At 39.7% G+C, this 144,179-nt stretch overlaps 2 protein-coding genes across 3 annotated transcripts; both read right to left on the reverse strand.

Annotated features, from left to right (window-relative positions):
• Positions 1-5,840: 5,840 nt before the first annotated feature.
• Positions 5,841-31,681, reverse strand: EDEM1 (ER degradation enhancing alpha-mannosidase like protein 1). Its single transcript, XM_081934145.1, has 12 exons — positions 30,987-31,681; positions 26,842-26,914; positions 24,455-24,558; positions 22,245-22,416; positions 21,641-21,824; positions 18,683-18,857; positions 16,290-16,410; positions 15,299-15,469; positions 14,257-14,330; positions 12,376-12,472; positions 10,725-10,910; positions 5,841-9,141 (listed from the first exon to the last, which is right to left on the reverse strand). Exons 1-12 carry the CDS (start codon positions 31,472-31,474, stop codon positions 9,052-9,054), a joined length of 1,935 nt encoding a protein of 644 aa, XP_081790271.1. The 5' UTR covers positions 31,475-31,681; the 3' UTR covers positions 5,841-9,051.
• Positions 31,682-47,702: 16,021 nt separating this feature from the next.
• Positions 47,703-82,546, reverse strand: ARL8B (ARF like GTPase 8B). Of its 2 annotated transcripts, none has more exons than XM_081969615.1 (7): positions 82,400-82,546; positions 58,118-58,198; positions 56,568-56,641; positions 54,430-54,523; positions 52,865-52,932; positions 52,098-52,168; positions 47,703-49,983 (listed from the first exon to the last, which is right to left on the reverse strand). In XM_081969615.1, exons 1-7 carry the CDS (start codon positions 82,436-82,438, stop codon positions 49,934-49,936), a joined length of 477 nt encoding a protein of 158 aa, XP_081825741.1. In that variant the 5' UTR covers positions 82,439-82,546; the 3' UTR covers positions 47,703-49,933. The 2 variants fall into 2 exon arrangements, with proteins under 2 accessions (XP_081825741.1, XP_081825740.1); XM_081969614.1 differs by lacking the exon at positions 82,400-82,546 and adding an exon at positions 80,766-81,123.
• Between the last annotated feature and the right edge of the window lie 61,633 nt (positions 82,547-144,179).

Here is a 144,179-nt window from a genome sequence, read left to right on the forward strand (position 1 = left end):
CTATTCCACTCCAATCCTAGTTTAACATCTTAATCATTATACCTTAATCACACTAGTCAAATTTCTCAAAGAAGAGTTGGTTTCAAATCAATCTATGATTCAAGAGTTCTTGATGATCTGAGCCCACTTGGGTCTCACCATAAGGCACTGACAGGGAAATTGCTGCTGGGATAGGTGATCATTTACTTTGATCCCCTTCAACTATTTCAAGCTCTTTTAGCTTTGAATACAAACAGTTACCATTGTTGTTGTTAGTTGCAAAGTCATGTCCAACCCATCGTGACCCCATGGACAACGTTCCTCCAGGCCTTCCTGTCCTCTACCGCTCAGCCTTTCTTATGGTCCAACATTCACAGCCATACATTGCAACATACATTGCAACAGTTACCATAGGACACAGCATTAAAGTGCAATTGCCAACTTCCTGGTTGTATTTCCTTGTTCCTGTTTGATCTCTAAGTTTGTAACACCTGGAATGCCACAGGTTGTTTATCCCTGGTTTCAGATCAAATTTTGCCTTGCTATTGTTAATTTCTAGAGAAAATAAATTCCAACATGACATTTTTCATGAATTATAAATATGAAGTGTTACACGTGTAAATTACCGTGTTTATGAAATATTAACTGCATTCAATTTTATATTACAGCAACCCTCTACATCTCAGCATGGCAATAACAGAATCAGAGGTCATTGAAGAAGGTATGGTAACAAAGAGCAAGTTCATACCTGAATGAGGTCGTTGATTTTTTTATCACTTGTTTGTTTGTTTATGTTTATATGTTTGACAAATTTATATAGCTGCCCATCTGTAAAATCTGACTCTGGGCAATGTACAATAAAAATGGATCAATTAAAATAAAACTTCAACATCCATTAAACAATTAAAATATCAATATAACTAAAACCATGGGACAGTGCCTTCAAGCTCTTACGTGAAATATAATCATTTCACAGGCATCCTATTTCCAGGCAATCCTCAAGCCTGCTGACATAACTAAGCTGAATAGGTGGCTGTATAAATGGAATAAATAAATAATAACTCAACTTGTTTTTTTTCCTGATATGGGATAGTCCTCAGCCCAGACTCTGTCATCTTTTACAATGGAAGTTTTCCAATTCATGTTTTGTTTTTGTTTTTTAGCCTGTGGGTATTTGTCCCTGCAGGTTTTTTTGGCAGGACTTTGGGCATAAGACAGGACTAGAATTCACAGCCTTCTGGTTTCTAGCCTGGTGCCTTAATCACTACACCAAACTGACTCTATATTCTAAAGAGGGTTCCCAACCCTCGGTCTGTGGACCGGCACTGGGCCACGACATGCCAGCAACCGGGCCGCATGAACAAAGCCCCATCCACAGGATGCAGGCAGCATGCAAAACCACGTTCCCTCTGGTCCGTGGAAAAAATCTTTCTCCATGAAATTGGCCCCTGGTGGCTCGAAAGGTTGGGGGCCACTGTTCTGGAAGTTTTGAGGATGATCTTGTTGCTACATTTCTGGCTGAAATACATGATCTAGATTGCTTGTATAATATAAGCCAGTTATCCTCCAACTCTTTGCAAGTTACAAATAACTAGCTTGCATCTTGCTCATGAAAACAAATGCCACAATAAATGAGCTTGCCTTTGAGGTGTCTGAAGGCCCTTGGTTTTATCTATGTTACATAACAACCGTGTTACATAAATTGATGCAAAATGTTCCATTTTAATAAATGTTTGCGGTATGCCATTTGCATTTCTGTTGAGGAGACTCTCTTCATTCAGTTGTCTCATCTTGCTCTACCACTTTCTGTGCAAATCAGCCTGTGCTGACTTCATTTCCATCCCCCCCCCCACAGACATTTTTTTTTTTTTGAAACCCCCTGTGAGTTTTCAAGAGTTGTGTGCCATTATTCAAGAAAAATCTTGGCATGAAAGCATCCGGTCGGTTTTAGAAAGGCACCTCCATTCATAACTTTAAGCACTTACTATAGATTATTGTCAAAACAGTAAGAAATATTATTTCCTCTCTTTTTTGGATTAAAAATAAGCCTCTGAGTCAGTGTTTCTCAACCTTGGCAACTTTTAAGATGTGTGGATTTCAACTCTCAGAATTGCTCAGCCAGTCATGGAGCTGGGAGCTGAAATTCACATCTTAAAGTGCCAAGGTTGAGAAACATTCCTTGTCTCTTACCTGATTTAGGGTAATTTAGTCATTATTAGAGAGAGAGAGGGAATGAAAGGAAGAGAGAGAAGGAGGGAGAAGGAGGGAGAAAGAGGGGGGAAGAAAGAGAGACTGGCATCTGTTATAGGCAGCAATAAAACTGTTCTGATGATCCATCTTGTTTTGGGCAAGGCTAAAAATCCTTGAACTGAAACATAACAATAAATCAGACTGACAGGAATATTATAGACGTTATCTCCTGAAGTAGTGCTTCCTAGCCAATATTCCTCATTTGTCTTCTCTATGCTTCCTGTCAAGGAAGTGGATCTGTCATTTCTGTAGCTCCGGCCATGAGGAAAGTGAAACTATGCACATCTTTATCTATAAAGTGGGCTGACTTTTTTGGAGTCTAGATTCTGTTTTGACAAAATTGTATTTCTTTCTCATAGATACATAGGTATGGAGCCTCGGCAGATTGACTGCATTTTTTGGGGGGAGGGGCGGGGAGAGATCAAGATAGAAACCACTGAAATACTTTTTTGTTTTTTCCAGGTAGGCCAAATATTACATTTTCAAAATCAGGAACAATTTTAGGCAGAAAATGAAACAAAATAACAAACTGAAAAACATTGAAAATAATCAGAGGAATCATTTTTAAAGTGTAAAATTCCTTTTTATTGTTCTTGCATTAAAATGCAAACTACAAATGTGTGTGTAAAAGATTAAAAGGATGAATTTTTAAATTCAGCAGAATTTAAAGAATTCAACAGGAAAAAAAATTGGAAGTGTCTGCCTTTGCCTTCTTGCACAGGAAAGGAATGGTGGCTCTTAGTAGAAATTCAAGAGATGGTTTGCAGGGTGGGGTGGTATTGGGAATGGAGCTCAGTTGCCACATACAGCTATCTCTGCCTGCTTTAATAGGAAACATATAGGAATTTCCCTAAATAATGATTGTGATATGGAGAACAGTGAATCATCTATGACAGAGATGGGCAATTCCAAAATGTGATTAGCTATATTAGACAGGAGATGATAGATAGATAGATGATAGATAGATAGATAGATAGATAGATAGATAGATAGATAGATAGATAGATAGATAGATAGATAGATAGATAGATGATGATAGATAGATGATAGATAGATAGATGATAGATAGATAGATAGATAGATAGATAGATAGATAGATAGATAGATAGATAGATAGATAGATAGATAGATAGATAGATAGATAGATAGATACGGAGGGAGGGAGGCAGGCAGGCAGGCAGACTATCAAATTTAAGGTCATCTCAGGACTACATTAGTATATACATTAGTTACATGATTTTTAAGATCTTTACTTCAACTTGGAGGGATGGATGAACAGATTATTTAGCAGCACAGAATGCCTCAGATACGTGATTTTAATGTGTGTGTGCTGTTTTGAAATAAATGGATCCTGAAGTTATGAAATAAAGGGCACAAAAAGAAAAAAATCTGCTACAGGAGCCCAAGAGTTACCATAGCCTACAATTCTGTTTCTCAAAGTGGGTAGCCAGATGTTTCTTGGCTTCTCAAAAGCAAGAGTTGGGGACATACCGTCGTCCACCACTGTGCCTCTGCCAGAGATATTTGGAATTTGCTGCCTCTAGCTCCAAGATATATTAAATTGAAATTTGCATTGTCAAGTCCTCAAATCTGAAAATGTACAAAGATGCTTCAGATCCAGCATGGACTTATTTGCTATACCTGTTGCCAGCTCCTATAACTTATTCTGATCTTCCATGGTCAGCCCTTCAAGGTAGATAAGGGCAAGATAGAGCCATGACAAGAGATTTCTGAAACATTCTTTATTGTTATACAGCTGAATAACAGAATCTTGAAAGCTTATCAGAGCTTTTCTCTAGTCCCTCTCATGCCAAACACTAACAGGTTTTTTTGGACACTTACTGTTTGTAAGAACTAAGTAATCTTAGCAACCTGTTCATTCTTTCCCCACTCCTAGTCCAACACCTTCACTTCACCACTCTATTGTTTACAAGCATTGCAAGCTCAACTCAAAGGCACACCAAGGGAAACTATTCTGCAGGGAAAGATGATTCCTTAAGGATCTAACCCTTAAGTAGGTAGAGCAATGATGTTTGAAGGGTTTTTTTTCCCCAGTTCAACCTCAAATATTGCATGCTTTCTCTTAAGACTAGTGGCTTTTCTGACGTGTCCTTGAAGAAACTATTCTTTTGTGCCATCCACATTAGTGGGCACTATTCTTGAATGCAAGAAGTGCATATTATAGTCTATCTCTATCTCTCTGCCCTTTTATCATGTATTTTTGAGACCTTTCATACAGCTTCATTAGTTGTCTCCCAGTTCTAATGTTTGAATGAGAGGGATAAAATCTGTCAGCATTAAGAATGCAGTGTACCTGTCAGCCCACCAGCCCCACTGCTCCAAATATCATTTGATCAAACAGGGGGAAAACCAAGTTTGTGATAGCATCATTGGTAATAGCAGGCTTCAATCTGAGGAAATGTTGAATTTGTCTCTTTTCTGAGGGAATTTGCTGATTGGCTCCAATTGCTACCCTCCCATAAAATTTGGTAAGTTTGTCACCTAATTTTCTGACTATATATCAAACTACACTATGGATAATTTGCACACAAATGTAAACTATTTTCTCTATCATCCTTGTTCCATCGAAGACTGGTCAATTGGTTCTCTTGTGTGTTGATTAAAGTATGTTTCAGTATTTGACTTTCCAAAAATTCAGTGCAGCCAGGATGACCTCTAGTGGTTAAGAATTACACATATCAGAAACAAAAGTAGTAAACACAATATTTGACTACTTCACATCTAGAAGTAGATAAACAATAAACCAAATCCAATGCCACATATTAGATTTGAAAAGACTGGATTTCTCCTCCCTTTGGCCTTCTTCTCAGCTATTCCACAAGATTGGATATTAGTAAACTGACAAATGGGATCCACTGAATGCACATTACCCAGTTTTCTGTAGAATGTATGAATTCTCCATAACAGCAGCTTTTCTTTGTTTCTCTGTATCATATAATATATTTGGGTATGTGCATAATGTTGGATTTATTTAGTCATGTTTATGTAGTGTATATTGGAGGTGGTGACCTTTTGACAGCTGTATGCAATGAAATTTCATTTTAACGTATGCCGATTAGTGTACGTTTGAAGTGACAATAAAGTTATTCTAAGTCTTTCATACTGTCAGTTAATATTTAAGTCACAATCTAGCATGTTACACATTAGCTGAAAAGTTTTGTTCTTATTCTTATCCTTAAAATATGCTTTCTTTTTAATTTTAATGTAAGAAAATCACAATCCTTGAACATACTAGCTCTTGGCTCTCAGGTTCTAGGGTTAATACATTTCCTTATCAATCTTGCAGTACCTGAGTATTAGCAAGCTTAAAACTCCATGCAGACAAATGAGAACACAGCTAGCATTATCTTCCCTTTACAAGAACTTTGTTTATATTTTATAATGCTCTTAAACTACGATGTGAAATCAAAGCCTGTGGTGGATTCTTGCTTAAAGGAAAAAGCCTGCCCAGGACAAAACTGTACGGACTCAAGTAGTTTTTTTATGTGGTTTTCATGTTTATCCAATGATATGAAAAACAAGTTCCTATTCCATGCAATATAATTTAGAACCTTTTAGTATCTATAACAGAAACGAAAGACTCCAGCAAGTTAAGAAATAATCCTTTAATACAAATTATATGTAAAATTTATTCATTTTCAAATCTTCACAATTTCCAGAACATTTCTTCTTAAAAAATCAACTTTAACTCCCACACTATTACATACATGTTATAACAATGCCATTTTAGGCTAGAAAAATTCATATTGCACATTATAGTGAAAAATTCAGCCTGAAATTATGACTTGGCAAATTACCCGAACAATATTTTTGATTTGGCCTTAACACTAATTTTGTAATAGAAGGGTCAACTTATTTTTCAGGAACTAAACATGGGTTTTACCAGATAGAACTGAGCGTTTCAAATTTTTCATTTGAAAATTTGAGTTTGCTCTCTATAATCTTTTCAGACAGTTTTAAGGACTTTGTATCAATTTGTCCGGTATCCATCTGAAATCACAACACAGGGGTAGAGTAAGAAATCAACTTAAAAAATAGTGTAGTACGTAGCTCTCAAGAAATAGCTGGACTGCAATTCCCATCACTCTTCACTATTGAATATGCTGCCTAGCACTGATGAGATTTAAAGTCAACAAATCCAACAAATTCCCATGCTACAGGTACAATTTAATCAATTTCTACAGAATTATGTTGATTCAATCACTTGTAGCACTTTTCTTGAGGTTCACTTGGTTGTGTTAGTGCCATAAACTTCAGAACTTTAGTAACCTGACTAAAACAAACTTAAGTGTTTTTTCTTCTAAAAAATCCCTACATCTCAAATTATTACTTTACTTTTTAAAAACTAAATAATTCAAATTTGGATATTTAACATTTTAGCAGGCACAAACTTTGAAAAGCGGTGTAGCAAAACAATCTGAACTGGAGAGGTTTAGTCCTCATACACATTAATGTGGTTTTGTTGCAAGAAGTTACATGCCTTGACAACATGATTACAGCAGTAAACCAAATTGCTTTGGCTTGGGTTTTTTCCCCTTCATACCAAGTGCTTATTATGGTCCATGAAATCCATTCCTCAAACCAAGGAAGCATTAAGACCTTATTTCCTACACACCCAATTGCTCGAGTAAAAAGCAGACAGATAACAGGGATGGAGTTGACTTTGATAATGCTGAAAAATCTACTAAGCTAATATAAAGAATGAGATGCCTCTAAACTGGCTTGAATTTTCCTACTTTAAAAGGCCATGATTCTAAAGGAATCTAACCTTCTGAAGACTGGATACTCCTTCTACCAATGCAGCTAATGTTACAATGTTCAGTTCTTTAGGATTAGCAGACCTGTTGATATTGAATAACTAATTGGTCTCTTCACTTTTTATCAACTACATTGTCCTAATATGTTTTGGACATACTAATAAAAATGTTTGGCTTCTAAATGAGCACTTAAGTCAAACATTATAGGGATAGTTTTGGAAGGAGGGGAACAATTTAGATCTAGACTCAGTCACAGAGACTGCTTCATTTTTCACAGAATTTTGTTCTCTGTGGATTCTGATTTGCCTACTTAAAAAAACAATTGTGAAACAGGAAAATAACTTTTAGGGAGAAACAAAATCTATTAGGCAAACAGAACCCTACTATGAGATCCCTGAGATTTATTGTTTGCCAAAGAGATTTAGTAAACCCTAATTATTTGCAATGTTATCTGATTAACTTAAAATGTGATTTATAACACAAAACATACTTTATAAGAATAAGATTACATTACGTAATAAAAAGAAAATTTAAATGGTGTAAAGTATTTAAGATGTGATATAAGTTATCTTGCTTCTGATTAGGAATCTAAGCCAAGTTTATCCTTTGATGAGAAATAATAATCATGCTTCAGTCTACTGAGAGATAATCCTCAAGAATGATAAAGCTAAAATGTAGGAAAGTGGATATTTTTAACTCTCCTAGCCATTGAGAATAATTTGGGGTTAGGGTTAGGATTGGTGATGGAGAACATGAGATATTTTACTCCTCAGAAATACATAAAGCCTGTGGTTACAGACATTTTGGTTCTTTCAGCCCAACCTTCTTAAAAATGACTCACCAATACAATCACCTTCAGACAAATGAAAACTCTTGTCACAATTATTAAAGTTGAAATTAAACGTTAGAACCTCTTACAGAATTGGTTCCTCTCCATGTCCTCCAAATTATAAATACTTGTCCAGAATAAAGGTTACAATCTTATGTAAAATACTCAGTTCAAAATGAGTCTGAAAAGTATACAACTCCCAAATATTCGTTCTGAAGCTAATTAAGTTTTGGAATACAATTAATCTAAAATTACTTTAGGAAAGACTGAGCTAAACTCTTCGGTTCTGTTCTGAGTCACAAAGTAACAAGGCACTAGTTCCAATAGCTTGCATATTAGGACTGCATGGAATGTGAATACTTGAATTTTGTATTATTTCAGGTTGATTTCTAGGAAAGGCATGAAAGAATAAATACAAAACATAAAAACATAGCAAGATTCTTCAAATCAGCAATGCAAGGCCACTCAGTGAGAAAAACTGAATGGCTTTTGCTTTTTTTTTTTTTTTTGCATTTTTTTATCTACCAGAAGGCACATTAAAAAAAGAAAAGAAAAATACCGGTTTCAGAAACTAGTAAACTCCATACACCCTTAGATGTGCAATTCAAATTAAGAACACTGTTTGCAACATCAACCAATATGATGTTAGTCCTGAACATAGTCCTGCAATAGCTTGTCTGTTATGCAAGCTGCGCTTCAATTATGATATATTCAGCAAGATATTTTAGGTAAACCAGAACTTATAGCCATTTTCCTACCTGAGCAATAATTAGTACTATTTATTGCTTGTGAAACCTTTCAACTTGGTGGAAATAATTGCACATTCCCTTTTCTTCCTCTGACCACCATTTTCTTTCTTAAGAAATATATTTTAAATTGCAAGTTCTTTCCAAATGTTCTCTTTTGGAAGACAAATAAGTGATAGCAAGGCAGCATTTTAGGTGCAAGCCACTAAAGAAACCTTAACTATCAGCAATATGAGCTGTGAAGTTTGATGCATGAGATCTTAGTTTGTATTATGCCACGTTTTACTCCATTTCAATTACAATAACTGCAATCTAACATGGGATGCTCTTTTCAACAAGAGATCAAACTCTCAGTACAATGGGTGACTACTTAAGAACCTGCATTTGCTGTTAGCCTTGTAATTCAAGAGGATCATAATTTTCAAATGAGATGTTGTCTTGCATCTTCTTAGCATTATTTCACAACTATTCAGATCAAACCCACCATCTGATCTATTTGTCTCATGTAAATGCTCTTCAAAGGCAGCAGGTATCTTCTCTCATCTGGTACTCTGTTACACTGTAAATAGATATTTGTTTAAGTTGACATTGGAGATATTTACATTTTTTAAAGTTCACTTTGGCAAAAACCATCTTGTCAAAAAAGAATCTCCCTAAAAACACTCAAGTACTGTTTGTTATTAAGTTTTTAAAAATTATCCAAAAATTACAAATACGCAGATATTTTACGTTTTGAGGTTTAAAAAAATGAATTACACTGACTTTCACAAGGAAAAAGTTATTTAACTGAAATGATCTAGAGCAAATATTCAATTCAATGTACCTGTATTGCTTATTAGCTCCATAGCAATATAGAAAGAAAATAGTTAAACATGGCTGTTGAATACAGTATCATCCTGACTGACTAATCTGCTTTACACCTACCCACCTCTAGCTTGTTCAGATATTAATTCTCCCTGAAAAAGTGTATGTCTTTCCCACTTTGTAAAATAAAATTATAGTCAAAATCCAACTTGAAAATAGCTGGATTCATTTTTTGTACCATTAAGGCAAACAACTTTAGTCAGGGGAAAAGTTGCTTTAGCATTTTGAGCACCGTATTGGAAGTTGAACTCCCCAAAAATATGAAAGGAAAGAAAATTAATTAATGAAAACAAAGAGGGACAGAGAGAAAATACAGTGCTTCCCTTTCAGTCTTGCAATGAAAAACTGGGGATTTGCAATTTACAGTCCTCAGCATACAATTGTGAAGCTCAGACTGCCTCATCAATTGCACCACGAACATGAATATTGCAGGTATTTCAAGCGGAAATAAAAATTTATTGGAACCATGCACGCTTTAAGACTGATTCCAAAATACTACTTCACCCTTCATGCAAACACTCTTCTTTGCTGTTCATTAAAGCAGCCTCTTTTTGCAAATTTCCACAAGTGTGAAAAAGCTTGGGTCACTTTACAAACAGTGATACACCCTGCTATGTATCCAGAATCTTAAATAATCTCAAAGCATGCACAATATTGAATTTGTATGCTAAAATAATGGAAAATCTGTTTAGACCAGTATGCAATTTTAATTCATTTAGCTTATTTAACATACCTTGGAGAAGTTGTTACTATTGCACCTATTTATTCAGGCAGAATATATAGTGTTTTCTAAAATAACCACCTGATGAAATGGGTTAGAATGACTAGCTCCAAGTCACCCAATCAGCTTCTGGCTGACGTCTAACCACTATACCACTCTGGCATGAATACCATATATCAGGGGTGTCAAACTCACGGCCTGCATGCATCACACAGTGGCCACACCCATGCCCATTTTAGCAGAGAGGGGAAAAGTTGTGATATGTCACGTGACGACACCATGACGACACAAGTTTGACACCCCTGCCATATATAATATGCATAAAGGTGGAATACTTAGTGATCAAGATAGTGTCTTGATTCTACAAAGAACCGAGCTTCAAGTATATCCTTACAATTCCATCAATTTGTGATTTTGTTATTCTAACTCTTTCATACTGTATCTGGCATTATCAATGGAAGAGAGATAATATATTTAGGCCTATTAAATAGTTTATCAGACAATTGCTGTACCAAACTTCTAGATTCAAACTATGTAAGACACTGGCCTATACTTACATTAGAAATGGAGTTGTTTGCTTTTAGTTCATTTGGCTTTATCTTTCCAGGTTTCTTCTGCTCCTGAGGGGAGGTATTTTGCCCTACTGAAACACGAAGGCGCTTATCCAGTGATACAATGTGTCCTTCTGTGGTAAACATGTACTTATTGCCTGATTTGTGCACAGGATTTTCTTCATCAAATAGCTGAAATTTAAGAATATATAAATGTAATAGTTCAAGTGTGAGGATATTATTATTTACTTTTTAATATTTCTATCTCATTTCACTCCAGAGACTGCGGAAGATCAAAACCTCATAAATACCTGATGATGCCTTATGATACAATAATAATATTGTAATAAGCAAAATATTAAAAAATCACACAGGAAGTAAAAGCAATACACAAAATGGCTCTTTACCTCCAAATCTTCTTTCAAAGATTTTTTGATTGCTCTGTGAAAAGATAGGGCTGCAGATGCAATACATAATATAGGCGCCATCTTCCCCAGGGAGAGAGAAACTACTGAAACTACCTATTTTCAAAGTCACTTCCTGCTCTCCATTTGTCCCAACTTGCTGTTTTCTAGGCAAACAAGCAGTATGTGTTATTATTGGGATTCAATTGCAGCCTGCTTTGTCCCATCCAGAACTTTGCAGCTTCTAAACACTGGAGCAGAATAACCTTAGCAACTCCTGCTCAGCTTAAAAGTAGATGCAGATATCTTCATATTCATGGGATCTTACCTCTAAATAAACAGTTTACTTTTCCCAGAGGTTTTATAAAAACATTAAGTAACACTAGACGGTGCCAAGCACCGTGGTACCCAACATCCAAGGAGCCATTAATTGGATCAATTAATTCTCTCACCGCAATATCAACTAGAACCACCAATTTTCAGAACTATAGAACACAGCCCAATTCTCAATCTTTTTAGATATCCAGATGGATACCATGGGTAATGGTGTCAAGGATTATGGAGTAATCTAAAAAACAGATATACGCTATTACTTGATGTATATTATTTACGAGGTACGTTGTAGCATTATCATCATATTATTATCATTAGTGTCATTCTAAGTTAAGTAAGTAATTCGAGTAGAATCTTGTGAGGTGACCAGAATTCAAGGAACTTGATGAAGAGGACAGAATTCTCCACTGTGAGCTCAGTCATTTGGATCCTTACCCTGTGTATTTCTTTTAGGCAGCAAGGAGTAGTGTGATTGCCTGGATTTTTGAGAATGTAGGCCTGTAATTGAAGAGTAATCTCTCTATTCAGCCATGTCAACCTTCCCTTTTTAGGAAAGGTTTTAGAGAAAATGGGTACAGGATAGGTGCAAAGATCTTTTAGAAAACAAATTGTCTGGATCCTCAGCAATTGGGATATAGTTTCAGATATGGGATGCACAGGGCATTGGTCAGTGGTGTAGTTCACTGGTTCTTGAATGGAGGGAACATACATCAAGTAATAGCGTACATCAGACAGCAAAGTTCCATTAAAGTACCGGTATTTATGATGCACATTCTTGGTTTAACATCTTAATAACAACATACTTAAAATACATAGAAACATTAAAATTTATTTTACTGTAACAAAAATGTGTTCCTAATTACAGTTTTAGTAAATAAAGTCTGTTTCAAAGAAAATGTGCTCCTATGAAGCATACTTACCAAAAACAAATATTTACATGTTTCACTGAGAAAAAAACTTTCCATCCGATCTTCTTTGGATTTCTCTATTACATGGTGAAGAGTAGCATAACCACATCTGAAAAACAGAATGGAACACCTTTCATCCCCTTTTTAGCTTCAACCTCCATAGCAAAGTTCTAAGGAATTAAGGTAGTCGCTTTATAAAGAGCTCGCAATTTGGGTAGCATATTTTTTTTTCTCCAGTTAGCTCTGAAGCTCTCAATTTTACAAAGTCAGACCAGAGATTCAATTGCAATGAAGAAAAGAAACAGAACTATTGCCTCTTTTGAGAACAGAGATACTGCAACAACTGAAACATCTTTTGTTTCTCTCAGAAATCCAGCTGTATAATATGGTATGGCAGCAACTTTCTAATCAAGTTGGAAAAAATGAACAAAAATCTCACAAAACTTCATATTCTCTGGTGAAACACAGGCATCTGAAGTACCGGCAAACAACCATAATAATTCAGGTGTAGGGTCATACCACTAGTTTTATGTTATATTCAAACAGCATTTTTAAAAAGGAAGAATTACTATGAAGTAAAGATCAGAACTGAAAAAAACTGGTTTATTTACTGTATGTCTAAAATATTTCTTTTTCAAACACTTTGTTTATTCCATAAAATAAAACTTTTCATGTAACTGTCCTCAACTTCAAAAATAATTAACAGCAATAGCCTACTCAGCCATGTGAGCTACTGCAACGCCCTCTACATGGGGCTTCCCTTGGGACGCGCCTGAAGACTGCAGCTAGTCCAGAACGCAGCCGCGCGGGCCATTATGAGGAGTACTAGGTACTCCCACGTAACACCGCTCCTGCGCGAGCTGCACTGGCTGCCTGTGGTCTTTCGGGTGCGTTTCAAGGTGTTAATTACCATCTTTAAAGCGCTCCATGGCACAGGACCTAGCTACTTGCGGGATCGCATCCTACCGCATACTTCCCTGCGACCAATTCGCTCTCACAGGGAGGGACTCCTCCTGGTGCCGTCCACTAAGCAATGCCAATGGGCGGCGCCTAGGAGTAGAGCCTTCTCTGTGATGGGCCCAACCCTCTGGAATGACCTCCCCCCCCGATATCAGAACCACCACCGACTTCCGCTCCTTCCGACAAAAACTGAAGACTCACCTGTTCCGTTTAGCCGGCTTGGCCCATTCATAGTCTTTTTTACCTCCTGGCAGATATTTTTAATTGGGTATTTTTAGGGGTTACTTTTAAACATTGTTTTAATTGCTTTACTTTAGGTACAGTTTTTTACAGCCTCCTCTTTTAAGTATTTAGTATTTAACTATATTTGTATTTATTCCCATGTATTTATGTGTTTCAATCTGACTGTACACCGCCCCGAGTCCCTCTTGGGAGAGGGGGCGGTATAAAAGTTTGAAATAAAGTAAAGTAAAGTGAACCATTTCTAGCCAGAGTTACTCCCAATGGCCCAAAGTTAGCCACAAAGTTACAGCTAGAAAATATAATCAATGCAACTGATTTATTCTACACATTCAAGTTGCCTCGAGAACATTGATTATTAGACAAAATTAAATACAAAAAATAAATTTATAATGGAATTGTTATATGATTAGAGCTATTTGAAAACACAGCTCCAAGCACTCCTATTAGTGTTTCTAATAAAACTTATGCAATTCTACATATTCACTCAACATTAAATTAGTAGGACTTATTTCATGTAAGCACACCTAGGATTTCAACTTCAATTGTTAGGTCAACATTAAGAAGGTATATGGTATATATATTTCAACTTCAATTGTTAGGTCAACATTAAGAAGGTATATATGTTTGAATTACGTCACAGCAACACAGTTCAGTTCTGCAAGGATTTAGTAATTTATAATGAAAACTTACTTTGCTTTAGTATACTTCTCCAGACTCTGAAGAATATCCATTCCTACATGAAGATAAAAAGGATTCTTTGTGGCCTAATGAACGAAAGGAAATAAATGTAAGAAACGGTGCTATATGATAATATAACATTGAAAAAAGAAAAGGAAGCTTGATTTTGGCTGTGCAAGAGCAAGCTATCTGAACTAATGCAATCGATTCCAAAACTTGAAATCAACCAAATGATTTGAAGTGCAGACTGTGCAAAGAAGCTGAAGAAACAGTAGAACATATATTCAGTTCATGCAAAAATTGCACAAACTTATTATAAACAATACCATAGCCTCCAAAATAATTCACTGGAACATCTTTGGCAATAGAGTGCCACCCACTTCCAATCCTTTCAGTTCAAGGGCATTCTAAAGAATATTGTGGTTAGTGGTATCAAAAAACCATTGAAAAGTCTAAAAGCATCAGGAGAGTTGAATTCATACTGTCCTGGTCCAATTAAAATTAATCAAAAGAACATGGTTTCAACTTCACACCCATGCCCGAATCTCAACTAAAAATAATCCATCTAATCCTGGATGTTTTGCAACCTGCTCAGCAATCTTCCCTAAAAGAGAGTGGACACTAGTTGATAAATATCCAAAATAGTTGGGCCACACAATTTTTATTTTAGAGCAGGGTACAACTCTCTTAACTAAAGGATATATTTTCCATCAGTCACTTCTAGCCTCCCATCACTGTCCTAGCATCTTTCACTAACCAGCAGAGATAGAGGTCCAATCCACAGATCATAGAGCTAATAGTACAGAAAGGCTTCATGCTGAAATTTCTACAATTAGCTTTCTAATTCTTTATGCACTATTTTCAAGTGTTGGTCTATTCTGGTCTAACAAAGATTTGAATCCTTATTTTATATATATATATATAGCAGCTGAGGATCAATTCTAAAATGTGCAAAAGGTCACATCCCAGCAGTAAACATAATACAGACTTTTAAATCTAATGAAGAACTTACTGTATTTCAAAATCATGCTTTGAAAAAAAAAAGGTTAAATACCTGATATAGGAGATACGTAGATTCTACTAATTCAGGCCTTAGAGGATAAAAGAGAACATCAGGTGCTTGTAATTGCCAATTATATCTCTCTGGAAGAGCACCATATCGTTTCCATATTGCATAATAAAATGCATGAAGGCAAATGGCATCTTCTACATCACCTATTAAAACCTGAAGCAAAATAACAAAAATAAAACTTTCTACATTACATTGAACAGTTGATTTTATTAAGATGGAATGCACAATGTGTCAGACCTGGAAGCCACCACCTGTGGACTTTAGGCATCCACATTTTCTAGTGTGGAAAAATGGGAGGGGGGTTATACAGAGTGTGGGTAATATATAGCCAAAATAATGTTCTTTCTCAGGAAGTTAAGGCCACCTTGCCCTACAGCTGCGATGAGGTGACTGGGAGGCATCTCATGTTTTGGACAGTGCTTGATTGGATCATGCGATGGACATGTGGGTGCTGGGCAAGGACTTGAACTTTCACTTGGGTGGGGGAAACCTGGAAACTTTCAGATTCAGGTTTTCTCAGATGTGCCAATATGACATCTCTAATAAAATGGAACTTTGAGGAAACTCAAGCCTTGGAATCTTCTTTCGTTGGGGGTGTTACTTGGAACCCTGAGAACAATAGTCTTTATTGTGACTTAAGAGTTAAGGTTATTATTTCATCCTAAAGCAAGAAAGCACCACTGATGTCCACTCTGAGACATCCATATGCTATTTTCTTTTATGTAAATAAGTAAAGCAATATCATGATTTATTTGCATTAATGCGAAGTAAAGCATCCCCGAAATTAAATAATTTGGTGGGAAGCACCATGACATTCCCTAGGGACAACTAGGGCTTCGAAGTACTAGGTAAGGAAATGGGCTTCTGACTCTTCTCCACACAAGCTTGTAGTCTGCTTTAATCAATTCCCAGCCACTTCCACACCAATTGGAAATTATACACACACACACACACACACACACACAAGAAATACCTGAAGTCCAGGAAAAAAAGCTTGAAGAGAATCAATCCAGGTGTTCATCAGCTGACCACTAAACATATTAACGTTAACGTAAAGAGGTGGGTCTCCTTCACCTTCATTGCAGGCTTCCCTCCTATGAAAAATGATGTACAATGTTTCATACCAATATTTGAAGGCAAGCGACGAACAATTATTTGAATTATCCATGATTCTAGTTCCTATAATCAAACGGCATGCAATCTATACAGGGCAATTACCCAGATATCACCCAATAGGACAGACTCATTTCATTGTGAGTGCCATCTTTTAATCTTCATCTTTTATATTTTATTATTTTGACTGTAATTTCTTTGCTTATGAGCCACCCAGAATCACTAAGGTTGCAGGCAAGTTAAATTAGTATTATTGCTATTAGTGCAATTAATAAATAGGCCTAACAGGTATTAAAATTTCCGTTCTGAAAACTGGGTAACTGGAAATCAAGTCCTAACTCAAGGCACTATATCAACAAGCATGCATATTCATTGGTTCAAAGAAGATATCAAATGGTATTTCTTTTAATTCTCTACCACTCAATGCAAGTATTATACCAAAACTTATAATAAGTATTGAGCATTATTAAAATCAAAGTACATGTTATATTACAGATACAGTATTAATAGTATCCAATGCAGCTCCAACCCCAGAGATGTACCTTAACTGTAACTTGATATGGGACAAGAAATGATGAGAACAATTAAACGCCCAACAAATATTAATACACTTACTAAGTATTGTAGGTACCCTTATTAGTACACTTACTAAAAATTAGACAATATGGACTTTTTTTTCTGACTCTGGGCTGCATTTTATTACATGTATAATGTAATATGTCTATGAAAACTGTAGGGAAGTAATGTCAATAAGAGGCAAGGCCAAAAAAAATATGGTTTGGAAGGAAAAGTTAACTCACAATGTTTAACAAAATATTCTAAAATATATAAGTTTTCTTCAGAAACCAAGAGTGAAATAATATACAAATAATCCTTGACTTAGCACAACAATTGGGATGAGAATTTTCATTGCTAAGCAATATGGTAATAAACCTCCATTTCTTGGAACTGCGTCATTTTGAGATAGCAACCCTGGCATAACTAGCCCAATTCTACTGGTCATGAGCCGAGGACCCACCCCAATCGAAGTCGTTCCTGGCTTGATCCCTCCCAACCTGAACTTTGATTCTTCCAAGTTGAGGGTCTACCTCCCTTGCAACTTCAACTGCCTATTTCACCACCACCACCACCACCTCTGCCATTTTGCTGTCCTGCAACATACAATGCTATTAGGCAAATAGGTCCAGAATCACATGGTTCTGAGGTTGTTTGCCATGCTGAAGCTCAGTGGTTTCATGGCTCATACCAGAAGCCTCTGAGACATCTGAGGCCACAGCTGCCCCAACTTAGCCAAGCAGGATGACATGGGACTAGACAGCCCAATCTGGTTCACTGTAACATGGTTTGAAACTACAGCCACCTCAAGAAGCACCAACCTGGCCCAGGTGCAGCCACCCAGACCACCATAAGTTCCCTGCTGCTTTGTACTCCGCCATTCCATCTGACTTTTACCAGCTTCTTACTCCTCCTGCTTGCTGCTGGGCCATGCCCTTAATGAGGCAGTGGTGGGTCACATGAGATCTTTTTCCTGAGACCTCTTGAGGAAACCACCATGTGCAACCTCAAGCAGAAAGCCTTGGGTGGCCAGCAGCTGCCTAGCAAAGGGCCAGGATGGCCATCTTGTCAAAAGCTGGAGCAAGATGATGACAAAGATCAGTGGGGTCAGAAGAGTACAGGGTGGCAGGGGGCACATATTGTTGGGACCAAAAGGGCACAAATGGGGGAGTGATGGACAGGTGAGACAGAGTTGAAGCATTTTCCTGGTTGTAAAGTGTGGGCAGTTGCCAAGCACCTAAATTTTGATCATGTGATCACTAGAGTGCTGCAACATCTATAACTTTGGAGACCATATATAAATATCATTCAGTCAATATCACTGTAACTTTATTCACTGAACAAATGGTTAACTTAAGGACTACTTATAACATAGAAGGAATCAACCCATTTCGTATTTTCTGTCACTAAATGGTCATTTATTTATTGCCTTCAAGAGCCACATTACTGTTGGCTCTTGGTAACTTGAGTACCAAGTTGGCGGTTCTCTTGGCAAGATATATGCAAGTTGTTATGCAAGTTATTATCTTCTTCTGAAAGTGAGTAACAGGCTCGAGTCCACCCAGTTGAATTTGTACCTAAGGCTGGACTAGAATGCATGGTCTCCCAGTTTCTAGACTGATGCTTTAGCCACTACATCAAACTGGCTCTCCAAACAGTGTTATAGTAACTTAAAAATAGCACTCATAATTCACGTACCCTCGCCTTAAGTAGTTCTGAATACTCCGATAAACATCATTGAACATCTCTAAATCTTCTTTTTCTCCAAAGAGGATATATGATTTCAAAAGATACTCATAAAATGAATCTAAGCCTGCTCCTAAGCCACTTTGTTTTCCTACCCAACGGCCAGTTTGAATATTCACAACATTACCTATGAAGCAAGAAAAAAGAAAGGGAGAAAGACAAAGGAAAATATTACTTAAATGTAAATGCACATACCTGAATCATAATCCAATTAAACAACTCTCGGGGGAGAATAAAATCCCCATATTTGTACAATACTAAATTAAAGAACATATACTTATGGAAATTCACACAGGACATAAATATTAAAAACAAGCGTAATTTTGAGTACAATAACATTCAAAATATTCAAATATGAATACTTTTGGATAAGTAAACACCTTATTCGCTTGACTTAAATATATGAAGTGCATTATATATGGCCAACTATCAAACCATATTCTTTATTAATATATTTATCTGTGACTCAAAGGAAATTATGAGTTTACTATTTTAGATTAAAATTGGCAGATAATTCACTACATAAAGAATGTAATCCAATCTACTTAATGTATTTTTCAGCATCAATAGTAATAATAATAAACACAAATATTATTTTAAGAGACAGAGAATAAATGAGCTATGGCTGTTTTATGTTTTGTTGTAAAGTAAAGGAGAACAACTTTAGAGAAGGTATTATTGGATATAAGCAGAAAATCTAGCAGGCATCACATCTATAACATCACACAAGAGATTTTTGATCTGTACAATTGCCAATATTACCAAAAAAACAAAGATAAAACCAAATTCAAAGCTGCATTAACATTGGATTAAATCTAATTTGTCCACTTCATTGATAAATTATCTAAGTCAGCTGAAGCTTCCATGTACAGACAATTCATCTTTCTACAATTGTTTATAGTCAATCACGCACAACTCAACCTCCTGGGAAGGGAAGGCAATTAATTATTTAAAAAGACCTCCATTCTATGTCAACTTAGAAAAGAATCTATACAATCACAGAACCTTCTGTTAGTGGATATAGATGGGTAGAAAGCCTATTATTTAGATAATATGTTTTGCTGAGAACTAGAAACGATATAGTTCTAGCTTTAGATGTATATTTCATTCTACATATCTATGGTTTACTTTCTATTGCATGATTCTCCATGACTCATTTATAGCAACCTGACCTAAGGAATGGATTGTAGACACACCCCAGAGCATAAAAACCCATTGGCTTTTTTGTTACTTGCAACAATGAGTCACAAAAGATTTCAGAACTAGATGAGCTATTTATCAGCTATCTATTATCAGGATGGACAGTTAAGAATTGCTGATGATTGCCTCATCTCTTTGCACCTATGAGCTGTTCTGACAGGAAAAGACAGTTCTCATCTGGCATATTGCTAGTTAAATAAGTGTTTAGACAAAAAACAACTCTCTCCATGTCTCACATTTCCTTCTTTTCTAGATGTAGTTTAAGTAGAAAGAGGATTTTCTACCCCGTGTATTTCTTTAAATAATTATAATTTTTATTGCCATCAAAGATCAGTACATAATAAAACTCAATAGTATAAATCAGATTACACATATATGAAAAAGTACAAATCATACTCTGAAATAAATCTTTTACTTTGAAGGTCTGTTAGCATACTGAAGGTTTGTTAGCATTAACTGACAGATGGACTAAGTCCATACTCTAAATCCAAGGCAAAGATTCAATATATTGAACATATTTTTCTTAGAATTTTCTGCTACTTAATTATTCAGTATTCAACAGGCACTCAAAAGCATGAATTCTAATAAGGGTTCTTTCTAAATTCAAACTCCCAACAAGAACAGAAATCTTGAAATGTGCTTTAACATAAAGTATAAAAAATAATTTTGATGTCTTTTGATCCAAGAGTGGTGTGTGTGTGTGTGTGTGTGTGTGTGTGTGTGTGTGTAAATTTACATATGCCTTTTACTTATGCTTCTCAACAACAAAGGAAAAATCAAGTAAGATGACTCATTTGGGTTATGTTTCAGCTATGCTATATTTTAAAGTATCCAATACTGCAATATGAATATATTTTCCAATGTCCACAGTTCAACATATGGATTATATCTAAATATAATCATTTTATCTTATTTTTCTAAATAATCGATATTCATCTAATTTGTCCAGAAAAAATCAGACTCCTAAAAAACATCAGAATCAGTCTTATTAACCATATTGACTCAAAATTCAAATATGTGCTATATGAATCCACAAATATACTTTTGCAATGTTTCAGAAATGGTTGCCACAGTATCAATGTTTATTACTATTCTGGATCTTTTAAAAACAAAAATGCATGCTGGATTTCAGGTATTTCTAAACTACTCTCAAATACAGCACCAAAACTGCTTTCTGAACTCAAAAACCTCAAATAAATGGAAAATACAAATAACAATGAACTTACTCTATTTGATTATAGGTTCCATTTGATTAGAACTATTTTCAAACTAATATAGGGGGCCGCGGTGGCTCACATGGTAAGACGCTGGACCTGTGCACCACTGAGGCTCGGGCTCAATTCCCGTGAGCAAATAAACCGCGTAGGGACAAGAAAAGAGCCTCCCCCGATTGCCTACCAGCATTCAGGCATCCCGCAGGTAAAAAATAACACCACCCGAAAAAAAATTCTTTCACAGAGCAGCCAGGCACCTCGGTGATCCATGGCTAACATGTGCCATACACTAAAAAAAAAAACCTAATATAAATGATAAGTTTAAAGTAATGATTAATTTAATATTCCCAAGCAATTGGAAATGTCTAGAGATCTAGTTAATTCAGTGGCAAAAGATTCTGCTCTCATATCGATATGAATACGAAGGTTCAGCTATCAGAACAAGAATACAAACCAAAAAGCGATATGAATGATATCCAGGAAAAAAGGTAAGTACCTAGTAACCCAGTGTCATTGCTCCTTAAGTTCCAGAGGGCTTTTACAGCTCGACGGGCAACCCACTCAAAAGTTGAATCCCCAAGAAGCCGACTAAGAATTCCAAATTCCACCAGTAATGATCCAGCCCCCGCAGTGCAAGTCTCATTATTGCTTCCAGAAGGAACTCCTGTCCTTAAGTTCACCTGCAAAGATATGAAGGCTTAAATACAAGCTTACTAAGGAATAAGCAGCTGTATTACTATCTTTTGAAGTTTCAAAGTTAGTTACAGACGTTTCATCAGTGCTCTGTCATGAACTTGCATCATATTCCACAGAGAAATGATCTTAAAGGGATATCTAGACCATGTCAATATTTAGCCATCAAGAAATCAGAACACTGAAATCCTTGAGGAAACCCAAGTTCATTCAATATATTTACTACAGAATCTGCTTTCCAAAATATATTAAAACAATAATAGTGACATATTCAGCTTGAACTTGTAGATAGTGCTAAGAGAAGAAAGTATACATAGAACATTTTTAAAGACAAAGTTAAATGTTACACTTTGGGTTAAAAGACTGAATTTCCTTTGCCTGAAAATTGGCAATTGTTCTACACATACCCTTGGATAAGGAATTCCAGTTTTGGTATTCTCAAAGGCAGGCAATAACCTTACTGCCAGGTCATGAGCCATATGCAACAGTTCATCATCATATCCTTTAATAGTCATATCACCAAAAGGCTGTCTGGTATCTGTAATTATTATGTGGGCTGAAAGCAGACTTCCCAAAACCCTAAAAGAAATTATATTGGTTATTATTTTAAATGAGATTATATCTGTGAATATTACGGCAACAGAAATAACAGAATTACGATCACACAATGATCACACATATTAGCAGTAAGACAATGCATATATACCCTTTATCATGGGTCGTCAACCTGGTCCCTACCGCCCACTAGTGGGCGTTTTGGGATTCCAGGTGGGCAGTGGGGATTTCGGAGGTTGAAACCTCCTTTTGAACTAACGTGCGCGAGAATGCGTGCATTAGGGATTTCGGAGGTTAAAACCTCCTTTTGTGCGAGTGGGCAGGCAAGCGCAAGCGCGAGAACAAGCAAACACGTGGGAAGAGGAAGGGGAGGAGTAGAAACTGATAGCAGGGACAGGCAGAAGCGGAGCAGAGCAGTTGCAAAATAGGAGAAAGAAAAGGCAGGAGAGAATTGTTGTTGGCTAATAATAATAAGTGGGCTAACTAGCTCAGCCTTACTTTTGTACATAGCCCTAAGGAAGATTTTAAAAAGGAGATAAAAAGGAAAAGCTCTGCGTGGAGTGAGGATCAAAACGTGAGAGTAAAAATAGTTGTTAAATTGTGAAACAAATTTAGAACCCATGTCTGAAAAAAAGAAATATGCTCGTGGCTATTTACCAGAGTATCTGAAGATGGGTTTCATTGAATCTGTTACAAATAAACAGCTTCCAATGTGTTTACTGTGCCACAAGTCATTATCTAATGAAGCAATGAAGCCAAGTCGATTGCGAGAACATCTTGCTACAAAGCATTCGCACTTGCGCAAAAACTGGTGGGCGGTAAGGAAATTTTTCCATCAAGAAAGATCCATTAGTGGGCGGTAGGTAGAAAAAGGTTGACTGCCACTGGTCTATATCAATAGATCTCAATACAGCAATAAGATTTTTTAAAGGCAGAAAAGCATAATAAAGCAATAGAAACACTCTAAAGTTCTTGAGCCTTTCTCCAACCTCTGATGAAGCATGCCGCCATCAACAAAAAGGGATCTTCTGGAAAGATAATGTGATAGAACTGGCTCTAACTTATGTCAGAACAATTGACATCTCCCATTGCTACAAATGATAATTTTTTGAAAGAACTGCAAGTTGGTTTTGGAAGAACTCACATCTTCTTGAATGGGAAAGTGATATGAGACGTTACAGTATTGTTTTCATTTGTTCCTCATCTTATTTGTAACATAAATGCTCTTGACAGCATTTCATGTTCATTAATACATATTTCTGTGAATCAATATTTTTAATCACACAGTGCAATTTCCTTCCTCTTTTATTATTTTGTCTTACAAATTGTACCATTCACAGTTCATGCCTTATGAATCCATGTTCTTTTTTACTTTAATTTTTTGAGGTGAGTGGTTTAAAAATGACATTTCAGCTTTCACTTTCTGCAATATAAAAGTGTTTATCAGTGGTGCTTACCTCAGGGTTTCTACCTCTATTCTTATAGTATTCAGTTTAAAGCCTAATAAATCTGACCCAAATATTATTTCATCTACAAGAATCCTTCTTCGGTTTCCTTATCTCCTTTTTGAAGGTAAAGAATTACATTGGCCTTGCTCATTCTTTAAGATTTCTCCAAGATTAAATAAAGGTTCAGGCAGAATATCAACAAGGTCCTTCAGTACTTATGAATGTAATTCATGCATTCTTGGATATTTAAATCCATTCAAAACAAGTATTTCTTAATCATAAACTTCTGACTTTGTCCCTTAATCCTGCATTTCATAGTTGCCAGGTAGAATATATATCATCTTATTGGATAAGACTGAGCCAAATAGGAGAGCAAAACTTGATTATGATTTTGATGAGCAGCTGCATTAAAAGAACTAGTCAAGTTATAATTTATAAATTATTAATTATATGCCCAAGTTATTAAACCATAATATGAATTGCTTTAAATTTATTGTTTTATGATACTGATAATATGAATCTCATCAGTTAGAGCAAGCAGAATAAATTTTGTTTCAGAGTTTCTTGAATGTATTATTCATATTCAGTGTTGTCAAATTTCAGCAACATCTTACCTAATTGTTGCCTCAAAGACTTGGACAGTTGAATCTGTGTCAAATGTTACTGTGTCTATCACAAGCTTCACTGCTTTCCGAAATTCTGAAGAATTTCCCATTACCTTTAAGAAAAAGAAAAAAGATCTGAAAAAACTCTTCGCACATTTTTATACCAAAATTGTTACATTTGAAAAACAAATTTAAATATCTGCAATTAATGTCTTATAAATATAAAAGCAATCCACTCTTATGACCACAATTAAGCCCAGAACTTACTTTGTTAAGTCATTACATAATAGGATTCTATTTTATGGTAGCAACAAAAGGAATCACATGACCATTAAGCAAATTCCATGATTAAGCAAACCATGTGGTAGTAACTCCTAATCCATCTTTATCCAATGAAATTTTTTTTTATGGAAAGTGGCAAAAAAAGTCACAAAACCAGATCACATAACCATGGGACAATGCAACCAATCATAAATATGAGCTGGTTGTCAAGCGCCTGGAATGCAATCACATCACTGAGGGGCTGATGCAGCAGTTAGAACTTCGAGAATGGATCATAAGTAACGTTTTCTTTTCCGCCATAATTTTGAAGGTATCATTAAACAATTGGTCATAAGTCAAAGTCAATCTATATTTCTATTATCAATATTTTCTAAAAAGTGTTTTATAATACTGTTACAAACAATAGTGAACCCACTAGGTTAAAACAAAACAAAGAGGAATCAAGTGTTAATTTATAGAAACTGTTTTAACTTTTAACTAGCGACAGAAGAGAAGGGGAGGGGGGAGAGGCAGGGAGAGAGGGGGGAGAAAGCAGGATTAAATGCGTAACATGTATTTTTAAAGTATTTAATAACATGATAAAATATTTAGTGATAGGCACACAGCTAGAACAGACTTACTAACACTGAGGTTAAAAAAGTCAAATTATCAGCTTGCAATAAAATCAATTATTTCAATATGATTTAATTGAACAGCTGGACAAATCTGTCAATTTCAATTCACTTTTCCAGTTTTAAGTGCTTCCCCTAATCAATCTCTGCCTCATTATGGTTTTTTAAAAGTTCACATCTACAAAAATTATGCAGTTATGAAAATTTGCTCTAAAACATTAACTTTGTGTGATATTTTTCTTAATGTTTCTATAAACAACATTCCCTTTAATAATTAAATGGTTCTCTTATGCGTGCTTTTATTCCAGCCAAAGAACCATATAATGAAACCCTGAAAAAAATGTATTTTATATACAGTACATGCAAAGCCTTTCTGTCATTTTTCAGAATTACATAACAGAGTTGAAAAGGACCTTGGATGTCTTTTAGTCCAACTCCCTGCTTAAGCAGGAAACTGTACAATTCTGGACAAATGGCTGTCCAATCTCTTCTTTAAAACCTCCAGTGTTGGAGCATCCACAACTTCTGGAGGCAAGCTGTTCCACTGATTAATTGTTCTTACTGTTAGGAAATTTCTCCTTAATTCTAGGTTGGATCTCTCTTTGATAAAGCTCCCATCCGTTACTTTCTGTCCTGCCCTCAGGTGCTTTGGAGAATAGGTTGACCCCCTCTTCTCTGTTAACAGTGCCTCAAATATTGGAAGACTGTTACAAAAAAACACAAAGCAAAGCTGCAGATAAATGAAAACTTTTACCACAAGTTGGTGCCTTTTTAGCAATGATAAACAAAGTCATGGGCCATGGAACCACAAATACCAAGGGCCACCTGCATAGTTTTGCTGTTACAACTACATATTTCTTTTTGACAAATATTTTTGTGTATTATTTTTGTTCATATAGCTCCATCACAAAGCCTGGAAATCTATTAATGTAAAATACTAAATGTGGCTTAGTTGAGAAATATAAAATAGTTAGCTTTACCTGAAAATATGAACTGAAATAATTTCTCCCCTACCTCTGCTAGCAAGGAACTTAACATAACATGGGATAGAAAAGCAATATCTTAAAGTATATTTAATATTTTTAAAATACTAAATTACCTAATTAATTAAAGTATAAAACTACCTAACAACAACAACAACACCTCTGTGTCAAAACTTTTTAATTGTAAAATTCGTGGTTGCTACAAACTCCTCTATTTCTTAAATCTGTGGCATGTAGAAAAGAATCTCTTCTTGCTTAAGCCCATTTGCCAAGCCAAGCGTGAAGGGGGGGGGGGGAACCCTCCCTATTACAGGCTAAAGAAAGGGATTGTCTCATAACTTTGCAAGATCAGGACTGTTGTCAATATTGGCCTAGAAAAATCTTCTTTAGCAATTCTCTAATTACAAAACTGAGGGATTGGGCACTGTGTTAATGAAGATATTTTTGTGAAATTTGATATATATATTTCTGCTAGTACTTGTTTTTCCTTTCAGAAATAAAAAAAATAGATTTAACTCACTGCTAGGGTATCCAATGCATCAATCAGAGTAAGCGAGTAGTTTCCCAGGACATCATTGATATTCAGATTTGAACTGAAATAAATTTCATTAGAGTTAGTTCAACCAAATTTAAAAAGACTTAGGTAAATTTTCACTTAGTTAAATTTTAAGTGTTATAGCCTAATTCTACATACCATTAACTGGAAGAACATCCCAAAGAATTTTAAGGGAAATATTCTTAAATAAGGGCATAAGATTGCAGCTGCAGCTATATAGCTTAAACATAACATTAACACTTTCATAGTGTTAATATTTTTGTTTATTTATTAACACTTTCATTTATTTGATTTTTATCCCACCTTTATTTACTTCCTAGACAAACTATGTTTGGAATTGTATATTAATATCATGGTACGAAACTTATGAGAGCAAAGTAGCTGAGACTTATTTCCACTGAAGTTTTAATTATGGTTAAAAGGAGTACTCAAGTGTACTCAGTAGATTAAGCAAATCTGATTTTAGAAACTGGATACATATGGTATTTTAAACAATAATATATTATTTATATCACAACTAATGTAGCCCAATGTATTAAGTATTGGACTCTACACAAGGTGATTTTAGCCAAAATGCGAAAAAAGTGGACTCAAATTGGACTCATCTTATAGCACAGTTATTTATCCCTAGACCATCTTTTTCCTGTAGAAAATAGTTGAAGCAAAAAGCCATTGCTCAGCCAAAATAGCATTTTATCATTGTAAAAATAGAGTTCCTTTAAAAATGCATGCGAAGCTTTCTAAAGATGGGAGATTTTTTTCTCTACAAACTGGCCTAAAACTTTTTGCACTGTTCTTGAGTAGGCTGCATATTATACAGCACATTACATGATTTTAGAAAATATGAAATATTTATGTAATTGCTCAAGCTTGGAGCTGCAGGAAGTGCTATAAATGACAAAGAAAAGCTGTTGTCCCTTGTAAGTAAATTTTGTAAAGTAAAAATTGATGTAAATACCATGCAGCCCTGATATCAATTATTTTTTGCAAAAAGCCTCATTTTTACTCTAATACAGCAAACTCTTTCTATTTAGAATATTAATGATTAAGAATAACTGTTTTGCAGAAAAATATCTATAGACAACATATTTAATCATATTTAAATACTCCTTTTTTCAAGAAATGGAACTTACTTCCCTGGACTTAACCAAATGGTCTATAATTAATTATAGTAGTCTATGATTTTAAAAAAATGAGCTATAGTTAATCTATGATAATTCTATGAAAAATATAGAAAGAACGTCTGGCCTGAAGAAAAAAAAGACAATCATCCAAGAACACTGGGGATTTTATACATACCTAGAAAAAATAACCAAAATGATAGTATGCTATTTAGAAAATGTTAATATTTACTTCAATGTTTCATTATTCTAACAGGATAACACCAGAAATACTGTTAAAAGACACAAGATTATATAAACTTAATCTGCAAAAATTTGAGATTGCACAAATATTTCACTGTACAACATATATCATTATATTCACACATACACACATGCACACAGTTACTTGCCTAATGTGTTATGCTAATTACAATAATCTGTCTAATCCTATAATCAGATTAATCTAGGCTATTTGGAAAGAATGACTGCAGAAATCAGAGAACTGTACTTCTTAATGGCACATACGTTTGAAAATAGGCACAGTTTTAATATCTAAACAATAGCATGGATAACATCGACAGCACATTATATTATTTTATTTCTAATAAAAGTTCAAATTTATACTGACAAAATGAACTTCTAATAAACAGCCAAGTTTTTGAAGAATTTTTAATCAAATTAAGTCCACTACGAAATCTGAATGAACAGCTTTCCACGTGTTCCAAGAAACTTTGTTCAGATCAAATATGGAAGTCAATCTCACATTATTTCTATATGTAACCATTTGTGTCAGATGAAAACTGATTACAGATATATATTATCATTTCCATAAAAATAGTTTTATTTTTGCAAATATTTTCTATTTAGAAACCATTCAAAATCTGTAGCAATCTAAGAATTCATAGCTTATATAATCAGGAAGGGAGGGAAAGAGCAACAGCTGTGCATTTTTTGAGAAACTAATATTTCTAAATGACCTGTATTGGGTTCAGGACTTTTTAAGGTGTTCATGAATCATCTCTAAAGTTAAGGATGAAAAGTGAGAAGGCTACATTTGGTGATGGCTTTAATGTTTTAAGATTACTAAAAGCAAAAAATAACACAAGTGGTTTCAGAAGAATATTTCAAAACTGCAAATAAAATGGTAAATGAATATCATCGTTACAAAATAAAATGGAATGCAAATGGAAGGATAAATTAACATTATAAATATTTTTCCAAGGACCAAGTTGATTAAAGTTCTTTTGGAATGTGTTACATAACACAATGAAAACTATTGTGGCAATTGTGTATGTAAATTCTATAATAGGAAAAATTAAAAGACACACTTAAAAAAAGGCTGCCAGTATTATATGCATTATACTAGTTCACATGTAAAGTGAAATGTGCAATATTAATCACCAAGATTAGCAAAAAGATTTTACAGCTGCTATAAATAAAAGAAAAAGCTAGTATGTGTAAAAATATGCTTTTTAAAAAAAGAATGCCCTATTCTCAAATATCATCTAGCAAAGTTTAGAAGCATCCAATGAAGTACAAAGGCATTCAGGATTGTCAAAAACAATCATACTATGTCCGTTAAACTACAAAATCTAATAGTGCAATGTGTCATCACTTTAACAAAGGATTACATAGCCATGGAAACCTATATTGAACTAGCAACTATCAATAGCTATTTTTCAGTAGAGCAATATACATTTTCTGGATGTTTGCTTTAATTTAACAGTTCCAACAAGATCACTTCTATGAATGCATTCACAGGAACAGCTGTTAAAGTGGACCTACCAACCTCTGGCAAAGACAACTACTTAAATAATGAATGCTTTATTCATGATTTTGCTGTACAGATAGAATTATTCCAAGTAATTTAAACAGCCTTACTGGTTACCATGGATTTTATAAACATACACATACTCTGTCCTCAATATCAATGCCAATTGTTGGACTACACTAAGAATGGCCTATTGCTCCCCACAATATTATTATTACTATGGTTAGCAATTATAAGAGAAGATTAGAACTATCCATCAGGATTTGTATTATATTCTTAGGTTGGCATTATTTAGAAAAGAGTACACTATTTTTAAGATGTCATAAAACTCGCTTTTAAATCGACTTGCCCAAAATATGAGACAAATCCCCTTAAATTTGTTAATCTAGAAAGTGCAACACACCATACGCGCAACTATTCAGAAGCAATCTGAGGTTGATATATGTGGCTGTAAGAGATAGGCATACAAATAAATTATTAGTGCTTTCAAAGCATGTAAGCTTAGTATTTACACCTGAGAAAGATTCCTCTTGGGAGCAATGAAGCAACACTTATGCAATTTTCAAGAAGGTCAAGGATCTTTAGAAGTATAAACAACATGCAAAATACCATCACCAAATTCAACATAATTCTGTCAGACGCTAGACTATAAAATCTAAGAAAGAAAAGGCATTTGAAAAAGACCATTGAATTATGGTTGTCGCCTTATACTAAATCCTTCCGTGTCAAAGAAGTGGAAGGCTTCAGTAAAAAATAATTATGTTTATATCACTATCTTAACCTTTCATCTGTTGATATCCTGCGAATCTTCTACACATACTAATGGGGACTTTTATTGTTATTGTCCGATACCTAAATCAGGGCATTTTATAATTGTTCTTATTATATGCAATGGATAGTAATGAACTGGAAACACATTAACCACCGAGAGATGACTGAATCCAAAGGATAAAAGCTATTCTTATCTTTTGAAAATGTGCTTTCAACGTACCTCACACAGTAATTAACTCAGCAGTTAATTAACTTTCTTTCTAAAGCCAAATCACTCACTGTCCATTTAACTTACAGGCAAGGAGGCAGCGACCTCCTCCTAGGATGCCACTAACATAATGCCCCCCCCTCTTCTCGGCCACCACATCCCACGTCCCGCATACAAACAAGGGGGGGGGAAGCGAGAGCCAAGGCGGGCAACCATCTACCCTCTCGGCCCCTTCAACGCCTCCGTGGCAACTTACGGGTTGGCTCGGTCGGGCCCGCGGCCCCGGCAATGGATGGGGTTCAGCTCGTCCTGGGGGAAAGCGTGGGCCATGTAGTTGTCGTAGCCGAAAGAGAACATGCTGCGGGCGGCGTCGCGCAACTGAGTCCGCAGTTGAAGTGGGAAAGCCCGGTTGTAGCGCTGCTCATACTCGTCGCCGCCGCCGCCGCCACTGCGGCGGGACCAAGACGAAGAAGCAGCAGCGGCGGGGCCGGAGCTCTCCCCGCCGCCGCCGTTATCACCGCCGCCGCCGCTATCGCCTCCCCATGCTCGTCCCAAGAAAGAGGCCCAGTGAGGGGCTTTGAGGCACCGCGAGCTGGAGGAGTCTCCTTCCTTGGCCGGACTGCCGCAGGAAAAGGCACGGAGGCGCTGCTGGTAGAAGCCGAAGCTGGGCCCCGCCAGCCACAGGAGGGCCTGTCCGGCCAGTCTCAGGGCCAGCAGCGCCAACACCAACGACCGCCATTGCATGGTCGGAGGAGTCGCAGCCGCCGGAGCCGCCGCGCTCTCCTCTCACGCGCATACTTCTCGCGGAAGTTGTGCTCAGAACGCTCCTCCGCGCCTGGGGAAGCGCGGGCGGGGGCCCGAAAGCGAAGACGCGCCGCGCCTCCTCCTCCTCCTCCTCCCAACTCCGCCTCGGCCCCCAAAGGACGACGCGTCTACTCTAAGAGCCAAGGGTGTGACTTACGGCCGCGGGCGGAGAGGGAAGGCAGGGTTTAGAAAGGGAGCGTTGCGACACTTGGCGAAGAACGCCTTCGGATTCGCCTTCGAAAACTTCCCGATAGGCTTTCCGACCGAAGAGTCGACGGATGAAAATGACGTCAGCCAAGGGTGATTGTCGCCGCCGAACGCGTGTGGGAAGGGCTTCAGCTTAGAAAAGAGTTGATGTGGCGCGCTGCGATTTTTTGTCTCCCCGGCACGGCTTAGCCAATCAGAAAGAATGGGTTAGTTTTTTGGGCGGAGCGATATCGCTGCGCCTTTGCAAGCTTGGGGATTGGCTGGCCTTTCGGCCGCTGAGCCGCCGGCAGGGGGCGAGATTTGCAGTTTAGCTAACTAGCTAGTGGGAAAGGGAGCTTACCTGTCTTTCCCCCAAAACTCGTTGCCAATTAAAGGCTTTGCTGTCTATTTCCGTGATTTCTGTGTTTTCACTACACTAATCGCATTTTGATTGGTTGCCATCAAGCCGTTGCCAACCACGTGGGTATTTTTTTCCTGGATGATGTCCATGTTGTAGAGTAACCGTGTCTTCTGTCTTGCATGTTTATGAGGACAGTGAGATGTTTCAGGATTCCCATTTTTCAAAGGACATTCTGATGTGGTGACGCAATCAAAAGACATATATATATATATATATATATATATATATATATATATATATATATATATATATATATATATATATATATATATATATATATATATATATATATATATATATATATATATATATATTTAATTAATGAAATAATGTGGAGTATTCTTCGACTTTATTATTTAGTGTACATCTGCACTAATGTGTCTGCTCTTCCTAAAACTGGCTTGACCATCTGGGATTTCTATTTGGAAGACGACAGAGAATGAGGTGGCTGGATGGATGGAGTCAAGGAGGCAGTAGGCGTGATCTTAAATGGACTTCAGAGGGTGGTAGGGGACAAGAAGGCTTGGAGGAACATTGTCAATGGGGTTACGATGGGTCACACACGACCGCAACTAACAACAACAAAATAATATGCCTTGGTTAATCATAATCGTTGTGTCAGATCTGCCATCAAATGGCTTCAGCCTGCCATAAAATGTGGGGATGGGCAGTGGGAAGATAGGGAGTGGGGTGGCAGGAATCAAAGGTGCCATCCAGAAGCAATGGTTGAAAGATCCAAGAACACAAGCCTGCGAAACACCCATCCAAATAGGTGCCAAATGTGAAACTGTTACCAAAACACCTAGTTTGAACTTATTGGACTCCACCAAGATGACCAAGGTGGGTAGGGCCTGGGAGAAGGGAAAGTTACCCAGGTTGTGCCCAAAATCCTCAGATCTGGCTTTGCTACTTGCCTCCAGTGAAAGTATACCTCTCACTACAGATGGAGTCAAAAGTATTTCCTGAATATCCAAGCTGGGACAGGCCTGACACATTATTTTGCTACCATGTGAAATTAAAAATTCATGATAGTTTGCATCCTCTGCTAAATCTCCTTGTAATGATATTAGACTGACCTCTCCCAATCTGATGGGCATTGTGTCATCCTTCAACTATGCTGGCAAAGCTTGCTTAGAACCCTTATTGAAATCTTCAGTTGCTCGGCATATTTCTGTGGGTATTCCATTAGTGTATGTAGCCTGACTTGGTAATGAGTGATGTAAATTAATTTTCTAATACTAGAGGTTCTTGCAAGGAGATAATATCTTCTAAGGTATCTTAGATATTGGCATCTCTACTGTACAGAATTTCAGTATACTCCTATCCCTATTTGATCTTCTTGTAATCAGTTCTACCTTCCCATTGCTATCTTTTAGAAAACCTATTTGAGTTTGAAACCTTTTGAGGTCATAGATCTTTTGGAAGACTTTCCATATTTTTCCATATCTGTTTCCCTCTTCTATGTCTTTACAAAGGTCATTTTAATGTTGCATATTATCTTTTAATGGCTGTCTATATAATCACCTTTTCTTGATAAACATACACTTTCCTATACTGTCTGATACCTGAAATAAGGTGGATGCCTGCTTTAACAGAGATGGCCTTCATATCTTGGGAACCAATATTCTCTGCTTATCCCTCACAGGAATACCTATTAACCACACCACCCCCACAATAATGAGGCAGCCTAGCAGGATTTGATGGGGGGAATAAATAGTTAGCCGAGGTGGTGCAGTGGTTAGAGTGCAGTACTGCAGGCTACTTCAGCTGACTGCTAGCTGCAGTTCAGCAGTTCAAATCTCACCCGCTCAAGGTTGAATCAGCCTTCCATCCTTCTGAGGTGGGTAAATGAGGACCCAGATTGTTGGGGGGCAATATGCTGACTCTCTAAACCACTTAGAGAGGGCTGTAAAAACACTATGAAGCGGTATATAAATCTAAGTGCTATTGCTAATTAAATGAAGCATTAGTTCTCAGTTTTCTTGAATATTCCCAACATGCACAAGTACAAAGTTGTGAGAAATATCCATTATCATTATATATGGATAGGTCATCCATATCATAACTATCATTAGTTAATCAGATCTTGGTTGTATACCAAATAATACAGGTATGAAGTAGTATATGAAATTACTCTGAAGCTCTGCTTTTTATTTACTGTTGAAGAACATATATGTATTCAGCCTCAGAAAATAACCAGAATCTGCTTTAATTTTACAAGAATAATATGACTTACCTAACCTAAGGTTCTTTTTTGGGCAGGGGTGTCCAATGTTGAAAGTACATAGACAGTTTACATTTAGCTTTTGTTCTATGAAATTCAGCAGCAAAACCATTGTTCTTTTTGTAAGAAAAATCATTTTTGAATTAAGACAGCCCTATAATTTCAGATAATTTTTTTACATTTAATAGCACATGAGAATTCTTGTGGATTATGAGTTATAGGTATATTCTTTTCAAGTTTGCTTTGAGTTTGCCTATTTTTTTTAACAGAAGGTAATGATAAAGCGGGATGTGGTGGCCCAGTGGTTAGTATGCTAAGCTTGTCGCTCAGAAAGGTTGGCAGTTTGGCGGTTCGAATCCGTAGCGCCCCATAACAGAGTGAGCTCCTGTTACTTGTCCCACTTTCTGCCAACTTAGCAGTTGGTGGGAAGGTAACAGCGTTCTGTGAGCCTTTGTCATTTAGTCATGTCAGCTACATGACCACGGAGATGTCTTTGGACAGTGCAGGCTCTTTGGCTTTGAAACAGAGATGAGCACTGCCCCCTAGAGTCGGGAACAACTAGCACATATGTGTGAGGGAAACCTTTACCTTTAATGATAAAGCAAAGAAAAATCATGCACACTAAACAAAATAACATAACCAGTAATGGCTAAAATGAATCCATTATTTGGGGGTGAGGGGGAATAAACCCTCAATATTAGAACAACTGACAATTGTTGCAAGTTTTGAATTTCAAATAGTTCGTTGGAAAAGGATGATGACACAATGATGAACTGGTATGATGGCCTTAGGTCCAATGGTATTACAATAATACAATACAATATACAATACAATAGCAGAGTTGGAAGAGACCTTGGAGGTCTTCTAGTCCAACCCCCTGCCTAGGTAGGAAACCCTATACAGTTTCAGACAAAGGGCTATCCAGCATCTTCTTAAAGACATCCAGTGTTGGGGCATTTACAACTTCTGGAGGCAAGCTGCTCCACTGATTAATTGTTCTGTCAGGAAGTTTCTCCTCAGTTCTAAGTTGCTTCTCTCCTTGATTAGTTTCCACTCATTGCTTCTTGTCCTGCCCTCAGGTGCCTTGGCAAATAATTTGACTCCCTCTTCTTTGTGGCAACCCCTGAGATATTGGAACACTGCTGTCATGTCTCCCCTAGTCCTTCTTTTCATTAAATTAGACATACCCAGTTCCTGCAACCGTTCTTCTTATGCTTTAGTCTCCTAATCATCTTTGTTGCTCTTCTCTGCACTCTTTCTTGAGTCTCCACATCTTTTCTACATCATGGCAACCAAAACTGAATGCTTAGATTATGTTTATTAGGTTGTCCTAACCTAGTTAAGAAGCATGATAAATCTGTATAAATATTCAATTTCTGAAAATATAAATCCTAGTTAAAAACAATGCTTTGTATAAAAGTGGCTGTAAATTGGGAATAAAGATTGTTCAATTTTTATTTTACTTGTCTCACCCAGAAGTGACTTTGGGTGGATTCTAAATAGAGATTCTGCTCAAGCATGGTATTGGATAGAAAACCTCCAAGGTCCCTTCCAGCCTTGTTATTCTATGTTCTAACTATATACAATTTATTCCCTGAATGCTTATTTTATTTCTCTTTTTAATGTGATATACAAGGACTGCCTTAATTACATTGCTCATCTTATATTACATAAATGCATGAGAGAGATACCTACTTCTGCTGTCTACAGAATATTATATACAAAGCACAAATCATTGTTCCACAAGGTCAACAGCACATATAAATAAATCATAAATTAATATTCCATAGTTTTCTTTGAAGAAAACTTCTCCCTTCCTGCATAGGATTTTGATTTTGTTCAGGGTGGAAATGACTTCATTGCCCTAATGGATTCTCTACACTGAAAAGTGGAGGATAGCCTGCTTCTACTGGATTTCTCAGCAACATTTGTCATGTCAATCATGATATTGTTCCATTGCTTAAGATGCAATAATATTACAGCAGTTCCCGATTTTCAGCCAGGACCCAAAATAGTGCTGGTTAATTTGTTTCACTTCCCAACATTTGATTTGTGGAGTAGGATGCAGCTTATTTTATCTGCCTTGTTCTGCAACATGGTTACAAAACTTCAGAGAAAATTACCCAGAAGGTTTAGAGTTAGAGCATAACTACAGAGGTAAATCTCCCCTTCTCAAGGAAGAACTTTATATAATCAAGGGGTCTTTAAAAGGTTTCGCTTCCTAGGAAGCAAAGGCTATCTAAGAAATGTGGGTACGCACTGCTATATGTTGAGCAGTACTGTAGGTCAGGATTCCCAACCCCTTGTCCAGGGACTGGCACTGGTCCGTGGCATGCCAGAAACCAGGCCGTGGAAACAAGTGAAGCCCCATCTGCGGGATGCAGGGGGCACATGAAACCACGCCCCCTTCGGTCTGTGGAAAACCCTTTTCCACAGAACCGATTCCGTGTGCTCGAAAGTTTGGGGGCTTCTGCTGTTGATAGTCCTTAGCAGAGGTGGGTTTTGCATGCGCAGAACAATTTTCAGTCAACTGAGCATGAGCAAGCAACTTGTGGTATGTGTGCACGCGTGCGAAGCGAACCGGTACCAACCAGTACAGGAACCCACCGCTGGTCCGTAGCAACTATTTGAAATTATAAGAGAACACCCTCCCCCCCAGAAAAGCTACTTAGGACCTACTTTCAGAATTCTAATGTCCATTCTCACCCACCGTAGGGTCATATGACATTTTGGGCACTTGGCAAACAGCCCACATTTATGGTCATTTGCAAGTTATTTGACCATGATTTTACAATGGCTTTTTCAGAAACCAGTATTTACTTCCTGTTTCTGGCAAAAACTGCATTTGCTTAACTATCACCGCAAAAATATCATAAAATCATGTCTGCTCACTATTGACCCACTTTACAACCTGCTTTACAACTGCAATTGCATGGCTCATTTATGGTCAAAACTCAAGGATTACGTGTAAGCAAGCAACAGAATATATACAATAGAAATCCAATTGCATAAGGTTTTGTATGATTTTAATGCATCCCAGCAGTCACGTTTATGATAATAATCAGATTTATTTATTAGATTTAGAAGTTGCCTGACTTCTTCAGCAGCCAGAAATAAATAGAGAAATTATGGGGAAAATTGTTGATCTAAAATCCTTCTGTCGGAATTTTATGTTTACAATAAATTTAAATTAAGGAATGTCATTTGATAAAGTTAATAAATAAAGACTCTTGTACATAAAGTATATGTACAAGAGACATCAAATAGCAAAACCCACATAAATTCTATGCATAGAAAACGTATCTGTTTTAGCTCTAGATAAAAAGATATGTGCTTAACTATAAATAAGGAAGTGTTTGCTTTCACTCTAAGATAACATTTGTAATAAGGTAACTCATTCCATTGTTAATGATTAGCTAAACCTTTAAATTAAAACTCTAAAAAAGGAAGACAAATGGACACTCTATTGTGGCTGTCTAACCAAAGCTATTTGATAATTTTGGGTGGATAGATGTATTTTTTTAATCTTTACTGATGAGTAAAGATTATCTGGTGAGTTTTATTAAATTCCTGACTTGGGAAAGAACTCAGGGCAAAGCTATCTGCTTTTCCCTAGACTTCTATGGCAATAATATATAGAATTTAAAATCCTCACATTAATCTGGTATCATACAAATGTAGAGGAAATGATAAGAATCCTTTTTCCTTAGAAGTTTATTATAAGGCTTTTCAAAAATTTTCAGAAAGTGGAACCTTTGAAAGAAGGTTCAAGAGGGAAAGCTCTAGTGATTAGAGTTTGGCTATGTTTTAAATTAACTCCCCCCCCCCCCGCCGTTTTTAAATCTCTCAGAAAACCTCATCAAATTCTGAGGGATTTGCAGAACAGAGGTTAAAAGGTCCTAGTTTAATGGAGGCACATTTGTAAAAAGGAACAGAGCAGGAAATTGACAGCTACTAAGTTGAAATATGTTCCAAGTAAATTGGTAGAAACGGCAATTAATTTTTTTTTAAATAAATGACCAAGAAAGGAATGAAAATAACATATTTTGCAGAAGTAAGTTTTGTCTCAACAGCATTCTAGAATTTTCTGAGTGTTAGTAGGTTTTCAGATAGAAGTGACTGTTGATTCTATATATCTGGATTTTCAGGAAGCCTTTAATTGATATTCCTCATCAAAAGTTCTTCACTAAACATAGTAAACTTAAAATAAGAGGGCCTGTCATTTTACAGATTAAAAAACAGAAAGCATAGAATTGGAGCAGATGGTAAGTTTCTTAGGAAGAAAAAAAGATGGAATCTCTCAAGTATCTGTATTCAGACTATAGTTATGCTTTTAACTTTGCTTATACACAATTCAAGGTGGGCTTATTAAAGTTTGTGGATGATATTAAACTAATCAGATGGTAAAAATAATTGTTAGGGCTTTGTTTAAATCACCTTATGATAAATGCAGTGCTGTTTAAGTCAAGGAAACTGAAATAATTTGAGAAAAGGACATTCATTGCCAAGTTCACACTCCTGTGATGGGGACAGCAACCAGTTTCACGGCACATGAATCAATGTAAATGGGACTCTGTCTGCAGCAGATATGAAAATGGCAAGTTCAAGAACATTTATACACATCTATGATACATGTGATAAGAACAGCTTTGTCATACATATTATAAACCTTTGTAAATATGTTGTCTATATCTGCAAACAAACAACCTCAAGTTGCACCAAACAATATGCTCTTTGGGCAAATTTTTATCATTGTTATTAAAAGGCTTTTTTTCTGTAGAGAAACATGCTGATAGTGTCTGATCTTGGATCAGAATAAATTGGATTGGAAGGGCAGCTACTGCAGTATGTACAGTTCTATCCTCTACATCTGAAAAGGAAAAAGAGCAAAACAGGTGTGCAGGAGTGGGGAAAGAGACACAATGAGGTGTGTAAGTCATTTATAGCAGGAAAAAAGCAGGCAGAGAGTGTTTCCCATTATCTCCAACCATGGCAACCAGCAACTATTCAGTGAAGCTGATTGGAAGGAATACACAGTGGCTACTAACTTGGATGGCTGGAGGGAGGGGTTAGATAAATTCATGAAGGACATCTTTCAAGGGCTATTGGTCTTAAATATTCAATGTTACAGCAAGAGTACTGGAACAGCAATCATCAACAGTAAGGGAACAATGACAGCACAAAGGTATGTCCCTGTCCCAAAAATATTGGGTTGGCCCCTGCAGGAAAAAGTTGCTGTAGGAGGAATTTTGGTGTTATCCAGTAGGCCTTATGCCTAAGTGAATGTCAGTTAATGCTACTACCGTATTTATCGGCGTATAACACGCACTTTTCCCCCCGAAAAATAGGGGGCAAATGATGTATGCGTGTTATACGCCGATATACGCCAGGCGATATATGCCAGGTGCACAGAAAAGGATCACGGAGCGCTTCGCCCCAAAAGCAGCTGCTTTTCTGTGCGCCTGGCGTTTAAAACATCCGGCTATCTATCTAAACGCCAGGCGCACAGAAAAGGATCGCGGAGCGCTTCGCCCCAACAGCAGCCGTTTAGATAGATAGCCGGATGTTTTAAACGCCAGGCGCACAGAAAAGCAGCTGCTGTTGGGGCGAAGTGCTCCGCGATCCTTTTCTGTGCGCCTGGCGTTTAGATAGATAGCCGGATGTTTTAAACGCCAGGCGCACAGAAAAGCAGCTGCTGTTGGGGCGAAGTGCTCCGCGATCCTTTTCTGTGCGCCTGGCGTTTAGATAGATAGCCGGATGTTTTAAACGCCAGGCGCACAGAAAAGCAGCTGCTGTTGGGGCGAAGCGCTCCGCGATCCTTTTCTGTGCGCCTGGCGTTTAGATAGATAGCCAGATGTTTTAAACGCCAGGCGCACAGAAAAGGATCGCGGAGCGCTTCGCCCCAAAAGCAGCTGCTTTTCTGTGCGCCTGGCGTTTTAAACATCCGGCTATCTATCTAAACACCAGGCGCACAGAAAAGGATCACGGAGCGCTACTCAGCGGGGTGTGGGCGAGAGGAGGAGAGAATGGATGAGCCGTCTCTCCTCTCCCAGACACCCGACTAAAACACTTTCTTTCGCCCGCGGAAGAGCTCGGGCGGGCGAAAGGAAGCGCTTTAGACAGCGGGGTGTGGGTGAGAGGAGGAGAGAATGGATGAGCCGTCTCTCCTCTCCCCGGACTTCCGACTAAAAGTTAATAAAAAAAAGGAAGGAGGGAAGGATGGAACTGGAAGGGAGGCAGGGAAGGAGGGAGGGAGAAAGGAAGGATAGGAGGATAGGGAAAGAGGAAAGAAGGCAGGCAGGCAGAAGGGAGGGAGGTGCAAGGAAGGAAGGAAGCATAGATAAGCAGGAGGGAAAGAAGGCAGGCAGGCAGGAGGAAAGAGGAAGGAGGGAACTGGAAGGGAGGCAGGAAGGAAGGGAAGGAGGAAGGGAGGGTGGAAGATAGTAGCAGTGAAAGCAGCAGTGTTCATAGTTGCTTTTACTGTCCTTTTACATTATTTACCTTATAAGTGGTAATAATATTAATAAAAAAAAAGTTCTGAGCTACCCTTATTTTGCTTCAAAGTTCTTTATTTGAAATTTAAATTTTTTCCTGAAATTTCCCTCTTAAAATGAAGGTGCGTGTTATACGCCTGTGCGTGTTATACGCCGATAAATACGGTACTTATCTATAGCACTTCTATTAGACTAGGGGTGTCCAAACTTTTTACAAGGAGGGCCAGATTTGGTGAGGTGAAAATGTGTGGGACCGACCATTCTTTGAACCATTAACATTAAATGCAAATGATCTATTTTATGAAAGACTGAACAAATAACTCTGGTGGGAAGAAGAGGCTGTGGGCTGCTCAAAATTTGAAAAAAGGCCGCAATTGGCAGCCAGGGCGGACTTTGGACATGCCTGAATTAGGCTATAATGAAAGTAAATAGAATAAATCAGATGTGAAAATTTTCCAGTTATTGTAGAGACAGCAGCCAGACGGGTATGCTCCATCCATTAACCAATCGGTCTGAGTCTACACTTATGATGTCATCGGGCCCTTGTGGCTCCTCCCCAGTTTCAGACTCAGTCCAACCTGGACTGGCTGTGAGAATTGATCTCTCCTCCAAATTATTTAATTATATCTTTAATTGGTGAATTTTTCCAAAAAAAAATTTTATTCCTTTAAATTGGTTCCTTAAATAATCCTTTATTCTACAAATTAGAGGGAAATTCGAAACTGATCTCTGGCTGCCTCTCCTCAGCCGTCTGATTGCCTACGGCCACGAGTTCGCTCAAGAAGTCTGCCTTGCAATCAGATTGGCCAGCTCATGAGCTACAGGTCCACAGCTGTTTCCCCGTGGCACTCCTTGATTCTGGGCAGTCGGAGGGACGCGTGACTGGCCGTTTCGCACGCAGCAGTTCCAGGCAAGCCCGGTGGCCATTCTGCAGATCGCCTGGCCACACTTAGCATCGACAGCCATTTTTCAGGTCAGAAAAGCCCTCGAAGATAGCGGTGGCCATTTTGAGGCTCGGAAAAACCTCAAGAGAAAAAACATTGGCCATTTTGGATGCTTTTGAAAAGGCGCAAACCCTACAGCAGCCATTTGGAGTGCCCAGCAATGCGGGATCACCCCAGGTGGACCGGATCAGGAGCGCCTGGCCAGCAAACGGGTGAGACCGTTGCCTATCTTATTGGGGTATTGATTTATGTTTGGGGAAATGGCTGATCCAGCTATGGATACGAATGCGGGATTAGAGGAGGCAGGGCCATCAGAGGCAAAGAGCAGCAGGAAGAGGCTTACCAAAGAGGCCCCTTCCTCAGGAGTAAACCCCCAAGTCTCTAAAGCGACTACCAGGGCAGAAGAGTGCAGGCAGAAGGCCCTTGAGAAAGAATTTCAGAGGGCCCAAAAACAACAACATGGTCTAACTGCCCAGCTCCACCTGTCTTGCCTCCCATGGGCCCTGACCCCACCCTGGCCTATTCAGAAGGGAAATTGTCTTCTTCGGAGTCCTCATCTTCGATGGAACCTGACAAGAGGCAATTTCTTTGATGCCCCTCTCAATAGGGAGCGCACCTTTGAACAGGCTTCCCTCCCGGTTACCCATGGTTCTGCCCCCCTCCCCACACCATGTACACCTCTCCTGCTGATATGGCAACCATCATTGCTGAAACCATTAAACAGGTCATGGCTGCTGGCCTACAACAGCAACCTCAACCTGCTCCATCACATGGCCATAAGCATAAATCTTCTGCTACGGCTCAGCAATCTGATCCCTCTGCCTCTACTTCTCAGGCCTCAATTGGCAGGGAGCAAGATAATCTGTGGGACTCAGACCTGTCTGATGACAAGGTGGTCACCCCAGATACCCCTGCCTTTACTGGATTATTCAAAACTGACCGATTCAAGTCCCTTCTACTTAAGGCCATTAAAGCTGCTAACATACCATCTTCTGCTTCAGCTTCTACTTCACAGGATAAACTGACAGAACCGGCTTCAACTGAGGATCCCAGTACCCCATTCACCAAACCAAGGGTGGAAAAAGAGGTGATCCCTGTTCCCAAGATATTCCTGAACGTCATCCAGAAGCAGTGGGAGTCTCCAGGCATGGGCCCACAGCCGACCAACCTTGACAAACGTCTCTACAACATTGCACCAGACCTCACCAAGTTCTTCGAGACTCCCCCAGTGGACGCGCCAGTTGCAGCCCTGTCTTCACCTACTGTGGTCTCTGGAGCCCCTGACAAGGTTCTCAAACCTGAGGAGAAAAGGTCAGATCAAGCCTTAGTCAAAAACTATCAGGCTGGGGCCTGGGCTGCTAGGGCCTCTACAGCCACTTCCTTTTTCTCCAGGGTGGCCCTGATTTGGATTGAACAGCTTCAGGAGTGCATTGCTCCTACTGACACTAGATCACATAGGGATCTCAACAAGATCAGGGCATCGGTTGAATTTGCGGCTGATTCTTCCCTTAATGCTGCTAGATTCGCTTCTAAAGCCATGGCCTCTTCGGTCACGGCCAGGCATCTGCTTTGGCTCAAGCCATGGCAGGCGGATGTCCATACCAAGTGGCGCCTAGCAGCCTCCCCATTCAGTGGCACCCAATTATTTGGTAATCCCTTAGACCCCTACCTCATGGAATCTAAAGACAAGTGTATGGTCCTTTCATCCATCTACAAGAAACAGGAGAGTTGGCCTGCTCCCTTCTATAGGAGGTCACCCTTTTGGCCGGCAGATGGGGGACCTTCCTTCCCCCGTCCACAACGCCAATCCTACACTCCTAGACAGGGATCTCACTAGGACAGGTCCAATAGAAACACACAGCATTTCCCCTCCAAGAAATCTTACCGTGGAGGAGGCAACTGTCATTTTTCACATAGGAAATGACTATCTGGACTCTCTTCCAATCGGAGGCCGCCTGGCGTTCTTTGCCCACCACTGGGAGGAGACCACAACAGACAATTGGGTACTCAAAACTGTCAAATTTGGTGTCATGCTAGAATTCCTCTCCATCCCCCAGGAACACTTCGTGCCATGCCCGGTCTCTTGGTGCCTTCGCAAGAGGGCACTGATGGAACAGGCCATTCAGCACCTGTTTGAGATCCGGGCCATCCAACCGGTTCCTCCCCATCAGGAAGGCAGGGTTTTTATTCCCGCCTGTTTGTGGTACCGAAGAATTCCAGAGGATGGAAAGCTATATTAGATCTAAAAACATTGAACCGCCACATTGTCTATCAGCGGTTCAAAATGCATTCTCTGCACACCATCCTCCAGGTGGTCAGGAAAGGCGACTTCCTCACATTGGTAGTCTTGACCGAAGCTTACCTTCATATCCCCATCTTCATAGACCACCGAAAATATATCCGCTTCTCCCAGGGGGGGGAGGCACTTCCAGTACCGAGCTCTTCCATTCGGTCTATCCTCTGCCCCCAGGTATTCACAAAAGTACTGGTAGCACTGGCCGCCCACATCAGGTCATCCCCAGTTCGGATTCTCTGTTACCTGGACGACATCCTCTTGTTGTCCAGGTCTCTGGTTCAGGCAGAAAGAGATCTCGCCCTCACCATTCACACCTTGTGGAATCACGGGTTCGGGGTGAATCTCAAAGTGTCACCTCAATCCCAGCATTTGCCTTCTCCACCTCCGGGTCTTGATAGACACCATGGCGGAGAGTGTGTTCCTATCCAACGACCGCATTCTCAGTCTGAGGGAACTTGTCAGGAAGGTGCTACGTATACGCAAGGCTTCCCTTCTTCTTCTCTTTCAAGTCTTGGGCAAGATGGTACCCTGTTTTGGGATTGTCCCGTGGGCCAGGTTTCACAGCAGGAGCCTTCAATGGTTCATGCTTCCACATCAAAAGGCCGACAGGAGCAGCTCTCCTCTCAGGGTCCCCCTTCTCAGACAGGTATTACACTCTCTTAAATGGTGGAAGTCCCCAGCGATTTTGCAAGGGACCTTTTTCAGAGATCCGTGCCATCTCATACGACGGACGCAAGTCTGACAGGATGGGGGCACACATGCAGGACCTAGTGGCTCAGGGTCAGTGGTCCCTTGAAGAGAGCCAAAACAGCATAAATTGCCTAGAATTGCGGGCGGTTCACCTCGTCCTCAGACACTTCCACCACAGAGTTCAGGCCCGACACATATTTGTCCTCACAGACAATACCACGACCAAGGCACACATAAACAGCCAGGGGGGAACTCGTTCCTGGTCCCTGATGCAGGAGTCCAACTTGTTGTGCCAGTGGGCGGAGTCTTACCTGTCATCTCTCAGGGCAGAACACATCTCAGGGGTCTCCAATGTCCAAGCAGACTGGCTGAGCCGGACAACAATAGATCAGGCAGAGTGGAGCATCCATCCGAATCTCTTCCATCGACTGACACTATGGTTTGGCCTCCCAGTCCTAGACCTGTTCGCAACGGCAGACAACAACCAGGTACCCAGGTATTACTCAAGGTTCATGGACCCCATGGCAGGAGTAGACACTCTCAGATGCCAGTGACCCAGGGGTCTCCTGTACACATTTCCTCCCCTTCCCCTCATTCAGAGGGTAATTCAAAAAATGCTGGAGCAGGAGACAGAACTGTTGCTGCTAGTGCTGAATTGGCCACGCCGGCCTTGGTATGCCGACCTAGTGACTCTGTCAATCTCCACCCCATGGCACATCCCACGGTCTCTCCTGTCTCTACACCAAGGGTCAGTTTGTCATCCCGACCCCCAGTGGCTCAATCACATGGCAATTGAGTGGCAAGCCTTAACAGCTGATAACAGCTCCCTCAACATCATTGCTACCATTCAGGCATCACGCAGAAGCTCTACTAACCGCATTTATGATGCCACATGGCAACTGTTGCTCTGTGGTGTTCCAACCAGACTATTGACCCACTTAGGGCATCCATTCCGCAGATATTGGACTTCCTGCAGAAGAGGCTTGATCAGGGACTTACCTCAAACACGCGTACACCAATAGGTGGCTGCTCTGGCCTGTTCTGGATGGCCTGGCATCCGAACATCTACCTTTTCACCCCTTGATCCGGAGATTTCTCTGTGCAGGGTCCAACCTGCGTCCTGCTGCCATACATAGATATCCGACTTGGGACTTACCTCAGGTCCTAGAGGCTTTGACTTCCGCGCCCTTTGAATCTATGACATCCACTTCTTTGTCCTTTAAAACACTTTTTGGTGGCTGTAACTTCAGCCAGACGTATTTCTGATATGGCTGGTCTTTCAGTCAGGCATGACTTGTGCATGTTCCATCCAGACCGAATTGTCTTAAGACTGGACCCAAAATTCATGCCGAAGGTCAATAGCTGTTTCCACCGAGGTCAGGAGTTGACCTTACCTGATTTCTCTCTGTCTCCCCGTCACGAGAGGCAAGTGGCACACTCTTGATGTATGTTGTGCCCTCAAGATCTACATCGACCGCGCCGCCTCGTTCCGCCACTCGGAAGCTCTCTTCATCTCCTTTCGCCTGACCTCCTTAGGTATCAAGGCTTCGTTGTCTAGTCTGGGGCGCTGGATAAGAGCCTGTATTAAACTGTTTTACGAACTTCAATCCATACAGGTCCCTGCAAACATTACAGCTCACTCTACATGCAGCACTGCAACATCTGTGGCTTGGTCCACTCAAGCCACCTTGGAAGAAGTCTGCCGGGCAGCCACCTGGGCATCTCCCACAGTCTTCATACGTCATTACAAGTTGGACAAGTACACGTCAGCTGATGCAGCCTTTGGGCACAGGGTGCTGCAACAAGTGCTTGTGCCCTAATGGACCTTTTTTACAATTTCCCACCCTAGTGGACAGCCCAGTCTTTGGTACGTCCCAGTCTGGCTGCTGTCTCTACGGTAACAGGAAAATGGGCATTGGACCTTACCTGAAACGCTTATTTTCTGGTAGAGACAGCAGCCAGCACCGCCCTGGTATGGGTCACGCAAGGGGATTCCTTGTGCGAAGGAGAGAGATACAGTGACTATGGACTTTTACTTTTTGCTCACAATTCTCACTTGAGTCTACAGTTTTCCTTCATCTGAAACTGGGGAGGAGCCACAAGGGCCCAATGACATCATAAGTGTAGACTCAGTCCGATTGGTTAATGGACGGAGCATACCCAGTCTGGCTGCTGTCTCTACTCTACCAGAAAATGAGCGTATCAGGTAAGGACCAACTCCCATTCTGTTACATGCACACATATATAATTGTTTCGTGATTTTTCATCACATTATGCTACCTTAAACTGGCAGACGTTCTACTCATCTCAGGACCAATGCATTAATTTGAAGAAAACATGCCAAAGGTCTCTGCTGGAGGCAATTTGTTTTTACTTCCTTCTCTGGTGATTCTGCTCTTTTGAGAGAGTTGAACTAATATACAGTGGATTTGAAACTATTCTAATTTTTCTACCCTAGTTTTAAGCACTTAGTGGGTAAGCAATGTTTTTTGTGAAAATAAAATGTACAGGAAACGTGTTTCTATTAAATAAGATAGATTCACTGGCTTTATTTTTTTCTATTGGCCTTCAAGCCAGTCTTGACTCCTGCAATTTTCTTGGTAAGATTTTAAGAGTCACTTGCCCTTGCCTTCTTCCTAAGGCTGAGAGACTGACTGGCCCAAAGCTGGTTTCATATCTAAGGCAGAAGTAGAACTCAGGGCTTTTAACCATTACATTAAAACTGGTTCATGTGCTCTAATTTTAGAATACACAATGGAGAGAAAATATTATCTCTAACTCAGGGACTTCAGCTACTTGTAGTATATAAAGCATACACTCAAGGTTGAGTGAAATAACTGGAGTAGATATGTACTTTTACATATTTCAACTAGACGATGTTTTTTGAGGAGTCAAGTTATATAAATATCAACATGACCCTGAAAACTTAAAGTTTATTTGATAAAGCCAAATAGCAGTAAACAAATAAAATGCATTCCACCTAAATAAAAAAATTCACATATTTACAGAATTTCATAAATGTGTAAGTTGTTCACATGCCAAGATTAATGCAAGATTAAAAAGTTGATAGTGGTTTGGGGATGTCAAAACACTGAAAGCTGTGTGGTATACACTAAAACCCCAAATATACTGAATTCAGCAAAAGGCCATTTACCTAAACAATAATTTAGTTCCTGCAGGAAAGGTTGACATGTTCTCATTCAATTTCCTTATATTTTTAGGCACAAGCAGAATTGCTCGTCAAATACAGCAGTCCATAGTGAGCTACATATACAATCGGGAGTCAGTGAACCTTTTCTACAGCACCAATAATATAAGGTTTTATTAAGCATAGAGAAGTTAAAATTGCAAGCTCAATTTGTAAACGGAGGCAGTACTTGTGTGTGTTGCAATAGTGCAGGAATTTGTACGGGAACAAGAAGGCCATGGCAGTTATAACTCAAAATTTACTGTGCAGGGGCACATTTTTAGGTTGTAACCTCAGTCCAATCATTATGGGGGGAAAGGTGCAATTTAGTACAGAATTTGTACATTACACTTGTAACGCTTTAAGCACATTTTTAAAAGTAATCTAGACTTGCTGCCACTGTAGCTTCTCATTTTACTTTCTCCAGATGATCTATGACAGAACTACAACAGGCTTATACAAACATTTCATGTATTACTGTAGAGGTACCATCTATGCCTTTTGGCAAAGAATCCTTTGTCAAAATAACAGAATATCTATATAAGGCCAGAGAAGTTTCATTATACATGCAGGTAACAAAAAAAAAAAAACATACTATAGCTAATAGCAGTACTTGATCCAATGTAAAATGTTCATTTTTGAGAAACAGTTTGTACTTGAACAAGCACATTAAGAAGGTACCTATGGATGCATCAAACATATATTAAACAAGGGCTCTGAAACAGCATTTAAATACCTACAAGTGTTCCTTAAAATAATAATACAATGAGGAGCAACTGAAACACTTGTACTATGTATTCGCATACCGTAGCCTACCTCAGCATTACTGCATCAACAACTTTAGCGTTGACAAATCTGTTTAAATATTGACACTACCAAGAATGTAAAGATATGAAAGTAGTGTTAATTTTTCCATTTCAAATAACCTCTATGCTGCAGAAGCTGAGAAGGACAATAACTTCATAAATGTCCTTGTGCTTCAAGACACAGCGTGATGTTTCATAGCGTTTGAACTTTATACATGATTACACAGTGAGAAGCAGGCAAACCTAGTGTTGTCACAATAGCCTAGGTATTTAGCACCAAGTGCAACTGTGCACAACTACTCCATTAATAGAAGAATAAGCTAGACAGTGACACATATTTTTGTGCTGGAAATCAATATGACATCCAGAATGTCATACAGCTATAGCCTGTGTAAAGCATTTCTAGAAGAAAGATGTGACCGTTCCATCTAATTCAACGTTACATAATACCTGCTTATATGTTCAATTTTTGAGAGGCTGATTTTGAAGTATTTTATTCCTTGTTCCACTTAAAAGAGCTTTAGCGAATATAAAGAAATTAGGAAATTCCCTGCACAATACCCCCCTCCCCCCCAAAAAAGCTGACAGCCTGAAATTTTTATTCATTGGGAGGAATACAATTTGAGAATTTATGATAATTTAGTGATTTAATTCTAGTGCCTCGTACTTTCCATTGAAACCTTTTTACAATAAACATCACATGCATCTGAGAGGAAACATTAGTACAGTATCCCATTTAAACGGTGTCGGAAAAGCTTTATAATAAGAGTTGACATAATCCCTGTGCTGCCACGTGCCAGCATTTCCAATGAGCGGCTACATACAAGAATGAAATAATTGTGCGGAAAATCTAATATAAAAATCTGGGTCAGGAAGACCAGAGACCAAAAAAAAAAAAATTTCTGGAGAAATAGTACCCACTGCCACTGTCTAGATGAAATGAATAAAAAACATTTGCACGACTTATGACAACTCTAGCCAACTCTTTGACAGAAGTAGGATTATAAGTCATTCAGCAGTGCATATATGGAGGCATGAACTGTGAAAAAAGGCAATTCCTTGGACACAGGAGGACTATCCTGGATAATAATTCATCACGGAGGGAGTAGACAATTGAGAATATGGCCAAATGAGTAGCTATATGAACGTTTTCAGCTTCTTCGAGACTTTGAGTGCTGAATAAGCCACTGAAGTGTGATATCTAAAAAAAAAAGAAAACACGACAATTGGTTTTCAAGATAATTGCTGTACCTAATCATCCTTAAAAATCAGGATTCATTTTTTCCAGATTCCAAAAACATCCACTGTACGATAGCAAGCAGAAGCATGTTCTGTGTGGCTGAATCAATCATGAAAATATTTCAGAGGCTTCTTAAAATCTGTGACAGTTATTTGGACAGGTTTTGGTAATTTTAATTCATTCAACATTTTTTCCTACTGCATTACTTTTTTAAAAATTAAAAATGAATTTCAATGCAGGCAAAAAAGCTGCTCTAGTGCTAATTCAAATTCTTTAGTCAGTAGATGTTATTCTATGAAAACCATATCTAAAAATTTGATTGACTCTTTGATTTAACAAGATTCTTTGTCACAGTCAATAGGTTTTTCACAAAGACTTGCTATCAAATGTTAGATAGTTCATTAAAAGATATGCATGCAATAAAATCAGATCCTTCTAAAAAAATCATTGCATATAAATTTAAATAGCCCTTTAGCGCACATGGATCTTGCATTTAACTGGACTGAACCATCACTTGAAAGCATATTGTCCATTCCATTTGTAAGTATGAATTTCTAGAATCATAACCTTAGAAACTTTGTAAGTATAAGGGAGTTCTTTTCATAAATTCTTAAATAATCTTTAAAGATATATGTTTATTTTTAAGACATCTTTAAAGACATCTTTTCAAATATGTTTTCTGTTTAAGTCATAAATAACAAACCTTGGTATAAAATGAAGCTTATGTGAAAACCATCATTTTGCAAAATGGTGGTTTTCACATCAGCCTCATTTTATACAAAAAGTATTTACCTTCTAGATGACACTGATTTAAAATTCAAGAAATTTTCAATTTTGTGAATTTTTTTTCAATAGTTTTTTATTTTGATTTGTTTGAATAGAATAAAATGGAATGGAACAGAACAGAACTGAACAGAACAACAGAGTTGGAAGGGACCTTGGAGGTGTTCTGGTCCAACCACCGGCTCAGACAGGAAACCCTATACCATTTCAGACAAATGGTTATCTAACATCTTCTTAAAAACTTCCAGTGTTGGAGCATTCACAACTTCTGGAGGCAAGTTGTTCCACTGGTTGATTGTTCTCACTGTCAGGAAATTTCTCCTTAATTCTAAGTTGCTTCTCTCCATGATTAGTTTCTATCCATTGCTTCTTGTCTTGCCTTCATGTGCTATGGAGAATAGCTATAATAACTCTCTCTTCTTTGTGGCAACCCCTGAGATATTGGAACACTGCTATCATGTCACCCGTAGTCCTTCTTTAAATTAAACTAGACATACCCAATTCCAGCAACCGTTCTTCATACATTGTAACTTCCAGTCCCCTAATGATATTTGTTGCTCTTCTCTGCACTCTTTCTACAATCTCAACATCTTTTTTACATCATGGCAACCAAAACTGGATGCACTATTCCAAGTGTGACCTTACTAAGAAGGCATTATAAACTGGTATTAACTTAATAGGGATTTGGTTTTTTAAAAAAAAAATGTTTGGGAGATACCCAGAATTTATTATAAGAGGGATGGCTGTACAGCATCTTTCACAATGCAACCTTATTTGAAGATAACTTATAAAGAAAAAACTCACAACTTCATGTATCAGCCTGTTCCAATGGCTATCAGCTTGATATCTAGCCTGTGCCTTTCTTTAATTCTATTGTTTGCTGGGCAACACAGAATAAATTCATTTCCTCATCTGGTGAAAACCCTTTAAATATTTGAAGAGAGCTATCATATTTCCTCTAAATCAGGGGTCTCCAACCTTGGCAACTTTAAGACTTGTGGACTTCAACTCCCAGAGTTCCTCGGTCAGCTTTGCTGGCCGAGGAACTCTGGGAGTTGAAGTCCACAAGTCTTAAAGTTGCCATGGTTGGAGACCCCTGCTCTAAATCATCTTTCTGTAAACTAAACACATCCGATTAACTGTTCCTCAGAGGCTTTATTCCAGAATGGTACACCATTTTAGTAGCCTTCCTTTAAACTTGTTTCAATTTGACACTGTTTTTTTTTTAACTGTGGTAGCCACGGGTAACATACTGTGTACTCTAAAGTTAGCATTACTGGTATTGTTATTACCTATATTGTCCTTTTCTTTGCAGGAAATGGAGTAGCAGCATATTTCTCTGTCTTGAATAGCAGCCAGGTTCCTGGAACAGAAGCAAATCATAATTTGTTGAAAATTGACAGTAACATCCTATTAAACGTGACATACATGTGATTCACATTAAAATATTGTTTTTAATTACAAAGGCAGTTTATTGGAAACTTTCTCCTATGACTGCAAACATATATACAAAATCAAAATAACCGTAACTAACGTAATCTACTGTTAGAAAGTAGATTTCTACAGAAAGTAGATCCAACAAGTAGACTTGTTTTTTTGTAAAAAAGATTTATGTGATCTATGCTGGACATGCCCATATTTACCACTGATGGACAATATTCCATAGGCCCTTATGTGACTGATGAAATAGCAAAGCATCATGGGCTGTCTAGGGAATTCTGGGAGTTAAAGTTCACAGGTCTTAAAGGTTTTTCTTTGAAGATGTTTCGCTTCTCATCCAAGAAGCTTCTTCAGTTCTGACTGGATGGTGGGGAATGGAAGGATTTATACCCCACCATCCAGTCACAGCCGAAGAAGCTTCTTGGATGAGAAGCAAAACATTTTCAAAGAAAAACCAGAAAATCCAGTTGCCTCTTGAAAAAGCAATTTGGGACAACCATTACGTGGATGACTGACAATCTCCATTGATACAGACTTAAAGTTGCCAAGGTTGGACACACCAATCTAAAACATGTTTGTTTTACCTTACTTCTTAAGATATGCTTGCTTACTCACTTACATTTTTTCAATAAGCTGCTTCTCATCCAGTGCATTAGCAAGGTCTCTTTTGTTTCCAAGTACTAGAACCTGTGAACAGAAAATATGTACTGATTTTAGCACTTAGCTTTTTAAGGCAGGAAGCAGTTAAATTTCATTTCAATGACAATCCATTTTTGTGACACATAGAGGAAATAAAACACTCATATTAAGGAACTAGAGTTGCAACATTTATTCCCTGATACGAATAGCCAGTCTTTTCTTTAATAAAAAAAACCGTATTACTGATGAATGATGAATATCAGATGTTCCTAAGGGATAGACATGAATTCCAGAGCTAGAAGAACACTTTTTTTTTCCAGTTGGGCTACTAGTGGCATATCCAAAATATCAGAGCTAGCAGAATTTTCAATCCTTCCTTCATTAAAAAAAAAATAGATACAGTACGCTATGCTTATCAAAAGATCATGAGCATATCTTTGTCAACTCCTAAAACATTTGTGTATGTCATGGTGAGGAAAGGGGGGATAGCGCATTCCACGCATACCTTCGGATCTCAGATTACTACAGCAGGCTTGTGATGCGTGCAGCTCATTGGAGAATGTGATTTATGACACAGACTGAGGGGAGGGAAGAAACAGGGGCAAGGTTCAGCCATAATTTAAATGAGGTTAGATCTGACTGCAATGGGGTATTCCCGAAATGGTGTTCCTAATAAATAACTGGATTTCTTTTGAAACTTGGCTCGAGGCTCATGAATTAATTAGGCCATCTTTCGGAAATCTGACAATCTTTGTGTTTAAAAATCGCAGGAAATCATTGCTGATCTTGTCTGGTAGCATGATTCTGGAAACAGTGGTTGTCCGCTTTTGCTATCAGTGCATTGTACTCATATGTACCTCACAAATAATGTCTCTTATAACTCTGTATGTTACTGTTCTTTTGGTCGTAAGAGTATACAAAGCAGGTTGTAATACAGAACAGGATGGGCTAGTCTGACAGTGGCACAACCAGATAAGCCATTCTGCTTATTAGAAGCACTCAGAAGCCGCAGGGAAAGTCATTTCAAAAGGAAACTTTGGTATAGTAGATGAGAAATCGAATAGTACAAATCAGAAATAATTGGCCAATGGTCAGTCATTTCAGGTCAGTTTTTTTCTGCACAGATAGTCCAAAGCTCTTTACTTTCTCTTTTTCTTGTGAAACAAGATACTCCTGTCCTGCTTAATAATTTACTCAATACCTCAAGATGTTTTAAATCACTCGTCCTTTTATCAACTTGTACATTGGCCTATGGTCTGTCGCTGAGGAAGCTTTTAGAAGACCTATTTCAACTTGCATTATATATAAAAAACCTGAAGATAATAATAATAATAATAATAATAATAATAATAATAATAATAATAATAATAATATAAGAATCAAAGAATTACATGACAGAAATGTGCTTAACAAGCAATATATCAAACGTCAAAAAAGCTGTCCACAGACAACAATGCAATTATTTTCTAAACAAATTAAAATTTCAAGCACATTTCATCAATTTCTTCAAAATTTTCAGGCAGGATTAACACATCCACTACTCACAGGAATTCCTTGTAGCTGTGGTTTGTCTAGAAGATTGTGCAACTCATTTCTAGAAGCTTCTATTTTTTCACGATCTGCAGCATCTACCATATAGCTATTAAAAAGAATTTGTTTGAATCAGTTTGTGTAATGCAAGGTACACCAGTGCAGTCCAGCAATATTACCAACATTCGCCTCCCAAAGAATCTCAAATGACTAGGAATTTCATTGAACCATTATAAAAGGTATCAGAACATTGCAAGCCAAAATCTCATTTACTGACTAAAAACTGAGTAATTTGACCCCGTAACCCTCATCAAAGCCTTAAATTATAGCACAGCATGGCTAAAATTACATTAAAACATGTTGAAGCTTTTCAGAATTCTTCCTCATAATAACCCAGGAGAAATAAGAAAACACATCAAATTTGAAAATTGCAAAATTGAACGTCTTTTGGATCAATATTCCCTAACCATTTCCTTACACTTTACAATATGTTGATACCGTGTTTTTGTAAAACAGTTTCAACATTAGAATTCTATAGGCACCCCTCCACTTATAACTGGACACTTAATAATCAATTATGACAGATCTCCCCAAAAGCTACTTACAACCCAGTTTTGAAGTTACAACAGATGCACCCCTCTGTGATCATGTGATTGGTTTTGACAATCAGTTGACCGTTATGGTCAGCAGTCATATAACTGTGATGTTTGATATTTTTTGCTGGTTTCAGGCAAAAAAACACCCATTGGGTAAAACTGGTCACTTAACGACCACAACAAAAACTGCCATAAAATTAGATTCAGTCATGTGTTGACCCACTTAACAAGCAAAACAACTTACAACCATATTTTTGGGCTGAAATACAGTCATAAATCGAGGACTATCTATATTCTGTGTCACCAGAGTTCCAATATAGCTTATAAGCCACATTAAGTATTGAACAATAATGAATTCCAAGTTTTCATTTATAATTGCAACAATTAAAAGCATTTTCATCTAAGATTTTAAAATTCATCTAAGTATAACCTAAGGTTATGTAAATTACATAGTCATCGTTAACTCAAATATTTACATTCAGAATATCATTGCCAGAGTAATACAAGGAAAAGCTGCAACAAATCTTAGGTTAACATTCTCCACTCCCCAACTCCAAGGTGCATTTGGAAGCTTTCATTACTTAATAATAAAGTTTTGTAATACTCTATTTTAACTTTTTTGGGAATCCTTTTTCATGTCATTATGCTATAAAGCTTGAATCCTTAGGGAACGTAGTAGTTTAAAATATAGAACATAAATAAACTGTATTGCAATTTGTTATTTGGTCAGACCAAGGGAAACAAGTTCTAATGTTTTCCTGTTTGTAAGAGAACATGATATTAGAAAGCTGCATTCATAATGTTTCAATTTACCATCATGTCCTTAAGCTCATTCTTTTAGAAAACTTTGACAGTCTCATATTTGCTAAGGGCTCCAAGTTAGTGCTACCAGGTCTGAGTTGCAAAAATCTGATGACCGCTAGATGGCAGCAAAAGATTAGAGTTTTCTGAATCTCTCTCTCTCTCCATTTAGTGGTCATCTGGGTTTTTGCAGCCTCAATCTTAAATTTAATCTCAAACCTTGTTTCATTTAATAAGATCCCAATCGTGTGATGATGAGAACACCGTGATGACTGTAACTTCATGAACTGGTCATAGTCCCCTTCATTCAGCTCCATCATAATTTTAAATAGTAGCAGGTTATAACTTAAGTACTACCTAAATAAAATCAGCTTCTGTGAAGGGAGAGGTACATTACAATTACCTCATCCAAAAAGGTCAACAAGTTTTATGTCGTGCTTTTGGAAGGGAAAATTGTAAGTAAATTAGGTGCGATAAGCTTAGTAGGGCCTTAATGTACCTATTTTGCTTCTTCCTTTGCTAAATAAATAAATTTATACCATCATCTTGTGAATTTTTGTTACTAAATTTCTTAATAGGCCATGGAGGCCACAATAAAGGGGGATGAGGTCAGATCTATAGGCTTCCAAACCTTAGTTTAAAGAACTTCATGGTTTTGTAATCCAGACTTCCTACTAAACAGTTGAGAATAACATGCAACAAAACGCAACAGAAAAAAAAAACATTTAAAATAACAACAACAAAAAAACACCTTACACAATAGCATTAACTCCTCTGCAGTAGCGTTCCCACATACTTCGGAATCGTGGCTGTCCTCCTATATCCCAAATCTTTTTAAGAGGGAGAAAGAAAAAAAAAAGAATTATATCTGGATATTTTGCAACTAAAAAGAGCAGTATAGCTCACAATGTTCATTTCCAGGAAGAGCAACCAAACACCTCTTTTAATACTCATTGCAGTATAAGATGCTGCTTAAAGACTTACAAAGTTCTGAACAATCTAAAACAATGCAAAGTAACTTGTCCCTAAATACCGTATGCAGAACAACACAGCTCCTATTCACCCTGGAATGGATACTACAGACTGTACAGATTTCATCAGCATTGCCCTCTATCCCCAAAGAGTCCCATACAAAACAGCCCAGGGCCTCTGGTCGCCTTGTCACTCCTGAATTTCCCAAAAGGAACAGGGTCATCTCGAATAGGTCTAGTAGGCAGAAATTTATGGCTGCAATAACAACAAAAAAGTACAAATGTTTTGCCACTGTTATTAGGGTATTACAGTGTAGGCCACTGCTTAATCAAATTCATTTGTGGTCTTTTGCAACCATTGCTCTGGATGCCTTTAATTAGGTTCATCTCCCGCCAGATAAGAAGCTCGCAGAAGCTCGCAGAGACAATCTCATTTGGTGGTCTGGTTGTACTGTTTATACCAGAGTGTTCTGACCCAGCTCTCCAAACACGACAAACCCTCTGACGTTAACTCAAAGATTCCTTTATTTACAGCGTCAGCAGCAAAAAGTTTCTCTCTCGACGCAGGCTAACAAGACCGTCCAGCCAGAAGATGAATAGTTGTCTGCCACACCTATTCATCTCCGCCTCCTGCCTTTTATCCCCAGATAAAGGGTGGAGCTTCGCTAGCAGCGGTAGCTCTTCCTTCCCCAGGATTGGTCCAGGGTTCTCCACTCCTCTCCTCTTCTCTGCCTTCCGTGCATCCACTCATCAGGCACTGGACCCAGTTGTTTCTCCTCTTCTTCATCAGCCACCTCCAGACCTGGGGGCTGTTGACTTTCTGTCTGAGGGCTGACAGATGGCCCAGGTATCACCTCTGTCTCTCTCTCTCTGCCAGCTCCATTCCCTCTTCCCTCTCGGAGCTCTCAGGTTGCCTTGATGCTGACCTGACTCCCACCCTCCTCCTCCTCCTCTGATTCGGCTGTTGGAGGGGCTGGCGGCCAACAGGCCACAACAGAGACTGCCCAGGTCTCCTAGAATACAACTTGTGAACTTGAAACCCATCAATACAAGATGGTGGGTGCAATAGTTCTGAGGTCTGAAAGACTTCCCTCTAAATATTTCTTTTGAGCGGAGTCATATTTATAGGCTATTACCTGAGTGTGTTCCTCAACGATAGGACTACATACTACACATTCTCCCATGAGATTTTAGTAAAATGTTCTGTGTAATGTTTTCCCTCTATATTTGAACACAGCAGTTCAGGGAGCTATGTTAATCTTATTCAAAGATTAAGACTAATCACTCTTCCCATGATTTTCTCATTAGCAAAATATAATTAACTTGGATACATACCTTTATTGTGACGTTACCCTTGGTAACTTTCCGCATGTTGAAGCCCACTGTAGGAATCATGTCTTCACTGAACTGGCCTGACTGAAGACAAAAAAGGGATAGCTTTTAGTCAGATCTGTCAAGTAACTGAGTCATCGTTTCAGTCAGTTGCTTTCAGATACAAGGCTTATTGATGGATAGAGCACAGAACATTTGTAATACTAAGTCTTAGCATTATTTTTCTTCCCCTTCCATCTGAGGTTAATTTTTGCAATTAAGACAGTCAATGAGCACATATCGCATGTGAGTAAGGCCAGGAAAATTATAAAGTGGAAGGAAAAAGGATGGAAGGGAACAAGTGGCCAACATATTCAGAGTCATATGTAATGACTCAAAAATGCCTTCTTAGTTTAGAAAGATTGGATAGAAATTATTCAAGCTTCCCAGCATGCCCTATTAAATCTAGACGGCTACTCCATGAAATAGTTTTCTCCCAAAAAGTGTTAGGAAATAGCCCTGGCCAATTAGAATGTCTCATGTTGTTCTTTTTTTTTAAATGAGACACCAGCATAAAAAGTAACCTTCCCAACACCCTAAGGCGACACAATAGCACCTGGAAGAACCTGAAAAACTATGCACTTCGTGGGAAAGGATAAAGTCAGCGTCATGCAACATTATTCCAGTGCATAAAACCTGAAAGTTTACTTAAAGGATAAGTCCAAGCTTGAAACACTTGTGAAATATGATGAATGAATTTACGAAAATTGTGCATCTAATATTATACTGTAATGTAACATTTAAGTTATTTATAATTTTATTAAAGCATTTATTGATACTTATTTCAATAGGGTATATTCCAATATGGAACAAATATAAGAAAACACTTCAAAGTATATTTACGCATTCAATTTGTTTGTTATCCATCTTGCTCCAAGATGATTCTGGGCGGCTTATCATTTCAATAAATGCAAATGCATGTCTACATATCTCCCTTGAATTCATGAAGTACTTGCTCTAGGCCAGCACAATGGGAGTCTAGAACAACAATGTAAAGCTAGCCTCATGCTGCTCTCTCAGGATCTGCTGAGAAAAGAAGCAGGCAACACCACCATGCATCTTCTACGCAGTTTTTCCTCTACCTTGAAGGCACCGCTTGACATCATTGCTACTTCTTTTGCCAAGGTCTTCTGCCTAGCTTAGAACTCCAGAGGGGCTTGGAATGGATGTGGCTGGGCTTGAAAACAGTGAACTGTCACTCTACTGTGCAAAAAAGCAAAAGGGTAGGAACCTGCTATGCTGAAGGAGGCAACGTGTGTTTGTGTGTGTGTATCTTTGCGATACACTGTGAATGTTTGTATTGCTATTCCATAAGATGCCATGAGTCTTTGTTGGAATAAAAAATATGTGTGTGAGAGAGGGAGGGGGGGAGAGAGAAAGAGAGAGGGAGGGAGAGAAAGGGAGGGAGGGGGAGAGAGAGAGAGATTTTTATCCCAACAAAGAGTCATGGCATGTTATGGAATTCAGGGGTGGGTTCCGGCTTCTTCTATTGCCGGTTCGCTCAGGGATGCGCTTCGTAGATGCACCCACTTGATGCGAGCTACGTGCTCATGCGCAGTAGTAAAACAAAATTGGTTCTGTGCATGCTCAGAAGCAAAAAACAAGATAGAACCTGTTTGGGGGCGTGGCCAGCCGAGTTACTACCTACTCGGCCGAACCGGGCTGAACCGGTAGAAACCCGCCTCTGATGGAATGGCAATGCAAACATTCACATTTAAATAAATCAGAATCCAAGAATGAAAATAATCCATTCTTCAAAAAAGAAATACAAATCAAAACAACGAAGCCTGGTTATTCTAGTTACTCTGCTAAATCACATCTTCTGAAATATATTTTTAGAATTCCCAAAGATAAAAACAAGTTCTTATGCAGTGAACTTCTGGAAACCATTTACAAATATAGGATAGGCAAAAACACAAGTTGCCTGACTATATACAACAAATCTCATTATTCCACTATGGAAAATAATAATGAATCCTTTCCGTTCTTCACTCTACATTTTTGCTACCTCTTACTCTGAATCCTAGTTAAGTTTACAACACTTCCAAATAACAAACCAATTTAGCAGAACCTTCAGTCTGCAACAGGGTCCCCAAGTATCTGTTAAATGGACAATTATGACATTACATTGATTTATATCAGTTGCTTAATAACATCATTACCCAAATGATAAAACGTGCATCTTTTTCACTATAGCATCACCACATAAATGACTCAACCACATTCCCTTGTCAGCTGATCTTCAGAAATCTGGGCTTTTGGCTGCTGCTGCTAAACACAGTGTTAACCTGTATAAAGCCTTCCTTAATCACAGATGAGAGAGCCAACCTGGTGTCTATTACCGAGACCTCTCAGAAATGTGCCCAGCTGCGTTTTGGGTTTGATATCAGTTGAGACTCCATGCCAGGGTCAGGTTATCTTCCAAAGCTCTCTTAAGCTCTCTCTCTCTCTCTCTCTCTGCTGCTCCACAAATTACTGGATATGAGACTCTGTTTCTGAAGTTGGACTATAGGAATCTTTTGGGACTGTTGCTATTGTACCACAGCCTCTTGGCTGCATAGCAAAGTCCTTGCCTGAGCCTCTTGATTCTGTCTCAGGGTTGGTAGTGCAGTGCCCCAGGTTTATGGCCCTGGGGACTTCAGTCTGCTTTCCCTGGGGTTCTAAGGTAGCTTAGACGTTTGTGGTTACTGTGATGGGATCTAACCCTAGTATGGGAATATCCCAGATCATCCAGAGCCCAACCCGGGGCAGTGGCCGCTCCCCCCCCCCCCCGGTTTTCTCATCAGAATAGTAGCTATATGTTCTGAATTTGGGAGAATTGTGTCTCACCTATCAGATCTTGCCCTGGAATTGTGTCTCACAGTCAGATCTTGCCCTGGTAGTAATCTCTGCCATTGACCCCCTGCCAAAAGGAGATTGGACCTATCAGATTGGTCTATCCCCGGGACTGGTGAACCTGGATGGGCTCCAGAGCTGGCCTTATCCCCGATGGTTTGCCTGAACTTTGGTCATTGTGTGGAACAGGAGGGCAGCTGAGGCTTTGGATTAGATCACAGTCATGTTCAACCTCTCCTCTCTCATTCATCTGGTTGATCTCTATGGTTTGCAGAAATGATCTCTATGGTTTGATCTCTAAGCTTTTAGAGAGATGAAACAGGTCCCACTCTCAATTCCAGTTATGTGGGGTTCTACAGGATTCAGTAATATCTTCATGAAGCCTCTGGGTGAGATCATTCATCTCACCCAGAGTATGGTATCATCACTGGGTTGTTCAATATCCAGAGTCATTTGTCCATAAAATGGGTGGTTATATAAGTATGACTATATATTTAATTAAAGCTACTAAAAAAAAGCTGTGGTTTCAGTAAAAAATGCAAAAACCCTCCTGCTTAATCTGCCACCTCCATTAATGAATTTATGCAAACTCTGGATACACTTGAAACAAACAGCATAGTGAATATTCAAAGAGCTTGATCTGCATTTCTTATCCTAAATTCCTTCTAGGAGTTCAAAACAGAATACAGAAAATTATAGAGTTATGTCATGGCCAAGGATACATTGTTAATATTCTATTGTTTTGCTCAAAGCTGGAAAACAGCTATGCGATGCTCACTTATGGCAATACTGTTGGAAGCAAACAAAACTGGTTGTAACCATGTTGGGGATAACTGTTAAATTCGACTAGCTCATATTTCTGTTTGCACACTACCCATAGTGGTAAAAACGCACTCCTTGACACAACACAAGTAAGTAAAACAGCACTGGAAATCAAACTAATCCCATATTATAAATCTATTGTTTCTAGTGAAATATAAATCTGTCCAAAGCAAGCTTCGCTTTGTTCCCAAAGTCCAGTTTTTTCCTTAATGGCCCTGGCCTTTCCTTTTTGTCTGGATTGTGTTCACCTTGTATCTCTTATACAGTAAGGTGGCTTGGTGTAGTAGTTAAGGCACCCGGGTAGAAACCAGGAGTTCTAGTCCCTTAGGTACAAAGCAGGGCGTTGGTACTTACCTGATACGCCTCTTCTCATAGTGGAGGGAGGAGTATCCAGGATGGGTTGACCTTATCCTCCAGCTGATTGGACTGAGTCAGATAAGCTCTTGGGACACACTCCTGGCCCACCAGGCCCCGCCAGTTATCGGCAAACTCTATCCGACTCGTTATGCTGCGGTTCGCTGCTCAACCCGGTGGGGAGCTGCGGAGCGCTCCGGTGCATAGCAGAGCTTCCAGTGGCGAGGCTAGGATCCTGCACCGTGCTCATCTGCTGGTGTTCCAATCGCGCCCTGTGGCGCTTGGACGATCTGCAGCTCATGCTCCGGCACCTCTGGCTCCCATGCGGCAGGGCTTGCCTATGGAAGGCTTGCCCCCTCTGTTTCTTGCTTGCCCGGCCGAAATTCCTTTCCTGAATGATACTTGTCTCACTCAGATGCCTGGGAAGATTGCTGCCCCCAAGGGGGCTTTTGGAATTTTTTTTCTTTCCGCTCTGGGAGCTGTCCAGCTCACTGGCAGTCGTTGCGATGATTTCTCTTTCTTTCCTTTTCTTAAAACTTTTTCAATTTTCTTGGAGCTCCAGGATGGCAAACCGTCCAGTTGAGGACTGAGTCAATAGCTGGGCGGGGCCAGGTGGGCCAGGGGCGTGTCCCAAGAGCTTATCTGACTCAGTCCAATCAGCTGGAGGATAAAGTCAACCCATCCTGGATACTCCTCCCCCCTCACTATGGAGAACAACCTAGTGAATTTGGACCAGTCACTCTCTCTCAGCTCTAGGAAGCAGGCAATGGCAAACTACACCTGAGATATTGCCAAGAAAATTGCAGGAATCTGTCTAGGCACTTGTCAGGAGAAAGACTGACTCAAAGGCACTCACACTCTCTCTCATGAAGCCTAATGTCAAGATCAGGCAATGACTCAAAGGTACTGATTTTTCCCCTTGAAATTAGAATTAAAAGGAACAATAAAGCCAAGTACTTATGGCATCAGGTTCAAACTCTGCATGATCTTCCCCAGTAAGTTTGTGAAGAAAAGGATAGAAGAGAGAGAAGAACACTGACAGCTATCATAGGCCAATGCTTAGATGTTAAGTAGTCCCAAAACAGGGACACGGTGGCTCAGTGGCTAGGTCACTGAACTTGTCGATCAGAAAGGTCAGGAGTTCGAATCCCTAGTGCCGCGTAACGGAGTGAGCCCCCATTACTTGTCCCAGCTTCTACCAACCTAGCAGTTCGAAAGCATGTAAAAATGCAAGTAGAAAAATAGGAACCACTTTTGGTGGGTAGATAACAGTGTTCCGTGCGCCTTTGGTGTTTAGTCATGCTGGCCACATGACCATGGAGACGTCTTCGGACAGCACTGACTCTTCAACTTTGAAACTGAGATGAGCACCGCCCCCTAGAGTCGAGAACAACTATAGCACATATGTGCAAGGGACCTTAGCCCCCAAACATTCTGGTTATGACAAAAAATGACTGCAAACACTACAAAACACTACAAGACCAAATCCAACCAGACAATATCCCATTTCATATTACTGAAAACCACTGAGCGATACAGGAGAACTAGTAAAGCTACAGTTCCTACATTTAGATTTAAATACAGGGCACCCACCAAAGTAACTCAAGCAAACTCAGTATCTCACCCAGATCAAACCTCAATTGGAATGTGTCCAGAAAATCAGTGTTATCCAGCTGCTTATTGAGCTGTGGTGCTACCACTTTCTTAACCAAGTTCTCCAAGGGTCAAATATTAAATAGTTATTCTGGGTCAAGAGAAGGCTTAATACAGAAGCCTGTATGCTAGTAAAAGTGCATCTTCTTTTTTTCCATTTATTAGTTTTACCACCATTATAAACTTCACAAGGTAAGATGTCTACACATAATGTCCAAAATATTATAATTTGCGACTGTTTATTTGTGCCCTGAGTGAGATCTCTGAATAGATTTGTTCTGTGATCAATTATTTGGTCTGGGGTTGGGTTCATTATTCTTGGGTTTTTTGGGTTGGTTTTTTTTTTTTTTTTTTGCAATCTATGGTATACTCATGAATTTTTTCCAACTCAAAAGTTCAAAATGTGTCAATATTCTTTCTATCCTGTTTCTTGAAGTCTAATTTTTGTGTCACAAGGAAAAATATTGCCTGCATGATTCTGATCTTTGTAGGTGTAAACGCATCATATCTGAATATCTTTTCCAAGGCCTTCATTGCTACTCTACCAAGTGCAAATCTATTGTGTTATTTCTTGATTGTTGGTTCCTTCACTATTGATAGCTTCTGCCTTTTAGGACTGATGATCTACTATTTCAATATCATTGTTTGTTCTAGAGTTGGTTGCTGTATATGTTGTCATTAATTTGGTTTATAGTTAATCTTAGACTTAGGGCATTTTTTTTCCACCGTGTTCCTAAACTTTCATTACTAGAGCTTGCAGATCATTTGCATTCTCAGCTTCCAAGGCAATAACATTAGCATAGTGCAAGTTATTTTAATATTAAAACCCCATTTACCCTCTCCCAATCCAGTTTCCCTCAATATATATTGAGCAAAGCATATAGATTAAATAAATAAGGGAAGAGGATATAGCCTTAATCTTGAGTCAGCCTGTTTCCTTTTAACTCTGACTTCTTGACCCATGAACTGATTTCAGATGGGGAAAATAAGATGTTTTATGATTGCTACTTTCCTAAGCACGTTCCACAATTTGATGTGCTTTTAAATATGCCAAATACTTGATATATAAAAAGTGAAGCATTCAATTTTTTTCTGCCAGATTTTAAAAGTGATAGCTGCCACTGATAAATACATATAGGTGATTGCATTTTAATATATTGGCATGCATATCAAAATGTGGATACACTACAAATTGGCAAAATTAGGGAGAATTATACATCCTCACAATCTTGGCCTCATACATCATAAAGGGATTCTGGAATGTTTGAGTAATCAAATTTTAAAACAGCAATGCCTGTAACGTATGGAAATGCTTACAAAAACTGCCATGAGGCATTACTGCTCTTGTTCTAGATAGTCTCCATGTCCTGATTTAATTAGTTCAGTAGCTGCAAATGACATATAATGATGCATAAGAGGCCCGTACGCCCCTAAAAAATAGGTTAGTATAATCTCTCTTGCTGACAGGTCAGCTATCACTACAGCAATGCATACATAAGATTTTAAATTAAGCAACCACAAAAACAAAGTACAGCTGCCAATGCATGTGCTGTTCATGGCACTGATGAGTCATGTCATTTGACCAAGAGACTAAGACTAAGCACACCAAAATTGGTGTTCAGCAGTCTTGGAAGTTTCGCCACATAAACATCATGTACTTCATAAAAGCCTGCATGTATCAGTCCTTTTCAGTATCTTAAATTAGCTAAGACTTTTTGACTGCAAGTTATCTGACTGTGCCCTACAGTACTTAAAAGCCTTTTTGTTTCTTTCTTCACACCCTTGAGTTACAAGTAACATAAAGTAAAACTCTATAAAAAGGGAATATGTTCTATTTCTTCCTACTTATATTTATATGAATCATTCTAAGACCAGACAACAACTTTACAATAACTGAGAGAATACACTTAAGGACATATTCATCACAAAGGAGGCAGCTGCTGAGTTGTGAAAACATTCACCCTGAAATGTTTTTATTTAAACGATGATGGCACAATGTACAATTGTATCTGTAGAAGGGAAGAATCATATCTGAAACATTTTGGCCGTGACTTTTTCAAACTCACATCTATAATCACAAAGACTAAAAAATATTTTACTAAAACATGATCCCTCTAATTCTGATTCATACATAAGGAACAACAAGAGTGTATCAACAAGTTTTTAAAACAAAACCAGGACAGCGAAAGTTCTGCTTCACTATTGCTCTTTGGTAATGAGTATTCAAGTAATATTGTCTGTGTTTCAGGAAAGGGCATATAACCATCGAAATTAGTCATCACTACTAATCCAATTATCTGTTAATAAACTGCTAAACATATCATGTGTTGCATGTTACCCATATTTCTTCAGTAAAATATGTTTATTAAAATCATATTGGTTTAAAATTAAGCAGCAGAGGTGTTTTTCATTTACTGGCCAACAAATCAAAGATTGAACAAATGAATGATTAGATTATTAGAATATTCCCAAGCCTGTTACAAATCAGTAAATCATTAAAACTCAGCAGTGGTTTTGAGGATTTCACTTACAAGTTATATATAACACTTTCAACTCTTCCAATACCTATCTTGCAAGGCCCAAAGCCCAGGCTAGGAAGACTATTTTAAGAGTCTTTAGGAGTTGTTTAAATAATAAAAGCTGAAAAGTTAGAAATTTAACCGGTTGTTGGGAATAAAGTATTATTCTGAATAGGTCAGGAAGCAGAAATATCAATAAAGAGACATCAAATATATGTTTATTTTTATCCATTGGAGCAAATGACACTGCAATTTATGATGCTTCTTTTTACACGAAGTGGATTAATTAGCCACAGCTCACCTATTTCAATTCTGATCTGCCTTGGGGCATCTCATTTTCTTGGTGAAGATCCCCACACACATTTGATATGATGATTATTTTTTATCTAATTTGTTTCTAATTTTAATGTTGCCACTTTTAATGCTTAGAGCTTTTAATGCTCTAATTGTTTATATTATTATTTATAAAGTTATAAGCCATCCAGAGCTGCTTGACAGTGTGATGGGCAGTGTATAAATGTAAAAATTAAAGAAAAAATATAGACAATACATGTAAATATAATGACATGATTTGTTCAGTGTCTTATACTGAGCTCTTCAATAATATTCCCAAACTATGTCATTTAATTCAGTTGTTTTAATCAAGGAACAAATACTATTATTTTGATTACCAGTTTTAACAAAGTCTACCCTTGTATAGGTGAAACTCGAAAAATTAGAATATTGTGCCAAAGTTCATTTATTTCAGTAATGCAACTTAAAAGGTGAAACTAATATATGAGATAGACTCATTACATGCAAAGCAAGATAGTTCAAGCCGTGATTTGTCATAATTGTGATGATTATGGCTTACAGCTCATGAAAACCCCAAATCCACAATCTCAGAAAATTAGAATATTGTGAAAAGGTGCAATATTCTAGGCCAGCGATGGCAACCTTTTTTGGCTAGCGTGCCATAAGTGAGGGGAGCGCAGGGGGGGTCATGTGCGGGCGTGCTGCACCCATAATGCAAAGCGCGACCCCCCAGTGTGCATGCGCACACTACAGGCGCGACCCCCCATTTTTTGCATGCTTTTTTCGCCCCACCCCCACCCCCCCGGAAGCCCTCTGCAGGCTTCAGGGACCTTCAGGTCACTTCCGGTTTGCTCGGAGGGTTGTTTTGAACGCTCCGAAGGCTTCAGGGACCTTCTGGAGGCTTCCCTGAAGCCTCTGGAGCAGTCAAAACAAACCTCCGAGTAAACCGGAAGTCCGTTCCCGAACTTCCGGTTTGCCCATAGGGCTGGTTTTTTGCGCTCCGGAGGCTTCAGGGAAGCTCATGAAGCCTCTGGAGGGCCTCCAGGGGGGGCTCTTTTCACCCTCCCCAGGCTCCTATAAAGCCTCGGGAGCCTGGGGAGGGCGAAAAATGGCTTTAAAAAAGGGTGAACTCAGCTGGCCAGCACGCACATGCCCTCCATAAGGAGGGAAAGCCTCAAAAGGTAATTGCAAAAGAAGTTGGATGTTCCCAAAGTGCTGTATCAAAGCACATTAATAGAAAATTATGTGGAAGGGAAAAAGGTGGAAGAAAAAGGTGCACAAGCAGCAGGGATGACCGCAGCCTAGAGAGGATTGTCAGGAAAAGGCCATTCAAAAGTGTTGGAGACTTTCACAAGGAGTGGACTGAGGCTGGAGTCAGTGTATCAAGAACCACCACACACAGACGGATCCTGGACATGGGCTTCAAATGTTATATTCCTCTTGTCAAACTGCTCCTGAACAACAACATCAGAAGCGTTTTACCTGGGCTAAAGAAAAACAGACCTGGTCTGTTGCTCAGTGGTCCAAAGTCTTCTTTTCTGATGAGAGCAACTTTTGCATCTCATTTGGAAACTAAAAACCCAGAGTATGGAGGAAGAATAGAGAGGCACACACTGCAAGATACTTGAAGTCCAGTGTGAAGTTTCCACAGTCTGTGTTGATTTGGGGAGCCATGTCATCTGCTAGTGTTGGTCCACTGTGCTTCATTAAGTCCAGGGTCAACGCAGCCATCTACCAGGAGATTTTGGAGCACTTCATGCTTCCTCCCGCAGACGAGCTTTATCGGGATGCTGACTTCATTTTCCAGCAGGACTTGGCACCTGCCCACACTGCCAAAAGCACCAAAACCTGGTTCAATGACCATGGGATTACTGTGCTTGATTGGCCAGCAAACTCGCCTGACCTGACCCCCATAGAGAATCTATGGGGCATTGCCAAGAGAAAGATGAGAGACATGAGACTGAACAATGCAGAAGAGCTGAAGGCTGCTATTGAAGCATCCTGGTCTTCCATAACACCTCAGCAGTGCCACAGGCTGATAGCTTCCATGCCACGCCGCATTGAGGCAGTAATTGCTGCAAAAGGGGCCCAAACCAAGTACTGAGTTACATATGCATGTTTATACTTTTCAGAGATCCGATATTGTTCTATGTACAATCCTTATTTTATTGATTGCATGTAATATTCTAATTTTCTGAGATTGTGGATTTGGGGTTTTCATGAGCTGTAAGCCATAATCATCACAATTATGACAAATCACGGCTTGAACTATCTTGCTTTGCATGTAATGAGTCTATCTCATATATTAGTTTCACCTTATAAGTTGCATTACTGAAATAAATGAACTTTTGCACGATATTCTAATTTTTCGAGTTTCACCTGTAAATCAGAAGTGCTACTCAGCCCATACTACAGTTTACCACATACAAATGGAATACAGTAAACCACTGGAACACAAAAAGAAGTAGATTATTTGGACTCCTGACGGGCTCAGACACAGGGCAAATATTGAATTGATCTTATAGATAACTTATGGCAGGATTTGAATATGAGTAGCATAAAATTAGGGGCAGAGAATCAGGATCATACATTAAGCTGCAGTTCAGAAGATTTATTGCTCAAGCTATACACAAGAATCTAGTTAACTAAAGTTCAATACTAAATTGGCGCCAAATAATTCAAGAGGTGCTGGACTTAAACCATTTGTGGGAACAAAATGATACCAAGCTAATGATGCACTTAACTCCGCCTCAGCTCTGCCTGCTCTTCTCCTACCCATAACCCTTAAAAGCTAGATCTCTCAGTGGCCTTTAATACCATCAACTACAATATCTCCCTGTGTTGTCTGAGAAGGAAACAATTTTGCTCCATTAGTTCCCAAGTGGCTGATTTCAGAAGTTTATGGAAAATAGGTTCAGCATTCAGGTATCTCTACACAGGGTGTTCCAGAGTTTGATTCTTTCTTGACCCCAGTTGCTTAAGATCTCCCCAAACACAGGACAGTAAGCTTATTGTATCCATAATGCAATGTGTCCCTTATTGCAGAATATATAATAAAAGTTAAAATCATGAAGCATGTAGAATAGCAACCTTGTTGAAGAGAGTTAGCATGACTTCTACAGTGGTAAGTTCTGTCTCATTAAACCACTTAAGTTCTTTGAAAGTGTCAAAAATATTCAGATAGAGGTAATCCTATTGATATCTGAATTTCAAAAAGCTTTTGACAGTGTTTCTCTAGAAAGACTTGAGAAGTTGGAATAATCATGGGATTACAGAAGTGGTCTTCCAATAGACTGGTAACTTGTTGAGCAATGAAAAACAAAAAAAAGAGTAAATAATCATTTACACAATGGAAGTAAGAAGTAAGATCTTCTTTCTACTTCTATCCAATAAATTAGGAGAAGTTTTCAGATGAAAAGAATTATTTAATATGATGATATGGGAATTTTTAAGATCACTTGTTTTTTGCTTCCAATACATACATAGCAGTGATGGCTAACCCTTTTCTCCTCGTGTGCTGAAATTGCGTGCCTACACCCATAATGCAATGCACCCCGCCCCCCTGCACATATGTGCATGATCCCCGTGCTCCCTTGTGCATGTTTGTGACCCCCTATGGCCTGTTTTGGGCCCAGCAGGCCTCCCTGAAGCCTCCTGGGACCAAAAATAGGATGTGGGGGCGCACTGCCCTCTGTGCCCCCCCCCCCGCACATGTGTGCATGCCTTCCACATGTGCAGCAGAAACCCAAAAATCAGCTGGCTGGTTGGAGGCACATCCGCATGTGCGGTGGAACTGAGATGGGTGACGGCTCGCACGTCCTCAGAGTGTGTTCCACATGCCATCTGTGGCACATATGCCATAGGTTTGTCATCACAGTTATATAGCATTGTTGAGGCTCTCTTCTATCAAGATATCTGGCAGGATAGGACACAGAAACATTCTTCACAGGAGGTAAGAATAGTCTCTTCCTTTAGCACCTCTGGAAATTTATTAAAACTATCTGTAGTCCTCACTTAACAATGGTGAGATTGAAATATCCATCACTAAGCATAAAGTGCAGTGTCACATAACCATGCTGCTTAGTGATGGCAGTTCTGACACTTCCAGCAGTCCTTAAATACTATCACCATAGTTAAACAAATCACCATTTGACATTAAACAAGGATCTCATTGTGACTCTGAGTTCCAACTTCCTGCTATCTTCCCCATTGACTTTATCTGTGGCAGCGGTCAGGGAAATCAGAACCATGTGACCATAAAAAACTGCAATTCTTGGAAATGTCTACTAGTTGCTGAAGGCCCAGATCACAACTGCATAACTGCAGGGGTTCTGTAACAGCCAGAACTTCAAGGACCAATAAGCACTATTGTATAGTCAAACAATTGACTATACGACAGAATGAAAGATCCTTAACTGAGGACCACCTGTATTTGAACTCAACAGCCTTCAAGGAATAATACTGTTGTCTTAGTGAGATCAGGCATGATCTATTGTTGTTTATTACTACTACCTCATTGTTATTTATTATGTGTAAGTAGTTGGTTCGTCACTTAGAATCAATAGCAACTGAAGCAACAAAAACTAAGCATTGTTTGCATATACTTTTTATTGGGATGTCTTCTTTGCTTTCAATTGTGATTTTATGTTTTATGACTATCAGATTGTAAATTAATTGCCATTAAATATTCAGACTAGGTGAAAAACAGGTAATAAGACTTGTAGCATGTATTACAAGGAACTGCCTTTGAAGAAATATGGGTGCTTACAGTGCTCGTTTGAATGAAAATGAAGTGCTCATTCACTAAATGAACATGACATGTTTAACAGTATAACTGCTGTCTAACTGCTGTCTACTGTGTACAGTCCAATCCAAAGTGCTGCTTTAAAACACTACATGGCTTGGTATCCAGGCACCTAAAAAAACCAACTATCCCACCCAGATTCACCTTGCCATGTGCAATCTTTAAATATCAACCATGCTGAATATCAGAAGCCATGATATTTCTTGTGGTACTCTATGGAAGCAAAAGTTCATCTTTAACAAACAGGATAGGAAGAATATTGAAGCCTTTGAACACTGAAGTTGGAGAAGACTCCTGATTATACTGTGGACAGCCAAGAAAACTGATAGATGAGTGATGGCTAAATATTGGGGACGAAACTGGCAAATTCAAAGAGATGAGTGGTGAGTGGTATATTGAAATATGATGGCAACAAATGATAAATTAATAACAGAAATTAAACTTTAAAAAGGGATGATTAAAGTAAATAATTATAATGAAATATGGGGGGATTTTATAAAATCAGTGTTGGTGGAAGGCAAAGAGAATAAACCTACTCAAAGATATATGTTGTTTTGGAGAGTATTTGGGCACAATTGGAATATATTGTATATCTAAGAAGTATAAGGGGGGGGGGAAGGTCTCCGGGGGGTGGGTGCACTGTGATATGTGGGTTTCTTCTTTTTTCTTTTGTCTTTCTTTGTTTGTGTTCAGTTATATATTTACTGTCTGTATTATTTGTGTTTAAATTTTTAAAAAAAATATTTAAAAAAAAAAGAAAACTAATAGATGCATTAGGTGAACATCCAACTCTCTGGAAAAGGCTCTAATGCTGGAAAAGGTAAAAAGATAGATGAGAAGGTGATGACCAGCAACCAAATGGTTGGATTGAATTACAATGGCGTTCAATGCACATTGAGAGACCTGAAAGAGCAAGGTAAGGATTGACATGGAGAAAATGTATGTGGTTGCTAGGAGTCTAAAACGACTTGGCTCATATTCAATAATCAATCAACGCTAAAAGTTTCCATTCCCTGGAGATAAGGACAGTGAAACCTTGACACACCTTCCCAGTGGCTTTCCTTTCCTGCCTCCTAATTACTGCATCACCCAAGATATGGAATGTCTCCACCTTCTAGACTCCAAAATGACATTTGACAGAATGAATAGATGCACTGATGGCAATGGGCTGACTTAATTAAGGTAGATCAATAATGGTTTTGAACACTGCATTCTGTTTTGCAAGCCACCCAAATCCTTTAGGAAGTGAATGCTCTATATCTGTGATGGCGAACCTATGGCACGTGTGCCACAGGTGGCACGCAGAGCTCTCTCTGCAGTAACGCGACCAATCACCCCAGCTCAGCTCCGCTGTGCATGTGCACATGCTTCCTGCTGGCCAGCTGATTTTCGGGTATCTGCCGTGCATGCACGGGGGAGGGGCGCATGAGTGGGAGTGGGAGTAGGGGGTTGTGCACGCATGCATGGGGGCGGGGAGGGAGTGCAGAGGGGTGCGGCCTGTTTTTGCTCCCAGAAGGCTACTAGGTCCAAAATGGGGTGGGGGGAACGTGCACATGCGCAGGCAGAATTGCAGGGGGACATTCACACATGCACAGAGGGGTGGTGTGTGTGTGTTGTATGCGCATTGCATTATGGGTGCAGGTGCGCGGGGGCGCTTTCAGCAAACGATGACAAAAAGGTTAGCCATCACTGCTGTATATAACTGTATAAATAAACTGGCATCATTCTTACTATGAAAGTAGTATATATGACCAAAAACAGAAACATTAATTTTTAGGCCTAGAGAAACTTTTTTCACTCGGTTGCATAAGGAAACTCAGCATTTCTGTTTAGATAAATCAGAAACCTTTTCCCTCAACAACCCTCCCCCTATGGCCAATATGTTACACAAATCAACATAGTGATATCTGGATTCAATTGTTTTAATGGGAGGGGTTGCCACTGCGTTAACTGATTGCCTTATTTGCAAGCATACTTCAACTGAAATGCAGCTGTAATTTCCTTTTCACTTGTGATATACTTGTATATATTCCTACAAAAAGCCATTTCATTATTTTTTTCGCATTCCTTTTCCTATTTAGAGCTGCAACTTGTTTGTGCTTTGCATAGGCTTTTTAATAAAGATCACAAGAAAGGTTTAGCAAAGGTCACTGCTAAACCTTCATATATCAAAATCAGCCATGGAGAGTATGTCCACCAGCTTTAGCCCCAGTAACCATAAATTAGCAAAACAACATCTGTGACCATGTTGGCAACCACTAATCACCACAAATGTTATCCCATAAAATTAGAAGAACAGATACAACTCTGCAACCTTTGCTTTAATACACTAAGTGGTGTGGCATGCTTTGCTTCATAACAGATGATTTCAGCTTTATTAAATATTCTGAATTTAGATGGGCTGGGTATTCTTTTGTAGTAAATCTGGTTTTGTAACATCGTATTTCGTGAGTAATACTACTATTACATCCGTTTGGAAAATAAGTCATGATCCAGTTTGACGGATGACTGCATAAGAAACTAACATTGTACATAAGGCTTACTTTGCAGTCAAAAGCCATGCAGTACAGGGAATCCTCAACTTATGACCCCAATGGAGTCTGAAGTTTCCTTTGTTAAGCAAGACAGTTAAGAAAATTTTGACCCATCTTACGACAGCTGTTAAGCAAATCACTATAGTCGTTAAGTTAGTAACATGGTTGTTTAGTGAATCTGGCTTCACATTGATTTTGCTTGTCAGAAGATCACAAAAGGTGATCACATGACCCGGGGACACTGCAACCATCATAAATACATGCCAATTTCCAAGTGCTTGAAATTTGATCATGTAACCGCAGGGATGCTGTAATGGTGTGAGAAACGATCATAAGCCATTTTCTTTTCAGTGCCGTTGCAACATCAAACTGTCACTAAACAAATGGTTGTAAGTCTAGGACTACCTGCATTACCATTAAGACAAGTGAAATTGTTCCAGATGTCCTTGCAATTCTTGCATTGCTAAAACTTGCAATACAAGAATTATGATGGAGTAGTAAGATAAAACATTAAATATGTGTCAACTCCAAATGAAGAAAGGATTCTTACTATCTTTTAACATTTAATAAATATTAAAAAGGTACAAGAACACCAATACAAAAAGGTACATGTACATAAATGCAAATATACCTTTTCTAATGCCGTATACAATTTATAATACTATCCTATACTTTACAACCCAAAAGAAAAGGTATATTTCATTCCCAAATGGGAAAAAAATGAAAGCTTTAGCTAGACGTCTGACCACCATGTTCACTTTAGTTCTTAAACAAAACTTGCAATACAAGAATATGATGGAGTAATAAGATAAAACATTAAATGTGTGTCAACTCCAAACTAAGAAAGGATTCTTACTATCTTTTAACATTTGATACATATTAAAAAGGTACAAGAAAACCAATACAATATAAGCCACAGAGACCTGAGCCTATATTTTGGCAAATTATGAATTAAATTTTTAATTTAAATCTGCTATTGGAGAGATATTGTTCTTATCAATGGAAGACCAACACAATAGTAAAGCAGGTTTGTAATACCATTCTAAAGCAATGTACCACATTGTGACATTTACCACATGGCAATAAGGTACGGTCCAAAGAACAACAAAGCCATTGCGCTGTAGCCAAATTGAGTTATAAATGCATAACTCACTTGTTAACCCAGTTATGTTGGTTATCCTCAAAGTGTTTCAAAATATTGGCCATGACCTAAATAAACTAATTGTTATTTGGGATGAGCCTAGCTGGAAGAGAACATTATATCAATTTTAAAATAAGTTAATCATTAAAGTTAAACATTGGACTTGTACTGTAAAGATACATTTTAATAGATTTGTACTCAACTGAGAAATAAGAAACAATAAGCTAATAGGGCTATGTAACTGGGGTTTTAAAAATCAGTATACCATTACATGACAGCCAAGAGTGAGGGCTTTCTGTAGTTATCTTGTGGTTATCCGTACTTTTTATGCTCAGATTTGGTAGTCCTACAACTACACAAATTGAATTAACAAATAACGGTCCAACTTATTATAAAGAATTCTATTTCTGCTTTAAGAATTCAAATTTGATTTTCTTATATGCAAAACCCTCCCTTCTTTCCACATAGAATTCTGTATGTCATTCCATTTTAGGCTAGTAAACCAATTTTTATTGAATTAAGATGAAAAGTTCTTTTTCATAAAATAAAAAATTATGTTAGCAACAGCAACTCAGTTGATGCAGTTTCTTTCTAATAATTTGATTCATCAATAAAAACAAAATCTTATTTCATCTATACAAACACAGTCATATATGCCAAGTTAAAGATAGCTGACAATTCATCTGAAAGGTTACAAGAGGTTACAAGAGGGCATGTTTACTTTGAAGATTATTTTGAAAGGAAGCTAACACAGACAGCCTTCTCCTCTCAAAAAATAATTGGAGTAAGAAGCTAGCATAAATCATTGCTGATATGTATTTTGGCTTCACCATTATAATTCAATAACTACCTCACTTAAACATATTTGCTTTGTAATCTTCAAAAAAGTAATACAATTGTCAAAGAACAAGATATTCAGGATCATGTTTTATTAGTTTAATTTGGTTAGATATTAACTTAAGCATTCTGCTACAGCTTTTGGTAAAGGTCTCTATACTAAAACAATATCAAAGCAAAACATTGTCATAGTAATACATTTAGCACTTGAGTGCTGATCATAGAAATATATTCCACTAATATTTGCCTAATTTTCCTGTTATTTTCTTTTGCCTAGGCAAGCGGTCTGATTTTGGCCTTACGTAGTTTACTTCTCCTCTTTTATCAACCATAGAAGTCATCAATATATTTTAAATTTAAAGAAGAAATCCCTATTCAGAATCAATTTCAGGACATATTTCATTTGTGGTTGCACACTCCCTCTTTTGAATTTTTAGCAATGTCTATGCACAAAGCAGAATTTCTAAACATAGTCCCAAATACCACAACTCATCACCTCAAAAAAAAAAAAAAGATTATATAGGAATAGGAGGGAGAGAATTTGTCTATTTTCCTCATCAATTAGTTAAGGAACCTGCAATGATTTTCCCTCTTTAAAAGTAAATTATTTCAGGAAAAATGTTGGATTAGTTAAACTTTAAATCCCAACTCTAACCTATACCCATCCAAATAAAATACAGGACCTGAAATAAAAGGGTGAATCAACTAGGAGTAGGATTTTCAAGCACCTACTCAACAACCTATAGATAAGACCTATATTCTTCCTCAAAATAGTGTTTTGCTGCCAAAGAACCCATTTAGAACCTTTCGAACAACGAACAAGAATGTATCTTAGGATCCTATCTTACCTAGTCTATGCTAAAGCTTTTCTGTATGTATCAACCAAATTAAAAAGAACACGTCAACCTGCTCATCTCCTAAATAGAGCATGAATAACAAATGAAGGCAAATATATATGTCCCAGGATAATGGCTATGGAGATTCTCAGGCATCCAGGTCATGTTTGTCCCAAAGATGCTTTTTCAAAAGGCAACTGAACTTTCTGGTTTTTATTTGAAGAAGTTTCACTTCTTGTCCAAGAAGCTTCTTCAGCTCTGTCTAACTGCATGGTGGGGAATGGAAAGATTTATATTCCTTGCAGACAGCTGGACATTTGCATTCTTTTAGTGAGTCATTAAGGTCACCTGGAGGTTTATGTTTCATCAGGGTCACCTGAGTGGTACAAATGGGTATGGAGCCTTGGAACTGCTGAGTGGACTGTGCTGTAGATTGGAGATAGATGATGGTATAGTCCTCCTCCTCTGTTGAGAGAGAGCTATTTAATTTTGACATAGATGGCCTCTTTTAATACAATAATACAATAGTAGAGTTGGAAGGGACCTTGGGGGTCTTCTAGTCCAACCCCATGCCTAGGCAAGAAACCCTATACCGTTTCAGACAAATGGCTATCCAACTTCTTCTTAAAGACTTCCAGTGTTGGGGCATTCACAACTTTCTTCTGGAGGCAAGCTGTTCCACTGATTAATTGTTCTGTCAGGAAATTTCTCCTCAGTTCTAAGTTGCTTCTCTCCTTGATTAGTTTCCACCCATTGCTTCTTGTTCTACCCTCAGTTTTACCCCTTTTTCTTGTTTTACCCCTCTTCTTTACCCCCTTCTTGTTTTACCTCTCTTTCAAATCAGATATGGACTTTGTTGTCTTCAAAACAGTGGCCTTTGTCTTTTAAATGCAGATGGACTGCTGAATCTAGTCCTGATGGATTTGTACTCCTATGTTGTGCCATGTGTTTATGATCCCAGAATAATGTTACAGAATCCAGTTTGGGTCAATCACTGGGACTAGAGGTTTTGTCTTCCGAGTTTTCAGACTCATACTGGAGCCCATCTTCAGGGAACCTCTTTCTAGCAGGAGAAGTTCCAGTGACTGATCCAGATTGGATCCTAGAACATTAATCCACCAAAAAAACAGAGGACTGCTTCATTTAAATACCCCCTTAAGAAGGCACCTGAAAATCTTGTTAGAATTAGGGTTGTACCCATCATACGTTTTAAAATACAATATTTATATCAATGGATTTTAAGATTAAAATGGCTTCAATTGCCTGCTTCAATCTCAGATAATATACTTACACATTTTGCTAGTAAGAGTGATAACTCATTTAAATATATTTACAAATGCACTCTTGCCTAATGTTCAGGGCAAGATTACATGGTATTCTCTACAAAGCATAGTTTCTTCTTTTAGGCACATTATTGATAAAAATGTAATAAAAGCCAAGCAGGATCCATTTCTAAGTTACATAAACAAAAAGAGAAAATATTTACATACAAAATTTATTATATTGAGGGGAGCTGTACTTAGCATGTGATGAAGCTGTAGTGTTATACCGCAAGCTATAAAACTATAACTGTAAATTACAACATTACAACTACCTTAAATATACCAAAATGATATTTCTAGAGCAACAGTGAACAATACTGTTACCAGGAACACCCAACTTGGCTACACATATCTTGTTTCTTCTGTCAAACTAACACATTTTTAAAAAACACCAACAAAGACTTTTGAGTTAATTTCAGCATGCATAATCAAGTCAGCAGCCAAATTAAAGAGGCATGTTCTAAACTGTACCATTGCAAAAGCATTTCTTAATCTATCCCAACCAGTTTCCATCAGCACTTTGACTCCACCCTCCTATTGTTGCTGCTTTAAGTAAAAGGCCATTTTATTCTATCATATGACTATCTTAGATGTTACTCACTAACTCTTATCTTTCTAGATCCCCTCAGTCTTTATTAAGTATGCCATAAATTCAGCACAGCTTATTCCAGTACCAAAGCAACAGATAAAAAGCACTGTTCTAAGAAGCTGAATGGATAACCGCCTATTAAACTATAACATATTTTCCCCACTGTAATTTTTGCTACAAAGTAGCGGATAAAGATTCATATTCCCAAATCCAAAGCATACCAAAAGATTTCTATTTGCACCAAAGATGGCAACTTACAAAACTTTTTTGAGAGTTATCTCACTGAACTGAGAATTACTTCTAAATATAGATCCTTAAGTTCACAGAGCTCATTGTTTTGATACTGTCTGAGAAGAAAATTAGCATCGAGGTAAAATGAAGACTAAGACAAAGAAAAGTATCTGTTATACTACAGAATACCTTGCCTGTGAGGTGCAAGAAGATTGCTAGTTCCACAAGAGGTAGCCTCAATTCTCATTTAGGAAAGCAAGACTACAGGCAGTGGTTAAAACGTACAATAAATTTTGAATGTTTGTAACCAACTTTTGGTATATGAATGAGCCATCTATATGTTTTCTGGAAAATATCTGACATACAAGGAGTTCCAGGACAATCCTGAGTTTTCCGACTCATCCCACAATATTCAGTCCTACATAACGAGGCCAATCTCTACACATATAAGTGCATTTTCTACATATAAGTGATCTTGCATTACATCTAAACCTTGTGTCCCATTTTTTCAAAAGAGGGACAGGGCAGGCAAATCCCAAAGCAAGGCAGAACGCCATAAAGCCAAACACCTTTTTGTCTCCGCCACCCTGGGAATCTCTACCCTCCACTATTAGATGATTCCTTTGGGGGAGGGGGGAATGCCACACCCACAAAAGATTCAGAATGACAACAGTCCCAAGGACCGGAGGGTTAATCCAGAGCAAGCAGCTCCTGACCTTGCTCATCCCAAAGGAGTGCTTACTACACAGGAAGCTCCGGTCCAGCCAGGTGAAGATACCAATCTGGTCTTCTCCAAAGCGTTGAGTAAGAACAATTGGGTTAAAAAGAGAGAGAGAAAATCCTCAGCCCCACCCCATCCCCAAGAAGACGGAAGACTCAGTCCCTACAGGCAAGCAGCATCCCACGCCACGAAGCTTAAAAACCTGCACCAAGCCACGGGGCCCGGATAGCTACTAGTTATACAGCTCAATGCTGCCCAGGAAACATCGCGCGTAGGGATAGAAGAGGAAAGGATCGATCTTTCTTCTTTGCAGGCGTTTTTCCTACGTGACCCCGTTACAAACCACCATCGTAAAGGCAGCATTTCAAGCCAGCGCTTGCAGACTCAAATGGATATATATATATATATATATATATATATATATATATATATATATATATATATATATATATATATATATATATATATATATATATATATATATATATATATATATATATATATATATATATATATATATATATATATACGAAAAAAACCACGCTATAGAGCACTGCATACCAAGACAACAACTAAATACAAGAACAGTGTCGTCGTCGTCGTCGTCCCCCCCCCGAACGCCCTCACTCTGCTAAACAAATTCCCTCAACACTATCAAACTATTCACTAAGGCTGCATTACTGTTACTATTAGTCTTCTCATCGTTCCGATCACCCATCTCCTCCCACTTATGACTGCAGGACTGTAACTTTGTTGCTTGTATCCTTATGGTTTATATTGAAATTGATTGTTTCCTGATTGCTTATTTGTACCCTATGACTATCGTTAAGTGCTGTACCTTATGATTCTTGACGAATGTATCTTGTCATTTTATGTACACTGAGGGCATATGCACCAAAGCCAAATTCCTTGTGTGTCCAATCACACTTGGCCAATAAAGAATTCTATTCCTATTCTATAAAAGGGGGAAGATCAGCCGGTTTCTGGTCCCGCTGGATTCCCGGGCAAGCGGCGAAGCAGCCCCTTTTCATGCCCTCCCTTCCCCTCCCCAAACTCCGGCCGGGCAGAAAGAGCCGAGCCGGGGCGGGGCGGGGCGGGGGGGCGCTCCGAAGCCTCTCACCGCGATGACGTTGACGAAGGTGGTCTTGCCCGAGTACTGCAGCCCCACCAGCGTCAGCTCCATCTCTTCTTTCCAGAAGAGCGACCGGAACCAGTCCAGCAGCCGAGACAACAAGGCCAGCATGGTGGCAGCGACAGCAAAGCCCAGCCCCGCGTCTCTCTCCCCTGCGTCCGCCTCGCCGGCTCAACTCGTTCCGCTTCGCCTTCCGTCACCACGACACCGACTCCCGGCGGCTGCAGCTGTTCCCCTCTGGCTCCTCGCCTCCGTGGGTCATATGACGGCTTAGCGTGCCGTAAGGACAAGAACGGCTCCCGTCCCTACGGCTTCCCTCACAGCGGCCTCTGTCGGCAGCGGAGAGGCGCCGCACCCGTGGAAGACTAAAGGAGGCCGAGAGGTATGGACAAGAACGGCTTCCTTAAAACTCCACCCGATAAATAGACCGACGCAACAAAAGGAGAGGCGGCGAGACAGCCGGGGAGGCAGAGCTGGTCTGGGTTAACAATTTCTGCCCTTCCCTACTTCTTCGTTGCTTGGGTGCAATTCCTGCCTAGCCCCCCGTCAGGAAGAAATTTGAGCCAGAATTCACTTTGAAGTGATTTTAAGTGAAAACCTTGATCCTAGAGATGAATGTTACTTTGTTTGTGCGCGGATGCCTTTGAGTCAGTTTTGACTCGTCGCCACTGCCTGGACAAGTCCCTGCGGGTTTCTTGGCGTGAGTTTGGATGTAGTTTGCCAATTGCCTGCTTTCTAGGGCTTATTATTATTTATTTAGTGTATGGCATATCATACATGGACTAGCAATATATAAACATTTCATCAAGATTAGTAAAACATAATGAAATATAAACGTTAAAAAGATCTATGTTTAAATACCGATGTCTCTACCCCATATAAAGGAAGCGCAGCATCGTTTATATTTTTTAAAAAAATTGCATCCTGGACCAGTATATGCCTTCAGCTGACAGCCAGTCACTATGTGGTTTACAGTTTGACATAGGACCCCGCAGTCACATGGAGGGGAAGATACTATATCCCATTTATACAGAGTCCCAACATGTGAGGTGCAAATGCTATTCAGGATTGTCCATTGCTGACGTGTAAGAAGAAATCAACATACACACATACCCGTTATCCCAGATAAAATATTAACCATAAGGAAAAGCCTTAGAAATATTAGCCTTAAGGAAAAGCCTCGGAAAAGCCAAAAGATCAACGTGCTAATAAAAAAAATGGCCTGAAGCCCATTCCACATTCCAACCAGACACCTAAAGAAAACATTGTAACAAGAAGCAGATCTGTCACTTAAGGAGATAAGCTTATTGAAAGCAGAAGCCAACTATCTAGATGGCTCCATTCATAAGCAAAGCAAATACTGCCAGCAGAAGTCCATTCAAGACAAGATATTTCAAAACCCCTTACAGCAAAGTGTGACAGCTAGCAAAAGCCAAGTAATAGGATTATGAGAAGCAGCTCCCCACCCAAAATCCAGCACAGGGCATAAGCCATCAGCCACAATGGGAATTGCCCAACATGCTCTTTAGAAACACAAAGCCCATATTGCACAAAGCCCAAACTTCAAAAACACAGAGTCATATAAGAACCTTTCCCCTCACTCAGCTAGTTGTTCAGCTGACCCAGAAATGCATGCTGTCTTTGTGTGTGGTTCTGTTCATCAGTAAACTTTCTTTCCAATCAGCCTCCGTGTTGTTTCAGAACACATCTTTCTCCCAGCTTGGAACTGAACCAGATGGATTTTCCTTCCAACACGTGGTAATTCAAAGTGTGGCACTTTTTTGGTGGGGTCATTTATATGTCTTCTGTCAGAGTAATGATGATTTAAGAGCTGACCAGCTGCTACGGTGATGTAATGCTAATGAGTCATACCATTTTTGGGCTGATATCACTTTAAGAGCATTTGATAAGAATAGACCCTGTTTGGGGGGGGGTTATCTCTCTCTTCAGGGGTGCTTCCCTGCTGCAATTGTTGATTGTTGTTTGTTTGAGATCTGACTAAAGTATGTATATATTATTTGTAGGTAAAATCACTATTTGAATACAAACCTCTGTTTACTGTATTTGCTCCTGGGTTGTCTCACATAGTCACACTGCGCATTCTGACATATATCTCGGCATTCACTGATCCATTTGGCTTTCCATTGGGAATCAGTGTTAAAGCTGTTGGGTAGATGATGTACAAGTGCCAGTGAGGTTTTTTTTGGATTTGAGTCTTCCAGATGATAAATGAGGAAGGTCCTCATGCCTCTGTAGGAGCGAGCTGTTCATAATTTTTCTTCATTCCCTCACTAGTGCATCTTGACTTCATAAAGTTGGTGGTCTGTATAGCTCAGAACATGAAGCCAGTAAGTTGGAGTGGATTTAATTCCTAGGCCTGAGAGAAAATGACTGGCCCAAAGCCATCCAGCTGGCTTTGTGCTTACAGCAGGATTAAAACTCATGGTCCCCCAGTTTCCAACTGTGAGATTGCAGTGTTAATTGACTATTTTGTTTGATTGCACTGTTTCCATCTCAGGAACACATTTGATGTTCTTGGTATAGAACATGATACATTCTGCCTTCAGGGTGATTTTTGTTGTTGTTTAATTTAGGATACATACTGAATAAGCCACTGTTTTCCCCCACGCATTCTGTGATCTTATGCAGACTAGAGATTTTGTATTTATTTTATTTATTTTGTTTGTCAAACATGTAAAAGATAACCGGTATAAGTATAAACAAGGACATGAACCAAGGAAATGAGTACAAATAAAGGACAGGGATGGTAGGCACACTGGTGCACTTATGCATTCCTCTCCCCCCCTTTACAGACGTCTTAGGAATGGGGTGAGGTGCACAGTAGACAGTTTTAGGTTGAAGCTGTGGGGGTTTGAGGATGTAACACCATGTCTCACATATAACAAGATTGCATGTGAGACTTGGTGTTTACTTTAAAATGGTGGTGTGGTCAGAAGATGGGGGACAAGTTGTCAGTCTTTTGCAATGATCAGATTACTCTGTATGCATGCATATTGTTGTCTCACACAAACTGCAGGAATGATAGACAAAACAGTTGGACTAAGAAACCAGCTGAATCCAGAGAGTTTTCTGAAGGTGCTTTAGAATTTTTTCCCAGAGAATCAAAAATTGTGTCCCACTGTACTCTATGTAGTTAGATGAGATTGCTCCCAAGCAGCTGCTTTTTGGTCCAGATACCAAGGGATCCTTGAAACATTAAGCAATATAATGGCAAAAAACAAATCAAGGGAATGTGACCACAGGACTATACTCTGGGAATAGGAGTAGCAAAGCATTCCTTCTACTACATCCTTACCTGCATCTGCAGACTGGTATCCAGCAACCTTTATGGGAGTTATCCGTGCTATTTTGGGGAAAGACAGGATGAAGATTGCCCTTTGGGCCACTGTGACATATCTCCACAATCCTTTGCAGAACATATTTGCTCAGAGTTAGATGGGGAATCTAGATCAAATAATGCCTTGTGACTCAAAGTAACACTCTTGATCTTGTAGCAATTGAGGAACCAGATTTTATCTGTGACATGTGTTATACCATCTATAGGCTGGAGCCATTAATCCATCTGTTGTCTTTAAAGGTGTGTGGACAGATTTAGGAGGTGGTTAAAGCTTTCTTAAGAAGTACTGCCTATTATGAAAGGGGAGAGTTCATAAAGCTGTGTTAGGCAACTTCTGCCCAGTCCCAAATCTATTGTGGGAGAAGATTATGGACATACTGATGGAGTTTCAGCTAAAGAGATCCTAAACAAAATATATCTGAATATTTCCCAGTCAAGAGGAACTAAACAGGACTGATGGATCCAAACACGCTCATATTCAATGTTTTAACAGTTAACTGTTTTAACTGAGCTAACTGACTCAATCCCACTCACTAGATTAGTTTTGGAGAAGAGGGAAGGACATCTGTGACTTCTTGGACTTCTGTGTCTTCTTGGACTGAGATCTCCTTTGTATCATCAAGTGGAAAGTCTTGACCACATAGTTTCCAATGAGCCTTTCTGGACTGGGAAGTATTTACAACTGTGACTCATGCCCACTTTGTTTTGTGCTTAGGCTGTCTTTGAACACAACTTGATAATGCAGGTGATACAAAAAGCTGGTTCTTAACACAGAGACAATAAGATTCAATAGCCAATAGGCTTCTGGACCCAAGTCAAGATGGTGGTTGTAACTTATAAACCTGTACAAAGATCTGGATGGTCTTTCTCACTAAATGCGGCTTGTCCTGGAAAAAAAAGAGAGAATATTTGTAGCTCAAGGTTGAACTGTAGAGTCCTTGGTATTCTCTGAACTTGTTTTCTTGTAAACATTTCAGAACCAACTAGGTAACATCATCAGTGAGCTGGTGATGTCATCTAGTTTGCTACAAAAACAACCCCAACCAAGCTCAGAGAACATCAAGGACCCCATAGTAACTTGTCCTGCGCATCTTTCATGATAAGAGTTACTGATAGTGTCTCCTATGCATTGTGGGAACATGCCTTCTTGATGGCAACCCCCATACTGTGGAATGCTATGCCTCTTGAAAAGGCCCATCTGTCCTTCTCCCTCCATTCCTTTGGGCTTTGTGGGCAATGCACGTGATGACAATTTGATTTCTGTGGGTTTGGTTATACCGATTACATCTACTTACTTGTTTTTAATCTGTTTTGTCAAAGGGTAAACCATTCTTGAGTCTTTTTGTACCATAATATATATTCCTGTAAATAAATAGCACAAAAGCAAAATGATCTGGGGATCATCCTTTAAAAGAGATCACATCCTTTGGAATAGAATAGAATTCTTAATTGGCCAAGTGTGATTGGACCCACAAGGAATTTGTCTTTGGTGCACATGCTCTCAGTGTAGGTAAAAGGAAAAAAAGAAAAAAATACATTAATCAAGAATCATAAGATGATAGTTCTCTTTAGTGATAGTCATAGGTTACTAATAAGTAATTAAATCATACTAGGAAACAAATGGAACAATATAAATTGAAAAAATACAAGCAACATGGTTATAGTCATAAATGGGAGGAGATAGGTAATAGTAAGGATGAGAAAAATAACAGTAATACAGTCTTAGTAAATAATTTGACAGTGTTGTGGGAATTAGTTGTTTAGCAAAGTGAAAAAAACTGCCCTTGTGTCTAGTTGTTCTGGTGTGCAGTGCCCTATAGCGTCGTTTTGAGGGTAGAAGTTGAAACTATTTATGTCCAGGATGTGAGGGATCTGTAGATATTTTCACAGCCCTCTTCTTGACTCATGCAGTATACAAGTCCTCAATGGAAGGCAGGTTGGTACAATTGTTTTTTCTGCAGTTCTAATTATCTGTTGAAGTCTGTGTCTGTCTTGTTTGGTTGCAGAGCCAAACCAGACAGTTATAGAGGTGCAGATGACAGATTCAATAATTCCTCTGTAGAACTGAATCAGCAGCTTTGGGGCAGTTTGAGCTTTCTGAGTTGGCACAGAAAAAAACATTGTTGTGCTTTTTTGATGACGTTTTTGATGTTAGGTGTCCATTTTAAGTCTTGAGATATGATAGAACCTGGAAACTAGAATGTCTCTACTGTTGATACTGTGTTGTCTAGTATTGTAAGAGTTGGTAGTATAGGAGAGTTTCTCCTAAAATCTATTATCATTTCTACGGTTTTGAGTGCGTTTAGTTCAAGATTGTTCCGGTTGCACCACAAGGCTAGTTGTTCAATCTTCTGTCTGTATGCAGATTCCATTACAATTACAATTGCAATGTAATAACATTTGCATTGTATAAATAAAATTTATAATAAATATATAATAAATATAGGAAATAAAAATTGTAAATGCATGTACAATTGTAATGTAATTGTAAAAAAAAAACCCATTACAATTCTTACATTAATTGGCTGGGATCTAAATAGTTCAGGTGGCGTCATTTGCAAGTAGTGGTGGAAATAGCTTTCCTTCCATGCTTTGGACGCTAGGTCAAAGGGCCATGACTGAGTAAACACAATATGCATATGAAAAGAAATGCTCTACTGAAGAGTCAATGTCTTTTTTCCAAGTAAACATGGCCAATATTTACATGTTTGATAAATGATAAGGCAGGACTTCATGTGTTCAGTCACTGTGACTTTCATTCCAGTCCCATTTAGTATTCTGTCACTGGGCTTTAATTGCTTTTAACATAACAATAAACCTAACTATAAAACTACTTTCTGTTGTTTTCCTTGTCTAAATAAGAAAATAGGAGCATCTAGACAGCAAAATCTAGATAGCAGCATCTGGCTTATCTTCTCTGACCTAGGAAGCTGTGCCTATTTGGGTAGTGCTTGAATGGAATAGATTAGAAAGTTGAAAAAGTCCCCAAAGCGAGCATTTGAAAAGTATGCCTCTTTTATGGCCAAGGAAAATATTCAATTTATATCTTGCTTTTCTGCTTACTAAAGCACCTATGAAGTCAACTGCAGTTGCAGTCAACTTAAAGCAGGTTTGAGACTTGGATAGAAAAACTTTCTAAAATTGGCCATAAGTGACAGTCTGGAATCTAGAAAAAATGTTCATATACGTTTTATTGCAGATTATATTTACTCTCAGTATTGGCACTGAAAATCCAGCAATAAGATAAACTATATATCTCAATATCAATTAAATTTAAATTAAGAATGCACCCCGTTCACATGATAATCCAATTGTAAAATAACTATTATAAGAAAGAAAGAGAGAGAGAGAGGGAAAGAGGGAAACAGAGAAAGAGAGAGGTGCTGCTGATTCCAGTGAGTTTTGACCTAGATGCTCACGGCCATTAAATGACAGCACCTAGCTGAACTTGGCTGATCTCAAAAAGCTAAACAAGGTTGGAAGTGTTTATTATTTAGATTGAAACCATCAGGAAGTGTGCCCCAAACTATAGCCTAGGTTAGGAAATAAATAAATAAAAAAGAACCATCCTGGGCTAGAAGAAGATAGTTGAATATTACTGAGTTGCAGAGGACAGCTGAGAAGATTATAGGACGCTTGCTTCTCGTTATTCAGGATACTGCTTGCAAGCTCTATGTGTTTAGAGCTCGAAGTTTGTTTCTACTGCTACTCTCTGGGAGAAGGTTTCATAGTATCTATAGCAGAGGTGTCAAACTGGCGGCCCACGGGCCCAATGCATCATGCGCAGGCCACGACTGCCCCAGCTCCGTGAAGGGAAATAATGCCATGATACTGTTGGAAGAAATGTCCTTCTGGGTTCAGTTCCAAGTGAGGAAAAAGACACTGGAAACATGGAGGCTGCTTGATGGTTTAATGGTGGACAGGGCTTGAGCTCCTGAACAGAAAACGGGGATCACGTGCTTCCACATGTTGGGTGAAGAAGAAAAGAGAGAGTGAGATGCTGAAACTCCCTGATTTTAGGCCCTCTCTGGCCTTTGAACATGAGCTTGTATCCTGATTGCTTGTCAGGCTCCCATGGGGCGATGCAGGGGCAACTCTGTAGGCTGTCTTGAGTTCAAGACAGCATTGCTTCTTCCCAGGTGCCCTGTGGTGAGATGGGTAAAGGGATAATGCTATCATGCCGTAATCCCATCACACTGTAGCTGAAAAGGGATCTTTGTTATGTAGAATAGACTGACTCAGGCATTTTAATGGCCCATTGACAAAGATGGGAGCCATTAAGAGCGAGTCTGTTTCCTGCCTAAAAACATGTTTCTCCATTTCTTATCCAAATATAATATTCTGTCTTTTCAATATTTCCCAGGATATTTCATTTTTTAAGGAGAAGAGTGGGTTTTAACTTCCTACAATAAGTCACACGATAGCAACGTGACATGGCAAGTTTGACACCCGTAATCTATCGCAAGACAACTAGATTCTGGAACAGCTTTGTTCCTTATGTCATCTATGTTATAAATTTTCTGGAGTCATTTTTTTTTGCCATGCGTATGTATACATTCTAACTAGACTGATGTTTCTCTGTGTCATAGATGTGTGGGTATGTGGGTATATGCATAATGGTTATCTTTTGAGAGCTGAATGCAACAAAATTTCATTTTAATGTATGCTGATTAGTGTATATTTAAAGTGACAAAAAAGTTTTTATTCCGTTCTATTCTACTTTTATGTTGCTATGAAGATCCTACAAGGACTGTCCATGGAACTCGACTTTTTTCCTAGGCAAATCTGTTCGGGTTGGCAGTGATGACGCCATCTCCAAAGTAATGACTTGAAACACTTTGTTAGGGATATAACCCTAGGCTTGACTTGGCAATGTATATAAGTTATGATTACTGTACTGTTACTTTAAATGCTTAACAGATGTAATTGGTGTTTTACCTCAAGCAGCCATAAGAGGGAACCAGAATGGTTGTTAGATCTCTCTCTCTGTTTTTGTTAGAAGCTGATCGGTGTATACTGAGGTATTGTGTTTTGCTACTGTTTAGCTATACTTTGTGTGTTAGACTGACTATTTTGATAACTGAATTACTGAACCGTGTATGACTTGGACTGTTAACCGGACTCTGAATACCTCTATATTTCTACATAGTAAACTACTATATTTTTATACTATTCAGTGTCCCTGTATGCTGGTTTGTGTGGGTTCTACCATATCACTCTCATTATGCTTCTCTGCATACTCGCTCTTCTAACGGGGAGCTTAATTACTTAACATTGGTTATGGGCCCAGAGTGTACCAGATGTAGCTAAAAAGAGAAAGTTGGTGTTGGTACGCAATACCGTATACAGATAGTTGTTTAGTTTATAAGTGTTTACTATTATGGAGAAGATGGCACACGCACCATCAAATTTATCACTGATAATTCGGTTGGATGGAACAAACTATGTTTCCTGGTCAATGAAGTGCAGCTTACTTCTCCGTACTGAGGGATTGTGGGATGCTTTACAGAATCCACCGGACATGACTTCTTGGATGACGAGGATGATGCCAAGAAGATAGCACAGTTTCAAAGATGCAATGAACGAGCATTGTGTATAATTGGTCTAACGTTGACTGACCAACAGTTAGTTCATATTCGTGGAGAGAATTCTGCAGCAAGATGTTGGGGGAATTTGAAGAAGATATATGTACGTGACACTGTAGGTGCACATATACATCTTACCTGCAAACTGTTTAGGGCACGTCTTCTGAGGGGTGGAGATATGTTAGCTCATTTAAACTTTGTAAAAGGAGTTTTCCAAGAGCTACATGAAAAAGAACTTATTTTCTCAGAGTTACATTAAATTTACATCATTCTGTCATCACTGGATGAGAGTTATGATGATTTTGTATCGTCCCTTGAGGTCCTAACCCAAAATGAACTAACATTAACTGACATAACTGCACGACTGTTAGAAGAGTCCAGAAGAAGGTTGGAAAGAGAGCAACTGAGAGTGAAACCACCACAACATGAAGAGTCACCTTCAACTCCCTATACTGTTAGGAAATGTTTTTCTTGTGGGGCTAAGGGGCATATAGCTAGATTCTGTAAAAATGCTAAACGACAGAATACTACAAAGGCTAAGAAACATGATAATGTCAAATTAGGTATGTCTACTTTGACTATCTCTAGAAATGCACCAATAAGCCATGATTCATGGGTTGTTGATAGTGAAGAATCACAGTGCATTACTAGAAATAAGAATAGTTTTATAAAAATGTCTGCCAGCAAGCAACGTGTATCTTTGGCAAATGGATGGAGGGTGAAAGCATCTGGTGAAGGTATGGCAAGGTGTTCATTTGTAAATGAGCATTTATCCATGTTGTATAAACCTAAACTGAAATTTAATTTGTTATCAGTAAGAGCTCTAGTTAAGATTGGCTATGTAGTAACCTTTAGGGGAGATAACTGTATCATAGAAAAAGAAGGTAATAGGATTACTGCAAGCTTAACAAATGGTTTATATAACTGATGACCATACTGCTAATTCAGTGTATGACAATGTGAAGCCACATGATGAATGCATACTGTCAGGCCTGTAATTATATTCTTTTTTGGATCTTTGGCCTGCCACACTTTCTTATAATTTTCTATGCTGTTTCATTAGTGTAGTAGTTGGGAGGGGGGAATAGAAAGGAGTAGGATTGTAGAATGGATTGTTGACATTCTTTTGTAGAAGCCAAGGTCATCTTTTGTCTTCGCATCTCGACACCTGGCCGGAAGAAGATGGGTGTACATGCCAGCGTGGAAGATGATGATTGGAACATGTGATGGATTTGTGGGTGTGGGGAGAGATCATGAACTTTCAACTGAGGGTGTACTTCCAGAGTTGAAATTTCCATAGCTGTACTAACATGCCTGTGGAATAAATTGCACCATTAAGGATGTTTTGCCTTGGACAATGATTTATTTCTGCATGGTATTTAGAACCCTAACATTATTTCAACTCTCTACTTTAAAAATATTTCACTAGCTCCCTCCCCCTATCAAGGGGGAAGGGCTGGTGATGGAAGATCTGGTGATGTGGGTCTCGGCATTCCCAATGCTGACCGGGACAGCGTAAATATCAGCGAAGATAAATGAGAAGCTTTTGGTGATAAGAAGAGGAGTACGGAACTTCAAAGGCAATGGAATGCTGTTTCCAGTTTAATTGCATCTGGAGGAATGCAGGAGGAGACGCGACAAGACGAAGGAAATCTCAGACGGACTTCTTCAGCAAAATTGTGAGTGCATGCTCCCCCTCCTTCCCCCCCAGCTTAGAAGCAAGATTGGAAAAAAAAAAACCTTAGAACGGAGGTTTGGGCTCCTTCCAGACGGCAATAAATAAAATGGCTTATCACCCTGCAACTAGCTGGAAGAAAGATTCCCTTTCAAAATGGGAATTTCAAAGGAGGCAGGAAGAAGGAATTTTTCCAGCATCTGTTACTTGCAAGCCACCACAAATGGGGCTGCAACCAGTAAATGAAGCAAATTGGGCAGTAAATTGGGCTTTCCTCCCAGGACTTGGATGGAAGAGATGCTACTTACAAACTCCTTTGCCATCAGCATGGGGAAATGCTCCAAGCCAGCAGAGGGCACCTACTTGGCCCATAACTCCTCCAAGCCAGCAGGAGGGTCCTTGGCACGTAAAACCCCCTAGCCAGCCATCATTGGTTGAGCTGCAACCTGTGAAGCAGGCAACCCCGGGATGGGTCTTAACCCCAGGTCATGGATGGGAGGGATGCCAGTGGGCACCTGCCCTCCCTCAGCAGATGGCACCATGGCAGAAAGCTGGGCAGTGGCCAACCGAGGGATTGACCTCCCCACCGGTTCCAGTCTCCCCTGCAAGGCCCCAAAAGGTTCTTACCAGACCTTCCTACAGAGAAGAAATCTCCATGGAAGAAGGTATTATCAAAGGGAGGCCTGCGGGATGGATGGCAGGAAATTGTGCGCCTGTAAGGCCCCAAGTGGTTCTTACCCCACCTTCCTACAGAGTAGCAATCACCAACATGGAAGAAGGGATTACCAAAGCCAGGCCTGCAAGATGGGAAGCGGGACAAGGTGCATCTGCAATGCCCCAAAAGGTTCTTACTCCACCTTCCTACAGAGAAGCAATCTCCACCATGGAAGAAGGGTTTACCAAGGGGGCAGCTGCAAGTTGGAGAGCAAGGCAGTGTGATGAAACAGTTCCTGAGTTTAGAGATGTAACTAGGTTCCATTCCTCGTGGGGCCCAATTAAATGCCACCATTGTTGTCAACTTGGCCACAGAGCATCAGAGTGCTTGGCTCCAGCCCCAATGCCACAAACGTGCGCACCAACCACCACGGCGGTAAAGAGAGGGTCCCAGATGCCACCACAGAAGAGTCATCTGGGCCAACAACCTCTGGAAGAGGATCCCCAACTTCAGGTGACAAAGAGTCCTACCAAGGGGGAGGCCTCGGAGGAGGGAATTGCCGAAGAACAAACGTGTGTACCAATTGCCACGGTGGTTAAGAGAGGGCCCCAGATGCCTGCACAGAAAAGTCATCTGGGCCAACAACCTCTGGAAGAGGATCCCCAACTTAAAGTGACGAAGTGTCCTACCAAGAGGGAGGCCTTGGAAGAGGAAAAGGGCAAACAATCTCCGGAGGAGGATCCCCAACTTAAGGTGACAAAGAGTCCAACTAAGGGGGAGGCCTCGGAGGGGGAAAAGCCTAAACGACCTCTGGAAGAGGATCCCCAACTTCAGGTGACGAAGAGTCCTACCAAGGGGGAGGCCTCGGAGGAGGAACAAGGCCAGCCGTGGATGAATGGATCCAAGAGCCCAGAACCTACAGCACCTGCAGCAGAGAGCCCGAAACGGCAATGGGAAGAGGTCGCAATGGACTTCATCATGGAACTCCCAGACAGCAGTGGGCATAAAGTAATTTGGACTGTGATTGATTTGTTTTCTAAGCAGGCACACTTCATTGCTTGCTCAGGATTGCCATCCGCAAACGAATTAGCGAAAATGTTTGTGAAACACATTTATCGCCTGCACGGAGTACCCAAGAGGATCATTTCAGACCGCGGAGTCCAGTTCACAGCCAAGTTCTGGAGAGAGGTCCTGAGATCTATTGGGTCCACACAAGAACTGAGCTCAGAGGTTCATCCCAGCATGAACGGCACAGCAGAGGGAGCCAATGCGGTGGTGGAACAATACATCAGGTGTTTTGTGGACTATCAGCACGACAACTGGTCGGACTTGCTACCCTTCGCCGAAGTGGCGTACAACGATGCGGTCCACAGCAGCAGAGGATTAGCGGGTTTCCAGATTACCAGTGGCATGGAAGTTGTTGCCATGCCTGAGTTGCCTAGAGAACCTCCTTCTTTCATGTCTTTGAGTGAATGGATGGACATGCTAAAGAAAGGATGGGAGAATACGAAGAAGGCTCTAGCAGTTGCGGCAGAAGCCTACCAGAAGCAAGATGATCAACGTCGCTCACTCCTAAACCCCTACCGTGTGGGGGACAATGTTTTTGTATCTACCAAATACATAAGATTAGAAATGCTTAGCAAGGAATTGGGTCCAAAATTTCTAGGTCCATTCCCAATAGTGAAGATAGTTAACTCAGTTACAGTTCAACTCAGTCTACCCAGAAGTCTAGGGGAAATTGACCCAGAATTTCATTGTAGCTTGTTGAAACCAGTAATTGGGTCTAACAGAAGAGCATCCACCCAAGCTCAATCTCCTCCTGTAGTGATGGAAGGGGAAACACAATCTGAGGTGGAAAAAATTGTAGATTTCAGGCTGAATAGGGGTTGCTTACAGTACTTGGTGCATTGGAAGGGTTACCCTTGGTCTGAAGCTAATTGGGTGAACAGTGGGAACCTAAAAGTGGAGAAGTTAGGAAAGCAAGTCAATGGGAAGTTTCCCAAGAAGTCAAGGGGTCCCCCTGGGTGGAGAAAAGGTGGTTAATTTTGTTATGTTAACTTTTATGTTATTCTCTTTGCAGGAAACGTTTTTCTTTTGAGGAGAGGCCGCCTGTCAGGCCTGTAATTATATTCTTTTTTGGATCTTTGGCCTGCCACACTTTCTTATAATTTTCTATGCTGTTTCATTAGTGTAGTAGTTGGGAGGGGGGAATAGAAAGGAGTAGGATTGTAGAATGGATTGTTGACATTCTTTTGTAGAAGCCAAGGTCATCTTTTGTCTTCGCATCTCGACACCTGGCCGGAAGAAGATGGGTGTACATGCCAGCGTGGAAGATGATGATTGGAACATGTGATGGATTTGTGGGTGTGGGGAGAGATCATGAACTTTCAACTGAGGGTGTACTTCCAGAGTTGAAATTTCCATAGCTGTACTAACATGCCTGTGGAATAAATTGCACCATTAAGGATGTTTTGCCTTGGACAATGATTTATTTCTGCATGGTATTTAGAACCCTAACACATACATCTGCTACATAGGCGTATGGGGCACATTAATTTCAAGACCCTGCAACAAACTGTAAAGTTATCAGAGGGAGTGAAATTAAAACCTTGCAGTAAGTATTTAAATTGTAATGTATGTAGTAAGGAAAAGAGCAGGGTTACTCCAGCAAACAGATATAATGGGTTTAAAATGAAGGAACTTTTGGAAGTTGTTTTTGCTGATCTAATTGGGCCTATAAAACCCAGTTTGGAAGGTGCCTGTTATGTTTTGAGTATCATGGATCATTACTCAAGATATGGTTTCTGCTACTTAATGAAAGACAAGACAGAAATATTTCAACAATTTTTTAATTGGCTGAGATTTGCGGAAAGAAAGATAAAAGCCAAGGTTATTACTGTAGTTAATGATAATGGGATGGAGTTTACAAATTATAAGTTCCAAACTATGTTAAAAACAGCTGGTATTGAGCATAAACGTTCTGCTCATTATAGACCTCAACATAATTCGTTTGTAGAACGAAAGGGGCAAACGTTACAAGCTATGACTAGAAACATGTTATCTGATTCAGGTTTACCAGATAATCTATGGGATGAAGCCATGATGTGTGCTAATCATTTACTGAACAACATTGTAAATGCTTCTACTGGAGAGGTACCATTTACTCTTTGGCATGGTAGGAAACCTGATTTGAGCTACTTGCACACATTTGGAGTTCCTGCATGGGTGCATATTCCAGCCCAGATCAGATTAAAGGGACAAACTCGTGCAAGGCAGTTAATATTTGTAGGTTATGACTCAAATCATAGATCTTATAGGTTCTGGGAACATGGTACAATTAAGATCCATCACAGTGCAAATGCTAAGTTTTTAGAGCATGTTGGTTGGGATAAACTGGAAATAAGCAATGATGAGGTAGTAATTGAAACCCGAGTAGATCAAAAGAATGTATCAGGAATACCAGAAACGTGTGATGAAGGGAAGGAGTCTACTCAGGAGGAGGAAGTGAAAAGTCAGGATGAAGTGATAAAGCAGGAGGACGTTCAGGATAGTCCACCTATAAGCCCTGAATTACCCAGAAGGTCAACCTGTGTAACGCGGCCACCTGATAGGTATCAGGCATCTGTTGCATGTAAGGTGGATAAAGTACCTGCTACATACAATGAGCTGACTACGTATCCAACTGAGGATAAAAAAGGAGGGCAAGCTGAAATGAACAGTGAGTTTAAGTCATTGCAGGATCTGGGAATGCTTGACAAGACTGATTTACCTTCAAGTAAATATGCGAGGGGACGCAAACGGATATATAAGCATAAAACTGGAGTGAATGGGAATTATGTAAACCATTATGGATGGAAATTATGTAAACCCTGATGAGTTAGATGATGTTGATATAAAAGGTTCTATGTTTGATAAGGGATGCATTATGCAATGTATCTTGAACCTACGTTATGTACTGTACTGTGTGTTAAAGAAAAACATAAATCATTATTGTGATGATTATGGATTTAGAATGTGAAGTTGTGTGTAAATACATTGACGACCCAAGAGGGGAGAGTGTTAGGGATGTAACCCTAGGCTTGGCTTGGCAATGTATATAAGCTATTATTACTGTACTGTTACTTTAAATGCTTAACAGATGTAATTGGCTTGTTACCTCAAGCAACCATAAGAGGGAGCCAGAATGGTTGTTAGATCTCTCTCTCTGTTTTTGTTAGAAGCTGATCAGTGTATACTGAGGTATTGTGGTTTGCTACTGTTTAGCTATACTTTGTGTGTTTGACTATTTTGATAACTGAATTACTGAACCGTGTATGACTTGGACTGTTAACCGGACTCTGAATACCTCTATATTTCTACATAGTAAACTACTATATTTTTATACTATTCAATGTCCCTGTATGCTGGTTTGTGTGGGTTCTGCCATATCACTCTCATTACGCTTCTCTGCATACTCGCTCTTCTAATGGGGAGCTTAATTGCTTAACACACTTGAGTCTAATTCTGCAGAACTAGAAGGGACTGATCCATTACTATTACACCCATGTTTTTGGAGAATATGAGTACAAATACTTTTTAAAGTATTTGTTTTGTCCTATTATTAGGATGATAGTTTTCTATGCAATTTGCAACCATTCAGGAGGAAGATGTGTCAAAATTTAACATTCAAGAATCACATATTGATCTGCAGCATGTGATTAGTTTAATTTTGATGAATCTATGAATGATATGTAGATAGTCCTTGCTTAGTAATCCAATTGGGATTGGCAACTTCATCACTAAGATGTATGGTGGCTAAGAAGAACAGATGACTTTGATGGGCTTACAATGTCACTGCCATTAGGTGAATCACCATGGTCATTAGATGAGACATCATGGGATTGCAACTTGCAATTTCACTTCTGTGTTCTCCATTAACTCTGTTTGTTGCAAGCTAGTTGGGAAGCACACATATGACAATCACATGACCGTTGAAAGATGTAACAATTGTAAATGTGCGCTAGTTGCCAAGTGGCCCCGTGATGATCACATGACACTCGTAAATGTAAAGACTGGTGGCAAAGCTTGTTTTTTCACTATTTTTTTCCACAGTCGCTAAATGAAGTAGTGGGTAATTAAGGTCTACCTATACACCTTCTCTGGGCTCTTACGTTAGAGGAGTGAAGCTATTAATTTCTGACAACCCCTCACTCTAGACGTTCCATGATTCCACCACTGTATAAAGGAAACTTTTTTATTTTGCTTTTCTGTAGTTTTACACATTATTTAACTAGCAGGAAGCAGCCTTTGTGCAAATCTAGCATTATTTTTAAAACATGGCCTCTTTCTTCCTATGATGCATGAGAGCCAGTTTGGTCTAGGTCACAGGTGTGAAACTCGATTTCATTGAGTTGTGTTTGATTTCGGGGGCCAAGGTGGGCATGGCCAGCTCGACTCGTGTCAGGAGCACCTGTGATGCCCTGAGCACTCTGCCAGTGAAAACGGGCTCCTGAGCTCAGTTTTCGGTTGCAACATCCTCCTGCAACACTTTGCCAGCGAAACAGAGCTAGGGAGGGCCACATGTGGTCCTTGCGAGCTCTGTTTTCACTAGCAGAGGTATTGTGTGCCGGTCCTTCACTGTTTCCAGGGTGGCTCTGTGGACCAGATCTAAATACCCCACGGGCCAGATCCGGACCCGGGCCTTGAGTTTGACACCCCTGGTCTAGTTGTTAAAGCACCAGACTAGAAAGCAGGAACCTGTGAGTTCAAGTCCCGCCTTAGCTGGCTGGATGATTTTGGGGCAGTCACTCTATCTCGGCCCAACTCCCCTCACAGGGTGGTTGTTCTCAGGCAAATAAGAGGAGAAAGGTGCACTGGATATATTTGCCATATTGACTTATTTATAAAAATAAATGATACAAATAAACAAGAAAAAACGTAACCATTCTAGCTCATTCTTTCAATTGTAGTACAATGTGTATATTCAATCACAGAAGATGTAGGCATTCTTTAATTTGCGGGATGAGATAAATGAGGACCAAGAGTTTTCTGTCTTTCCTGTGACTTTGCATTTAATGATATTAAAGCCAATAGTTTTAAGCAATGACAGTTTGAAGGGATTGCAAAAACCACCAAAAAGTCTCTTGGAAGTCAGAGAATGCCCATTTTTATGTAGAGTAGCAGGTTAGGCAAATGCATCAGTGGTGGGATTCAATTTTTTTTTTACTACCGATTCTGTGGGCATGGGTTGTTGGGTGTGGCAGGAGAAGGATACTATAAAATCCCCATTCCAGAGAAGGATACTGCAAAATCCCCATCCCCTACCGATCAGCTGGGACTTGGGAGGAAGAGAATAGATTAAGGCGAGGCCAGTCAGAGGTCGTATTTACCAGTTCTCCAAACTACTCAAAATTTCTGCTAGCAGTTCTCCAGAACTGGTCAGAACCTGCTGAATACCAATTCTGGAATGCACATATCAAACAACAAAACAAAAATCCTGGTGACATATTGTAGATCAATGTTCTTCAGACTTTGAATTGTTCAGACTTTAACTCTCAGAATTCCGCAGCCATATATAGCATATGTCAACATTTCTGAATACTTTCTCATCTCTGAGCCAAGATATGCTGCCTGAGGAATTCTGGGACTTGAAGTCCACACATCTTAAAGTTGTCTAGTTTGAAAAAAAAACATTTCCCTAGATTAAACTTTAACAGTGAGTTTGCTTGTCTTTTACTTAAAGTTAGCCAAAGTTTGATTTAGACATAAATATGCATGAGTGAATTTCAGGATAAATGTTATGGTTGCAGATCCAAGCTGTTTTAAGTTTCTTGCAATGCCCAAAGCATCATTTTTGAACATATTCCCCAACAGTTGAAAAAGAATTATCCAGCAGTTGTTGTTGTTGTTTTTTAAAAAACATTAAAATGCAATTGTATGAATATTTATGAGTTAGTAGTCAAAGTGGGGCATGGATACAAATAAACATCACTAGTGATTTAGTACAAGTTTATACAAATCTGTTCAGAAACAAAGTTTACTAGATTCACTGGAACTTAGTCTCCGAGTTAGCATTTCTATTTGAAATTACTTTTCCAAAATAAATGACAAGATTAACTCTTGGGATGCAAACAAGTATTATTCTGCTTTATAAAATATTTGAGTCTGAACATTAAAATGAGAGAAAAATTTTGATCAGGACCTTACATTTTTATTATTTTGTCAGTCTCACATAAAATTGCAGAATAAATTATGCTGAAAGTTGGTAATGAATTATGTTCACAAATTATGCTAGAAATCTCAGGTTAGGCCAACACTATTTTAACTATAAGCTGCTTCATTGTTAACTGCTTTTTTAACAAAGCTTTGTAGCTTACTATTTGTACAAACTTGAATATTCTCCCCACACTGAATTTTTTCCTCTTTTAAAAAGAAGCAAATTGTCCTGTTTCTGAAACAGTAACCATAGCAATGAATGTAAATCATATAAGTGACAATTTCATATCTGATTCTTCATTATCACATAAATGCTGCTATTATGCACTTTGTGGCAATTGTGTGACAAGAACATCCATATTTTTGCCATTGGTTCACCATGGATTTGCATAGCGTACCTGTCGGATCGGTCGCAGTTCGTGTTGACTGGAGGGCAGGGATTGACCCCGAGGTGCATCACTTGTGGGTCGGTTCTCTCACCCTCCTGTTCAACATATATATGAAACCGCTGGGCGAGATCATCCGTGGTTTTGGGGTACGGTATCATCAATATGCTGATGATACCCAACTTTTCATCTCTACCCCAAACCACCCAAATGATGCCGTCGACATGATGTCCCGATGCCTGGAGGCTGTGCGGATCTGGATGGGGAGGAACAGGCTCAAGCTCAATCCCTCCAAGACTGAGTGGCTGTGGTTTCCGTCATCCCAATTTGTGCATCTTGTTCCATCTTTGATGATAGAGGGAGAAATTTTAGCCCCCTCAGAGAGGGCCCACAATCTGGGAGTCCTCCTGGACATGCTGCTTAGTTTAGAAGAACACCTGATGGTCGTGGCTAGGGGTTCACCTGGTATGTCAGTTGCGCCCCTTCCTGGATCGGGATGCTCTATGCACAGTCACTCATGCCCTCGTCCTTTGTCGCCTGGACTACTGCAATGCTCTCTACATGGGGTTGGCCTTGAAGAGCACCCGGAGGCTTCAGCTGGTCCAGAATGCGGCCGAATAGGTTATCATGGGAGTACCTAGGTGCTCCCATGTTACACCCCTTTTAGGCCGCCTGCACTGGTTGCTGGTTGTTTTCCGGGTGCGATTCAAGATACTAATTATGATCTTTAAAGTGCTCCATGGCTTAGGCCCAGGGTACCTGTGAGACCACCTACTGCCACCAGTAGCCTCCCACCGTCCAGTGCGATCCCACAGAGTTGGCCTCCTCAGGGTGCTGTCGACCAGACAGTATCAGCTAGCGACCCCCAGGGGGAGAGCCTTCTCTGTGGGAGCGCCTTCCCTCTGGAATGAGGTGCCCCCGGAGCTTCGCATAATCCCCGACCTCCGGTCCTTCCGACGCGCCCTAAAAAGTTGGCTTTTCCAGCAAGCCGGCCTGGCCTGTTAATTTTATCTAATTTTTAAAATGTTAGTGTTATATTAATTGGGTTTGTTTTTTGGATTGTTTCTAATTTTCTTTTAACTTTTGTAATATGTGTTTTTTAATGCTGTACGCCGCCCTGAGTCCTTTGGGAGAAGGGCGGCATATAAATCCAATAAAACAAACAAAACAAACAAACAAACATGGATAGGCTATTTGGGGAAATTTTTTTTTAATTAAAAGAGTTTTGTACAAACAAATTTTCCCCCTTTTCACCCCCCCCCTCCACACAATATAAATCTCATACAAATGCTATACCCCCCCAACCCCCCCGCAAAAATTCACATTCAAATATTATACCAAACACTTTACCCCCTCCCCTCCCCCCATCTTAAAATAGATTACTCATAACCCCTCTCCTCCCAACAAAAACTATATAAATTACTCTTAAATTAATAATAACACATTGATCATTTTCTAAGCTAATTTAACATCTATAACTCTTAATATAAATTTCTCCTAGCCTAACAATGTTTCATTAGTCCCATCTTCTAATTTATTCATACATATATATTGCCCCACCCTCCACCCTAACCCTCCCCCACCTCCCACACAAACCCACCCCCCTGACTTCCGCTGTATACCACTCTAACAATTCCAAACATCCCAACTATTTACTCTGATCATCTATCGGTCTAAACATTCTTACCTAAAGGCTAGATAATAACTCCTAGTCTGGTATTTATTCTGTATATAATCAATCCATTTTGCCCATTCCTGTGTGTAATCCTCCTGTTTCTGAGCTTTTAAGAAAGCTGAAATTTTTGCCATTTCAGCGAACCCCGCCACCTTCTGAATCCATTGATCAATTGTCGGCAAAAAATCTTTTTTCCAATGTTGCGCAATCAACAACCTAGCTGCTGTAACCATATACAAGGCCAATTTTGTTTCCCCTTTGGTAAAATCCTTAACTATACCCAATAAAAACATTTGTGGAGTGAATTGTATTCTTTTCTTAAATACATTCTGCATAACCCACCATATTTTTATCCAAAAAGCTTTAACCTTGTTACAAGTCCACCATACATGAAAAAAGGTAGCATCTAGACACCCGCATCTCCAACATTTTGGTTGAACATTTGGGTACATGCATGATAATTTTTTAGGATCTAAATACCATCTGTAAAACATTTTATAAAAATTCTCCCTTAAATTCTGTGACTGTGTAAATTTAACATTCTGAACCCATATTTTTTCCCACGTTTCCAACATAACCACTTCACCAAAATTCTGAGCCCATTTAATCATACAATCCTTAACCAATTCACTTTCTGAGTCTCTTTCTAACAATACATTATATATTCTTTTAACTTGTTTTGGACCAGTCTCTTTTATCTGCTTAATCAGTTCCACTTCTTTATCCATAAAACCGACCCTGCGATCTTCTTCCCATCTCTTCTGAAGCTGTATGTAATGTAACCAATTTAAAGTAATTCCTTCTTCCAACAGCTGTTCCAAAGTTTTTAACTTCCATTCGCCCCCATCAGCAATAAGCACATCTTTATATAAACAACCCCCGAGTGACTTAATATTCATAATCCCCATGGTGTCTGCAAGATCCAACCAAAGCGGTATTTTATAATCCCAATTGGGCTGGTGCTTCTTCCATATTCTCATCAAGGCACTACGGAGAACATGGTTGTTGAACACTTTATCCACCCTGTCTTCATAAAAAAGATATGCATGCCATCCCAGAACAAGATCATGGCCTTCTATATTAAGCAATTCCATTTTTGTTTTCCCGAACCAATCTGCTACATGCGTTAATACCGCAGCTTCATAATACAATCGAAGGTTTGGGAGTCTGAGGCCGCCTCTTTCACGTGTATCTTGCATAATCTTCATCTTTACTCTCGGTTTTTTCTCCTTCCAAACAAATTTATTTAATGTTGTTTGCCAATTTAACAAGGTTTTATCTGACTTGAGCACCGGAATCATCTGGAATAGAAAGATAAATCTAGGTAGAATGTTCATTTTAATTGCTGAGATCCTTCCAAGCAGAGACAATTGTAACTTTTTCCACGCTTCAAGATCTTTCTGTATCTTTTGCCACAACACTTCATAGTTATTTGAAAAAAGTTTTGTGTTTGATTCTGAAATTTGTATTCCTAAATATTTAACTTTAGAAACTATTTCAAAACCTGCTAAACTTACAAGTCTCTTTCTTTGAGTCTCTGTCATGTTTTTAACCATCATTTTCGTTTTGTTTTGATTTAGTCTAAACCCAGACACCATGCCAAATTCTATTATGATATTTTTCATCTGGATTATTGATTTCAAAGGATGTGAAAGGGTAACAACCAGATCATCGGCGAATGCTCTAGTTCTGTATTCCTTTTGCCTGATAGCTATGCCATTTTGGATTGTTTCTAATTTTCTTTTAACTTTTGTAATATGTGTTTTTTAATGCTGTATGCCGCCCTGAGTCCTTTGGGAGAAGGGCGGCATATAAATCCAATAAAACAAACAAAACAAACAAACAAACATGGATAGGCTATTTGGGGAAAAAATTTAACTCTCACCGTACCTATGGATATTTTTAAGCTTCTTTAAATGATTTTCTTTCTCTAAAGGAAAACTTTTCAAGAAAGTTGTCAAATATTTATTTATTTAGGTATTTATTAAATTTGTTTGCCACCCATCTCATCATGAAGTGATTAGACTATTAAAACATCAACCACAACCATAGTAAATTAGAAAAGAGATCTCTCATTGAAGGTGTTTTCAGAAGCTGATGGCACAAGTTATCTAACATGGATTTGTTTTTTAGCTATAGCAATAGCACTTAGACATATATACCCCTTCACAGTGCTTTTACAGCCCTCTCTAAGCAGTTTACAGAGTCAGCATATTGCCCCCAACAGTCTGGGTCCTCATTTTATCCACTTTGGAAGGATGGGAGGTTGAGTCAACCTTGAGCCTGGTGAGATTTGAATGTTTTTGACAAGGCACCTGGTATACCTGGGGTGTGGAGGCTTTGTTGCTGTAAGTGGGTTGATTGGCTGTGTAATTGCATCCTGATTGGTAGATAGAGTTGATGTTTGTAGATTGGTCGGTTGTTTCGTATCATCCTGTGTGGCTGAGGTGCTGGCTGTGTGTCCATTGTTCTTTTGTGTTGTAATGACCTGGGTGGTGGGTGGGGTTCGTTTGTTGACTAGGGCTGGTTTCCAGATGTCTGGTCTGTGGGAGGTATCATCACATTTATTCATGTTGTGGGGGTGTTTCTCTATTTCGATGGCTTCCATAATTATTCTCTTGTTGAAGTGTTCTGTTTTGGAGATTAATTTAGTTCCTTCAAAATCAATTTTATGTCCTGTTGCTTTAAGGTGCTGGAAAAGGGAGGAAGTTTTTTCTTTTTTTCTGACTGCATTCTTGTGTTCTGCGATGCGTGCATTTATTCTCCTATTAGTTTGTCCAATGTATGTGGCAGGGCAGATTTTGCATGGTATTTTGTAGACTCCTTAGTTTTCTAGCTGGATCTTGTCTTTGGGGTTTCTTAAGATGTTGGCTATTTTTTGGTCAGTGCTGAAGGCTGTCTTGATATTGTGCTTGTGGAGAATTTTGCTGATTTTATCTGTGGTGCCTTTGATGTAAGGGAGGAGGGCGATGCCGTTGTCCTGTTCTGTGTCTTGGTTTTTGGGGGGAGTCTCCCTTTGAATTAGGTTGGTAATTGTTTTTCTTTGGAACCCGTAGGAGATTAATACGTTTGTGAGAGTGTGTAATTCAGTTTTCAGGTGATCTTTGTCAGCTAGGAGTTTGGTTCTGGAGATGAGGGTCTACAGAGTTGATCTGTGCAAGGTGGTGAAGGGATTGTGCATTTAAATGCATTTAGAACAATTGTGCATTTAAATGCATTTAGAACAATTAATCAGTGGAACAGCTTGCCTCCAGAAGTTGTGAATGCCCCAACACTGGAAGTCTTTAAGAAGATGTTGGATAGCCATTTGTCTGGAACGGTATAGGGTTTCCTGCCTAGGCAGGGGGTTGGACTAGAAGACCTCCAAGGTCCCTTCCAACTCTACTATTGTATTGTATTAAATAGCGGTTGGTGTTTGTTTTTTTCCGGTAGATGGTGTATCCTAGGGAGCCATTGGGTTTTTTGTAGATTAGGATGTCCAGGAAGGGAAGTTGGTTGTTTGCTTCTATTTCCACAGTGAATTGTAATTTGGGATGTAGGCTGTTGAGATCTGTGAGGAAGTTGTCCAGTTTTTCTGGCCAAATCATGAAAGTGTCATCAACATATCTAAGCCAGAGTTTGTGTTTGTGTTCAGATTTATCTAAGGTGTTAGTTTCAAAATGTTCCATGTATAAGTTTGCGATGATGGGTGAGGGGGTGATCCCATGGGTGCACCTTCTAACTGTATGTACCTTTGTCCATTATGGATGAAGCATGTGTTGGTTAGGCAATGGTTGGTCAGGTCCAGGATGTGTTTAGGGGGGTTGTATTTGTTCAGGATAGCTGTCAAGGCTTCTTTTATAGGCACTTGGGTGAAGAGGGATATGACATCGAAACTCACGAGTAGGTTGCTGGGTTGTAGGCTTTGTTTCTTTATTGTTTCTATGAAGTGGATGAGTTTTGTACGTGTGAGGTGATGGATTCTGTGTAGGTTGAAGTTGTTTGGCGAGGAATTTGGCAAGATTCTGTAGAGGTAAGCCTATGGAGCTTACTATGGGTCTGAGTGGTGGTCCTTCTTTATGTATCTTGGGGAGGCCATAGAGTTTGGGTTATCTGGAAGATTTCTCTCTTGGGATGATTCTTTGCTGGATCTTTTCACTCATGGGAGAGGCTTTTATTTTGGATTTGGTGACTTTTAAGAGGTTTGTAAGCGGGGTCTTGGAGTAGGTTGGATAGTTTGGCTTGGTAGTCAGACATGTTCATCACCACTGTGGCGTTGCCTTTGTCTGCTGGGAGAATGATAATGTTGTTGTCTTTCCTCAAGTTGGTGAGTGCCTTTTGTTCTTCTTTCTGTAAGTTGCTTCTGGTTGGATTGCTGGAGCAGAGAGTTAGGTTTCTGCTCTGGAGAGCCGGAACAGAAACCTCCTACAAGACAGACACACACATCAACAAACTCCACAGACTAGAAAAACAACAGAAGCCCAAGCCCCCTCCACAGCAACTCATGAAACAAACAGTACACAACATATCAGACAGGACCCTTACCACAGAAGAAAACAATGTTCTTTCCAGAGGATTCAACTTTGCAGTCAACCCTAAACACATCCCGACTGAAAACATCATATGGGGAATTGAAGTAACCCTCACCAAAATCAACCCAGATGAAACCAATAAAATCAGACTTGAAGTCATCAACATCCTCTTACTCGCACAAGCATGAAGCCGAAAACACCAGCCTGAAGATGGCAAGCCTCACTCACCACCCAGGCTGTTACAACACAAAACAACATCAGACACATAGCCAGCACCAATCAGCACCAATCTACCAATCATGATACAACCACACAGCCAATCAATCCACTTACTGAAACAAAGCCAGCACTCCACACAACCCCACCAAAATTTATAGAAAGACGGCAGCTCCGACCATGCTTTAAGCTGAAAACACCAGCCTGAGGATGGTGAGTGAGACCATTTAACCTAGATTCACCTAATATAAGCCATACTCAACTCTAGTGACTTGAAGCTGTGTAGGGATGGGTTCCGGCAGGCACTACTGCCAATTCACTTGTATGCATGCTTCACGTGTGCACATGCGCAGTGCAATTAAAATTGTTTTGCGCATGCACAGAACTGAAAAACAAGATGCTGCCGCCTCTGCCTGGGGAACTAGTTCGGGGCCGTGGCAGGCCTGGGAAAGTGCCGGTTCCAGCAACCCAGGCTGCCAAACCACTAGCAGTTCATCCAAACCAGGCCGAACCAGTAGGAACCCACTACTGAAGCTATGGCATGTAAAACCTATGGCACACTATCCTTTTGTTCCCATGATAATACCATGGATCTTGCATGAGTCTACTGATTTTGGTTGGCTGCTTGGCTACTGCTTCAACATTTTCATGAAGCTGCAGAGTAAGCAATTGAAATTGAATAAGAGTAAGCATTGAAATTCTTGCCGTTTGCTTCTGGGATTTCATTCTCCCTCCTCAAATGAAAATTCTGTTGTGTTTTACCATTCTTCTGACACAGCTATGAGTGTTTTCTTTCTTTGCAATGAACAAAACATAAAGAAAGGGAAGGAAAGAAGTTGCTGGTCAGAACATCAATTTTCCTGCCCTTTTCCCCAATCGTACTATCCAGCCAGTAAGAAAATGTGCATCTGCCTGTCTCTAAATTAACATTTTTTTGCCAGAGTTTCATTTATACATCTATCCAAAATATAATGAAGAGTCTTTCCACACTGGCTTCACTTCTGGTTATCCGAACTAAGTGCAAAATGTTTTCTGCATTTCTAATCATTTAAAACCCTTCGCCTTATGGCCACCAGATGGCATCTCTGTTCTAGGTTTAACAAAAAGTTCAGCTTTGTTTTAAGGAAATTACTGGACTCACAGATACCTTTTAGAGCATTGGTTCTCAACCTTCCCAATGCCACGACCCTTTAATACAGTTCCTCATGTTGTGGTGACCCCAAACCATAAAATTGGTGTCTCGGTTCTTAAGACCATCGAAAATATGTGTTTTCCGATGGTCTTGGGCGACTCCTGTGAAAGGGTCCCGACCCACAGGTTGAGAACCACTGTTTTAGAGTTATCTTTAGCTGCCTGCAACCTAATTTTTAACCAGTATTTACATGCAAAACTATGATTCTGAAGTTAATTACAGTGATTTAATTTTCCCATGGTTACTAAATGCATTTTTTTCAAGTGCTATATTTCGTTTTAGCAGAAGACTAAAACAGCTACTGCAATTTGTGATTATTAGTTATAAATAATAAATAATAATTACCATTAAAATGTCACAATTCACTGACCCACATAGTTCTTTCATCATCTTATAATATTAATCTGTTACAGTTTACAGAAATATAATGTACATGCCGGTCTTGTGTTCATTTCCTCAGACCAATGTATTTAGCGGAAAATGTAAGTTTCATTTATATAAAATGATTTGTAGTCCTCTTTTTTCCATGTTGCAACTCAAAGAGATACAGAGAGAGGGGGGAGAGGGAAAGGGAGGGAGATGGAGAAGGGGACAGAGAGAAAGAGAGAGAGAAAGAGAGAAAGAGATGGGATTCAAAAAAATTTACTACTGATTATGTGGGTGTGGCTTGGTGGGCATGGCAGGGGAAGGATAGTGTAAAATCTCCATTCCTTCCCCTCTCCGGGGGAAGGTTACTGCAAAATCCCCATTTCTTGCCGATCAGCTGGGACTCGGGAGGCAGAGAATAGATTGGGGTGGGGCCAGTCACAGGTGGTATTTACTGGTTCTCCAAACTACTCAAAATTTCTGCTACCAGTTCTCCAGAATTGGTCAGAACCTGCTGAATACCACCAAGAGAGAGATGGAGATGTCAAAAGGGTTTTTTAAACAACCAGTTCTCTGCCTAATAACCGCTGGTTGGCATGGCTAGCGGGGTGGGGGTTGTCATGTGACTGGGTGGGAGTGGGTGACATCGAGTTGGCCACACCCACTCAGGTTTCATGGCTCCCGGTGTTTTCTTTTCTGTGAGAAATGGATCGAAATAGCTCTTTGAGTGTTTAAGGTTGCAAACCCCTGTCCTAAGCAAATAGCAAAGGAAACAAGCAAGTCAATGAAAATGTAAATCATAATGTACATAAATGTTAAGTCATTTATCCTGATTCTTTCCTCCAGTTCATTTACTCATCCACTGTTTTTCATGTTTTTGATATCTTCTGGTATTTACCATATGGATGTTATGAATCAGCTGTCAATACTCTTTTCCAAAGGAAGGCCTTTATGCTAAAAGCTGCAGTCCGAAAACTAATGAGAAGGGACAGAATAATAGGTAAAATTGATTCAATTTACATTTAACATTAATTAAAAAGTTTAATTAAAACTTTCCTCCTGGTGTTGTGGATGCTCAGTCACCGGAGGTTTTCAAAAATAGACCGGACAACCATTTCACTAGGATGGTATAAGGCTCCAGCTTGAGCAGAAGGTTTGACTAGAAGACTGCTGAGGTCCCTTCCAGCCCTATGATTCTATGGTCTTGTTGTCCCCAAAACTGGGCTCTTCCTTGGTGTTGAAGCCGATAAGTCACCAGATACGAGGTGTGATACAGAATTATGCTTTTATTTTGGTACCAAGATATAAGGACCCCGGTTTGAACAGCTAACCAAGGGCCAAGATTAGGCTCTTACAGCAGTTTCTATAGTCAAGGGGTGGTTGCATTCAACCCTTTGCCCTTCCTCTAATAATGCATGCATAACAGATAATATTGATTGGTTATTTGGATTTCAGTGCCCCTAAACTCTTACGCTTGTTATGTTAAATAGTTAAATGTTGCATCACCTGTTTTTCACCCCAGGTCACAGGTATCTTGCAAAGTGTGCCACCTCTATGTGGGTTATGGGGTTTTTCTTATAAGCGAGCTATTCTTGTTCCTAATATCCTGGCTAGTGGTTTTACGGTGCTAACTTTTGTCTCGCTGTTAATGTACAGCACCCCCCCCCCTTCCTATTGCAGAGCAGAATAAAAGAACAAACAGTTTTCTCTTAGGCAGCTCCCCTGCGCCGCCCCCCTCTCTTTCCACAGAGAATAATAATAATAATAATAATAATAATAATAATAATAATAATAATAATAATAATAATAATAATAATAATATTTAATGCTTCTAGACCGCCCCCTCTCCCGCAAGGGACTCGGGGCGGTGTACAGTTCATACAAAATATAACAGGATGCAATTAAATTAAATTAAATATGTACAGTTGACAATTGACATGGAGGAGGTTAAAATGTAGTTAAAAGAACTGTACAAAGCAGATATAAAATAAATTCAAACCCCTAAAAACAAATACAGTAAATTAAAAAACCCTAAAATAACCAGATATAATACATTTGCCAGGAGAGACAGTTGAATTATGCCAGGCCTGCTAGTCGGAACAGGTGGGTCTTCAGTTTTTGCCGGAAGGAGCGGAGGTCAGAAGTGGTTCTAATGTCGGGGGGGAGGTCATTCCAGAGGGTTGGGCCCATCACAGAGAAGGCCCTACTCCTCGGTGTCGCCCGCTGGCATTGCCTAGTGGACGGCACCAGGAGAAGTCCCTCCCTGTGCGAGCGTATTGGCCGCAGGGATGTATGTGGGAGGATGCGATCCCGAAAAGTAAAAGCAATTTAAAACTTTTGTCTGAGGCAGCAACCCCCCCCTCCCCCCGGTTTCAATGAGAGAGACTGGAAAGAGAAAAGCTCTTAATTGTCAAGGTTAAAGAAATGAAGACAAGAGAAAATGTTTTATCAGAATTCATATTTTTCACTCTCATGTCCATTCCATCCATACCTGGGTCCTGTCTCCTCTGATTATATTATGTGGCCTCAAATAAGTGCCTGATCTGGATAGAAAACAAACAACATTCTACGTTAATACTACAGTTTAATGCCAAATTTTACATGTTGTAGGTCCGTTTCATCTACAATCCACAATCTATAATTAACCATCATTTCTGGAAATTTATCTCTGCTGTTAGATCTTGTATTATGTTATTCATGCTATTGTGTTTTTGTTATTATTTGAATAATAAAAATACAATATTAAATATAGCTTACCTGCCTGGGAAAGCAATTTACTATTAAGCAATGGGGTATAAATTTAGAAATAAAAAGTTTTAGTGGAGTATGAAGAACAAGTAATAAATGTTTGCCAGTAATAACTGGTAGAAGAGAAAGGAAAATGGTTATAGTAAAGAACTGTGGAAAGAAAGAAGAAAAAGGAAAAAAATGCATCTTGAACCTGTATCAAATGCCCACCATAGCCACTCCCACTATGTCCATGCCCACCTCTGGCCCTCCACCACCACTGGCCCTCTGAGGTCAAACACAACCCTGAGGTGGCCCTCAATAAAATTGAGTTTGACACCCCTGGTCCAGGGGTAGGTTCCGGCAGAGACTATTTCAGGTTCGTTCAGGGATGTGCCACAGTACAACTAAATTTGCTCTGCGCATCTGCAGAAGTAAAAAACAAGATGGCAGCACCTATGGCGCCACTGGGAGAACTGGTTCAGGGGTGTGGCAGGCCTGGTGCGCTGCCGGTTCCAGCAACCCACGCCAGCCAAGTTACTACCAGTTTGGCTGAACCAAGCTGAACTGGTAGGAACCTACCAGTGGCCTGGTCTATATTCTACAATTGCCGTGTCTATCTTTACCCTCCAATCCTGGATTTAATCATGCTTCCTTTCTGCCACATTAAGCATTTCATTTGATAACGGCTTTTGGAGGTCTCTGAGATGTTAGGGCATTGCATATAGCCCAAGAGCTCGTACACCTCTGATTTATACATTGTGTGTAGTTTTTAAAATACGTTTACTGTATTTTGGTAACTCTTCTTTTTCAAACCCGTCTGTTAGCAGGGGAATATTGAGATAGGGTTTCTTAGTGGTTTGATTAGATCTCCAGTTGGGTTGGTTTCAGTTTGGCTTTTAATAGAACAGCATATATCGGCTATTTCTGATGCGTGTTATATACATATAGATATATCTACTGATTCATTCTGAGATATGTTTAATATGTGTTTAACCTGTGCCATAGTGAATGTTGCAATACTGATAGTATTGTATCTTACCTATTAAATGGGAAAGACGCAGTCTTAAAAGATGGGTCAGACATGCATTAAATGTGAGGTGAATATTAGCAACGTGAAAAGTTTATGGTTTGTCCATTGAATGAGAGATCTTGAAGAACATTTACATTTGTCTGCTTCCTGCCCTTCCCAGTGAGTTCCTGATGCTGCGTTATGGTTTCCGGGCTCTCCTTCTCTGTCTCCCCCATCATCCGCCAGAGGGAGCTGTGATATCATGAAAACAGCCTCTTCCCTCAGAGTGGCTCAAAAACTAATCAGGCCACCGCTGCAGGAAACGTGGTTCCCTCGTGATCTAGGGCCTCCTGTGCTGCCTAATGCAGCCAGCATGTGCCTGAACAAATCTTATCTCCTAGCGCACATAATAATCCAAAGCCAACCACTCTGGTCAATAGCTGGTAACAAATGGTGAATGAACAGAGGCTTTGAGCAGCCCCAACTTCCAGACCCAGGATATTATTTTTAAAACGAATGCCTCTGGGAGAGTGATGGGGCAACCCAGATGACAAGCAAAGGGATAAGATTCTTTTACACACACACACACACACACACACACACACAAACACACACACACACACACAGACAGACAATTATCCCCTTACTACAATGAGCTACCTGTTAGCTTTCCTCATATAAAGATGATTTAATCACTGCAAACATGTTTTGAATGAAAAAAAATTAGTTTAAACAGGAAGGGTACTTATTAAAGCATAGCTGATCTCTACAATTTCAGGTGGGCTATGTTTTATTTGTTTGGGTTTCTTGCAAACAATCTCCTTTTCTACTTGTCTAGCTATTATTGCAGGGCAACTACATACTTCCTTTTTTTTAATGGTAATTTTATTAAAATTGCAATTAAAAAGGTAAAATAGTGCAGAAAGAAAAATAGAAAAGGAAGTAAAGAATAAAGGTAAATAAATATATACTGAAATGAGTTCCCACTTTATTACAAGTGTAAGCTATTTTATTAACTGGTCACCTTTCTTTAAAATACAACAAATTATCTAATTCTGCAGTTGTTGAAATTCATTTTTCTCATTAATCTACACTTAGTATCAATGGTGGTATTCAGCCGGTTCTCCCCGGTTCGAGCGAACTGGTAGCGGTGGCTGTGGGAGACTCCAACCACCCTGCCCGATGTAATGCTCGACCTTCTGTAAATACAAGCTCAATCAGGTTGGATGGCAACTCTCAGCGGACAGCCATTTTCATGTCCCTCCAGAGATGTTCAATAGGGTTCAAGTCAGAGCTCTCTGTCTGGGCCACTCTAGGACATTCACAGAGTTGTCTCTAAGCCACTCCTGTGTTGTCTTGGCTGTGTTCTTAGGATCGTTGTCATGATGGGAAGTAAAGTTTCAGCCCAGTCTGAATTCCTAAGCGCTGTGGAACAGGTTTTCATTGAGGATATCCCTGTACTTTGCTCCATTCAGCTTTCCCTCAACCCCGATCAGTCTCCCAGTCTCTGCTGCTGAAAAAACACCACAACAGCATGAGGCTGTCACCACCATGCTTCACTGTTGGAATGATATTGGGCAGGTGATGAGTGGTGCCTGGTTTCCTCCAGACATAGAGACATTAGAATTGAGGCCACACAGTTCAATCTTGGTTTCATCAGACCAGAGAATCTTGTTCCTCACAGTCTGAGAGTCTTCAGGTGCTTTTTTGCAAACTCCAAGCAGACTTCCATGTGTTTCGCACTGAGGGGCAGCTTCCATGTAGCCACTCAGCTATAACGCCAGATCGGTGGAGGGCTGCAGCGATGGTTGTCCTTCTGGAAATCTGTCCCATCTCTACACAGGATCACTGGAACTCAGTCAGAGTGAACATCAGGTTCTTGATCACCTATCTTACTAAGGCCCATCTGATTGCTCAGTTTGACTGAGCAGCCGTCTCTTGAAAGTGTTTTCATTGTGCCAAGCTTCTTCCATTTGAGAATTATGGAGGCCACTGTGTTTTTAGAAACCTTCAGTGCATCAGAAATTTTATGGTAGCCTTCTCCAGATCTGTGCCTTGCAATAATCCTGTCCCTGAGCTCTGCAGACAATTCCTTTGACCTCATGGCATTTGCAGTATGCATCATCAGCTATGAGACCTTCTATAGAAAGATGTATGCCTTTCCAAATCATGTCCAATCAATTTAATTTACCACAGGTTGAGTCCAATCAAGGTGTAGAAATATGTCAGCAATGATCAAGAGAAACGGGAGCTAAATTTCAAATGTTGTTGCAAGGGTCTGAATACTTATACTGAGGGTCGGCAACCCATAGCTCTGGAGGCTTGTTGGGCCCTCTGCTGCATCTCCCTGTCCCATCACTGACTGACCCCTCTCTCACCTGGCCTGAGAAGGGTAAGGGCAATGTCAGGGATGGAGAAGCAGCCAGAGTGGATTCTATGGCGCCTCACTTTGTGGACCTTCTTCTGGCCCTTGTTTGTGCAGGGCATGCCTCGGTCCCTTGGGAAGATGTGCAGTCTGCTCTCCACCCAGACACTGGCCTGGCCCAGCCAGGACCGAAGCCAGCCTCACTAACACAAAGGCTGGCGGGGTTGGAATGGAATCCAGGAAGACGGGATGTTAGAAAGGAGAATGGGTGAGCAGCACCCAGCCAGCTGTTCGCTTAAGGAGGGTCTTAACAGGATGCAAAAGGATGCGGCTTCTCTCCTGCTCTAAGGCTCCAGCCATCGCATTGCATTGTCCCCCTACCCCTTCAGTTCTTCAGCTGAGCACGGAGGGTGCAATCTCCACCAACAAAGCTGCCTTTGGGAGCAAAGGCTACCTTACGCACAAATGTGGCACAAAGGGAGGTACAGGGCCACTTTGCTCCTCCACTAAGGCTCCGGCGACCCTCCTCCCCTTCCCCTCCCTTCTCCTCTCATGCAAGGGGGAGGGGTGACATGGCAAGGTGATGGCTGGAGCTTTAGTGCAGGAGAGAAGCCGCATCTTGCTGCGAGGGAATAGCAGATTCACTGACTCTGGCTAAAAGTCTGAACTGGTCACTTGGAGGGAGGCTTTGAAATAAAGCCAAAAAGTAGCGTGTTCATACCTGTCATATGCATATTTTGCCTGTAATCTTTAGAATAAGTTAAGAAATAGTTTTCCTGAGGATTTAATTAGGCACTTTAGTTTAATTTTTTAATTTAATTTAATTAGCACTTCTAGACCACCCCCTCTCCCAAAAGGGACTCAGGGCGGTGTACAGTCCATATCAAAAACATCATACATAATAACAATTAAAAATTATTAAATGGATAAATACATAAATAAGAGGAGGATAAAATAGACAGAACTGTAATTGCTAAATAAATAATTTAAAATATACAAAGTTTAAAACCCCAGTGTCTTATAAAATTAAGTCCCCTAAAAAACCAGTAGGAAATATATATGCCAGGAGGTAGACGTTAAGAATTATGCCAGACCAGCCAGTCGGAACAGGTGAGTCTTCAGTTTCTGCCGGAAGGAGCGGAAGTCAGTGGTGGTTCTAATGTCGGGGGGGAGGTCATTCCAGAGGGTTGGGCCCATCACAGAGAAGGCCCTACTCCTTGGTGTCGCCCGTTGGCATTGCCTAGTGGACGGCACCAGGAGAAGCCCCTCCCTGTGAAAGCGAATTGGCCGCAGGGATGTATGTGGGAGGATGCGATCCCGCAGGTAACTAGGCCCTATGCCATGGAGCGCTTTAAAGATGGTGGTCAAAACCTTGAAACGCACCCGAAAGACCACAGGTAGCCAGTGCAGCTCGCGCAGGAGCGGTGTTACGTGGGAGTACCTAGTACGCCCCATGACTGCCCGCGCGGCTGCGTTCTGGACTAGCTGCAGTCTTCGTGCGCGTCCCAAGGGAAGCCCCATGTAGAGAGCCAATGCTTTCTATTAAAAACCAGGAGATATTTATGGTATTGGGATATACTTCTTTGTCATATTATTCATTTATTATATTTTTAAAATCCCATCTTAATTTATTACTTTTCCCAGTTACTCAAGGCAGCAAAGGTACTTAATACCTGTTCCTGTTTTCCTCACAATAAAAATCCTGGATCCAGGTGATTTGGACTGAGAAAGAGTGACTGGGCCAAAATCATCCAGCCAGTTTTTCGTGCCTAAAGTAGGACTAGAACTCACAGTCTCTTGGTTTCTAGGCCAGCGCCCTAATTACTACTCTTTCCATCCCTATTTCTTTCTTTCTTTCTTTATTATATTGATATATTGCCGAAATCAGAATCGGGTACTACAACTAAATAATTGTGGCCTACTCTTGATTGAAATCTGTAACAACGGAGTCCAACGAATCATCAAAGATAACTTTCTCATTATCCAACAATTGCCTCAGCTCTGTGCCCTGCAGCATACCAAGAAGAGCAATTGGGAAGCCGGTACCATGTAAACACAGAGTTAGAGAATCGTTGTGTGTGCTTGTGTGCAAGAATTGTGAGCATAACAGCTACACAATCTTGCCTGCTTGTCAGAGCATTCTGCCAAGTAGACTCAAAACACTTCATCGGGTTTGCCAGATGTTCATTGGAATTGTGTTTGGTGGTTTAGTTTGGTGGTTTTGCTTTCCTTTGTCTGATTCAGTCTGCCATATGCAATGAATGTCTTGACTCATCTGTTCCTCATCTGTTAGAGAGACTAATTAGTCTCTCTCTCTGCCAATGCAGATCATCAATCATAATGCTTAAAGTCTTCGTGACCCATACAAAAATTGGCTGCCCAACCCTAATACATGATGTCATCCATGTCTCTCTTGGCTCTTAGGAAACCAAGGTGTGGAGATCACATTGTATTTATCAAAGTGGGAGTTTTTCATTTTTAAACAAGGCTGGTTATGAAAAGATCTCCATCTTTTTGGTAGATTTTTATCGCATGCTGATGTGATGCTCACATAAACAAGTTATGGTTATTCTACTTTATTTATTTTCCAATGAACTCATTATTTATGAAATCCATCTTTTTGAGGTTGAAGGTCAAGTAACAGGTTTCATCGTTGTTCTTATTTTCTAAATTGGTCATGTTTCTCTGCAATAACCTTTTTTAAAAAAAAAACTCCCACAGTCATTAAAATGAATTCCCGAGAACCCATGAATATTTTCTCCTTGATTAAACAGCCTGGGAACTAAGTGAAGTCTTATTCACACCAATCACAAATAATCTATGATGGGATCTAACACAGAGCTTAATGTGGCTTTGATTTGTTTTATCGACATTGCAAGCGACTATGGGAAACTCTGCCCTGGCCCTTCCCTTATCAGGTGATATTTTACCCTATGCTATTTCCTAACTGAAATTGAAATCTACTTCCTGAAGTTGCTATTTGTCTCACAGGATAAAACATGTGTGGGTCTTGATCAGACACATTTCCAACAAAAGGAAGGATCATTTCACTTTTGCAAAGAGAGTGAGATTTGTGCGAAAAGCTCTGGCAGAGTTGATTGCCACCTCCTATTGCTTTGAAGGAGAAAAAAGAGGGAAATATGTGCATGATCTAGTGATGGTTTTTGTTTCTGTCAGTTGTGAAAATGCACTAATGGCAGTGGTCAGTGTTCTGCTTGGCCTAGCTAAAACTGTTTTAAAAAGTTTCCAGAGCTTCAGAAATTCAGTATATTAAATGGAGAAGTAGCAGGAACATTGTTCAGTGGACATTTGCACCACATCACAATTTCTCCTCCCAATTCTTACAGTGACTGACAAAGATTGTCTTCACCTCTGCTTAACTATGTAGCACCAGAAGCCAAAAGATTCTCCTTCCGGTTGACCAGTGTGAAAATGCAAAAATTAGTTCAATCAGTGAACAGTTAGAACAATTAATCAGTGGAACAACTTGCCTCCAGAAGTTGTGGATGCTTTAACACTGGATGTTTTTAAGAGACTGGACAATGATTTGTCTGAAATGGTATAGGGTTTCTTGCCCAAGCAGAGGGTTGGACTAGAAGACTTCCAAGGTCCCTTCCAACTCTGTTATTCTGTTTTCTTGGTGACTTTGATACCATCCATTATGGTATCCTGTTGAATTCTACAAGGAAGATTAGGTTCTGAAAACACAGTTCTGATATATTTTCACTCCTCTCTCAATGGCATCTATGAGCAATATGGTAATTCATCTTCATGGGTTTATTATGTAGAATGCCATTGTAGAGTGACATCAATACAGTAGAACTTCCTCCTCCTGGGAGATGGACTTCCCACTCACATCTGCTTTTAAGAGAAATCTAAAAAATCTATATGCATGAACAACAATTCACTTCTAAACTTTTAATATTTTTATGGCTTTATTACTCATGGTTTTGAAATAAATAAGATCTTTAAAGAGCCCTCACAACTATTATACTTGTAGGACTGATATACCATACTGTGGATTGTTCTAATTTTGCCATGATAATTAATGGATGAGAATAATTTTCATCATGCGTAGATGGAAACATATAAGTAAATAAAATCATTATTTTGCTTGTTCTTTCTATTGTTTTCTCAAAAATTATATCACTCAGCAAGGATTATTTCATTTTCTGGGACATAAAAAGCAGCAGAAGAGAAGCAGTTTTGCAGGAGCAAGAATGGAAAATGGAAGGTTTTATAAACTCTCTGGCCCAGCCCACTTTATAGGAATAAAAAATTAAATTCAGCCCCAAATATATGCTGCCATCACAGGTTATTCGCCCAACAAATGCCTTTCAAACTGGAATGTGTTATTTCCAAATGCTCTCTGCATAGTATAATAGAATACAAGAATACAATAGCAGAGTTGGAAGGGACCTTGGAGGTCTTCTAGTCCAAGCCGCTGCCTAGGCAGGAAACCATATACCATTACAGACAAATGGCTGTCCAATATCTTCTTAAAGACTTCCAGTGTTGGGGCATTCACAACTTCTGGAGGCAAGCTGTTCCACTGATTAATTGTTCTGTCAGGAAGTTTCTCCTCGGTTCTAAGTTGCTTCTCTCCTTGATTAGTTTCCACCCATTGCTTCTTGTTCTACCCTCAGGTGCCTTGGAAAATAGTTTGACTCCCTCTTCTTTGTGGCAACCCCTGAGATATTGGAACACTGCTATCATGTCTCCCCTAGTCCTTCTTTTCATTAAACTAGACATACCCAGTTCCTGCAACCGTTCTTCATATGTTTTAGTCTCCAGTCTCCTAATCATCTTTGTTGCTCTTCTCTGCACTCTTTCTAGAGTCTCCACATCTTTTCTACATCATGGCAACCCAAACTGAATGCAGTATTCCAAGTGTGATCTTACCAAGGCATTATAAAGTAGTATTAACACTTCACGTGATCTTGATTCTATCCCTCTGTTTATGTAGCCTAGGACTGTGTTGGCTTTTTTGGCAGCTGCTGCACACTGCTGGCTCATATTTAGATGGTTGTCCACTAGGACTCCAAGATCCTTTCACAGTTACTACTGTTGAGCAAGGTACCACCTATATTGTACCTGTGCATTTCGTTTTTGTTGCCTAAATGTAGAACCTTACTCTTTTCACCATTGAATTTCATTTTATTAGATAGTGCCCAATGTTCAAGTTTGTCAAGATCCTTCTGTATCTTAAGCCTATCTTCTGGACGTTGGCTATTCTTGCCAGCTTGGTGTCATAAGAAATCGCGGCAATCTTAATATGAATGTAATTTTAGCATTTGAATTAAAAATGAAGCAAACAAGTTCAGGAGCTGACTATATCATTGATGAAAGAGACATGTAGAGACCTTTAACCAGTTATTTTATAACCTGGTAACTCAAGTGGCTCAGTGGCTAAGATGCTGAGCTTGTCAATCAGAAAGGTCGGCACTTCAGAGGTTTGAATCCCTAGCACCACATAATGGAGTGAGCTCTCGTTACTTGTCCCAGCTTCTGCCAACCTAGCAGTTGAAAAGCTAGGTTAGCATGCAAAAATGCAAGTAGAAAAATAGGGACCACCTTTGGTGGGAAGGTAACAGCGTTCTGTGCACTTTTGGCGTTTAGTTATGCCAGCCACATGACCATGGAGAAATCTTCGGACTGCGCTGGCTATTCAGCTTTGAAAGGGAGACCACCCCTTAGAGTCAGGAATGACTAGCACATATGTGTGAGGGGAATCTTTACATTTAGCTAAGCCAAGGCATGTGAAGGTGGCATGCAAAAAGTTGTCTGCACAACTCATTTTCTTTACACATTTCATAAGCATATATGCTGCTTCCAATAACTCAGAAATGAACTATCTATTCATTTAAGAATAGACAGCTATTCCTACAATAGCCTGTAGTGATACAAGCTATTGTATTACTATGCTTGTACAGGCAGCTAAGCCATGTTTATCATTAATTACTGACAGGAGACTTAACCGTCAATGTTAGGCTAGAAAATGCAGCAATACTGTTGTTGGCTAGTGCCAACATCTAAACCAAATTCAAAAATAGATGTACAGAAGCCAGATGGGATGGCAGGGGTAGGAAAGGATAGTCTTCCTACCAATTTTCTTTGCTCTTTTGTGCTGTGTATGAAAAGTAAGACAGAAAGGAAAGATTTTGTAGCAGAAACAACCCTGCTTTGTAACCCAATATTGCAGCCCCCTCTAAAAGCTACTGAGGATTGACATTATTTGGAGATCAAACAGTATGTGGAGGTCCAGAGCTACCACAATGATGCCAAAATGTCAATCATGACATCATGACCTAAGCTCTGGCTTTTTGTATTAGTATCTTGATGTCACATACAAACATAGAAGGGGTCAAGTTTGCATAACAACACCATGTGTTTTGTCATTTCTTTTCTTGACACAAGGCCATCCCCATTAATACTCATTTATGCAGGTCAGGATTTCAAAAACATGCCATGAATTTAGATTGTGGCAAAAATGTATGTACGATTTAGGTTGATATGTACTTGTAAATACTTAAGTTTTGGTGTTTGATTTGGATAATGAAATTTCCTGTTTAGCTTGCAGTTCACTTTGCCCCACTAGCTATTTATCTCCTTATACTCTTGTATAGAGTTACTATAGCAATAAAATGGATGAGGAATCATTTGGATTCATGTGAAATTTCCTGAAGGAGGAGAAAAAGAATCAAAATGAATAACTATGTAGGAATATTTCAGCAGACGTGCTGCAATTTGGGCTTATTAAAGTGTAAAATACTATATACACCTTGAATCTAAAAATGGGCAAAATCACTCATCTTTGTAAAACTCTCCCATTTGACCTCCTGATCCTATTAAACCCATCTCTTAGGGTGTACTTTCAATTCCAACATCAGTTTTACAATTGCAAGTTTTAAATGCATAATCATTATTGGGTAATCATTATTGTATTTATACCCAAACATGGGTTCTTTAACAAGTTGGCCCAAGAGCCAAAAGGTCTGTAGAAATAGGATTGTTTCCTTATATCTACAAGACTCTTTAGAGGATTGAAATCTTTGTTACTGTTGGGTTAAGTTAGGTCAGTCAGTATTTTAGCTTGCTTAGACCATATATCTATCCATCTTTTTTTTTCAAATTCCTACAATGAAAGTCATCTGTGTTGTAAATCAGGCAGAGAAGAACGTCCACTCCTCAGTGGAAACTATTCTCTTTGTACAACACAATTTGTGTACCAGAGATGTTAGCAGCTTAGCACAATTCACGTGCGTCGTAAGTTCTTCATCTTTTTCCCCATGGGATTTTGTGGCAGAGCATACTTGTGCAGAACTAAATTACCTACGTAATTCTATGGTTTTCATCTTCTGTCCAAATAAACCAGGAATTCAATCAACTTTGGCAACTCATTATACTACAGGAACACATCAGTGCACTGTGGTTTTATCCCAAAATGCCTTTGCATTACAATGGTAATCCTGCCCAGCCTCTTTACTTTTCAGGGAAAGAACAATCATCTACAAATATTCCAATTTCTGGAGAAATGTGTTACACAACCACACATTGTGTACATTTTGATTCACAGCAACCCATCAATAGCCCACGTGAGTTAGAAGATAATGCAGTCTAACAGCAAGTGAGGACAGATGAACTGAAAGAGGTGGATAAGCCTGATTTGGCACCCAAACTCAAAGCTTTCACACAAGGAGATGCCTTGCACAACAATTGCCTATTCACCCTGACTCACAGACAGAAGTCTTCCAAATCACCCGATACATAATCTCTCAAGCTAGAAATTGGTGATCTTCTCCGTGGAGTTTGTGTTGAATCATCCTTAATTCTTCCCATTCCCCATTACAATAGAAGGTGTTGGAAGCCATAATTTCAGCTACCGACTCTTCCCTTTGCCACTATGCTGTGAGTAGACACTAAATCCTACACATTCACAGCAGGATGATGATGAAAGGATTGGTTACGCACATATTAAAGTATACTTTTTCTTCTTTGGCTTCCAGCATATTAGCGCATTTTAAAATGCTTAATGGCATTGGATCCAGCATCTGGCCATTTTTTTTAAGTTGTTTTGTTTTCCCAAGCACTTGTACATTAAAGAGGAAGAAGAAGAAAAAAGTATAATGCCATATTGGTGACCTTTGGAGGATGTGCCAACAGATGATCAGAATTGTGTCTCAGCTCATCCCAATGGTCCCAGGCTGACAAAAGCTAATTGAAATAGATTGACTGCAAAGCAGAAGAGTCAATCAATGCCAGTTTTTTCACCATCCTCTTTGGTTGCGGAACAATTTACAATGCAACAATAACCTACAGCAGCTTACAAGCATCAGACTATGCCATTCCTTTAGCAGTAGTTCTATCCTGAAGCCTCAGAATTGCAATATCTTCAAACCCATCCAGCACCTGTGCAAAACTTCAGACGCAGTAATTTGAACAGGTACATTGACTTCAGCTTCCTCTGCCCTCCACTTTTAAAAGTATAGCTTTGTGTAATATGCATGAAGATCAAAGGTGGGTTCCTACAGGTTCGGTAGTAGTAACTCGGCCGCCCACGCACCTGAACCGGTTCTATTGTTGGTGGCGCCATCTTGATTTTTGCTTCTGCGCATGTGCAGAACAATCTCCATTGCAGAAATGTAATTTTTCCTTCCTATTCTAACATTCTGTGCATGCACAGTCCTTTTTAGGTGTGAATGTGCACACATGAGTGTGAAGCGAATGTCCGTGCGCAAATTTTTTTGTGCACTGAACCGACAGTAATGCCGGTAGCAACCTACCCTGATGAAGATGATTAAATACGGGCATTTTTGCTCTGCAGGCTAAAACCATTGCTTTTTCCCCAGTAGCAAAATAACACTTTTCTGGATTCCATAAATCCCTGATCTGAGGCAAATGAATGGAATATGGCAGGCAAGTTAAGCAACAGCTTTGAAGAATGTCCCATGAAACTCTGCACTGATCAGCCCAGTAACCTGCCTTCTATGTCTGCCTATCAAATCTCCCCTGTCCCTGTTTCCATGAACATAGTAGCAAAAAAATGGAATATTATCACTTTGCTATGATTACCAAGAAAACTACCTGGGTATGTAGAGTTTTTATCAGGTGGGTGGGTGGGTGGGAGATGGACGATCAAGTTATTAAATCTTTTCTCCGTCTATATTTTCCCCCAGAATTGCATTTTTTCTTTTTCCTCATGCAGAGTATTTTAAGATTCAAAGTCTAATAGCTTTCTTTAAAAAAAATCAGAAGAAAACATGTTTCTATGGCCAAACCAAGTTACTGAAGGTTGACGGCAAGAATTTAAAAGACAATAAAATGGTTACAATGCACTACAGTTTAGCTGACAAGAAATGTTTAAAAAACCCTTTTTGGTGGTGTTTTAAGCTTGTTGCCAACTTGTGAAGGAAAAGGGCAGAGAGCACTGTGCAATAAGTTTCCCACCATTCAGGTTGAGCTTCAAATCACTCCCTCTCCAGGAATGTGGGTTGCAACTCGTTCTTACGACCTAGGTCAGCCACCATCAAAATAACTTATTTTCAAATCTGGATGCCCAAGATGGAGTGACCCAAATTGAGAAAAGTGCCCTGCTGCTGAGAGTCTGAAGTCAATGAGTATATTTAGTAACAGACTAATTAGTAGCCCTTCGTTTCACTGGATGGAAAGTTTCACTTGACCGGCATGACTTGATCAAAACTCCTGGCTTTCTAAGTCCACCTTGGAGCTCTTGTGCCTAATAAGCTACAACACAGAGGATTAGACAGAGATCAAAACCATCAGAACAATTCTTAAAATCCCCCATGTGACCTCGCTTTCACCCTTTGACTAACAGGGACAGCCCAAAGGGGAAAGGAAACTAGACTCGCTGTATTAACTACTAGAGGGTTTCATTTGCATAACATCAAAGAATCTTCATTTCGGAGCATGTGCTAACTGGAAATCCAAACTAATTGACATATGTCAAGGAATTTATTCTCTGTTATGCTCCCAGTGTGTGTTAGCACTGCTTGCTGACAAATATTCCATGTTTGCATTTAACCAAATGTTTCTTCCTACATTTGCACTGAATCGTAAAGAAGAGAGCTCATAGGGATTCTTAAATATGGAGGAAATGATGGATTAAACGTCTATCTGAAAACAAGATATCGTGTTTCTATGGCAGAGATTATGTATTCATATAGAGGCTTGCTAGGTGAAAGATAATCCCTTTGGCAAGATGGTGTGAAGAAAAAAAAAGTCCCAGGACAGAGAGAGGCAGACAGTCCAGCAGCTGGTTTGAGGATCAAACCAAAAATAACCCCAAGAGCTGTTCTGATGTGGTCAAAAACTTGCCTGGGCTAGTCTTCAGTTCTGCAATTAACCAGATCCCTGAAGATATGAATAGATTGGTTTCCTTCCTTCCTTCCTTCCTTCCTTCCTTCCTTCCTTCCTTCCTTCCTTCCTTCCTTCCTTCCTTCCTTCCTTCCTCCTTTTGTCCTTCCCTCCCTCCCTCCCTCCCTTCTTTATGGGAAATAGATACTGGAGAACTATAGCCAATGTAACTAGTAGCCCTGAACTGCATTTTCCTCTATCCCATTTTCTTTTAAAGCCATCTAAATTGGCAGCCATCATTATATCTAGCCTGAGCCCACTATACAATTTAATTAAATGTGGCATAAAGAATTACTTTCTTTTTTTTTAAATTCAGACTCTCTCCCTTTTCCACTTCATTGTATGATCTTGGGTCTTAATATTTCAAGAAGGGGAAGGAGAAAAAAAATCTTCATACTCAAGTTTTGTACCCCATGTATAATGCTATACATATAAGAGCCGTGGTGGCGTAGTGGTTAGAAGGCAGTACTGCAGGCTACTTCTGTGGACTGCCAGCTGTTCAGCAGTTCAGCGGTGTGATTCTCACCGGCTCAAGGTTGACATAGTGCTCCATCCTCTCAAAGTTGGTAAACTGAGGACCCAGATTGTTGGGGGCAATATGCTGACTCTGTAAACTGCTTAGATGGGGCTGTAAAGCACTGTGAAGTGGTATATAAGTCTAAGTGCTATTGCTATTGCTATACAAAAATTTTTTTCTCCTTAACTTATTTTATAAAATAGTGTCACAGAATCCTACTGCTAGAAGAGGCCATTAAAATCACCAATCCCCTACCTAGACCAGGTATCCAAATCAAAGCAATTCACACAGAGATCTGTCTAGACTTGGTTAATACATATTCAGTATCTTACTATTGCTCTGTATAATTGGCTCTACTGACAATTGCTCTTACTGTTAAAGGTTATTTTCTAAAAGTACAAAATTCATTCACATGCTATATTTTGATCAGAGGTGGGTTGCTCAGCCGAACCGGTAAAAGTGCCGCTGGCGGGAGGTTCCGCCCGCCCACCCTTATGCTTCTGCGCATGTGCAGAAGCATTAAGTGCACACAAAAGTACGAGCACAAGCAAACCAATAGCCCTGGGATTTGAAATCCACCTCTGGTTTTGGTGAAGATAAATTGAAAAAAAAAACCAATGGACCATACCTAATGCCACTGTGAGCTTGAACTCTATATGGAGGAAGTTGGATAAATCGTGTAATAAAGAAGTAAGCCAGGGAAGGTGTAGGAAAACATTTTCCAGAAGCACCTGAGCATCCAGATTTCGTAGTACTTGTTAACAAATGGAGCAGATTAAATCACACAAATTAAGAATTTGGGTAGCTGAATTCAGACCATAGGCTGCTTTATTGACTGTTTATAAAAACTATGCAGACCACAAAATCCATAATGCAAGGACACTTAATGAAGTATGCTTGTGGAAAAGAAATTATCCTTCTTGCCTATTCTCCCATCTTTCTCCAGACTCTGTTGCTAAAGTTAACAAAAAAGAGAGGTTGATGAAAGGTGCTAAGAAAAAGAAAAACATGCTCACAAAATCTTGTAATCTTAGAGTTTGCACAACTTGTAGAAGTGGACAATCACTTAAATATGAGCCAGCAGAGTGCTGCAGCTGCCAAAAAAGCCAACACAGTCCTAGCTTGCATTAACAGAGGAACAGAATCAAGATCATACAAAGTGTTAATACCACTTTATAATGCCTTGATAAGATCACACTCGGAATGTTGCATTCAGTTTTGGTCAACACAATATAAAAAAGATGTGGAGACTCTAGAAAGTGTGCAGAGAAGAGCAACAAAGATGATTAGGGGACTGGAGGCTAAAACATACGAAGAACAGTTGCAGGAATTGGGTATGTCTAGTTTAATGAAAAGAAGGACTAGGAGATGTCATATGATAGCAGTGTTCCAATATCTAAGGGGCTGCACAAAGAAGAGCTGGTCAATCTATTCTCCAAAACACCTAAAGGAAGAACAAGAAGCAATGGTTGGAAACTAACCAAAGAGAGAGTCAACCTAAAAATAAGAAGAAATTTCATGACAGTTAGAGCAATTAATGGAATGGTTTGCCTTCAAAAGTTGTGAGTCCTGCATCACTGAGGGTTTTTAATAAGAGATTGGACAACCATTTGCCTGAAATGGAATAGGGTCTTTTGTGTTGAATTAGAAGACCTCCAAGGTCCCTTCCAACTCTGTTTATTTATTTATTTCTTTATTTATTTATTTTCAAAATTTATAGACCGCCCCCTCTCCCCGAAGGGACTCGAGGCGGTGTACAGGCATCTCATTAAAAACAGGTACAAAAGATAAATACCCTTAAATATATTCCCTTAAAAGCGAATTAAACCTGAATTCAACTGTACAGAATAATAAAAGTTAAAATCAACTAAAAAGCATACCCCTAAAAATTTAAAAATACAGACTTGAGGGACTAAAATTGGTATTAGGCCAGGCCAGCTAAATTGAACAGGTGGGTTTTAAGCTTCTTACGGAAGGAGCGGAGGTCGGTGGTAGTTCTGATATCCGGGGGGAGGTCATTCCAGAGGGTCGGGCCCATCACAGAGAAGGCCCTACTCCTGAGCGTCGCCCGCTGGCATTGCCTAGTGGATGGCACCCGGAGGAGTCCCTCCCTGTGAGAGCGAATCGGCCAAAGGGATGTGTGGGGCAGGATACGATCCCGCAAATAGCTAGGTCCTGTGCCATGGAGCGCTTTAAAGATGATAACCAACACCTTGAAACGCACCCGGAAAGCCACAGGTAGCCAGTGCAGCCCGCACAGCAGAGGTGTTACGTGGGAGTATCTAGTAGCTCCCACAATTGTCCGCGCGGCCGCATTCTGAACCAGCTGCAGCCTTCGGGTGCATCTCAAGGGGAGCCCCATGTAGAGAGCATTACAGTAGTCCAGTCGGGACATCACAAGCGCATGGGTGTTATTCTGTTAGCAGTAATACATAACAAAGAAAACAAAACATCTTCTCAACATCTATTTTGGCCCAATTTTCTCCAACAACAGAGTATATATTCCAACTGGTAACTTTGAACACTAAGGTGAAAGGGTAAGATTAAATCATGTGATTGACCTAAATACTGTCAGAAGATACATGTTTACATTCATCAAATGTAAATTTCTTGGGTAAAGTCCACATATTAATTGTGTATTTTCTTTGAAATTTTTTGGATGTATCAGATGACTAGGGAAGGGTAACATTTTTCCTTATTCTTAAAAAGATGGGAATGAAGGATCAAAGGATCTATAGATCTAATCAAACTGACACTGGTAATTGGGACAATTCTAGAGCATAAAGTGATTGATCTGACAGCACATTTAAAATAATGCAGTAATTTCTGGAAGTCAGCATGGATTTATGAAGAACAAGTCTTACTTGACCAGCCTTATCTAATTTTTAATCAGGTAATAAAATGTGGGAATGCTGTAAATATAATATATCTTGATTTTAGCAAAGCATACGGCAAAGAACTCCATTAATTAACAAAATAGTTAGGCAGGGATGGATGGAATGACAATTAAATAAACACATCACTGGCTTGAAAAGTGTACTTAGGGTGCTCATTAACAGTTTCTCATTAAAATAGAGGGAAGAATCAGATGGGTGCCACAAAGAACAGCATTTGATAAGAAACTAAATATGAGTCAGCAATGAACATGAAAAAGGCCGCTGCGACTATAACTGCACTGTAGATGCAGTTTTAGCCGTAATCAACAGAAACATTATTTCTAAATCATGGGAAGTAATGTGTTTTATGCTCTAGGTTTCCGACTCCACCTCAAGTATGGAGTCTAGTTGTAGATAACACATTTTAAGTAATGAACAAACTCAGTGGTGTATTAAACATTAAGCAGACTAAGCAAGTAGGGCACTAGGCCCAAAGGGGGCACTGCAAAGTTGAGGAAGAAAGAAAAACCGACAAAGATTTGTACAGTATGTACAAAAGAGCGGGGGGGGGGCATCAAGATTTGTCAGTGCTTAGGACACCAGTGAGCCTTAATCCTCCACTGAACAAACTGAAACAGGTTCACTGAAAAGCAAAAAAAGAAGGATGATCACGAGGCTGAAAATGATGATCAGAGTGAAAAAATGGGGAATATTTAAGATGAGAAAAGTGAGAAAGGATATGGTACCCCTTCTCATATGCATGACGAGAGATCACAAAAAAGAGATCAAAATCCTTCTCATTCCAGAGGGAAGAACACAAAAGAATGAATTTAACTTTAAAAATGTAGATTCCAATTGAATATTATGAACAAAAAAATATTTAAAAATAAGAGTTTACCAATGGAACGAATTACCTGAAGAAGATATTGGCTCCTCTTCAACTGGATGTGTTCAGGGAAAGGCTGGATAGCTATTTGTTGGGGTTAGTTTAAATTCCTGCAGGAAGCATGGAACATCAAACAATAAATAGCCTCTTGAAATAGATCACCAGTTCATACGCATTTCAGGATCAAATTGTGTTTGACAAGCTTGCTAAGCAGGCCCATCAGGCCCTTTAGATGAAGACTGATGATCTGTCCATGTTCCTTACCACAGTAAGGACAGTAAGGACTTAGGCCACCATCAATTACATTAATATACATTACATTTATTTATAATTTCAATTCTGAAATTGGGTCTCCTGAACCCAATCTGATTCTGTGTGGTGAGCAGTTACAAAGCAATATACTACTTTAAGAAAGGAGACAAAATGAACAGCAAAGAAATATTACTAAACCGGGGGAAAGACACATGACAACCAATATAAGCAATGCACGCATAATGGGCCCACAAATGAACTCTCCTGGAACTCTGGGGGAAAGCTGTAGGATAGTTCTAAGGTCTGCAAGATGCTGCAAGTGTCTGGGAGGAAACTACTGTTTCAGAGGGCAGACCCTGCAACAGAAAAGGCACAGTTCCAAGAATTTTACAGAACAAACAGGAATGATGAGAAGGAGGCACTTCCTCAAGCTCCATGCTACTAACAACTCTATGAGTGATGACCAGACTTTCAGGATGGGTGACCTTGAGCCAATCACTCTCTCTCATACCCTCCAGCCTTTGTGTTGTAAGAGTAAAGGTTGAGTCTATTCTTCTCCATCCTCCTGACACTGAAATGTGACCCCAACAGTACAACTTGGTCAAACAGGGGCCAGGATATATGATGGAACATCATCAGCATGCTTAAGATACCTTAGCCCATGTCAACAGGTGACCTCACTCAGCAGTTTCATGTGGACATTAAGCAATGGAGGCAAGAGTGTCAAAGCACTCTGAAAATCAGAGGCTTCAGTCTGCATTTTTTTGTGTTGTCACCTCTAAATGTAACTAAATGAGAAAGAACAACCAGTAAACCTCCCTGCTCCTGTAGCCAGCCCAGAAGGATATTATGATCAATGGTATGAAGAGCCATTGAGAGATCAAGAAGAACCAGAATGGTTACACCCCTTTGTTCTACCTCCATCAAAATGTAAATTTTTGTCATCTTTCATATCAAAGCAATTATTGATAAGTAGTTCTGGTATCATTACTGTATTGCAGCTAACACCTGTTGCTATTTATTTATTCTTGAGAACAGGGAGGCATTGTACAGGACTCTCAACATATTTTGCTTTGAATGAGACCAGTTCTTAACACGGTATACACTTTTTTGATGCCTGGTCTACACTGGCTCTCCAGAAAGTAAGAGAAAACTGACTGGGGGCTATTTTTCATTCTCCTAGATTCTGTGGTTGCACACACAGTTGCAGATAGAAGATGCATAGACAACAGTAGCCAGGAAGAACACCATGCACTGAAGTTATGAAATCATTGCAGTAGGATTATAGAAGGCCAGGTTCAAGCCCATCTAGCTGGGAAACAACCTGGGTCACTGTCCCTGCCTCACAAACATACACACACAGGATTACAGTAACTGGGTTGGAAGGGACCCTAGAGGTCATCTAGTCCAATCCCCTGCTCAAGCAGGAGATCTGTATTAGGGATTAGAACCGCTGAACTGCCGACCTTTCTGATCGACAAGCTCAGTGTCTTAGCCACTGAGGATTATGATGGTTAAAAAATAATAAAGAGAAGTCTCCAACTTTCCTTTCCTACTTGAACAAAAGTCTTGTCAAGGACAAAAGAAGTGCTGCCTCAGTTTAGGCATACAACTAATTGAGTTCCCCCAAATGCTGATCTTTAGCTATGATTCTGGCAGAGAGAAATAGGTAAAAATTAGCAAACAATCATGGCCAGCACTACTGATTTTAATAGGAACAGAATTATCAGTTTTTACGGCACGCAATCTGCCATATGCAGCCGGGGCAAGAAAGGAGGTGATGAGAAAATGAAAGCAATTATGAGAACCTCCATGGGAAAGAAAGGTTAAACATCATTTTTATTTATTGGCATTTGGCTACCAAAAAACAAAGGTGGCATATAATGGAAAAAAGAAAACCACTGCCTGTCAGTTTGGAAAACCTTCAGTACTGACCTATTCTTGCTCGATAAAAACTCTGACCTCATTCTGAGACGTAGGCATGGTGGGCTTTTGGGCTCAGAATGTCACTTGAAAGAGCCAATGTTTTTTTATAACAAGATTAGCAAGTTTAGTGACTCACACCCTGGGGAAAGTGATTGAGTTATCCTTAAATTTGTGAAATCCAAAGGAGGAGGAACTGAGAAGAGTCAGACCTGCAGACTGGACTTTTCAAATAGCAGATCTGAAAGAACTCTGAGGAAAAGTAGGTCAGATCCAAAGGCTTGAAATCATAAAAGAAGAAAGTGCCGGAGACGGATAGGAAGCTCTCTGAAATGAGAAATTGAAATCAGAAAGAATCGACCCATGAAAGAAAAATTGGAGAAACCTAAAGAGACCAACATGGATATAAGCAAAGCTTTCTAAAATAGGAAAGACAAAAAGAGATATATGCAGGAAATGGAAAGAGGGTAGCCGAATGCCAAGGAAAGCGTAGCCAAAAAACATTATAAGCTGGCATCCAGAAAGTGTCAGAAAAGCTAAAACTCAAAATTAGTTGAGGTTTATGGGAAATATCAACAATAAAATGGTAAACTGTGGGCTACAGGGGTGGGTTCTGCCAGGCACTACTGCCAGTTTGCTCAGGGACATACTGCACGTACATGTGCTTGATGCATGTTGTGCGCGCATGCACAGTGTAATAAAAATTGTTCTGCGCATGTGTAGAAACAAAAAGCAAGATGGCGGTGCTTATGGCACTGCCTGGAGAACCGGTTTGCAGGCGTGGCAGGCCTGGGTCACTGCGGTTCCAGCGACCCAGGCTGCCAAACCACTACTGGTTCGGATGAACCGGTCTGAACTGGTAGGAACCCACCACTGGGCTAGATGCTTTGTGCTAAATGACCCTATTCCAAGGGTGCCACAAAAGGGCTACACTTCAGCTTGTGAAGTATTGAAAGGAGTGCCACAGGATTTTCTCCTGACCTTGAACTATTCTACATTGTCATCAATATTTTTGATAAGGAAATTAAGGGGCACTTATAAAGTTTGCAGAGGACAGAAACCTAATAGGCATTGCTACCACTTTAAAAGTAGGAGTGAAGATTCAAAGCAATCCAGAAAGGCCTGAGCATTGGACCATGAATAAGATGGAACTTAACAGAGAGAAATTATTTTTCTCCATATCGGGGAAAATAGAAGGAGTGTAAGATGGAAAGGAACAGGCTCGGCAAAAGTCCATATGAACAAAAACTAGATTGCCTTGATGATCTCAAGTTAAATAAAAGTAAGCTCTGTAATGCAGCTGCTAAATGTTATCTTGCATTGCATTTATGGAAGCAGAGAATCTAGACCCCTGGGATATGATTTTTCCACTTTCCTCTGTCTGAGTCAAACCTTACTTGAAATACTGTGTCCAGTCTTTCTGGCCACCACAGACCTGCAAGTTGAGAACTACCAAGATGAAGGATCTGAAAACAAGATTTACGAGATATTATTGAAGGATTTGGGTATAATTTGGTCTGCAGAAAAGATGATTAAAGGCAGATTTGACAGTAGTCTTTGAATATCTGAAAGTTATCACAAAGAAAAGGGAGTGGACTTATTTTATGTAGTCCCGGAGGACAGGACTAGAGCCAGTGGGTTAAAACCGTATTAAAACTGTAGGAGAGGAGTATCAAGCTAAACCTCAGCCAGACCTTCCTGATAATGTGAACTGACAACCGCAAGGCTGCCACATGACATAATGAGTTCTCCTTTGGTAGATGTCTTCAAATAGAGGCTGGATGGTCATCTTTCAGGGATGTTCTAGTGAACCCTACACCGAGAGGCGGTGCCTTTCAACTCTTACCATTTTTAATTGTTTTCCAATATCATCTTAGTGGCAAACTTTCACTTTTTTTAAAAAAAACAGAACTCTCCTTTTGTAGCAAAAAGGGTTTAACTATACAAATGTTTTAGAAGTCTAGAACGAATCAAAATTACCAGTATTTATACAGACGAATGGTTCAAATACATTTGAAACTAAAATTGTTAGCATCTTCTTTAAGCAGTAGGAAAACCCAGGGAAATAGTTCCAAGTGGGATTTTATTTTAAAGAAAGCAAAATGGAAGCTGATTGGTATATGGGAGAGCCATTGTGCTGATGGCTACTCCATGGCTTGTGTCAGTGATTCCTAGAGTTTATATTTATACCATGTAAAGAACTGCATGTTTTGTTTGCCTAATTTTTTTAAAAAATAGTTTCCATGGAAGATTCCAGGCTTTCACATCATGAGAGAGGGAGAAACTTTACACTCAATTTACCCTTACAGTGTTATCTTTTGGAGGATTCAGTAATAACTTCTTACAGTTGTTTTTGTTTTCTAAGTTGAAACATTGAACTTAAAAGACTTGCTAAAAAGGTAAAGGTAAAGGTTCCCCTCACACATATGTGCTAGTCATTCCCGACTCTAGGGGGTGGTGCTCATCTCCGTTTCAAAGCCAAAGAGCCAGCGCTGTCTGAAGACGTCTCCGTGGTCATGTGACCACCATGACTAAATGCTGAAGGTGCACAGAACGCTGTTACTTCTCACCAAAGGTGGTCCCTATTTTTTTACTTGCATTTTTACATGCTTTCGAACTGCTAGGTTGGCAGAAGTTGGGACGAGTAAGGGAGCTCACTCCATGACACGGTGCTAGGAATTCCAACCGCCAAGCTGCCAACCTTTCTGATCGACAAGCTCAACATCTTAGCCACTGAGCCTCCCTGTCCCTTTTTAAAAGCTACAACCTGCTTTAAAAAAATCTGTAATCCTATCATTACTTTTTTAAAAAAAGTTTGGGAAATTGGAAGGATCATATTATTTCAAATATATGTTTGTATGATGGCGTTATCGTGTTGGTTAATTATTTTTAACCAACAATATTGCTACATTTAAAAATGACCCCATTAACCATCTCTGCCTCAGTTTTGTTCACACAAAGCCATGAGCCCAAGATCTCTTTCTGAATTAGCCACCACAGCCTGCAATTTAAGCTTTGCACTCAGAACTTTCCCCATTAGAACAAGCAGTGGTGCTGCTATTCCTGGCCCTTGCCCTATCAGATAACGCAGGGATTCCGCAAACAAGAGGACTTAACTCCTTGTCATCTCATCTTTCAAATATTTTGCTAAGAGTCAACCCTGTGAAATGTGAACAGGCACTCCCAAACTTCTCTCTGTACAGAAAAGCAGAAGCCACTGTCTTCAACCTGTAACGATGTATTTTTTCCAGATAAGAGGTGGGCAGGGAAATCAGAGCGACAAAGAAGAAGGGAAGAAATTTACTCAGTAAGGGTAATAATTTTACAGAGGGATCCTTGGTTGAGCTTGGTTGTTTTCTTGCAGACATTTTATTACTCAAACTAGGTAACCTCATCAGTGCTGGTAAATTGCTGTGTAATGAAAAATCTACCAAAAAGCAACCAAGTTCAGAAAGCACCAAGGATTCTTTCATTTTAACCTTGAGCTACAATATTGAATAATAGTACAGTAGGAATATATTTTCATTAAAACTTAAGAAAAGGCCTGCTAAACCAGGCCAAAGATTCTTGAGTCCAGCATTTCACTGTCTTGCATTGGCCAAAAAGGGGCATTGAGGCAAATCATAAGCATGGATTTTTTTAAAGAAAGCCACCTAGAGTCACTCTGGAAAAGCAGATGGGCCAGAAGTGGATTTCTACCAGTTTGCATCGGTTCAGACAAATCGGTAGTAGTAATTTGACCTGGGTTTCAGAACCGGCAGCGACCCAGGCTGGCCATGCCCCCGAACTGGTTCCCCAGTCTCCGCTGCCATTGGCGGCATGTTTTTTATTAGTTTTTAATAGTCTTCGCACATGTGCAGAACAATTTACAATGAACTGCGCACACACGCACAGCAAACTGGTACCAACGCCGGTAGGAACCCACCCCTGAGATGGGCAGCATATAAATTTAATAAATAAATAAATAAATAAAATTAAAATAAGCATGGCAGCAAACATCCTTTGAGATTAGTTGTCATTGAATACTGACTCTTACAATTTTGTCCAGCTTCCTTTTAAAATTATTTCAACTGAAGGCCCTCACCACATATATGATAGTAGGGGAAGTTTAAAACAGCACTCGGACAAAACCTTGACTCCTCCTCTGTGTATTTTTGCTGGATGCTGAAAACATTGTTTCTCCATCTCCACCAGAGTGGTGATTGCTGCCGGGGGAGTAAGCACAGACGTTGGCCTGCAGGCATTGTGTAGTGATAACGTGAAGAAGTAGAAGAAGCAAGACTGTATTTATGGCTATCATATTCTACTTCTACGTCACTTGGAAAATAACTAATGGTAAATAAGAGGTGCGGCTTGTTCGTTTAGGAGCATTCTGGAGTCACCTCGTGGGTGAGATGGGCAGCAAATGAGTTTAATAAAGAATTTGATCATTAAAAATAGCTACATTAACATGATGCTGAGGAAATATGATCATCTGAAGCTTTGCTGCAATAAAATGATCCAAGGGTAGAACCCCCAAGTACAACTCAAAGGTCACAGATCACTAGGGACTTTCTGAGCAATACAGGACAGGCAACCTTTGACTGAGAATGGATTAGTGAAACAAATGTTCTCTGTGTATTATCTATGTTAAGCAAGGGGATGAGATGAACTGGAAGGGGACTGCAGTCAGAGACCATGTCAAACCAATGCCCTAAATTCAGACTTAGCTCTTTCCTTGATATTTTACCAAGAACACCTTCCCTTGACTGTAAATATTTTCTCACACATTGGGTGTAACTGCCAAATATTCTGAAACCTCACCCTCACTGTGATTTGAATAACCATTTCAGCATGTCTCTGTGGGTATGTGTGCACTAGGAGTGGTTTCCAAGAACTCTGCTCACCCGTCTGTTATCCACACTGGGGCTTTTTTTTTGGTGAGCTGCACCCAGTCCAAATCTCTGGCATGCAGAAATCAATGCAAAGGAGAGGCTTGTGGGCCTTTGACATCCTTAGTAAAGCATGTCTGGACGAGGGAGTGGAGACTGAATCAGGAAAGTACGGTTAAAGAAAGTGAAATGGACCCACCCTTGGTGTAAGATAGGATCAGAGTACGATTAGTTGCCTAGAAGCTCATGCAAGGGTCAATATGAGTCTTTAACACCCCCTCCCCCAAAGTTTCAATCATTTCCACTCATTTCTTCCAGACCTCCCATCTCTGGTCACATGCAAGCACAAAGGCACTCACTCATATAAATGACTAAACAGTTCTGCCTGAAGAAGCAAATAGATTCTTCAGAAACTCCCTGCTGCAAAACACCACACAACGTAAGAGTTGTTCTGTCTGTGAATTGCTCTTCTGTTGTTAAGAGCAGTTGCAAGTCCTTTCTGCAGGTTCACTTCCCGCTTTACAAATTTCACGTTGGAAAGCATTAGACCTCTCTATTATAGGGGAGAGAAATATGTACCTGCCAGCTGTTATGGAGCCATAGCTTCCCGCAACCCCGCTTATTATGGCCATGAATTTTTTACTTCTGCTCTATGATTTGTTGGTTTGTTTATTAAATTTAAATGCCACCCATTTTGCTTTCAAGCAACACTGTATGGCTTACAAGAAGATAAAAATGATGATATAAAACATTTGAACATTAAAACAATAAATTAACCTTTATCTGTTATCTCTGCATATTACTAAAACATAGCATGCTAAGATTTTCAAATTGCATTTAACCATGTTATAAGAACTGTTTTCATAATTGGTTTCAACGTTTGCATCAGTAATGAAATAGATAACCTATACTTAATATGTAAATGGAGAACCCTTATTTCAGAATCCCCCAAAAACTGCTTGGTTGTCTATCTCTGGATATAGTCTGCATGTCTACTCATATGGAATTCCATCCCCTTGCTTTGCCCTTTTCAGCTAAACTTACCTATAATTTGGCAGTGAAGAAAATGATTGTAATCCAAGTAAAAAGGTTAGTTGGAAAATCAAGAAGTTCAATAAGGTGTGAGAAAATCATAGGAAGTGGGATAATCAGCAGACTCCTGGAATAGAGCAAATATAAAACTGAGAAACCCTGACCTACTTTTGATTTCACTGTCCTGAGCCTGGATGTGATTTAGCAGTAAATTATTGTAATAAGAGGAAGAAGGAAGGAAAGAAGGAAGGAAGGAAGGAAGGAAGGAAGGAAGGAAGGAAGGAAGGAAGGTCATGCCTAGATGTTAGTCTTCTACTAAAGAACTGAAAACAGCATTGGAACTTCTGCTTTGACCCTGAGCTGGTTCCTAAGTAGACTTTTCTAAGGTGGTTTCTTCAGATATAACCTTAGCAACGACATTGAGCAGAGGACAATGTGAACTGTAATCCCTTTATTGTCCATGCAGAAACTTTCTCATCCAAATTATTAGTATTCATTCTAACTGGCTGCCACTGTCTAAGATCATTACTAGAGATTATTTGGAATGGGACAACTTGCCACAGCCAACTCACTGCAGTCAATTAGCCATGCTCAACTCACCATGGCCAATTCATCAAGGCCAACTCACCATGGCCAACCTGCTGAAAGACAACTAGCCATGACCATCTCACTGTTGGAAGCTCACTGCAGGACAATTTAACAGTTCTATTTAATGATTTCAAATAAATAAAAACATGTGTTAATTTTTGCCATTCAGATTTCATTCTGCCCCTCCTTTTATATCCTTTCTTTAATGTTCCTATTCCACTATTTCTTTAATATTAGTGTAACTTTTGTCCTGCAGCGAATTGTCCTGCAATGAGTTGGCTGTGGCAAGTTGGCCATGCAAAATTGTCAGGGACCCGAAATTATTAGCATACCTATACTACAGATAGACATCAACTGATAATCAAAGCTGATCATGTAATTATGGTCGTAAGCCAAGGCATCCTTGGAACCAGAAGTAATTTTCCAGCCCTTTTCCATGTGGCCATTAAGTGAACTCATTCATTTGAATGCACATTTTGCCAGAAGTTGGCAAAACATACCACAAACTGGAAAAAAGCAGCATGAATCGTGGTCATGTCACTACAGAATGCCACAATGGGTCATAAATCTGACCCACCCAACATGTGACCATGCGATCAAAGGATGTAAGACATGACCATTTACGATAGCTGGGGATGCTTTACTGGCTATAAAGGACCCATTTGGTGGCTGTTATAACTTTGAACAGTCATAAAATGATCGGTTGTTCAGTGAGGATTACCTGTACTGCTGATTTTCTAAACTGGTGATGGCAAGAGTGGTTTAGATGCGTAGCCTGTGCTGCAAGTTAGCTATTTTCCACTTCCAGCAGAAACTTTTTAAAACAGTTTAAACTTTTTAAAAAAGTTTCTTCTCACAGTCGGAGAAAAGAAACGATGATAAATGCTTCTTTCTCAATCAGCACAAGAGATCCCTAGGTGATCAGCTACATGAACACTGTTGACTGAAGTGCCTAGCTTAGGGGGAAAAAAATTAAAATACTTTGATGCAAAACCCCTATTGACATCCAGAGTCGCCTTGTAGGGGAGATGGATGGTATAGAAATTTAATAAATAAATGAATAAATAAATGAATAAACGAAAAAATAAATAAGTAAGTAAGTAAGTAAGTAAATAAATAAATAAATAAATATGAAAAAAACCATAAGATTCCTGAGGCAAAAGCCGTTGGAACTGATGAGTTTGATTATCATTGATTGGTTCCTATATGACATGACATGATATTAAACCAGGGGTCCTCAAACCTTTTAATGGGGCCAATTCATGATCCTTCGGACTGTTGGGGGGCCTGACTGGCTGGGTGGGTGTGGCTAGGTGGTCATGTGACTGGGTGGGCATGGTCAATTTAACAGTCCATTGAACAATGCACACAAATTAACTTTAATTTGTTTTGCTCCCGGGGGTGTTTTGTTTGCTTTTGTTTGCGTGTTGCTCTTTTGGTTGCCTTTTCTGTTTACTAGATTATTTGTTTAGTTGTTTAGGAGTCTATTGGTCCACCTCAGGAAACTCAGTTTTGCAGCAATTCTTCTCAGCTCCAAGGAGCTTGAGAAATCTCTCTGTGTGTGTGATTGTCTTTCTCTCTTTCTCTTTCTCTCTCTCTCTCTCTCTCTCTCTCTCACTCACTCACTCACTCTATCTATCTATCTATCTATCTATCTATCTATCTATCTATCTATCTATCTATCTATCTATCTATCTATCTATCTCCTTTATCTTCTGGAGGTGGGGGAGGTGAAAAATGGGACATTTTTGCTAGGTTTTTTTGCCTCCTAGGGTGTCTGTGTACACTGTTTTTCATCCCCCTACCTCCAGAATTATTCTGAAAGTCAAAAACAGGCAAAAGCAGCCCTTTTTTTTTGGCCTTCTGGGTGTCGTTTTTCACCTCCCCCACCTCCAGAACATCTCTGCAAGCCAAAATTGTTGGCCTTACCTTTCAGTTCCAGCCCAACGGGCTCGCAAAGAAGTCCTGCGCTCGGCTGAAAGGTGGGCAGGGCAGCCTCATGGTCCTGTGCAGGCTAGATTACTGGCTTTGGCATGCCACATGTGGTCCGTGGGACGTAGTTTGAGGATTCTTGTATTAAACCATAAATTGTATTGTATATGGTACTATGAAAATACAGCTGGTGTGAATGCCTTAATGCAATAGTTCTCAACCTTCTCTTCACTATGGGCCTCCTTTAAATACATTTTGTGGCCACAGACCATGGCCACAGACCCTCAAGATTTAACTTAAGGTTTAAATCATAACATTTCTTCAAGGCTTTGCGGACCCCTGTGATGACATCTCAGCCCCCCCTCAATCCATGAACCACAGGCCGAGAACCACTGCCTTAATGCATTGTTTGAACTCAGAAAACTGTGGCTTACGTATTTGTTTACTCTCTCACTTGCATCTTGCCTAGCTTCAAGAACTCCAAAAGGCCAATTTCCAGCTCCTAGGAATGAAATCAAAGTACCTTAGTGCAATATGTGAACTCTGTCACAGGCTCGAAGGTAGACAGATTCTTTCTGCGTGTCAGTACAATTCGTATGTATCATGCATCACCATTTCATGGCTATTAATTTCTGACTCAGAGCCTCGTCTCCATGTGGAGAAAAATGTGTTCTGGTAATGTGTGCATTGTGATGAAACACTTGTTGGCCTTGGAAAACCTTAGGGTTGTTTTTCTGGGAGAAAACAAAGGAGAGAAATGAAAGCTCTTGAAAAGGAACCTCTATCTCTTTCCACAGGAGGAATGTTTAGGCCACCATTTTGTGGTGTGGTCAAGCTGATTTTCTTCACTGAAAATCACAATGGCGGTGGCCATGCACCTACTTTTAAAATGCATTGTAAAGAAACCTCCCTGCAAAGGTTGGAAATGCAAATGGCCCACATTTTCCTTTTGAAGGATTGTCTACCTTTTGGCAGGTCACCTGAGACATCTCCCTTTCAGAAAAGAAAGGTATTTCCAGGCCTTCTTACAGGCTCTTGATTCAGAAAGCCCATCGTGTAATTAACAAAGCATCACTCCAACTGCGGACGTTCCCTTGGGTATCCCCCTCAGCAGGAAGCACTTCAATATTCTCCTTGTGCAGCTGTCACATGCAAAGCAGTTGCTGGCATTCCTTCCCCGCTCACAGGCTCACTCTTGGGCAGCAGCGACAGATCTTTGCAATGTGTTGCCAAACGTTTTTCACCCCAAGGCAGCCCAGCTTTTCACCTCCCTGTGATTAATTCTCCCCACTCTTAGCAAACATTCTCCTCCCAGCCAAGGAAGAAGAGCTTAGTTCCTCCTCCAAGCCTCCTTATTGAGCAAGGTCATAGTCATGGGGTCAAGAGATGAGAGGGACTATATAGGGGACAAGAGTCATGGGCCAATACTCAGAGGGCACCACGTTGCTAAGGCCTGTTTGTTTACTCCGAGGGGGAGACTTATCATCTGCCATGGAGTAGTTTGGTGACACTTGCTTGCCTTTTGCTGATTTGAAAAAGAAGACATTATCAATGCACCATTTGCACACACAAAAAAGGGTGGAAAGGGAGGAGAAATAAAGGCCACCACTTGGTAAAAGAGCCCACAATGTACATGGAGATTATCCTAGTTTCAGTCTCCGGCCCTCACTCTGATGTCAAACCCTGGAGAGCAGCTACAGTCACAGAACTGCATAAGGCAACTTCAGGTGAGCTCATTCAGGTGGGCAAAAGTTCTCCAAGGATTGAGAAAATAGCATCGAAAAATCAAGAACGATGTTTTGTAACCCATTGAAGCCACAGACCTATGTACAATAACCCAGCAGAGGCAGTCATACTTAGGCTTAGCGCGAGTGACTTCTGTGTCCAACTGCGCAGAAAGGGGAGACATTGCTAAACTCTTTGTGGAACTTTGAAATACTAATGTGGAAAATATTTTAGAAATGCCATAGCTTTTATGAGTGTATGGCATCTTATACTGAAATAAAGAACTGTTTTTTAAACAATAATATTATGAAAGGTTTCGATGGCAAAGTTACTGGAGGGGGTTGCCATTTCCTTCTCCGGTAGATCATGATCAGAAAGGCCTGGAGGTTTTTTGTCCATGGGGTCACGATCGGTCGGACACAACTTCACAACCAATAACAACAAATTAAACATGAAAAAAAAAGTTGTGATTTGATGTTAATACCTTATTTTACTGCACTAGAGGAAGTCAGAAGTCAATGTTTCATTCTCTTTTTCTTATCCTTCCTCCCTTCTCCCTCTTCCTCCCAATCATTTTCCTAATAACTTCTTATTTTATTTTATAACTCAATAAAAATGTTATTAATTGAAATAAAGAACCATGGAAGAACAATCAACATACTTACTGGAGGAAAAACGAAGCCTTTAAAAACAGTGATACTGAGCAAATGTATGTAGGAGTGGGATGGAGGAATACAATCTTGTGTCAATTAAGTTCCATCAATACACTAAGAATTCAACATGGATGGAATGGGGCTGGAGGGATCCCCCCCAAAAAACAAACAAACTATGCAACAGGTTGCTGTTAACATTTATAAGATGTTGCTACCCTGTTTCCCTGAAAATAAGGCCAAGTGCTTATTTCTGTGGTCCAAAGAATATAAGTCCCTGTCATATTTTTGGGAAAACATGGTAGATTTGAGTAGCAGGAAAACAATATTTAAGATATCTAATCCTTCAAAACTATTCCCACAGGTTGCGTCATCTGACCGGAAGTGTCTTGTAGGGTAAGCTTGGTCTATTCCCTAGTTTGTTCAGTTTCTTTTATGGAAACTTTTTCCCTGTGCCAATACCCAAAGGCAGAGAACAGTCACTCACCACCAGTCTTCATCCCCAACCTTCTGGGGAGCCACCCACTCAATCCAGGCCACAGGTGGCACATGCCGAGATCCCTGCTACGGATTGCGCCACAATATCATTTTCTTTTCCTCCTTGTCATCACAGGAGACCAGCCTCGTTACCTGCTGTAAAACCCGTCAGGCTTCTTGCCTGCTTTGAACCTCTTACATCAGATCAGCACGAGGACTGTGTTTTTAAGATCCTGTCTCAGGTTTTATAAATGGCAGGAACAAGGCCCAAGACTAGCCTTTCATGCCACACGGGTGCCATCTGTCTCAGCAACACCCATAGTAAAACAATTGCCTGTGTGAACCAACTGCAAGGGAGAGGCCAGCCTAGGCATCATAACCCCCCAAGCCATTTTCTGCTTAAATGAACTTGGCTCAATCCTCCCTTGTGCTAAAGGGAGCCTGGGGAAAATGCTGAAATGAATTAATCTACTATGTAGAAGTATCTCGTCCCTTCCCTGTTCTGAAACCACAGTCCCTTCCTTTTTGCATTTTTGTTTCCTAAGCTTTTGTTGCGCAGTTCTTCACTGGTAAATTTAGCAGTGGTGGGGATAAAGAGGAGGAGGAGGAGGCAGTGAAGTCAGCTGAGTATCCCCTGGCCAGCTCTAGAAGATTATGCCTCATCTGCCAAGCCTTATTGAAAGAGCACAGTCTTCTCACAGGGCCCTGAAGGAGAAAAATAATAATAAGATCACCTCTTATTCTTTCATGTGCACACACAGAATTTGGCTGTCATGGCCGGGTCTCAGAAGCTAAGCAGGGATGGGCCTAATTAGTATAGGGGACTCCCAAGGCTGGACTGGGAAGTCCAAGCAATAATTCCGGAAAACAGCTCTGGCAAACTGTGTCCAGATAGTGCTAATGTCAAATCTCTCTCCTTCCCACATGCCATGAAGAATTGTGTTCGAGCCAGACCCCTGGCAAGCAGCTAATAGGGATCCCAAAGGTGATTTTTTTTCCAGAAGGCAACAGGACTTTCTTGCTTTTTCTTTGAGGACATTTCCCTTCTCATCCAAGAAGCCTCTTCAGCTCTGACAGGACAGTGGGGAATGGAAGGATTTATATTCCTTGCAGACATCTGGTCATTTGCATCCTTTCAGAGCAGGGGTGTCAAACTCATGGCCCACGGGCCGGATATGTCACGTTCTGGCCAAGCCCACCCCCGGTTTAGCAAAGAAAAAGTCTCATGATGACGATGTGACAACATGAGTTTGACACCCCTGTTTTAGAAGGTTGTTGAAGCACTTGGAGGTTTATCTGTGTCCTCAGGATCACCTGAGAAGTTATCCTTGTTCCCGAAGTCTGCAATTTTTTCTCTGGAAATCCATTCCTACTCCCACACCATTCCAAGGGTGTTCATCCCAAATTATATAGTTAAAAGTCTACAGAGATTCTCAGTCATCCAGGTCATGCACCTTTGGGACAACCATGACCTGGATGACTGGGAATCTCTGCAGAGTTTCAGCTAATAGGGATTGTGGTGGGAAGAAAGGCAGCAAATTCTTGGTTAAGAGAATAACAGAGTTGGAAGGGACCTTGTCTAATCCCTTCTTAAAACCTCCAATGTCAGAGCACCCACAACTTCTGGAGGCAGGTAATTTCACTGGCATATGGTAGTTGCATTTTTATTGGGTAAGGTGGTTGGAACTTAGAGGCATTCAAATAATTTGGCCAGTCTCAAGGAGTTGTACCACACTTCTTGTGCCTTAGAAAGAAGAAGGTCTTAAGCTGGCTCTGGAAAGGACTCATAAACCCTGAAGGCCAGAATCCAGGTTTTGAAGCAGCTTTTCAGTAACCGAACTTGACTGTTTCTTTTGGACTGCAAGAGGTTTGTGACCATGTTGTTGCTGACCTGAACTACAATTTCTAATATCTTTCATCACTTTTATTCACAGGTTCTCCCTCTACCTCTTTCAGACCACCCCAAAACCTTTTCTTACAGAGAAGGGATATGATGCATTTTCATGTCAAATCAAGTCTAACATAACAATTTTTAAACAACACTCACATCCTCTCTTTCCACCTCTCGACATGCTGTGAATTTTTTTTTCCCTTTAGAAGGTAACCCAGTTTTTTTTCCCCTTATATAATATGCTGAGAAAATTAACAAACTTCTATGAAGGCATAATTACTGCTAGGTGTGCCTTTCAACAACAGCAGGAACTTTTAAAGTGGGCCTGAATGAACTCCTTCAGGTATAGAGAGAGCTTGAATTAGCTCTTACATCATTGGGAGGGATAATCTGGAATTACATAATGGGTGTGTGGTTTTTTCTCCCTGCTTCATGCAGGTGGTGTGACCTTATCCTGACTGAAATGGATGGAAAGGGACATGAAGTATTCT

This window comes from Natrix helvetica (assembly GCF_964273705.1).
Source record: "Natrix helvetica genome assembly, chromosome: 1".
Lineage (NCBI taxonomy): Eukaryota > Metazoa > Chordata > Lepidosauria > Squamata > Natricidae > Natrix > Natrix helvetica.

Excerpts from the sequence above, each read along its gene's own strand:
- EDEM1 (XM_081934145.1), bottom strand. The coding sequence starts at position 31,474 with ATGCAATGGCGGTCGTTGGTGTTGGCGCTGCTGGCCCTGAGACTGGCC. Across the intron at positions 22,417-24,454 it reads GTCTTTGAGGCAACAATTAG|GGTTTTGGGAAGTCTGCTTT; the intron begins GTAAGATGTTGC and ends AATTTCTTTTAG. Across the intron at positions 14,331-15,298 it reads CTACGTATCTCCTATATCAG|GCCACAAAGAATCCTTTTTA; the intron begins GTATTTAACCTT and ends TTCGTTCATTAG.
- ARL8B (XM_081969614.1), bottom strand. The coding sequence starts at position 80,888 with ATGCTGGCCTTGTTGTCTCGGCTGCTGGACTGGTTCCGGTCGCTCTTC. Across the intron at positions 58,199-80,765 it reads CCTTCGTCAACGTCATCGCG|TCAGGCCAGTTCAGTGAAGA; the intron begins GTGAGAGGCTTC and ends TTTTGTCTTCAG. Across the intron at positions 56,642-58,117 it reads AGGGTAACGTCACAATAAAG|ATTTGGGATATAGGAGGACA; the intron begins GTATGTATCCAA and ends CCTCTTAAAAAG.